We start from the raw sequence: 124628 nt of genomic DNA, 5'->3' as shown, positions 1-124628 counted from the left end.
TGAATGCAGTATAATTAGTAGTGTGTAAATCTGAACAATCACAGCACAGTACAGTGAGTCTGTACAATAAGCCTCAAGGAAACAACTTGTCTACACCCACACTGCACACTAACTTAGACAGTATAAAGCCAGTTGGTGCTTTTTAAGTACCATGCAGAGTGAGTTTGTAGAAGAAAGTTCAGAGGCAAGAAAGAAGAGCTGTTGTGTGATGGAGACTGGAATCAATGCACAACAAGCTGCCAAATACAACGGTCAACAAGAAAGGTAGAAAATGCAGGGACAAGCAAAATAAACTGAACCATGAACACTCCTCCCATTCAAGCTAAAAAAAAATTAGATGAATTAAAAATGTGTAATTGTTAATGAAAATCTAAATGTCAAGTAATGACAAATCATGTGTAACTCTTTGCATGGATTGCCAAAGGGGAATATTAAACTGTGCAAATGAATTATGAAACTACACAAAGAAGTTCAACAAATTGTTAAAGCCCCGAACATTGTGGCATGTCATTCTGCATGAACAGTCAAAGAGGAATTGTACTGCTGGATTTAAACGGATGTGGATTTATTTTTAAACCACAGCGGATTGGGTTATGTATTAAGGAGAGAACACGGTTGCCTTTATCTTTGTTGAGAGTTTGTCGTGAAAACTAAATTAGGGCGTTTACAGTATGACAGATCATGCTGCCATTTCCTCACAGTGTCCAGTGTGGCAAATAAAAACTTAAAACAGGATAAATTCTTTCACAATAAACCACTAAAAATCCCAATACACTACATCCAAGTGTTTCATAAGAAGTCTGAAATAAACATCTGTCTGCTGTGTACGTGAGAACAGCTTCCCTAAGTGTCACAAATATAAATTGAAGAATTTAACTTTTGCATTTTAATTTGATAAATAATGTATGAGTCTAGAAAGATAGGAAGTGCAACAAAAGCTGCACTTACAATGACCCAGACCTCTTATTGATTTATCAAAGCTTATGCAACTCGGTATTAAGGTCATACAGAACCTTCACCCTGAGGACACAACATCAAAATATCAATACAATTTCTGTAAAGCCCGGACAGCCATTTCTCCTCTTTTTCCCACGCTGGTCATTACAGATCAGTGGACAGAGAACACAAGAGGAAGAAGCTCAAGGCTGCAGTGAACCACTGAGTCACCCAACATGTCCTCAGGGAAGTTTACTCATAGTAGAGGAGTGGGTCTGCATGTCCTCATGTCACCCTGCAGCTGAAATGTGAGGACACAGTGACATCTAGTGGTGTCACACTCTTAATACAACCTGCAATCAGAAACAGAACCAAAATCCATCTCATCACCCTCAGGTTGATGTTGCTCTCATTGCATTGTTTGCTGCTGATGAAGTCATTAAACAGCAGAAGAGACTTCTGGACATCTGGAAAAGGACACACTGTCAGCACTGACTTCTTGAGAGACGCAACATTTTGGCCATGGATCGTCACCTTTGAAGAAAACAATAGATCAATAAAGAAAAAAATAGTGCAAAAATGTGTTATTGATTGTTGATTGTTGCATGTGGCTCCAGTGCACAGATGTGTTGTTGCACACTGAATTAGATGCCTGACATGTGTGTGTTCTTTAACACCTAGGGGTGTTTTGGAAAACATTTAGTATAGCAAATAGTTTAGAATGGCTGTAATCTCAGTGAGAATGTAAACAAAACAGGAGAAAACCTTTTCATTTTTGTGCCATAAACACACTGCAATAAAAAATAAAAAATAAAAAAATAAATAAAAAAAAGTCAAAATATTGGTGTGACCACTAGAGGGCCCTAAAATCACACCAGTGGTGTTAATTCACATCACTGCCATGTATGCTTTTCTTTCTTTGTGATAGCATAATAATTTGTTTTCTTCACATACGTAAGTTGTTTTATGAGGATTTTTTTTTTTAACCAGCATTGACATCACATGATCCATCTCTGCCCACTGTTTGTGCTCATTCACTCCTGTCGGGGATAGGTTTTGGATTTTTAAACTAGGCCAAAACCAAATAAAAAGAATCATATTTCTCCACAAGCCGACATTTATAACCACCGACCTCGTCTGCCTCCACCTACTCTTGCTTGGAGCTGATTTTTCTTCAAAATAGCGCTATTAGTAGCAGGGAATGTGGGCTCACTGGTTCTCTCCTCTCCAAAGTGTCTTTTATCTTGGCTCCCTCTGGTGTCTTTTTCCTCAGTAAGCTGGAGTCAGTTGAGTAAAAGACACAACTGGGAACAGAGAAAGAGTGAGCAAAAATTCCCCTGCTTCCTCTCATATAAAATGCTCCCAAATCACAGCCAATGGCCAGCATGGATTATCATTAATTATGTGTAGGTGTTACCATCAGGTGAAAATGAGGAGGTCGGGGTAAAGAAGTGAGAGGAATGGGGAAGGCAGGTGGGAAGGGATGAGTGAGGGAGGGGGTGAGATGGGTGAATGAATGCACTGTAGTGGCACTGGCAGCGTATACAAATGGACTGAATTGCTTTCAGTGTCCGTGCTTTGCACAGTGATGCCTCTGTGGGGGTCACACACGCACATCTGTATGGATGGGATGTTGTCTCACTATCTGGCAATTTAAACCTGTATGAATGTAAATCCAGGCAGGACAGAGTTTTGTTTAGCAGACCATGTTCACAAGGAGTTTGAAAACAATTGCCTCCTTGTAAGGCTTTACGAGGATGAGCGAGCTAAACATAAAAACCAGGAAATGAGCAGACAGTAAAAGTTTTATCCCATTTCACATGGGCCAGATATCCAGCTGTGCTGCTCAAATATGCAAAGCTAAAGGCGTGCATCCACGCTTGTGTTTGTGTCAGGGCGTCTAATCCAGCTTATGTACACTGAGCCACAGTGTAGCAGGGTGCTGGATACAGGGATGGGTTAAGGACACAGTATCTGCTAAGACTTTTCAATGCAAGTAGAGGAACAGTCTCTAAACCATAAGAAACTCTACTCTCTCCCTCTCTCTCTCCCTCTCTGGGTCTGTGCTTGTCCTCTCCTAACTTTGCCATAGTGCAGCATAAACCTGACAAAATGCATTTGCTGAAAACTTTTCTCTCCAGCTTCCAAATAGAGCCTTTTCTCTCTGATCTTATCCTGATAAGAACGAAAGCTGTTTACGAGATTTAGAGAAGGAAAGAGAGCGAGAGAATAAGGCTGTGAAAGGGAAAGGCAGAAAAATTGAGAGTGAGAGAGGATTAAAAAAGAAAGACAGAAGGAGTGAGAGATATTCCTGCTGCTGAACCTCTAGCGTGGAACAACATAATCCCAGATTTTTATGGGTGTTGTTTTTCCTGGAAAGCTTTTGGATTACGAGTTGCTGTTGCATTATAACGCCTGAATCTCATTGTGCTCAGGCGATTATAAGCATGACCCCGTGGCCCTGCTGCTCAGATGAACTGATGAGGCTGAGAGGTCGAGACATGGGGAGAGGAAGGCTGGAAGAAGGGGGAAGAAAACCGAGAAGATGACTCTCTCTCATTCTCTCTCGATTTTTCTTTTTTTATACCGGGAACAGTGAGTGTGAAAACCATCTTGCACTATAAAAAAACAGCTTTTATATGCACTGTTAAGGTCGAAATGTCTCGCACACCTGTGCCATGATCTTCACCTTCACCACTGAATATTTTAAAAAGCCACGAGGGAAAAAAAAAGAAGTCTTGTTGCACCCTCTCTCGTTGCACAGAGAGAGCTCTCCAGCTGGTGTGCATATCAAGCTCCATGTATGGGATAACTGACTCCCATCCACACATGGATATCTGATAAGTTCAAGGATCATCACTGTGGATCCTCCTCTTGACTAGTTTTATTTCTGTGGAGGACAGGCCGTCCCTGCAGAGCTGTCCCTGTTGCGGCGCCCTTCTGCCAATGTGAGTGAAAAGCCTGACAAGTAGGAGGGTGGCGTTAGGAAGTGACATTTTGAGAAGAGAGGACAACAGAACATCAAGTAGGGACACAGTTCCCTTCATTTCCTCCTTGGAGATAAAATGAGTGGCACATTTACTGCGCTTATCAAAGTCAACCTGAATGTGAGGAAGCTGTCGTCCTGCATGTCCTCAGGGCTACATGTGCGAACACTGAAACACCGCATTAATTCTGAAAATGAGGACTCGAAATGTGGTTTGTGACCATGCACATCATTACAGATCACAGGAGATGATAGTGACGCTATCGCAAATATCATCACATGCATTACATTGCTATTTATTTTTCACTTTAAAGCACTTTATAATGCTTAATGGACTAACTCCAGGGCCACGGCAGAGACACAGTGATCCAAGGTGTCATTAAAGCTGCACCAATCAATATCGTTAGTGGAACAATGGATCAAATGACTAAGTGTAATGTGTAATGTGAGAGGGGTTGCTCGTGTTGACAAACTCCTGGAGATATCCCCTCAGCTCTTTTAGTGTCTCTCAACTGGCAGTTTTGTATATTAAGCCTGCAACTTTGCCACCAGCCTGCAGCTGTTTAGAGTAAAACAGCTCTAAAATCGCACTCTGCACTGTATACCTGTCCAGCATCAGGCAGAAAACAGGTGGTGAATGTGATGGAGCATTTAGCAACTAAAACACAGATATTTCTTCTGAGGGGATGTGAAATCTAGAGTTATATCACAATGAGGTCAGGTACAAAGATGGCCCACGACTTCCTCTGGCAGAGTAGGCTGACACGTTTGAGGTAAAACAATTAAATGCTACACATCATATTCTCATAATATGGAGTCATTTCTGTTTGCTGCTGCTCCTTTTCTCAGTGATTGTTTATTAGGTTGTTTTTGCACCAGTGAGCATCTCTTGATGGCCACAGTATTGGCATTTCCATTCAAAATCACTATGTGCTGACAGCTCAATGCGTCCGTACCACATTCACCTACTATAGAGACATGCCAGTGCAACACTGTGGGCTCCACAGAAGAGAGCCTGCTGCCTATGTAGATATGAAAAGCTCATTCAAACCTAACAAAAACACAACGATTTTAAACACAACCGTGAAATCATAATTATGAATATTACATTCCATTTCCACCAATAGTTCGCTCAAGGGTTTAGGCCAATCTTTTGGTAGAAAATGAATTTAAACGGTCACCTCACTAAAACTAATAAATGTAGCTTTACCTTCGGCTCATCTTCATCCCTCATTTTTACAGCAGAGACTCCAGGTTAAGGTGCAGTGGCAACAGGACAAGCAGAGCGTCACAGATGTCCTTTTGTAAAACAACATCCTGTAGCCTTCCCTGGAGAATCTCCAGGTGCTGCCAGCTGGGAAATGTTGTCAGTCACTCTGTGGTGTTGCTGCTGTGTCTGAATTACAGCAACAGGCACATGCCAGCATCTACTAGCCATTGTCTTGAGGGTAGACCACCTGCACGGAAAACTGAACTGGACGATGGGATGGTGTAGAAGAGAGCCTCAGATGCATTTCACCTAACCCTTTTTCAGTTCAACCCCATTTCATGATCAGAGCTGAGGCACTCCTTCCACTTTTAGTGCAATGTTACCATGCAGTTCACTTCCATGCACTGTAAATGACATTTGAAGTGATGGAATTACACTGGAGGAAATTAGTACAAGGTGTGTCTCGGATATCTGTAGTGCAACTTTAATGGGGCTAACTGTAAGTGCAGTTGTAGTTACCGATAATGAGAGTCTGAAGCGAGGCTAATCCAGCTTTCATGCTGCAATACAAGACCATCAATTAACAATGAGGGCGGAGCCTGGTCTTTCATGCTCATCGTAGCTTTGAAGGAATTAGTCCGTTTGAACATTTACATCTTTGAGTGAAAGAGAGATAGACAGACACAGACAAGAGGGGAGAGAGCTGGGTTGGTAGGTTGCACCCTGCTGCTATCTGAGATAAAGTGTTCTTTGCCGAGGGCAGCTCAGTCTTTCAACTCAACTTACAGCCTGTGATAAGTGATCTACTGTAACTTTTACACCATAACTCACATTATTCAGAGTTCTAAGAAGCATTGCTGAAGTTAAAAAAAAAAAAAAAAAAAACGGCTTCTTCAACACTTTCAAATTTTATAAATGAAAGCAGAGATTTCTGGGGGAAGTTTCAGGTCGTAACTTTTAAGAGTTCCTGAAGAGCAGCATGTGTGTGACTTTACAGAAAGAGCAGGTTTACTGCAGGTTTGTCACAGCTGTTTGGTTCGGCTCTTCATACATACTTGTACTGTATTTCCCCTCATTGCTGTCGTGAGGCGATTATTGTGTGGATACAAAGAAAATGGCATGACTGACAGACAGAAGGAGACACACAGAAAGACAGGAGGGAGTGCAGTGCTGAACATTAGTAAAGCGAGGGATAGCAAGAACAGAATAAGTGCCATCCAAATGAATAACACAACAAGGAACAACAACAGTGACAGCTACACCTTCCAGCTGCTGTCTTTCATATGCTAATGTTGGTATTACCGCCTGCCAATGCAACACAGAAGACAATATGCGTGTCCGTGTGTGTTTGCGTGATTTTTTTTTTGTGTTTATTCCAAATGAAGTGATGTGCTCAGCACTCTGTGCCACATGGTACTGGTAATATGAATCATCTGGCAGGGCTGTGAAACACATGCACATGTGCACACATAATATACTGAGAAAGCTTTCATCTTCACTTTGATGTTTTTAGGTTGAATTAAATGTAACATGGCAGTGTGCTGGACAAGTTTGGTGGTGCCAGTTAGAATATATTGTAACAGGTGGTGGCCAAGGGAAATTACATTTTCTCTGAAAGGATTAGTCTTATGATTTTCTGTAGATTTCTTACAGATCAAAAATCCCACGAAAGACCAAATCAACAATTAAGTTAAGCTAGTAATGAGAATCATACTATGTCTTATTCCTTTGTGTATATACCTCTACTGTTGTCCATTACCTATTGGCAAAGGTCCAACGAGCCATAGAGTTGGACTGGATGAAATGTACCTTCACGTAACACCGAACATGGGCGCTGCAGTTTATTTTGAGTCAATCCCACATACACTGTCCTGTAACTATAAATTCCCAGCAATGTACCAAATCCGCAGTAGAAAATAGTCCTAAACAAATGTATTACTCACTCCTATATGAGTGATGTATGCTTAAAACTACAGTGCCCAGCTGTATTATTGAATCTCATATCCAGTTTCTTACCTGTGTGACTTGTTTTATAGATTTACATCTTCAGTAAGAACCAATGGAGCCACAGCTCCACAGAGGGAGCAGTGAAGTGTTGAGACCAACACCCCGTTGGTTTTGATCTTTTCATAGGATTTATTGACAGTAACATATATACGGAATATTAACAGCCTTATCCTTTAACCTGTCAACAAGCGTACCTCTTTTTTGAACACAAGCCCAAAACACAAACCAAAAATAAAACAGTTCCTCTTTCTCAGCCCTTTTGATCCCAGTCCTGATCCTGGTCTCTTTTTAAACGGAACAGACCCGAGGGGTTACCAGATGATCAGCAGGATGGGAAAGTAGAAAAATAACATTTAAGTTCACAAGGTTATACATTTTTGGGGCTTTTTGACTAGTGAATAACTGGTTGGTTTGACCTAAAGAAATTCTTTGCATAAACATGAGAAAAAATGTCAATGTTCTGTTGACCGAGTCATAACCGATGGGCATGTTGAATGAGTGATGTGGGTCATCAGTAAACACTGCTTCTTTTCAATGGGTCACAAGACAAAAAAGTTTAAGAAACATTCACCTACGTGTTATTGAGATTGTTACACAATCACAACATGGTCAAAGTGTATTTATTTATTCATTTATTCTACTGATATATTTTCTTACTCTTGAGTTTTGCATGCACTCCTGTTACAGTAAGTTCTTGGGATCTTAAACACACATCACAGTGAGTCACGGGAGTTTGTAATTTTAAGGTGTGAGTGGGGATACAACTATTTCCAAATCAGATAACTGCTAATTGCAAAGGGGGCTGAATTCAATAAAAAAAAGCAAACAAATCCACTATGAAGTTTGTATGTCACAGCTGCCGTGTGCTACACTGTCTACAGTCATTAATTCCTCTGATTATATGGAGCATGTGGCTCTGTCCTCATGTCTGTAGGATTATCTCATGGTCGAGCAGCATTTGTCTCCATTCCAGCTGTTTTACTGAGCTGATTAACCATTCACTTCAGTGATTGAAGGAAGTATATGACAATAAATGTGATTAGACTATTTTGAGCCGTTCTATTAATATGCCCACGTGGCTGTGTGTGCAAAGGCCTATGTGTGTGTGCTAGCATGTGCTACTCCATGTGCACACAGCATCCACGGCTGTCATGCGGTCTGTAGAGCATCTCTCTCTGGGAATTGACTATCTACTCTGTGACAGAAATTCACCAAGGTCTCTGATTGGCACATGTTAAATCCCTATCTGTGTCGCTGGGAAGCCACCAACTGGAGTGTGTATGTGTGTGTGTGTGTGTGTGTGAGAAAATGTGCACATGTGTGGGTGAGCAACTGAGCATGTATGTGTGTAAATGCCACAGATCCCATAGGAATTAGGTTGATTTTTGATGGCTTGGGATCTTGCATGCATGTGTGTGTCTGGTTGTTATCTTACAGTCCACATGTTGAGTTTAACTGTGCTGCCAGTGAACGGTGCAGAAGACAAATCCCATGGCTGGGTTATCCATGATTCATCCATGTTACCTGGGAGAGAGCGGGATGAGGAGACAGAGAAGAGAGAGAAGGGGGAATGCTTTGGTACATTAAAAAGATAATATGGAGAGATGAGAGGATTAGAAATAAAAACAAAATGGTGAGAAAAAAAAGGGGAGACGAGCAGAAAGGAGACGAGAGCAGGGTGTTGAAGGCTGGAGAGGGAGAGATCAGTAATCTGAACTCTTTGTCAGAGTAACAGATTAGCTCACTGGGTAAAATGATATATGACTGGCACCAGGCCTCCTCACATGCACATGCACACACGCACAATCACACCCCCACTATGGATCAATTACCCTGTCATCCATGTGTGCAACCATACATCATCCCCTCGATTACATCTCACACTCAAACACACACACACACACACACACACACACACACACACACGCACACACACACACACACACACACACACACACACACACACACACACACACACACAGGGCCACTTGTATGCGGACTCTTATACACAATACACACAACTTGAACTTCAACTGTACTTTGTTTCATTCATTGACTGCATCTAGTGTTTTACTGCCTTAATTACTATTACTGTCCATATGTTTCTCTTGCAGCCAGAGGAAAAACTGCACACACACACACACACACACACACACACACACACACACACACACACACACACACACACACACACACACACACACACACACACACACACACACACACATAAATGCACAGTCAGAGACGCAGTCACACCCCAGAGCCAGTGGAGCTGCTTCCTCAAATGAACTGCACTGGTCAGAGTGACTGAGTCTGGACAAAGTTATTTGTGAGTAAACTTCTTTGGGCAGTTTAGGTCATTTCAGGCAGTGGAAGAAACAGAGACACCACACACACACACACACACACGGGCACAGTCACTGACGCGCACCCCACACACACACACAGGTCAGTTTGGTTGGGCATGGTGTCGATCACCCCTCTGCTCCTGTTGGTGTAGTCTACTGGGAAATGTCCATAGCTCAGCTAAAGTGAGTTCAATTTAATTTGAACTTCACACAGCCCAGGGAGAGAGAGAGAGAGAGAGAGAGAGAGAGAGAGAGAGAGAGAGAGAGAGAACGGGGCTGGGTTGGGGGTTGACGCAATATTGTTTTGTCCTTCATGAAGTGACACAAACATTTCAGACTTTCCGCATGTCCAGCACCAAGGCCCCTGGGAGGGAGGCACTGAAGACGCACCCGGAGTTGTGTGACTGTGTGTATTTGTGTGTGTGTGTGTTTGTGTGGTGCTTGTGTATTTTGTCCTCAAGTATTAGACCATGTCAGTCTACACTGAAAGGCGACTAATATCATGTGTCCAGCTCGTCTTGGCGCATGCAGTCCATATGGTCTTCTTCACATTGGTGCACAGTATCATTAACGTTTATTATGACATGCGCCTCTCTGGACACTTGTTCCAGCATCGGGCCGCTAGGGAGCGCTGCTCCACTTCACAGCTGACAGTCAAAGCAGCGCTCTCCGGCTTCCAGACGGACAGACAGGAGCGCAACAACAGTCTGCCTGACTCCCCGACCGCATCGCACCTCTGTTCCGGCACACTGGGCCACTTTCTCACCCTTTCCTTTGAAGAGGATAAAGAGGAGATTAAAACAAAAAGCCCTGACTGAGGGCGGGGGTTCAAGTTGGATGTTTCCTTTGTGACGGTATGTGAGTAAGCTCTGCAAGTTTCCTGTCTCATCCGCTGTGCAGAGGAGGAGGAGGAGGAGGAGGAGAGGAGCGGAACTTTCAGAGGACCTTTTTCTCGCACCGGAGTAGCAGCGTGGGGCAGCCCGCTGGTTTTTTACCCGCCCTCAGGAGATCCTAATCTGCCACCGGCTCCCCTTTCTCTCGAACCCCGGCTGCGGAGGTGGATGGTATGGTGTAACTTTTCCGCTGCAGTCGAACCCGAGCGGCCGGTGCGAGAGAGGAGCCGCTGTGTGATATTGGAGAGGAGGGATGCGAGCCTCTCCCCCGTCTCGGATAGCGGGGCGGCTATGAGGAGAGAGGTCTACCTGCTGGGCTAACGGAACAAGACCACACCGCACCAACAGGTATGGATCACTGGATCACCACCATACCTGGGCACAGCATCCACCCCGCGCTTTTTATTAACTGAATAAGAAGTATGCGTGTTAAAAAAAACAAAAAAAAGTACACTGGCGTCACACCTGCCACGCATGGATATGAGTGTTTAACAGTCCACTGGTTATGTCGTCTTTGAAAACCATTTACGCACGGAATAGATTAGACTTCATCCGCTCCATTTGAGGGAATGGACAGGGATCTTTTTTTTTCTTTTTTTTGTCATGAAGGCATTTGAATCAGGCAAATAGATCCCTCATCAGCCTCCTCTGGCGTGGTATGAGTTTTATTATCACGGTTATGATTTTATAGCAAAGACAAATGATTGCGGTTGTTTCAGGTGTTGCACAGCCTGTGTGTGTTGGCCTCTCTCTCTCATTCTCCCTCTCTCTCTCTCTCTCTTTGACAGGCGCGCGCGGACACACACACACACACACACACACACACACACACACACACACACACACACACACACACACACACACACACACACTAGCTGTGCGTATATGGGCATATGGCGCCGGGTTCAGTGCGCTATTTTAAGCGGAGGTGGTGTTTAGCAGTGGGAACAGCTGTCTTACTTCTTGTTGACTGCTTCTGTGAGCTGTGATATTTCCAGCGGTGCTAAATGACAAGTTGGGTTTGTTCGCCCCGTGCCACGGAGAGAGGGAGGATGAGATGAGGAACCTTTATGCTTCCCTGACGCACTATTAGACTACTTGTCTCCCCGTTTACAGTAAGAACAGATGCGCCCAGCAGTGGTTTGCATTGTCTTTACATGACAGGAACATGATGAACACTGCTTTTTTTTTATTTATTTTTTTTTTTACATGCAGCCTAAATGAGAGCATGTGCGTGGAAGCATAGAGAAACTCATCACCTGGAACCACTGCTGGGCGTCCTCTGCGCAGCGCCATGGATCACCTCCTGCTCTGTGGACGGTGATCCATTTAAGTTATCCTTTAGTGGTGACAGAGAGGAGGATGCTGGGGCTGGGGCTTTCTTTCAGCTGGATATGTTACTTTATGGTTTGTATGGTCTGTTCATAACGGATAGCTGTTTGTAAACACAAGTGGGGTTTTGCTTTAAACAAAGATGGTCATCCCAACTGCGAGTATGCCCCTGATCCATCTGTCATTTGTCCCACTCTCCCTCTGTTTTCACCAGCTGCTACTGTATGAAGAACATGGAGGAGGCCATAGGCAGAGAAGTGGAGAGAGGAAGTTACAAAATGAGGAGAAGGAGGACTGACAGTGAGGCATGATTGACAGGAGAGAAAGATGCAGGGAGGTGGCGAGACAAACAGCGAGGATGATTGGACGTTGAGGTTTATGTGGAGACACACACAGGAATGCATTAAAAGAAACAAATGTGTGGTCAGTGATTAGTTGCCCATAGAGTGGCTCCTAAATGTATTTTTAATGTGGCCGCAGGCTGATGAATGCCATCCTGAAATGTTACATCACCAGTTAATGCAATAAATGCTTTCGGTTCTCTGCTCACATCACTGATCACAGATACATATAGATGTGACAGAGAGAGGAGATGGACGGTATGGAAATGGAGAGAATGAGAGGGAAGGAGAAGAATAGAAGACAGAGGTTGGGGAGTTCATGTGCTGCGGGAGGAATTAGAGTTCAGATTTTTAATTTTAATGAAGCTTAAAGATGCTGTATGCATTTGTGCAAGGATATCATTATGAATCTAATGCCCTGTCATTTAAGAAACGTTTGCAGCCTCCCTCCTGCGACAGGCTGCACAAGTGCTCCGATGAATAAAACACAACAGCGCAGACAGTTCTTGCCCTCATGTGCTATTTCTTAACTATGAATTGCAATGCCGGTTGAATTACATTACAGCTCCCCCACCGAAAGGACGCAAACAATTAAACTGCAATAACATGGGAAAGGGAGAGGATGACGTGGTGTATAAGATGGATTTGTGTGTGTTTGTGTTTGTGAGATTTATTTTTGGAGAGTGATTTTGAGGGCTGGGCTATATATTGCTTTTTGCAGAAGAGTCTTCTCGATATTAAAAGTAAATGGTTGTTTTTCGTTTTTTCGGTGCATCAATTTGTCTTCCAACTTAAACCACCAAGCAGGACATTTATTCCCGGTGATATGAACCATGGGAGCAGGCCTCCATTGTTATTGGTTACAACAACAACAACATCATATGTGGGGCGATCACAGTTAAAAGAGACAATGCTGCATATTAGTTTCACACAACAAACAAGCAGCTCTCCCTTATTGAGGCCACTAGAGGTTGCCCAACAAGAAAACGTATAGAAGATTCATACAGTAATAAGCTGCTCGTGCAGATGCTCTGTTGGGTTGTTTTCTACAAGAGAATGGTCTCCTATCATGTTTGTGGACATCTTTTATTTTTCTCTCTGACATTTTATTCCCTCATTTCATAGCAATTAGTGAAAAGGTTACGGGAAATGAGGGGGAGAGAGATGCAACAAAGATCGTGGACAGTGTCTTGATCCTATGCCACATGCACACACCATGGTCACATGCAGAGTAGAGCATAATGCGCTGCTATGCTAAAGAGCAACGTATTCAAATTACCTATGACTATAATTAGCAGGTACCTTTGTTATTGATAATTATGCCAATTATATTTTTCAAACTAATGGATTAATTGGTGAGGAGTCAAAAAACAATTCTTGTTCCCATGTATACAGCAGAGGCCACACATCTTGTTTTGTCCAACCAACAAATCAAAATCCAATACTATTGAATATATTACAATGTAAAGTCTAGAAAAAAGCGACAAATGCTCACATTGTAGAACCTGGAACTACAGTAGCAACAGGCCTTTAATTTGATTGAACACACACACACACACACACACACACACACACACACACACACACACACACACACACACACACACACACACAAACATATTAAAATGCAGAAAGCTTCCATATCCCTCAGCTTCTTTATGTCTTCCCAGTGCACCTTTAACACACACTCCCCCTCTTTCTGCACTTCTCTCACTCACTTCCTTTATCCTTCTCTTCTACCAATAAGCCCCCTGGGCTCTGGGAATAATGTCAAAGCTTCTGTCCAGAGAGAGAGAGAGAAGGAAAGAGAGCGAGACAGAGACAGAGGCAGAGAGAGACGAAACAGCAGAAATAAAAAGTACAGTATGTGTCCTATAAAAGGAGATCTCTTTTTCATTTGTCACCTCTTGTAGCTTTGCGTGATGAGAAGAGAACAGGAGAGAATGAAAAAAAGACACCACAAGAATGAGAGACAGGCATCCAGACAACGAGAGAGAAAGGGGGAGGGAAGAAAGAAGGCTACAGGGGATAAATGAAAATAAATAAAAAGCATGTGTCCTATAAAAGGTGTTCTGTATTTCATTGGCCATCTCCAGTAGCTGTGTGTGGTGTGTTGAGGCCCAGGGGGGACGAGTAGCCACTCTAAATGTGTGTAACCCACATAAAGAAATTGTTTCTGGGAGATCGGGCCCCGTAAATTCATTCCTAGCCGCCAGTCCTGTTCTTATCCCACCTCCCAAAGGTGAGTTATAACATCCAAACACATATATTTTTTAGATTCTTTCGCCCTCTTTTTACACACACAAACACACACACACACAGATCCTGTCCAGCAAACATGCACGCATACAGACATCTTCCCTCCGCCGCAGACACACGTCTCTCAAAACCCCTACTTTATTTGCTCAGGATACACGGGCATATGCTCACACTTTTTTAAATTTTTTCCCCCAGAAATGTACAAACACACACAAACATGGCTGCATCTGCTCCCAAATGACTTGTGTGGGACAGTAGCGGTGACAGCTACAAAAACATTGGTACCTGCTGTGGAACAGAACAACAGCAGAGGGAAACGGCAGCAGATGCTGCGCTCACAGATCCAGGATTACCTTAGCCTGAGCAAACTCCATTACTGCCTCTATTACCCAGGTATACACAGCCCGGGAAAAAGCACTTTGCAGAACCGCTGTTTACCCAGCACCTCGGTGCCCCACACACTGTTTCCCTTGACTACAGAGCAAGAACGGGGTGAAGACCAGGCGGACGGGAGAGAACAGAGAGTTGCATGGGGAAAACGTCACAGGTCTACTGTTTCAGTCGGTGCCTCTTTTTGTCACAGTGTACAAACAATCAGTTTGTTAATTCAGTGGGCCAAATGAGAGAAAACTAATTATCAATCAGTTACCACATTGGTTGTCAAACGATTACTGTAATGCCAATTTTGGTAACTCAGTTGAGCAAGCAAAAACAGCAAAAATTTTAAATATGACTATTATCTGACTGTTTTGCAGTTTCCACCATTTTCAGACCAAGTGAGCAATTTTTAGATTCAGTAGATGAAACAGTCAAAATTGACAAAAAGATAAAAAATTTAATTTGCAGCTCTAAATGAATTATTTTCATTATTCCTCAAGTCAAAATATCAATTCTGAGTTACAGCCATATTGTATTAGTTTGAATGTATTTGAGAATTACTGTTGCTTTGGAAAAATAAGACACAATGAACTCTGTGAACTTTCAATGGTTTTTGACCTTTTCAGCTGATGGTCAGATAACATTTCAAGACGTCACATTTAACTCAGTGTTTTCCACAACTGTGATAAAGGAGTACATGTAACTAATTTGATAGCTTACTGTATTAAACTTAAACACCAAATATTTTGTTTCACTTTCTAATTTCAAATGCAATTTGAAGACATTCTTTACCAAAACCAGACAAACTATTTCACCAAATCAGGGAAAAATAGAGAGGTGGTCTATAATAGCTACTGTAAAAGAATCAAAGGATTAATCCGTTATGAACTAATTCCATAGTTGCAGTAAAAATAAGGAAAGAAAAAAAAATCTGTAGTTGCAACTGTAAATTAAATTAGGGGTTAAAACTCCTGCCAGTTTCATCATTGTGTCATCATTAATGTGTCTTTACTGTTTGTGTCTGCACCCAATGATAGTTATTATCTATTGACAAGCACTTATTATTTTCATTAAATTAATGAATAAATTAATTATTAAGTTGGCAGGACTAATGACTAGTAACATTGATGTAATTGCTTAGCCCCGAGAAAAAGTAGATTTGAAACAGAGAGAGAGACCAACAGTGAGACGTGCAGCACAACAGAGTTTGGCAAAGAGAGATGGCCATTAGGAGTGTAAATGAAGGGAAACATGTAACGGCAGGACCCCAGAGTCACTGATGAGGGTGATGGATGGCTTTTAACTCAAATACATGGCAGTTCATCACTCACCTTAGACATAAACACACAGAGACACACACACTCTAACAGAGCATTCTCACACACAGAGAATCACACACTCATACTCTTACTCATTCTCTCCCTTATTAACCTTCTGCATACCCACTTGTGCTGTTTTGCACAAGCCTTTCAGCGCTGCAATCACTTACATGGTCTTGGAAAACACTCATGTATAAACCCACGTACACACACACACACACACGCAGGCACACGCACACACACACACACACACACACACACACACACACACACACGCACACACACAGCTTCATTCAACGTTGCCCTATCACATCCCCTCATTAGTCCAAGGAAAACACAAACTTCAGCACAGGAGTTGGTTCATTCAGCTGCTAGTTTTATTCAATTTAGCACAAAAGCAGTTCTACACAAACTCTATTTACATGTTCATAGCTCAGCAGCCACTTGAGTACCCACATTAGTGCAGTTTTTGACATCTTTTAATAAGCTTTTAACTGTAACATTTCACAGTAATGTAATTACTTTTGTCAGGAATGAGTAGTGTCGGGGATTCTGAAATTCAGCAAGTACATTATTAATGTACGTAACATTGATGCTCTTGATATCAGTCAGTGTTTCTCATGTAAAATCCAATTATTGAATAAGCTTTGGCAATAACGTAACTCTAACATTCATGCCAATAAAGCTTATTTGACTTGACAGGGACGGGCATGTAGAGTTGCAACAATCGATTAGTCATTTGACAGAAAATTACCCTGCAACTATTTTCATAATTGATTCATTAGAAATGTCAAATATTTGATGGATCCAGCCTCTTAAGTGTTTGAACTTTATGCATTTCTTCCATCGCACTAAATGAGACATTAGATAACACCATCAGTGGTTACAGGAAAGTGTTATGGACATTTCTGTTTGATAGAGTGAGCAGTTAGTTGATAAATGAAAATGATAGAGTTGCAGCCACTACAGCATGGTACTGCAGTGCTGTTGTGTATTCTCTCACCTCCGTTTACTAACTGTGTTTGCCCATGACTGCGCTTTTCTACCTTTATGAAGCTCAAAGAATAAATATCAATCAATCCCATATAGAGTAAAGACGAGTAGAGTAAAGTGTTGCAGAGCTGTGAAACCATCTGTGGCAAAATTCAGAAACGTCAGATTGTGGTGCTGCGGCACTACAGTAGCTAGATTCACTGAGCGCTGAACTATTGTTCACAGGTTGCAACAGCTTTTGGCGCCGCTATAGCTCCTGCTAATGAGTGGCTTTGCTTTCAGCAGCAGTTCTAAACATTATAAACACTGACGCTGTAGCTTTGGTGGCATCAGAGCTGACTCATTATGGCTGACGGCAAAGAGGAGCTGTTAGCCACAAGTCACACACACACACACACAACCCTCCGGCTGTGGCAGCTTTCTTCATCAACAACAACCAGACAGCAATCACTGTGGCCATTAGGCCGGCATAATTAGGCCTGGCCTTGTGTGTGTGTGTGTGTGTGTGTCCTATCTCTGTTCTCCCGAGGCACGTCTGTGTGAGTCTTGCCTTGGTCATTCCTTCGGCAACGGTGACGAGTGAGGAAAGGTAGGGAGCAAATGATGTCCCAAAGGCTGTGGCATGGAAACCGCAGAGACGCTGATGAGCTGAGCCACCGTTGACAGAGTATAATGGTAGTTGTAAAGTCAGTCACTCATTCTGTCTTTTCATGCCTTTAATAATTGCTGCTCCTCTTTTGCCTGTGAGGAGCTCCGGGCCTGTCCTACCGGCTGCCTGTGTTTGTCTGTGGACACCCTTTTATCTTATAGTCTTTTATTATGTTCTTATAAGTGGAACCACTAGCAGTTTTATGGCTGCCTCATTAGGTTGTCAGGCAAGCCCACAGCACATGCAATTATATCTAATTATGCAATTATATATTCAGTATGAAGCTTTATATACTGTAGATTGGTATGTTTGAGGTAGAGCACATACACAGCAGTAATTAGCACAGTTTTGCGTGTCTGTGGTGAGGCTCAGTAATGGCACTGACGAAAAACATGTCCAACATGTCCACCTTTGGCAGGATAAGCCTTTTTATTCAAATTTGTCTCTGTGTGTTGGGAAAGATAAAATATCCTGTTATAAAATGTTCAAAATTAAAAAATGTACAATCTATAACCACATTAGAAGTAGTTTACCTGATGACCCAGTAGCATCTGCGTCTAAAATTCACAGTCAGTGACTGATGAGTGACCGGTAAACTAAGCCAAGCAGTGAAAATGTGAGAACATGTGCAAAGCTCTGCTAACTGGATAATCCCAACACCAAAGCATCTGAGAAACAGCATGGGGAAGAATAATTCAGGGTAGGCTGTAAAGTTTAGCAATCCAACCTTTGATTCCAACTGTAACATTTACCCAGCTATTCAATCACAATAATAAGATAATAAAGAAAAACAAAAAAACTCAATACAAATACAAACTCACTTCATCAAGCTGTCTCACTTTCAGAAAGAGAAGGATAGTCTAGAAAATGATCCTTAGGAAAAACATTTACATTTGAATATCTCAACTAATCACTCAATGAAAGGCTGAATGCATGTGAATTCCTGGTTTTTATATTTCCATGGAAATAAAATGTAAAAATATTCAAATACATTTAACTTTAGTGGTAAATAATTGATCAACAATTCTGGCTATTAGAGTTTATGACTGGTGAGGAGCCCTACGTGCCACATTTTCAGGAACACACTGCATTGTATGTTACTGTAATAACATACGATGCATACTAAAATGCATAACATAATGTTATGCATTTTAATCTTTAAGAAGTTTGTCACTTTGGCCTCACTCTATAAATGACACAGTCAGGCAGGTGATGAGGGAACACCTTGTTAAGAAGCTTCAGAGCAAAGGACTCTTTCTCCTAATCCGTACGCTTCACCCTCCGACACAGCTGCAGCATTTCTGTTTTTCCAACAAGAAACACTTTACGCCAGCTCTTCAATAGATGAGATGAAAAACCACAGTGGAAGAGGGGAATGAGCTACAGTAGGTGGTGCGCTTCAGTGTGTCATGTTTCTCAACAGATCCTATTGAAGAAAGCAGGCGAGGCTGCTAGGCTCCCAGTGTGTGTGCGAGACAGGGCTGACAGTAATACAAGCAGCATCTGGCACCCCCTCCCAGGGATCACATCCTTAAGACGGTTTCTCTTACTAATCCCTTCCTAATATGACTAATATTATGACACTGCCATTAGCCACAGCACTGAGAGGGCACACACAGGGAGAAAACTATAGCCATGCACATGTGCCGTTTGGGTGGGTTTTAATCTGCAACATTTTTTAAAATAAATTGCTATGTTTGGGTGCTCTGTTAGAGACTGATCTAAATAACAGCTATCTAGCTTTTGCATTTGCTATTAGTCACCCTAAACCTCCAGTGCGAGATTGGTGATTTCTGGAGAAGCCCATTTGGTGAACAGATAACAATGGCCTTTATATTTGCGCCAGCAGCCGCTGTTGTTCATTACAGGAACTTGTTGCTCAGCTTAGACTTAGTGATAGCCCCCAAGGCAGAGGAGACGAAGATATGTGTCAGTGCCCACGGAAAACAAGACTTAATCAACAAATGGTGAGGAAGAAAAAGCAACAGTGACTGCAAAAAGATGATATCTACTGCAGGAAATGGAACATGAGCAGCACAGTGTCCAAATAGCACCATGAATGATGTTACATTAAAAAAATAAGCACTCTGAGATAAATTAGAATTGTAGTATTTTAAGTATTTATGTACTTGGGAGAATTAGAGTTTAAAAAATAAATAAATAAATGCCTTACATGTTTGTAGATAACTCATCATTCTTTCGGTTCCAGTCAGGATAAAACTCAGGCTGTGTGGAAGAGACGGAGAGAGGCTCTGAATACAGAACAAGAATTCTAATTTTAAAGCCATGAATTACCAAAAGACTGCTTTCAATTTGATTGAATCCAACTTTATTAGCATTCCGCCTGCCTTTATGTGATGAGGCTGAGCCGGCCTTGTGTCCTCTCCCAGGCTGCAGCTGTGGCAGGGAAGAGCACAAAGAAGAGCTTAATTTGTGATGCTGATGGCTTCAGGGCTTTCGGTCACAGGGAATTACATTGTCAATTATTTTTGTCAATATGTCTTTTACACATATTCTCCTCTTATCTTGCATAGAAATGCTTTGGACTTTGCATATCTGTCATACAATAAGCTGTGAAGCTCAGATTTTATTTCAAATGTTCAGTTTCTTTGAAAGGAAGTGGTGGGAGCAAAACTCTGATCTTTAATTAAAAGTAGCAAAACAACAAAGTAAAAACAACCTAATATGCATACCGTATACGAGTCCTGCAATCAAAATTACTAAGGTTATAGTACAACAGTATTATTTGAAAAAATACACTTGGATAATCAAAAGTAAAATAGACTTGTTTTGCAATAGGACGGCCTCTGTGACTGATATATTACTTTACATACATGACTTTATGAAGCTGTTAATACTGATGCAACAATGTGTAAGCAGTGAAGTAGAAAGAGAGTATTTCTCTCTGTAACATAGTGGAGTAGCAGAACAAAACTCTGAACTTGTTTTCATTGTGAACCTGAATGCCTTTTTTAATGAGTTTATATGACTAGCTTCATTTTCCATAAAACAGATTACAGTACAGGCTAGGCTAGGGAATCAGTGGTGGGAGTATGAAGCGTTAGATAAAACTCACCATGTAACATCTACACTGCTCCTGTTATTCACATTAACCCTGTTCGACTCTCATCAATCTTTCTTGAATTTCTTGAAAGAGGAAAGGTGGGAAGGAAAGAGGCGACAGTTTCTGTGTCATGCACTGGAGGCATTAGTGTCAGACTGAGCTGAGGGTATTCTTTATATAGTCTGCTTAGAAGTGGGAATACTCTGTAGAATCTGCATATCCCTGACTGCACTAATGAGGCCCCTGAAGGCCCAAGGGCCCCTCTTTGAGAATTGGAAAGCTGTCCATGGTGCTGACCAGTGCAGTAGCAGTACTCACTGACGGAGCTGTCCGTGGTGCTGCAGGGATGCTGCGCAGTTAGGTACAAAAATCACAGCAGAAACTGTGTGTTCATACAAAAACTGAAATGTGCACAGACTCTTTTTGTCAAATGTATAAACCTGGACAAATAAACCTAAAGAATCTCAATCTTTGTCAAACTGGTTGCATGAGTGTGAGCTTAGTATTCACTCCTACAATTTCTGATAAATTAATGTTCAAGCGCCATCTGTTTTCATATCGATACTTGTGCCCATGTAACCACTCATTAGACTCGTCGATGAGAAGACTGGCAAAGAAGTGTAGTTTCACTGACTGACTTCCCCGAACAGCACAGAAGAGCTGTCATTTCAAACGGCTGCTGCTATTTATAGCACCCATATACCACCAGTTCATTACATGTAACTGTAAACCGTCATTTTCCATCGTCCGTCAGAGAGATGATCAATGATTCATTTATAAAGCTCAAACTGGAACAGACTTTATGATGTGAGTCACAATTCAGGATAAAATTAAAAGATCATTACCACAGGGAGGTTGTGGTTTGAATATAAATAAAAAAGAAAAGATACTTCATCACTCAGAACTGAAATTGAAGTTTATAAATGCCCCTCTGACATTTATTTTACCTGATGCTGTGAAGGCTGCAAAATAACACCATCAGTAACATTTGCAAAGAACCTAAACAAACAGTGTTCTACTGTAGGATTATGTATTTCACCTGCATATTTATATCATACCACCTGCAACAGACTTAAAAAAGCTGCAGTATGTCAGGTGTGGTATAAATACCATGTCTATATTTACTGTGGAAACAAAGACGATAACCGTGGTCACCGCTGCCCACTTGGTATGCATGACATGGATGTATGGGATCACAACCATTCCTCATGTGTCACTGACCAAAATTCTGGGCATCCACATGATGATGGGAATGCTGCCCTCTGCTTCCCCGTCTGAGGCCGAGGTGCAGGTGGGAGGACAGTGCATGTGTGTGCGTGTGTGTGTGTGTGTTTGGGGTTGGGATGGGGTGGGGTTGTCAGCTTTAAGGACAGATTTGTTCACAGTTAAGACTTCCCAGCGTGGGGAGACGGTTGATGGTTGAATCTCCTTGACATAACATGGTCCCCCTCACCCCCAAAGGTGTTTTGAAAAGAGGGGATAATGCAGAGAGGCATGTTGAAGAGAAAATCCATCTGAGGAGGAGTTGTTTGTTTCGTGGGGAGAGAGAGGCGAGGGCAGGGCGGTGGGTCACAGCCAAGGAGGACAAGCCGCTGAAAAAAACAAACGTGAATTCTTAAAACTGAGAACATGGGGGGTAAACAAACGGTGGAAGATTTGTGAGGGAAGTATAGTGTGGTGTGTGAGTTCCATGCAGTATAAATTACCTGCAGAGTGCCTGAGATTCGAATCATCTTTTTTTTTTTTTTTCCATTTTATTTTAGGGGAACTCAGCGTCTTCCTGTGTCATCCCAATTCAATATCAACTTTAAAGCATCCTGTTTAAATATTAAATAACCCCTCTTCAACTTAGCCTCTCATTCCCTGAATGTGTGCGCATTTGACGGTGCAACTGAATGCATATGTGCACATAACGCATGTTTGTACGAACTTGTGTGTCTTTCGCCTCATTAATAGATTATCATCCTGACTGGACAGAACGTTGCTAATGCACTTTTTGTCCATCCATCTTTTGTTGTCTCTATTTCTCTCTCTCTCTCTCTCTCTCTCATCCCCCCCCCACCCCAACTACTTTGGACGCAACTATGAAGACTCAAACGGGAGTTAGGGAAAGGGTTGACATGAGGATCCTGTGTGCGTGTACGTGTGTGTGTGTGTGTGTGTGTGTGTGTGTGTGTGTGTGTGTGCGGTTGTGCACTCGCATGTGTGCGCAGGGTAAGCCTAGGGGTAAGCTTTTAGAGGTCTGAGCAGAAGGGTGTGAGTGAGAAGGAGAGGACAGATTTGTGCAGTTATCTCTCCCTGCAGACCTCCTGTCCTGCCTGCCCACATATCCACAAACACACACAGACACACACACACACGTACACCATTCCCATCTGTAATCATATTTAGCATGGCTCTCTCACACACATACACACACACACACACAGTCCAGTCTGAATGGACTATCACATCCAGCTAGAACAGAATGCCTATGTGGACTGGGTCTGGCTGCTCTCTATTGGTTGTGCAGTAACAGCAGAAATCGCTCCACTGTACCTCCTATTGCTCACGAGCCCTGAGCTGCAAGCAGACAGAACGCTGCCCGGGATTGTGGGGTTGATGCTATTTTTACAGCAAGTGTGATGAGCGGTGTGCTGAAGGAAAGTTCAGCTCTCTTCCCTCCCAGATACTTTAATTAGAAAGCTTGCACTTCTTGCTGTCTCACCTGTCCCTTTGTTAAGTGAATGAACACGTGTTAGGGAAATACAGGTAAATGGCTAAGTGGATAGATATACAATGACTGAAAATACAATTTGCACATGCTTTGTTTTCCGTGAAGGCAGGTTTGCAAAGAAAACGCACATCTATTGAGTCAGCGGCTGTGTATGCATATATGTGTGTGTGTGTGTGTATATGTGTGTACATGCATGCTACAGAGTGTTGCAGTAGGAGTGGAAATCAATGCAGAGAATATAGTGGCAATTACCACAGCAGCCTGCGAGTGAACCTAGTGGAACAAACTAACTAATACATGAATAAATAAGCACGGTGAAATGGAGATGTGTGTGTGTGTGTGTGTGTGTGTGTGTGTGTGTAGACTGGTCTGTAGATCTTGGACAGTCCTTTGCTGTGCCAGCCAATTAACGAAGTGTGTAAACCGAGCTCATTAAAGAAACACAGCATTGGCCACGCGCTAACACACACATTCATCACATTCACGCACACACTCTCAGGTCTCGGTATCAAACCACACTCTCTCCCATTTCACACATACCATGAATAGCACAGAACATTACATGCTTGAAAACCTTTTTTCCTTTTTCACAGCACTGGTCTTCTACAAAGTGTCCGGTGTTATCTGCTTGTTTGTGCTTTCTCCTGCTGTATGTCCTTTCTCTCTCTCTGTGTGTGTGTGTTTGTGTGTGTGTGTGTGTGTGTGTGTGTGTGTGTACGAGTCTGTTTGGACAAGCTGTCAAAGATTGATTTAGAGTTTGTTGCTTTGAACCAACTGCCAAGTGCTGCCTCTCTAACCCTCCGTGTTCAGAGAACAAAAGCTTTTCAAGGTCCACACCTACTAACCATTCCTCTCTATTTCTCTCTCTCTCTCGCTCTCTCTGTCTGCCTTGTCTTCCTCTCTCCGTGACTCTCTGCCTCTTGGCTTCTTTTCTTGTCTTACACTTATCCATTTCAGTCTGGGCTCTCCATTTCTCTGACTATGCCCTTCAAATGGTGGATGGACACGTTGCAAATATGAGCTCTCCATTAGCTCTTCATTAATAATGTTGACTTGTGAAGACGCCGTTTTGTTGTTGTCACGAGTGAGTGCCCAGTGCCTGCGTCTCTAAACGCTCTCTGCTCAATGAGACTGTGAAAAATAAGCATCCAGGAGGGTTTAGGTGAACATATTTCCTCTCACTGTACTTAATAACCCTGATTTATGGAACAGTGTGGACTTATATAAGCTCCACAAATGAGGGAGACAGAAAATAGACACAAAACATCTAATGTGAGTGGATCAGATGGTGAGGTTTATGTTATTACTTCAGGGTTGCAGCGTTGAAAGGCCCGTCTGCCTCTTCTATATCTGCAGCACACGTGATCTGTGTCTTAATTTAAAACAACTTTATTTTGTTTAATCAAATGCAGTGTGATTTATTTGCATGGATGTTAATGAAGAGTTAATGAGGTGTCAAATAAGATCACAGTTATAGATGTGTGTGGAGAATGTTACTTTATCATCTTAAAAAAAGATATTATAATTTATACTGACTTTTAAAGCATCATGTAAATAGCTCTGCCCCCAATTAGATCTCTGATTTATTGAATGTGCTGCATTTCATTGTCGTTGTCTTTAGTGACACCTGATATGTGATTTGTTTTAATTATAGTCTTTCCTCCATTATTATTGTTTTTTACATATTGTATTAGTGACAGATCTTTTTTTTTGCATAATGTTGATTTGAGATGTTTTATTAGACTGTTCTGAACTTTTTATAGTTCTTAACTATTTTTCTTTTTCCTGGTTTTACTTTCTAAATGTTGTAAAGCACTTACAGAAAAGTACAACAACAACAATAACAATAATGTGTGTGTACAATTCCGAATAATGAGGATTTTGCCTTCTAAAATGTTAAGAAATGCTGCTTCATAAACAATTGGCTTTTGTTAGTATTGTTTTTATGTTTTATTACCTCTGATTGCTGGATATTTTTTCTTTTGTTTATTTATATTAAAAAAAGATTCACCACAAAGGAAATAGTTTATTATATAATGAAATTAGTCATTGGCTGTATCCTTAATCCAGTTGCTTCCCATTTTTGCCTCCCGCAACAGATGCATCCATGTTATCTGTTTGCTCCACAACATGCAGTGTTATTTCCCATGGACTAGAAAAAATGTAAAAATACATACATTTGTACAGACTGGTGACGACAATGCTTCCGTCCATATGGCACTAGGGGTAAATGAATGGTATGTGAATCAAATGCTATGGCTGTCACAGTCACCAAATCTCAGGTTGAACACCTCTGAGAGATTTTGGACCAAAGTATTATCTCTCTCTACCACCATCATCATCTTTGGGATGAGTGGTGTTGATCCCTCCGCTGGAGTCCAGAGGCTGAAGCTGCTGTGACGGCACGTGGAGGCCCAACACCTTACTAAAACACTTTATGTTGGTTTTTCCTTTAATTTGTCACTGTCTGCATTCAACACAGGAACTGTGGAAGTTCACATGGAAGACAAATGCATCCTTTGGTTAAACGTTTTGCAAAAATGACATCTGTGTGTGGGGGCGTTGTGGGATAAGGACAGAGTGTGGGTCGGTGTGCAGATCTTTGTTTTTTTGTGTGTACAAAGGCTGATAATGTGCTGAGTGAAGGATTTGGAGGATAGGGAAATGAAGCTGCTGTGTTTTTTTTATTATCAGCGATTCCGGTTAGTTATGCAATCCAATGCAGCCACTTACACCTCTGCAAATTACAGCCAGTACAAAATGTGATTTTCTTTACTATTCTACAAAACTAAGAAAAACATTTATGCTCTTTACATCAGCAGTTCTTTGAAGCTTCGCCATGAATGGTTAACCTCAGAATCCATTCAGGGACATAAGACAATTCTGCAGCGTGCACATTTACAACAAAGAAGTGGACAGCCAAGCCAAAACCCTAAGTCCTCATCCAACAGATGGGGGATTTAGCTACAAGCTACAGTACATGCTATATTGCTGAAGGGGACTCGAAGAATTGTGTCATTTTGAAAAGCCTGACTGCAAACTGGTAATCAAAGACCCAAGAGCAAATCCTCCCCCGAGGCAAACATTCATGTATTCACATACACTTATGCAGCAGTATAGCCTGCGGGCCACCCATGGCTCCAACTGTACCCAGCATGCAGCAGGACTAATCGGGCGAATACAGAAGATAATGTGCTCAAACCGTTTTTTTCTGAAAGGTTAAAAAAAAAAAAAAGCATGCACAGCCCACGTGCACTTCATCCATCCATCCATCCATCCATCCAAGTCCAATTCCTGTTGAACCCACTGCTACAGTGACAGTAGGTCTTGCCAGAATGGAGGGCTGCGTGGCCTGGTGTGATGCCAGTAGAGCCAGGTGGTGGGAATCTGTTGAAGATTAAACTGCCTGGTGACCAGCTACCCGGCTCACCCTGGCCCTGACAGACGTGGCACCCCTGGCTGAGTGACCCATGTGGCAGGTGTCAGGGGTGGCGGGTGGTGGCAGGTCAAAGCTTGTCCTTATCTCATTTTTCCTGGCTGGATTGAGTGGTGGATGTGGGAGGTCTTTGCTTGATGATTAAAACCTGCCAATACGTCATGTCATGTCAACGCAACTTACCTGAACAAATACGAAGCAACAGGATGCAAAAGCAGCAACATTAACCCCACCTAGACTTCTACACCCTTCCTGCCTAATGCACTGACACTTTAAGGATAAGATGGAGTGATCATTACTCTTGTCACATCTGTAAACTTTTAGCTACAACCAATAGCTGATAAGTATAGGACAAAAACAAGGAGATTTGGGGAATAGCCAGTTCGACTGTCCAACAGTAACTACCTCTCCCAGCGCCTCGAATACTCACTTTTTACAGGGAGTTATGATGCAGCTTTAACCTCACGTATATGTTACAGAGGTCCGCTAGTATACCACTAACAGTCAAGAGGGACCAGTAAGGTGAAGTGATGACTTGTGGCGAGTAGCTGTACTGCAAGTTAAACTCACTCACCCATAAAAGATGTGCAAACCTGGCCACCAAGAGGTCAATGACCACTTGGTGGCCACATTTGCACGAAACGGTTTGCATCATCGCCCACGTTGCAGAAGAACGGGGTTCAAAACTCACCTGGGGCATGCCTGTAACAACCACATCACTGATCGGTCACATATAAAAGACTCATATCATCATCTTTTGTGATTACAGGAACAAAGTGAACAATCATTACTGTACTTTATATTACTCTACAATACAGATGTTTCTTGGAGTGAAGTAGTTACATTTTAACAGACCACTTTAGCTACCCCAGTGATGGGTGTAGACTGTTCACTCAGTGCACTCAGAGGCACCACAAATTGTGTGGCCTGAATGTGTCTTAAATGTGTTAAAAAGAATAAGAGTAGACAACCTATTCAGCCCAACAAGAACCTCATTCTGTGTCAATGTTCCATATATTAATTCAAACGTAGGATACACAGAACAGCCCAGAGAATATGCCGATACTGAGAGTGTGTCAAAGTGTTTCATGCCTTTCTTAATATCGTCTCATGGGGACAAAGCTCTATTGAGAAAAATAGAAATCTGAATGAGTGATCTTGAAATGAAAGAAGAGGAACCTACTTTTCTGTGTGGGTAATAGGTTTTTATTCAAGGACTCTCCCTTTTGTCCCTGTGCTGTATCTCTTTCCCTCCTCTCTCCATGTCTTGCTACTGCTCTTGTGTGCAGGATCAAATCTATGCAAGTCACTGGAGAGCTGTAGACCTTTACCTGCTCTGGTCTGGCTGTGTTAAAGGTCAGATTTGAGAGGATCCAATACACTGGTCTCAGATGCCAGTACGGCCCGCCTCCCACTGCCTGGATTAAGAGGCAAGAGACGCTGGCTGCCAGGAAATCACTTGTCCTCCAGTCTGTCAGTAACAGTCTGCATCTCTGTCAGGGGTGGAGAGTGTGTGTGTCTGTGTGTGTGTGTGTGTGTGTGGGAGAGGGAGAGAGAGTGAGAAAGAGAAAGCAGGTGTATGGATGTGTGTTTGTAATATCAATACCCCACTGATCCTCATCTCCCTGCTGTGTGTGTGTCTGCACAACTCTGATTGCCAGATGTGTTTAAAGAGAGTGCGTGTGGATTTGTGTTTGTGTTTGGCGTGTGTTACGACCAGGTGTGTGTCTGAGTGTGGGGGAGTCCTCTGTGTTGACAAGGCTGATGCTGTTTATTTTGGCAATATGCTGTCAGGGGCATTGGGACATGGGCTATGTGTGTATGTGAGAGAGTTTAAAAGGTTGTGCTGGCAGTGGGATGGTGTGCGTGCTGAGTTATACATCTGAATTGCTGTCACACCCTGAAGACAGCGGTCTGTAATCAGGGATGATTGGCTGGTGTGAATGGGTGTGCAGTGTATGTGTGTTCAACAGGAAACAGAGGTCCCGTTACTGACCCTCCCACCCCACCCACACACACACACACCCGAAAATCCCTACTCACAAGAGCCCACAAACTCTCCTGCACAGCTTGAAAGAAATCCTCCAAATTTCATCTACCAGTTTTGCATTAGTTCCAACATAATTGTAACCACAAATACAGGCTGCTGCTTCTGTGATTCTTAAATCTCCAGGATCACTTAATTGTTTGCCCGCTGTTGTCTCTGATGTAGTCTTGTCTGTTAGATAGCGCCCTACAGCTAACTACAGCTGCTAGACAGTAAAACCAGTGAGGGGGCAAATGCAGCACTATCATTTATTGGAACCACAGGAAATTCCTTTAGGTGTCTGGTGTCTTCCTCAGGTCCTTTGGCACAGAAGTACAAACACAACACATATGGTGCTGAAAAAGAAACAACCTTTATCTCTCTAACAGCCCTTAACAGACCTTCCTCTCTTTGGGGGAAGGTTCTGCCCACATTAAAACAAGCCGACTACTTTTGATCATCAGACTCAGGGCGGCAAGTGAGCGCTCAGCCAATCAGAAGTCAGTAATCAGCATGAATGAGGTATGAATTATTAGTGAAACATATGGTTTTGATCAAAATTATTTAGTTGGCTATTCAAGTTTATTTCTGTTTTTACACGTTTGCAAGAGTGACTTTATTCCAGTGTCTGCATGCATTCTACATATTCCTGTCGATTTTTTTTTTTTTTACCATTACAGTATACGTACACTAAGGTGCAAATTAATGAGATAATACTGGTTGGCAGTTATAGCTAATGACATAAAGCTAGTTAGTTTAGATTGATGTCTTGAGCTTTGGATTTGTGCAACATAGTGTTGGTATGGAGTCACAATACACATCTTGTGAATTTCTGAGCAGCTTTAGCCACTTTCTATTGAAGGGAGCTGCTAAGACATGTGATACTGGGAAAGTGACCTTGACAAAGCACTTAAATTGTGTTGCTAATACTCACTTAACCAAACTAACAGCCAGCTATGAAAATGTTAAATTGACAGCCTTCAACAGTTTACTAAGTCACTCAAACACTGAGTGTTGGTTCATTTAATGCCTATTCATCATGTTTAACAGTAATGCACAAGTGCAAAAAGCAATATCACAGTAGGTAAAGTCCCCCAAAACTATCAGCTTTGTGTTGCCTAAAATGTAATATTTTGGAAGGATGAATTGATTTACCTCATTCAAAACATCCTGCACACATCCGGTACTTTGTGGCCTCAATGGCTAACAGTTAAAATGGCTTCAAACCCAGTGTAAAGTGAAATAAACTCTCCGACACAACCTGCAGTCAATTCGGACATAATGTTTTCAAGGATTTATCACGTTAGTGCACTGTCAAAGCTTTGAAGCGTACAGAGACACCACATGTATTCAGTTCCTGTTGTATATTCACTGGACATCTGCAGTATTTCTTTTTACAACATGTACAAACATTCTCTCTGAGAGTGACCACAGTGACCTCAAGGATCAAAGTTTAATGCACTGATGTGACTGGTGTGTCTGTCTTTGTACTTGTGCTCAGTCAGTTCTACACAGTGCTGTCGTACTGCAGCCTGAACAGTGGGTGGTAAAAGTTTAAATTCATTTTCTCTTTTACACATCCCAGGATTCCCCATGTTAGGGATTCAGCGAACTGAAAATGAAATTTCAAACAACCATGCTGGCAACCGTTTTCACTTTATGTTCAGTTAACTGACATCAGTGATGACGAGCTATTCTGTCTTTTTCAGTTCTCTTCCTCTCGTCTCTCCATTTCTGTAACACACATCTGCATGCGCTAGATAATTTTCAAAGGTTTTCGACCTGGCTTGAACAAACTATCGTCTTCCGCCTCTGAGTGAAACAGCTTATATGACGGACTGAAAATGAACTGTTTGAAGTCTGCATGAAAATTAAGGCTGTTTGACACTGAGGCTCACAGCTGTAAGTCTTTGATGAAACATAACTGTGACCTGCAACAAAAGATGAGAAATAACTAGTTGCTTCAATTACCACACATATCACACGATGAAATGTTAAGCAATGATGCAAGTGTATCTTCACAGTCTCGGCAATCTAACTATAGGCGAGAGACTCTCAATGCTTTAAACATTCTGAAAATTAATCCATGCAAATATGATTAAAAGGATGTGAAAACAAGTATTTGAATAAGAAGGGTTGTGTATGGCAAGCGTGAAGATGAATAACATGAATACATTACAGATCAGGGGATTGACGCATTTCAAATCGCCTGTGATGTTTGAGAATTACAGATTCATTTGTTCATCCAATTTGCAGATACAGCACAGTCACTTATAAGGTGTCATCCTGACTTGTGCTAATGTATTCGCTGACTGAGGACCACCTCAGATCACATGTGTGTGTGTGTGTGTGTGTGAGTGTAAGAGAGAGAGCAAACTGATGTATTTCACTAGTGCGTCATTGTATTTGTATTGGCTTGTTTTTTGGGGGGAGATGGGGTGGTGGTGGTGGTGGTGGTGGGGGTGGGGGTTGCGTCGTCATTTCGTCTACTATACATACAAATGCGCGTGTGGCTGGGTTCACAACTTGCCAGTTTGAGTGTGCATGACTGACACACGTCAAATATCTAAACCCTGGAGAGGAGGAGAACCTGACATGGGAATACAGAAGGAAGGGGTGGTGGGGGATGTGGTGAAAGTAGAGAGAAAGAAACATATAGGGAGAGAAATCCCAAGTGAAAAAGCAGCCTGTTCATTAGCAGCATAGGAACATGTGTATGAGTGTGTGTGTGTGTGTACGCTGAGCAGCAGGGTGCTAACTAGGACACATTTCCCAGAATGAAGTGGAGCCAGATTTTGAACGAGATTCTTCTTATCTAAGTATTTTTCTCGTCACTTTTTTACCTCTGCACGAACTGCTCTGTGTGATGCATTCCTCAGCATATCAGCATGCAGATCTGCCTCGCCGTTATTGAAGTGCTGCGTTGCTTTAATGTGGGTACACAGCTTATGTACTTTGAGTTACCACACTACATCACTGGCTTGTCAATTAGGCCATTTCTTGATAAAAGGGAGGACACATGAGTGTTTCCATCTCAGGAATGAGACTGTGGGGTGAGAGAGGCTAATTCAAATACAACCTGGCAGCTATTTTGCTTTTTGTTTTATTTTTTTTAACCCCTTTCATCCCTACAACCATCATCGACCCTCAAAATGTCGACCTCTTTAAGTTTGCTTTTTGTCCCCATTTGTTTTCATTTTTTTCTGAGCCGACAATTGTTTCATCCATCCCCAGGCAGATTTCCTCTGCCGGTTCTGAGCAGGACTTCCAAAACAAAAACTCTCATATATCCATAAGACAGATACATACTCAACTCAGATTCTTCCAAATTGCATTCATGTCTTGGGTGCATGTTTTTAGGCGCTGTGTTATAAGCTTATGATTGAATTAGACTTGAGAAAGCGCATCATGAACGAACAGAGAAAACACAGCTACACAGACTGTGTATATGTATGTGTGTGTGTGTGTGTGTACATCCCTGATAGTGTGAGGGAGGGATGTGTTCCATTTGCGGAGACCAGCTTTCTGTGATCACAACTCTGATAAGAATTGTGGGAAACCATACTCACAACAAGCCACCCTGGAATACCAACTAGAGGTGTACACACACACACACACACACACACACACACACACACACACACACACACAACAAACACACACATTTCTGGCTGTCTTTCTCTCTGACACACATAGAGAGTGTGCACACACACTCAAAGGGCGTGCACACACATGCGCCTAGTGTGCATAAACACACGTGACAGGAATGTGCATCCATGTTTACCGCTCCTCTACATGTAGCTCAGAATTTGATTAGGTGCCTTTGCCTTGGCCATGTTAATGTTTTCTTGTGAATATCAGGCATCCATGGAAACAGAGCCATATGAATGAGAGTGTGTGTGCGTGCGTACGTGCGTGCGTGCATTTTCTTGTATGTGTTGCAAGCACAAGGGTGAACGAGGCTAAGCCGTATAAATGATTTACTCAACTTACAGTGACAGTGGAGGAAAACGTCCGCCCAGATTAACAGGATGTAGAAAACCTAATTGCCCTCAAACTCAGATGCAGAAAACAGTCCAACTCTTCGCACTGGAGCTTTTTTCCTTCTTCCGCCACACGCCCACGAGTAGAGAGCAAAGCTTAATGCAGCTATAATCAATACATGTATAATAACAATGTATCAAATAACAATGTGATAATGTGACAGTGTGAAAGGGGTTGTTCATAATAATGAACCTACAAGAGCATTAGAACCTAACTCTGCAGCTCCCCTCTGCTTTATTGAGCTTCATATTGAGTTTCAGCTCATTGTTTAGCTCTCTGGTTAACAGCCTTACTGTTGTGGTTCACTCTCGCCCCTTTCGCTGTGTTATTTTCAACCCCAGCAGGCGGCTGTTGTCAGCAAGAACACTGTAATAACCCGCCGTACCTGCTCAGCACCAAACACGGCTGGAAATGAATGATAATGCTGCCACATATCCAGCTGGATGTGTGAATGAAAGTTTGTTAAGTCCCTCATATCAACTTAAAGGTGATGATATTTTAATGTACTCGCAGCTTGCTCCCATTGGCCCCAAAGACAACCCCACCCACCTCCCTTAAAAAAAAATCATACTCATATTAGTATATGAGAGCTAAGTTTTGGCTAAAAGTTAATTTAATAGTGCTTAGGAGTAGATTGGACTAGTTTCAAGAGCATCTCGTTTGACTGTTTTATTTCTTTATCCTCTTCATGAGTGAGACACAACAAGAAAAGACATAATTTCAGCCACCGAAAAAAAAAAAAAACTACAGCCTGTGTGTTTGGCCGTCTGTCTGCCTCTGATTCTTGCCAGCCCAGCTGCTGATCTGCCTGCCCCAGTGGCTTCAGTTCTCCATTATCATGTCTGGTGGAGGGATGTGGGTAGAAGTCAATAGCTCAGTCTGATCTGTTGGCAATAACTCGTGATCAGAGTTTTTGGTATTTTGGTGTGTTTGTGTGTGTGTGTGTGTGTGTGAGAGAGAGAGAGAGAGACAAAACCCCACATCCGCCAGACTTGCTGGCAGTGTAAAGAGATTCCCACTGAGTTGAATTTGCTATGACAGGATGTACTGTGGTTAAATGTTTAGACACTAACCTGCCTGTTCCCTTCTGAGCCATGTGCAGAAATGGCATAATTAGGCTGAAGACAAAAGCATCATGCCCTCTGTTCACACCTCGAGATAAATATTGTAATACGATGCTCTGCTTTTATCTTTTTGTTACTTCAGCCCATGATAAATGGTACGTGAGACAGTGGTTTTGCATGCATGTGTGTGCATTTGCATGTGTGTGTATGTGTGTGTGTAACCAGAGCCCATCTGTTGTTGTGCATGCTGATATGGCAACTGCATCTGCGGGGATCTGACTAGCGCATTAGGGAAGAACACACATACTGTACGCACAGTCGCACACACACACACACTAAACCTGCAGATACTGGTCAGCTAACAGTTCATTTGACACTGTAATTAAAGCCAGTGATCATGGATCCATTCATCAGCCCACTTCCTCAGGGCGTCGACTGACCTCCAACAATATCACCATGAAACGGCAGGAGGGAGGTTGAGGAGGAGAGATGAAGGGTGGAGGGAAGAGGGAAGAGAGGAGCAGGGGAGGAGGGAAGAATAGAGGAGAACAAAATAATGGGTTGCAAGTAAATAAGGGAGAAAGTAGATGGGGAGTGATATAGGGATTGACAGGGTGCATGTTTATGGGCTTGGAGGTGTGTCTGCAGGGAGTGGGAGTGTGTGCGTGTGCGTGTGTGTGTGTGTGTGTGTGTGTGTGTGTGTGTGTGTGTGTGTGTGTGTGTGTGTGTGTGTGTGTGTGTGTGTGTCCAGGTAGTTCACCTTCCACCAGAGTTTCTTGTGTTGACCTTACCTGCTGTTTCACTGTTGCATCATTAGAATGAGTTATACACCATTACTGCCCTGCTGCTGCTATCTGCAGCTACTGGTTGCAAACGCAACACACACACACACACACACACCAGCACGGCGAGCACACAGAAAGGCACACATCGAATCATGGCAACCTGTATGAAAACAGCATGCATAAGTTATGTGCACCAGACTGTGAGGGGAAATAGGAAAGATATGTGGAGAGATCTGGGCAGGGAACGAGTCCAAGTTTGTGTAATTCATGCAACTCCCTGCTTTTTCTTTGTTGCTTTGTGTTATCAGGAAATGTAGTGAAAATCCATGTAAGAATCAATTATAATCCAGCCCTAGACCTGAATAGATTTGTTTGCAGATACAGTACTCACATCTGTGAATACAAACACACACACACACACACTTACAAGAATCCTTCACCCTGAAGTGCTGATACCATCTCTGAGTGACAACTATTTTTTAGATATTTTGAAATTTTGAATTTATTTTTTCTGAACACAGAGCATGAAAGGAAATACTTGAAATCATGTAGTGTGGTGCAATAAAACAGAACCTCAATTTTTTACTGCTGCAGGAGCTGAATTGGATTGATATGTTTTCACTGTAATTCTCTATTGTCATTAAATTAAGTATCCGCTGTCGTGTCAATAAACCAGGAGTTATATCACTATGGAGACACTGACTTCATGCAAACAGCAATTTCGTGCAGATGAATATTGACAACTGCTTCTTTGCTTTCGTCTTCAGGTTATTATTTCTCTTGTTGTTTTCTTCAACGGCTCCAGCAGCCGGATTTCCACAGAACAAATCTGCTCCTGATGAAGGGGCCCGTCCTAATTTAGGAAAAGCAGCCCACCTTTTCAGCGTCATGATTCATAGTCTGTGCAGTTCCCAGCATCTGTTATCACAGTTCATCTGAGGTTCTTTGTAAATATCCCTCTGCTTCTTGTTCCTGCTTCCATAACATTTACCACACGCGTACGAGCTGATATATCAACGTTTCCCTCAAAGCAACTTCATAGGTGCTATACATATTTTTGGGGACTGTTAGCAAAACTATTTTTGAGTGATACCCTATGTGTGTGTGTGTGTGTGTGTGTGTGTGTCAGCGTCAGCCTGATACACACATGGGCCTACTGGGACCACCCAAGCAGATGCTTCATTTACAAAATTATGCATTTAGGGCAGAGAAATAGGTCTGAACCGGGGGAGTTTAGTATAGTTACAGAATGAGACCAACGAGGATTGAAGCCATCAGTGAGATGCCCCATTGTGATCTCAGTATTGTTCTTTAGAAACTTCTGCCCTGTGTGTTAATCTGGATGAGGCGGCCAGACAAAAGACAGGAAAAAGGAAAGGCAAGAGAAGAGGATGCACCAGTGCCCTTTTAGCGTCTCTTTTCCCGTCAGAAGTTTTTAAGGGCAGCTTGGACACTAATCATTACCTCCTGTCTCTCATCTACACACATCACTGATGATCAGACTCTTTCTCTCTCCCTCCTGCCCACATTTTCTCTCTAAAATGGAAAAAACAACAACAGGGAATATGGATTGTTGACTCCACTAATATACTTTTATCCTGCTCCATCGCTCTCACTCTCTCTTTCTCTCAGCCAGTGTTGGCAGTCCTCCACTGACACACATGGAGGAAGTTTTTCACGCTCAGACTTAACATTCTTGAGGTTCCCAACTGGCAGCAGCTTGTCTTTTAACTCAACATGACGGATTTTAAACTAAATATTGCGTGTACTATGTGCTTTTAAAGTGTGTGTGTGTGTGTGTGTGTTTTCCTCTTGGGGGGTGGTGTTGGTTTCAGAGTGTCTGAGTGTCATCCTGTAGGGACGGCCTCTTAGTGTGTGGTCCGTATAGGAAATCCGAATCTCCAGTGAGAAACATGAGCGGTTTCCTCTGAGCACGCCATGAAAGTGGTGCAGCATCTAGTGTTTTCGGGAATGTATAAAACTGATTCTTTTGCATGTCATAAACTGCCTGGATAAAACAGAGTAATAAGAACAACAACAACTTCATTTTCAGACAATGCCTCAAAACAAGGAACAAAGCCTCCGACGGCCATGAGAGCTACGACTTGTCATGAGTCAAAGGAAGAAAGATGTCATATTATCACAGAGTAGTGCAGGGATGAGTCAACAAAACACTGGACTTAAAGGGATAGTTCAACATTTTAGCAAACTGGCCCATTCCCATAATCCCTATGGTTTTAGGAGTAGGTTCGTTACCTTTAATTGTCGGTGCAATTTTAGATCGGCGGAGCGGAGCCTGCTCAGAGCTACGCTACGGAGGCTAATGGGATTTCTTGGTTTCCCTCATCAAACTCATCAAATACACAATCCAACAACTCCAAAATGCTTCCGTGGACAAGTTGTGAGCTGCACATTCACCACGCTATGAGATAATAACAGAACGTTACGAGACAGAGTTGTTTTCGAGGCAAATGCAGAGACTGCTTGCTGAAAAACTGCCCCAGACGGGGACGTGCATCAGCGGTTTTGCATGAATTTACCTCGAAAACAACTCCGTGACGATTATTGTAACGATGACAACATCAAAATGGTGATTCTAGCAAAACCCGGTTTCTCAAAGCCGGGATACTCAAAAACCTGATCATAACTGGGATAATCAAGTCCATGTAAACACATTGAATGTTTCCCTAACCTCAAATAAGTGCTGATTTTATTTAAAACAATTCTCTTTCATCTCACCACATCATTTTGGTATCTGAACCTGATCGAACTTTACATTTTAACAAGCTTGTTTAAGAACATTAACTTAAGTTTGATCATTTATAGTATTTATAGTGTAACTTGTAGGAATCAAGTGTCCCTATCTCAACCACAAAATCACATGAAATTCACTGGAGTCATTGGATTAGATGGTGGATCTTGTAGCTATTTTTTTTTTAGCTCTCCTCCATCATGGACTGACTTCACTGCTGTCTTATTTAATGACGTGGAATAATAAACTAATATGTAATTACTGCATTTTGTTATCTGATGTTATCCTGACGGGCAGGAGGTGTCAGGTCAGAAAATAGAAACAGACCAGTGGGCCTGAAGCCAAAGATTGTTTTCATTTATTTTACCCAATGAATCAAGCATTTGTTTGTTTTAAAAATATTGCTGTCCAAGGTACATCAGCTCATATCTTATTATTGTATCTGCAACCAACAGCTTGAAAGCAAAACTCCAAATGTGATTAAACTGAAATTAAAAAAAGACTTGAAAGATTAATTGATGATAAATTGCTGCAGATTGAATATGCGTAGAGTGATGAAATGATTCATCGACTAAATGCTCCAACTCTAATATAAACAACATGTCGTGCCAGTGAAGAAGAAATGAATGAGTGGTGGTGAAGCAGAGGAGAGAGACACGATCTAAATATACCAGCTGAGGGCGGTGGAGAGGAGAAAAAGCGCCGGTCCCTCTGAAAACCAGTGTGATGAAAAATTAAGATGGGGGGCACACTTGAGAGCATAGAGGGAGAGAGAGGGGGAAAGGGGGAGGGAGTAGGAGAAGGGGGAGCGAGAAAGTGCTTTTATTGCCGGTCACTTTCACCTGTCGGTCTCGGAGATGGACAGATGAAATCAGACTCCTATTAAGGGGAGCTGGAAAAGTAGAACCTGCAGTGGGTCCAGAAACAACGGTAATAACTGCACCCTTTTTTCAGCATCCTGCCTCCATGATGCTGGAGCTGGTTATCTTTAACCATCTGTGCCCAAAGTGGTTCCTTATTGTTTTATACTCTTATTGCTTGTTCAGCAACATTGTCTGTTCGCTGGAATAAAACCATGTTTTACTTTTAACTCTTGTTCTTACTCTGCGGAACAACCACTACATTTGTCAACAAAGGCTTATAGCAGTGGATGGATTTCCACTTGCTCATCTAGTGCTGTAATAATCCCAGCCAAGAGGCTACAAAAGTCAAAAAACCTGGACTGAAATTGAATTAAAGAAGCCATTTCTTCCCTCTGGATTATTTTTTTTACTCTGTGCTCTTCCATGCCTGACGCCATCCTCTCTCTCCGCGTCAGGGACCACACAGTGGAAACCATTTGCATTTTGCCTTAATATATTTCCTAAATTCCAAAGCTTCAACAGATCCCTACTTTGCATTTGTTTATTTAGTTCAAAGTGTTTTTTTCTGTTATTGCCCAAGAACCTTGCAGAAAATTGAAGTGTAGTCAAAATGTGATAGATAAATATGAAAGTGGTGAGCTGTGTATTCTATGGAGAGAGGGACTTTGATGTTATTTTTGCAGTGTTAAGCCAGCTTATAGCTATGGTGTAGCTTGCGCCTGTAGGTGAGGGCTAGCTGTTCCCTTTTCTTTTATTGTCTGATGCTGTTGGACTTGTGGGTGATAGAAAGGCTCAGACAACATAACTGCGTTTACCACCTGGATCTGCACTGTCAGCAGCAGACACACTCTGCAGCGGCGCGGCGTTTCTGTATGGGCGCTGCATGCGCGTGCGTGTCTTTGTGTGCGTCTGACCCCGGGATGTTTTAGGGGTGGCGATGTCATGTGTGGACGACGGATTTGTAGTGACATCAGGATTGTACCTCGCGGTGCAACGAGTTCTCCAGGTTAACACAGACAGAGACAAAGCATGAGAGAGGGGGAGGAGGGAGATAGATGGATTGTGACACCCTTGGGTTGAATCGAGCTTTAGGGATGTGTTGGGGACACACATGTAGCAGCAGCAGGCAAGAGCTGATCTGAAAGATGGGGATGTCAAGTCTGTGATGTGCATTTTGCTGAAGTCAAATAGTACTGTTAAGTATAGTGAGAGGCAGAAAAAAGGCTGAGGAATGGAGGAGGAAAAGGCCAAAAGCATCCCACTCCTCATTTTCTCCCTCCCCCTCCTCCTTCCTATTTCACGCATGCACACACACACACACACACACACACACACACACACACACACACACACACACACACACACACGGTGAATGAGTGAGTGAGTGTTCAGCTTCCACAATGCTTGTTAAATTGGAGGCTTAATTTGGAGCCACTGGCTTTGTCCACAGGTCACATGGAGCAAATTTATCCACAAAGGCCAAATTGTGGATTTCATTAATGAAACACACATGAAACTCTCTCTCTCTCTCTCTCTCTCTCTCTCTCTCTCACACACATACACATACACATACACACACACACACTCCTGGCAGGATCAAGGAGGCCTAATCAAGCTGAAATATCCTGAGGTTGCAATTAGTTTTGGAGAGCCACGCTCCTAATTCTGGCCACAAAACAAACCATCCTCCATTAAGTTGCAAGAATGCACAGATTTCCTCTGACAAGTCATAATAATATTGTGCTCTGTCCATTTGCATTCGACTTCTGCTGTGTGCAAACAAACACACACACAAACAAACACAAACACACAGCTTTTAATGGCTTCTTGGTTTCTTCCTCCTAAACTTAGCCAAGAATCTGACCTTAAGAGCCTTTTTGTGTAACTACTGTGTGTGTGTGGATGTGTGTGTGGATGGATGGTGGATGTGTGTGTGTAGCTAGGATAAGCTCCAGTCCTATGTGACCTTGTAAAGGAAAAATGGGTACGGAAGGACAAATTCAACTTGAAAACATTCAGACGTCGTGAAATACGATACATCAGAAAGAGCTTTTTTTTCTTTTTCTTTTTTTTTTTTTTTTAAAACAAGCTCACAGCTCTGTGCAGCTTTATTTGGGCACCGCTGTGCTTTGGGCTAAATGCTAACATCAACATGCTAACATGCTCCAGCTACAGAACTAACATGCAGATGTGAACCAAGTCATTTTAACAATGTTCCCTGTTGTAGTTTAGATTGTTTATGCGCTAACATTACACAAACCAAAATAAAAGACATCTGAGCCTCGTGATGCTAGTACGGGACACATGTGTTGGCTGTTGGCTTGTGACCATGAATTTTTGTACACAATTTCATGGCAAATCCATTATATATGCTGAAATATTCATCCTGGACCCAAAAAGTGGTCGACCGATAAACCTCACCATCCCTAGAGCCACGCTGACACAGTGTGGCTAAAAACAAATCAGCGTTAGTCAGCAGAGTATTTCTCCTCAGATGGAACCACCCAGTTGGCAAGGTTTCCTCCAGCTCCAGCACATTCAGGTCTTAAAAATAAACACAGGTTAATCTACTGATTGATGATGGAAAGACGGGGGGAAAGTTTAAGAGAGTCGCCAACTTTTCTGTTACCGAAACACTAATTTCACTGTCAAAACATTTATTGTCACAACCATCAAGTGTGCCAGAGAAATATTTCATCCAGTTTTCAAATGTTCCGACAGCTTTGTTTCCTCCCTCCTCTTCATCCTTGTAGTTTTCTTTATGTTCTTCACTTCCCTTCGATGCACTCCTCTGCTTACCTTTCATCTTTCCTTTCTATCATCTCTGTGTCATTTCCGTTCCTCTTTGTTGCCTCTTGACAATATCAGACAATATCTTCCAGTTTCTTTTGATACTGTGACTTTGAATAGTTCAGTACTGCGAGTATCCTGATGACCTTAGGCACAGTACCACTTCACAGGAGAATGAGACGCTCATTGCTCTGTTGAATTCTCACAATGAATAAAATCAATTTCTACTGTTGCTAATTTTCTTTTCTTCTGTTGCTAGTTTTCTTTTGTACCATTCATTTGTGGGAAGCAGGACAAACACACATACACACACACACACACACACTTTGTGCTCCAAAGCAGAAAAACACAATTTCGCACACCATTGTTATTGACGTTTATATAGTGTGTTGTGACAGTGTACTCTGAATTTAAAGCGTTGATTCAATAAATAATGAAGATAAAAAAAACAACAACCATGGAATCCAAAAATCCGAAATGACTCATCCTGCAGCTGAACGTGGCCTCTTCCTCTTTTCTACAATAAAAACCTAATATTGTTCAGAAAGTTCAGCTCTGTTTTTACAATTGCATTGCACTTCTAATTTGCTTTGCTTTCACTTTCTGGCCAGTTCATCCCAAACTAGCTCCATAGGGTTCCAACCACAGTCTAGTTTTTTTTTCTTTTTTTCTTCTTGCTGTAGGACGAGCCGCTTACCAACCAGTCTGTCTCGCTTTGTTACAGTCCGACCTCCTGCAGTATACAGTACTATTCTCCTAGTCCTAATAATGTATCATTATTGGTGTAGTTTCCACCACTGCCTTTGTACATGTCGAGGGTTTGAAGTCAGGGACTATTTGCATTAATGCTGCAGGGAAAAATCTGATTTCTTAAAAAAAAAAAAAAAAAAGTTTTCTATGATATTTACTTTTTTTTTTATATCTTGTATAGTTTACTGCTTACCTTGGTGCCATTTAAGATTGCTCACTGGACTTGAACTGCTGATATTTCTACAAAGATTAGGCTGTTCTAAAACTTTTCACTGCTAGTGTGCAAGATGACAGCTAGCAGGGATCACTGGTTTCCTCACTAATTGGTGCAGAAGCCTTTTCTCACATCTAATGATAAAATTACACTGAACAAAATATGACACAATATCACTGAACATTTCATTGCTCTTTCACACATGTAGTTGAATACTTTTGGTCAATGCAAACCCTGATTGCTGCATTTTAGTTCTGGTTTGTTCGTGTGTAAATGGCTAATAACAAACAAACCAGGAGCTGTAAACATGGATTCACATGGACTGACTGATTGGACAATTTGGTGACTGTCATTCTGCATCATTAGGACAGCGAGTCACACAGCACTTTAATTTATCTTATGCATATATTTATATTCTTTGGTGTCACAAAGAGCTCGGGAAGAAATAACTGATGATGAGCATTAGTAGTATTATTAGATTGCAATTAAACTGCATGTTATAAATAATGCCAAAGGGGCAGAAAAAGGATGAAAAAGGAGGCAGAAATTACTGGGGCTACTGTGGGTTCGCTACATCACATACTTTTTAAATGGACTTAATGAAGTGTCAAATTACTCAGAGTGGGATAAAAGCACAGCACAGTGCAGTTTAACTGGGTTCGACTGTTGATCTGGAAGAAAATCCACACTTTCATATGCTGATACACATACATAGGTTACCACATGCATAATATGTTCTGTAGTATACCTCATAGTGTTTACATGTTAGATAAGATTGCTTCAATTAACAGATGTAATTTATGCATAAACAAGTTCATTTAACTGATGGTTGTTTCTTCTCATCCTAATAAGTCAGTGTGAACTGTGATGAAGGTGAGCATCGAATCCAGTCACTCTCTACAGTATAGTCTATGTCAGTGTACCTGGCAATAACCAATGTTAATGGGAGTGTATATGTTTGTTTTTGTCACTAATTCAAGTGTAAAAATGTTAAATTATTTGTGTCATATGAGGAATTTATTTTTTGAACTATGAAAATGGAAGAGGGAAGAAAATCCAGTGCGACCACACAATTGTTAATTAAACTTCACATCTTGTGTTTACTTGAACGTGTCTTTTCAAGTCAGAATAACTAAACCTAAACATTTGTTTTCACAATTCAAGACATGACTTTGAACTAATTTAGATTTGAATTTTTAAAGGCAGCAGAGAAACCTAGGTAAACTGACTACATAGATTTCAGAATTTACTGTCTAAAAAAAAAGAAGCAAAAAATGATGATCCATTTACTTTGACAAACCCTCCTTGATTTCTTTGTGTTCTCAGACCAAAATTAAATCAGCATACACACTGGATTTCGATTTATCCAAACCAAACAGATTTGATGTGATGAAACACCTTAAAGATGGTTTATCCTGTGGCGACTCAACCTGGTTTCTCAAAACTATTTATTCTCACAAATTATTTCACTGACACAGACAAAAAACAATTTGTCAGTGTTGAGAAACCCACTTCAGTTTTTTGTTATCTGTACGAGGGATAATGTGCTGACAATATACAGTATATCTGCTGGTAGCGAAATCACTTCATGTTAATTGCCGCAGTGACTGATGTAGAGTGTACAGGCATCCCATTTTCTAAATGGCGGATATCTCAGGCAATGGAAACTCCTTGAATATTAATGTATTTCCACTACATTTTTCTCCCCGACCATTGGGAGCTCAAGCAGAGCTCATATGCCCGTGAGATGTCTGTCCGGCTTTAGCTAAGATGCATACAAACACACACACCCATGCGTGCACACACACAAATACAGAGCGGAGATATAGAGGGGAAGCTGATCAGCCATGTGAAGCGGGGAGGGCACTCCAATGGGACTAATTAAAGGGATGGAACAGACTGCAGAACTCATCGGAGACCACCACTCTTTCTCTAACTCTATCTCTTTCTCCTCTCGCTTTTCTTTTTGCTTTTGCTCCTCTGTGTTCACTTAATGAAAGCTACATCATCCAGGGTTAGAGGATTCAATGCTGCTTTTCTTACCACTGTTCATGCCGGTGGATATGATCAAAGGTGTTGAGGAATTTTACATCCAATGTCTTAAAGCACCTGGGAACACTTGCACTGCACACGTGAGTGAAACAATTCACAAACGGACGCAAACAAGTGTAAACACAAGTGTTTACAAACTGTTAGCGCACAATCAGATCTGAAAATGCACAAACTTCATAAAGTTTATCCACGCACAAAAAAAACTATTGTTGCTTGTGAGTTCACACTGATGTGTGTATGTGTGTGCGTGTGCCTCTGAGTGTGTATGCATGAGTCACCATCAGCTGCTGAGTTTGATACTGATGGAGAGCCAAGCTGTTTAGATGCTATTGATCAGAACCCCGTGTTCCTGAGCAGCCAGACGCACACTCACACACACACACACACACATGCACGCACGCAGACACACAGCTGCCTCGACTCCCCTCCTTTCTCCCCCTGTTCTCCCTCTATTTTTCGGCTCCTTTCTGAATCCATTTCTGTATCACACACCCACTCGTTCTGCGGCAGACAGACCAAACAACCAGCCATAATGAAGTGGCACTGCATCATCACAAACACTGCTGTGTGTCTAAATGAGCTGGAGAGGAAGCAGGCAGCGTCTCTGCTTTGTTTCCTAATTATTTACTACAAGCAGAGCATAGGTGAGGACGGGAGGAAGGGGGTAAGAGGAGGAAGGAGAAGAGGGGAGGATATAGGACTAAAGGAGAGAAGAGCAGATGAATGGGAGAAAAGACAAAAAGTGACAATGAAGCATATATGTGTATGATTCTGTGTGTGTGTGATGCATGTATGTGTGTGTGTGATGCCCTCTAACCAGAGAAAGCCTTGGCTCAGCCTGTCTGGCTTTGCAGCTTCTCCCAGCTCTAGAAATGCCAGGTTACAGAGCCAAATGACTCACACACCCAGCTCAGAACTCAAGCCAGGGCTTAACACACACACAAACGTCCTCATGGCAAAAGTTCTCACACTCACATGCACGCACACAGATACACTGTATATGCCCGAATTCGTGTGTGCAAGTAGACACATCAGCTCATACTCGGGCCCAAGCAGGTTTGTGTATAATCTTACTCTGCAGTGAGCTAATCTGCACAGACTCTCTTCACAAACCTGGAAAGTTTGTTTTGTTTTTATTTACATCATCACAAATCTGCTCAAAAAGCAACTCACAAGAATCTTTTATATTTCTCTCTCCACCTTTGCTGGCCTGCAAGAAAAGTCATCAATCAGTCACTATGAATTTAAAAGATTTGAAGAGCAACTTGACCTGAAATCCATGTTTTGAGTTTACTGTCACTTTATTTTACTATCAGGTGACTCTGGTCGCACTCTACAGCGTTTGCTGCAGGGACAGTTCTTTGCCTTTTCCTAAGTAGCTTGAAAACACACGCTCTCAAGTGTGAGGTGACATCATGTTCACTCCGAGCTGAACAAAACCTCACATGGCAGAGCCACATAAAGAAGGAGTTCAGCTCTTGCTGGTGCAGAGACTGTAAGTGTGCAACCAAGACTTGCAGCAAAATCTGCATCAGTTATTAACCCTGTATTTTATTATTATTATTATTATTATTATTATTATTATTAAAAACAAGGCATGTTCAAGCTAGAATGAAACATTACATTTCTCAGCACAATATACACAGTACACATACACACACCTCCACAATTTTACTAACACAACTTCTCCCTGGTGGAGCAAAAGAATCTGCTCATCAGAAAATAAACTATTTGAATCATATGTATCTCTGCTACCACTTAAATGTAAACACCGGCAGCATAAGAAAATCCATTTTTAAAACTGAATTGCTCACTATTACTGCTCACTAATAAAACACAACTATTTTCGTTTAAAACTTTTCATTATTGTTTCTGTTCCAAGGTTGATTGCCTTGTTTGTGAGTTTGAGTTTGTTCGACTCGACAGATATTTGTCAGACCTAGGTATTGTAGGCTGTAAAAGCTTAGCACTGCTTTGGTTTGGATTACACTCCCCCTCACTTAACAGATGCTTTCTATTTGCAGCCATCAAAAATGCAAACACAGTAGCTAATCACTGGACTAGTGATTTTGACGCTGTTTTACTGTTGGTTGCCAAGAAAACAGAGAATTAAACACACATTAACACATGTACAAGCAGTGTTAGTCTCCTAATTCTTCCTCTGTACTTCATGCTGTCATCCCTTTGTTTCTTCCTCCTTGCTGTTACTTCCCTCTGTGTCTCTCGCTACATCCCCTTCAGTTTGAGTGTGTTTGCAGTAAACAATCATTTTGCCTGTGCAAATATATATATTTTTTCTTTAGAAAGTGAACGGAGTCTGTGAGTGCAAGTTGTGAATAGATTTTACAGTAAAAAGGTTCATGTTCGTGTGCTTTCAAAAACAAAAGACATGTTCTTCAGCAGACATGATGTTTCCTGTGTCATGCTCTCAGTCTTAGTTCATTGTGTAACGTCTGCTAATTGCCACGCAGCAAAAACAAAGCTGAGGCTGATGTCAAAGTCATGAACATAAAGTGGTGGAAGAATCAACCTTTTGGCCTGATGATGGTGCTAGAGGAAAAATGGTGGTTCACCAAAATGTCTGCAAATCACTCGGGGGAAACATGAATGTCTGCACCAAGTGCAATCTCACCCAAAAGCCCTTAATGCAGTGGTTCCCAACCTTTTTTGGTTCGTGACCCCATTTTGACATCACAAATTTCTGGCGACCCCGTCAATCAAGATGCGCCAGCTCAGCTATTTTTATATATATATGTTTATATGTTGCATTTTATTTGAACTCAATTTATATTGGAGAAAGTGAAAGTATAGAATTTAAGATTGTGTGTGGTGTTTTTAATCATAATTTAAAAAAGAATATTAGTTAAAAAAATATTTTTATCAGTATTTTTTTTTTTTTATCAATTACAAGACATTTCAGGCGACCCCATTTGAATTTGAGGCGACCCAGCATGACCCCAAGGTTGAAAAACACTGCCTTAATGTTTAGATTGATCTTGGGGATGATGAGCATCCATGCAAATTTTCATGGCGGTCCATCCCAGAATATGAGTCTTTAAGTAGTTATTGAGAAAGATATTTCAATTTGGACAAACGAAGCGCACCGGCTAACATAGAGGCTACCATTACCATCTCTACGGTGATAGGCTAATGCTGGCAAAGTTTTAAAGGCAGAGAGGGGGATGTGCATTTGAAAAAAAGTCATGTAATGCACAGCACAGGCTTGTCTAATTAACCTTTTTAATGAAGTCTTTTGCTGATGTTTGTTCTCTAATGTGTGTTTTTGTATCTCTCTGGCAGAATGCGGGAACGGGGTCCTTGCATTTGTGGAGTAGGTGTGTGGAGTCTACTGCTGTCCCTCTGTCTGGCCTCCCTGACACATGCACACAGAAGCCACACAGGTAGGTAGACGTATGTGTTTATGTGCTTTCAGGAGTACCGCACATAATCCTGTGAGTCTGCCACTGTCTGCGTGCAGCATTCACAGTATTGGATCTATCATAGATTACCACTGCAGGCAGCCTTTGCAGCCAATTTCTTTTCACATGTTGTAAAGTTGGAGTGAATAGGCTGTGCACCGCCCAAGGGAATGCAGGGGTCGGATTCACAGTGAAATACGAGACCACAGAGGGAGGTTGCCAGGAAGAACACACAAAAAGTTCTTTAATAAAAGGAAGAGGAATAAGAGTAATCCGACAAAGAAAGGTCTTCTTAGTTCACAGGCTTTTACGTCTTTGCAGCTCCATCAGGGTGGGGCAGCACATGAAAATGCCTGTACTTCACAGCACAGACAGCAAGCCGTGAGCCTCATGGATTAGAAATCCCCAGTTGCATGATTCCCCCTCCCATATGGGCCAAGTGGCTGAGTCACTAGCATGATTGAGCCCAGAGGCTTCTTACTGCTTTCCAGTTCATTTCTCGTGTGACTGTTGAGTCTTTGCCCCTCTCTTTAACAATGATTACCTGTGTGACACTGAAAACTGCCTGCCTCCGGAAACAAAGCCTTGATGGAGACAACACTGTACCCGCTCATGTGGATATGGACATCTGTGCGAAGCTGGGAATATTTAGGTTTTTGTTGAGGTGGTTTTGTACTAAATTGCTTTACAATGTCAAATGTTCTCAACCATTCCTTTATCTATTCCTATTCCTTTGGCATATTTTCTGAATTAAATTTAAATCAACCTGTGTGATATATTTAAATATTTTAAAGAACTGTCTAGGGTTATTGAACAAAAGAAAAACAATCAAAAAACTTGCACGACAGTGAAAGTAAAATACAAAATGTGCCCCAGACAGTGGGGCAGCCCTATTTGGTTGCAGAACCAGCAATGACATCCTCTCAATGTTCATTTAGAAGTTTCTAGCACTTGTCTGCAGGTGGGTTGGTTTTCAGTGTTGGATAGGTCTGGACTCATTGCTGGTAGTCCATCTTTTCCTGTTGAACTATTTTTCTGTGCCTCTGAATGTGAGATTTGGGTCATTGTCCTGACACTGGGTAACATATTTCGCTCTAAAATGCCTGGGTAATTTTCTGTTTTTTATCATGCCCTTGATACATTTACTGTCTCTAGAACCAGGACAACTGCCCCACAGTAAGATCGAACTTCAACCATGGTTTTTATGGTTTTATTTCAGTAATGGTGTCCTCCTTGGCTTTTACCCATGGAGCCCTACTTGGTTTACTATGCTGTGTATGGTACAGGCTGAAACCACCACTCCAGATTGCTCCAGGTCAGCCTGAAGCTCTTTAGATGTCTTGCATGGTGCTTTTTTTTTTTTTTTTACACAGGGAAAACCAACTTTTGCTAACTGTCTTTGAGTTTTTCCTTCGTGGTGCTTCCTTGAGGTTTTTTTTTTATGCCTGTGAAACTTCTTGATAACAAAATAAAATTGGTGAAGCAGGGATTTCAAAATCCTTGTTGATTGCTCTGTTGCCTTCAGAATCATTGTGGTTTTACTGGCTTACATTTCTGATGCTCTCAGATAGCTCTCCTCTCTTGTCTTTCTCCCTTCTCTCTTCGTGAGTCAACACTGAATAATGGCATCATGGTTATGATGTGATTGACCTTTGACCTTTGCATATAACAGTGTTTCCCCAACAATTGTACAGGCTTTTTTTTTCAAAGTCAGGACCACTGACTTGTATCATCAGAACAGACTTGGCCTGGGATTTTGTAAGCCTCCTTTCATATTTAAAAGAAAGAGTGAGAGCGAAAGTGTGTCTGTGTTCCACATGCCTCATCTATCTAGGGGAAACACTGTATAAAATATAGTTGTCTCATCGTTTTATCCTTATAAGACAAACCCTGACACATTTTTGAAGCTATACTCAAAAACATGTTTTGTGAGGTCTTAGTGACTGTGACCTTCGACAACCATCTTATCAGTTTGTGCCAAATTTGAAGATGTTTCCTTGCGATGTTACCGAGACGCTGTGTTCATGACTTACGTAGTTGAACAGCCTTAAATCATAATGGCTCCACGTCGGCAGTTTTAAGAAGCTTCATGAACGAGGCGAATTTGGAGCAGTTGTGTCTCTGGGCCCCCTCTCCAGAAAGAGGGGGCTCTTTTGAGAAGATTCTGTCGCCCTGGACCCATGTGCTTGTTCACGAATGTGAGTTCATGAGACAGGAGGGGACTTTTTCAGTGAAGCAAAGGAGTTCATGAGACAGGAGGGGACTTTTTCAGTGAAGCAAAGGAGTTTTGAATTGAATTGTGGGACAGAAAAAAAAAGTGTTTTAGAGGCAGCACCCCCTCAAAAAACAATCTACTTTTGATGAATGAACACAGAACCTCAAGTGTAGACAGCTTAGACTCCACAAGACACCTGAAGCACGTGCAGTCCTTACTGATTCTGGACCTGGGTGACACCAAATCAACAGATCTGATAGTGCTCCGGGGGGTTTTTAAGTTACAAGCCTTGTGTTACTGGCTTGATCACTTAGCCAGATTTCTTTTATTTCAAGACTGCTCCTCCAGATGAGTGCATGGGACAAGGACCGAAGCAGGGATGTGACTAACATGTTAAAAAACATATCTGACCAAAATAAGTAATTGAAAAAGACAAGAAACACCTAAGGACAAAACCATGAAGTGATGATAGTGAATTTTGTGTTTGGTTTGACTTCATGTGATAGGCAGAGAGGGCCTGAAAATGTTAAGCCCTGCCTTTGGCTGTCATGTCGTGATAGTGGCGTGCACCAGCTGCCCTTCATCTGAACGCTTTGTCTTTGTCATTGTTGTTCCCATGTTTTTCACGTCGCGTCACATGTTTAAGATGTCAGTGTGTTGTGTGTCTCAACATCTGCGTCTGTTTCATTAGCAAATGACTGAAAGGGAAATGATTGATGAACGATGTGAGTTTTTTTTTTTTTTTTTAAACAATGCAGCATCTTAAAAAGCCTCCAGAGCAGAACCTGGAAATGTCCCATAATGCTATCACTTCATTGAGACTACAAGGTTTTTTTAGCGAACGTTTACGTGTATGCACAGTAAATGTGTGTGTCCTTGTTGGGATGCGTGTAGCCATAACCACGGCTTTGTGCGTGCTGAGTCTGTTTGTGTGTAAGATTGACTTTGCTGTTCTCTGGCTGCCAGGCATTATCTCCTCCTCTCACAGAGAGATCCTTGACAAGGCAAGGGCAAACATTTCCATAAATGGAAGGATGGTGAAAAGACATGGAGAGAGGAAGGCAACGCTCTTTTCTTGTGGTGCATCACCGGGCTTTCAGTGAAGTGCTGAGGTCTGCACAAAGCTATGAAAACACTGAAAACATCGGGTGAGAGAGATAAATAGCAAAGTCACAAGATGAGAAAAGTTTAGCAGTTGTGGCTTTGTGTCGCTGAAGACTCTGTCGTCATTAATTTCATCATACGGTCCTCCCAAGTCTCCTAGAAACTGTGCTTGCATACCACTAACTTGTAAGTACTGTACGTGTTGTACTGTCACCTGACCGTATGTTCATCATAACGAGGATATGCTGTTAATTTAACTGATACTGAACCTGTCAGTAAAATGCTCACAGTGTATTAGTGTCAGTGTGTTTGTTTTCTAGCAAACTACAAGACTACAGCATTACTTGAAGAGGAACTATGTAGGATTTTTAGCTTAAATGTGCTACAGTGTTACCTTAATTAAACAGCTTTGGAGTAATTGTAATAATTTAATAAATTACATGAGAATGGAGGCTTCCATGTAGAGTCTCTTGGCTGAAAAACAACCTTGTAAGATCAGAGATCTCCAATCCAGTGTCCAAGCTCTCGTCAATGTGGCACCGTGACACAAACATGCCCCGTAACCCGTAATCTCATGTTTATGACAGATAAGACTACACAGATACAAGCTGTCATATCGTATATAACGTTATGTACCGCTCTATTGATTGCTTTCTCGCCAGCTGCATTGTAAACAAATGCACAGGGCCAGGAAGAGGCTTAGCAAAACAGCGGAAAAGTGACCGGACTTGCATAGTTCCCCTTTAAACTTTTTGTGCTTAGGTTTAGACTCTCGCAACACTGAGTTGCATAAATGCGGAAAACGTTCAACAGTGACTTCAGACATGAGGTGTTTATTTTAGATTTTACAAAATCTTCCCGCTAACCTCAACCGCTCCAATGTGACATCTGTGCGCTATGTACTCCTGCTAACCACCAAATCTCTTTGCAAATCTACTGCTGTTAATAAATGTGATTCATTTATTCCAAAAAAAAAAAAAAAAAGGAGTTCTCCCTGAACGTAATCAAGCCAGTGATTAACGTTGCCACCACAATGTAATTGGGAAAACAGTTTAGCTGTAAATGAACATCATTTCAAAAAGATGGTGTCACTGAAGGAGTGGCAGTAATGACGGTGTCAATGTTTTTGGTGACACAGTCATGTGTGTGCGTGTGCATGCGTGCATGTGTGTGTGAAGACATGTGTAGGGACTGCATGCTCCTGTTAATGGGTCATTGATTGCAGAGTAAGTTGTAATCAGGGAGTTACAGCGTTATCCAGTTGCAGTTTGTCTGAGTGCTGAAAAACAGAGGAGTAATCAGATAATTACTGAATACAATCCCTTAGGTCACTTCAAGGTTGATGCCCTCACACATGCAACACACACACACACCCCCCGATTCTCTCTTGCACACACACAGGCACATTGGCAAGTAAAGAAACTGTAATTGTAGTTTTACAGAGCTGAGCAGGTTACTAAGTATTTTGGTGGATGGAAAGGTAAGGTGGTACCTGATTTGAGCCAGTGTGTTAGCGCTGGGGCTTTTTTTTTTTATTTCATTTTTTTGCATGATGTAATATATCTCATGCTTGAATATTGAGTTTTTACAATATGCATTAAAAAAAATTGTTACAGAAGATGTGATAGCAGGTGTGGACCTGTTGCTGTGGTTTTTGAAAACAGCCTTTACTCAGCTGAAAGTCAATTTCACAGCATATCCTATAGGAACAGTGTGGAAGAAGAAAAGATGCTGATCTGAGCGCAGTTTGTGTTTGCTGACCACGTGTTATCTCTTGTTAAGAGAGGTTAAGCCATGAGAGTCAACTGAACAACTCAACTACAGTATAGCTAAAGCAAGCCAGCCAGCTGTCTGCAGATAGCAGCCCGAGGTCATGTCAAGAGACAAACAGTAAGAGCAAAGGAATTAGCGTTCAGACTTTCATGCTCTGTCTGTGCTGAAACTGATAAGTAAAATGAATGTCCAGGCTTAATGTAGTCGAACATGGGCTACTGATGTAGCAGTAAGGGAAAGACATCTTAGAAAATATACTATGCTTCAAATATGTTTTTGTTTTTCCTGCATCTTGTAGAAGAAAAATAATTGATAAAAGCAGCAGCACGTACCTCCTCCGCCACAGGAGGCACGTGCTGACAAAACAACTGTGGTGACCTTAGGAGGAAATTCAAAGGGGCTGAGAGGTGGCAAAATAAATCTCAGCGTGTGTGTATGTGTGTGTGTGTGGGTGCGTGTGTGTGAGAGAGAATGTGCCTTCCTGGCTTCTGTTCACCTTTTATTCTGCAGAATATTCTAATCTCTCAGGCCAGAAAAGAAAAGTTGCCGTCGGTGACTCTCCATCTGTTAAACCATCCATCTGCCTGTCCTTCTCTTATTCACATGCCTTATTATACACATCATGACAGAACTGTGTGAAAATTACAGGCTTTGAACTCAGACCACAGAGCTCTAACTCTCTTAGTGGCCTGCAGATCTTCCACCACGAAGAGATCTGATTTGCAGACAAAAGTCTAGGCCTTGGTGAAACGTCTCAGTGGCTTTGCCAATAGTCTTGGAGAAACAGCTTGGCTTGGATTTTGAAGTTAAGCGGAACAGCGATTATGCTGATCACTTCAGCACACGCTGTCGAGTCATTGATTCTCAGTCTATACGCTGCAATCTCCATACATCGCCACTGATTAGAAGCTACTAAGAACTTAACTTACTCTGAAAGGCATCTCGTCTGCCAGGAAGGGGAAATAGAGATGTAAGGACAAAGATGTATGGGGGATGCTAAGATGCATGTGCTAACCACTCTCACACAAGCTCAGAGGGACACGAGCGTTCAGTCAGGCACGCAGACAGGCCCGCAGTAAGTGCACATGGGAGGGCATGGACAAACACATGCACACACACTAACATGCGTGCACATGCAAAGAGGCTCTCTAATGTGATGTGTGGAGACAGGCTGTCTGCCCTCCTTAGAGGCTGCTCCACACTAAAGCTGCACTCCACACTTGGTCTACAACAGGGCTCCATATGGCTTGTGAAAAATTCAAGGTGAAAATTAAAAAGATGAGGGTTTTTTTTAAACTCTGACAAACACATCCCAGAATTCACTGGTCAAGAGATGGAGAGGGTTTTCATGTTTGTGTGTGAGAGAGAGACTGAGAGAGAGAGAGAGAGAGAGAGAGTGGATGAGTGTGAGAGGGAGACAGACATAATTCATGAAATTATTAGCCAAGGTAAATTGAGCAAATGATTAGAAGTGGGATGCATAATCAAGATTACAATTTATTGTCATTCAGTCTCTTGCAATATATTATGTATAAACCAGGAATTATTGTTATGTTGCACCATTTAATGGCATTTAAATATGCAAACGACAGCATCCTCTCTTTTGCCAGAAGAAAATAATGTTCCAGGGCCTAGCAGATTATAGTGTCTATAAATCCATCATTACATATAACAACCTGTATGGTCCTATTATCATTATCTAATCAAGTAGGCATCAAGTAAGTCATTAATTAATTAAGCTTCACATTTTATATGCGTCTATGTCCATGTACTTCACAATAGTGGGTGTTTTGTCTAACATTTGTGGGGAAACAGCAGTTGAGGAATGTGAACATGTCAGGTTGTTGAGTGACTCTGACCAACGTTGTGTTGTAGGATGAGCACCAGATATTGGGAGACAGTTACTGGAGGAGGGTTTTTTCTTCACTAATAAGATGAAATCAGCACCAAGTGGGGTTGGAACTTACCATAGCCTCAAGAGACATGCAGATGTTTATGCTGCTTGGTCACATCACATTACAAAAAGTAGGGCTGCAGATTTCCATATCTCATCAGCATTTGCGTTCTACACTTGTTTTCAAAATTGTGTGATCAACAGAAAAAATATTGCATTGGCAAGATCGTGTCAGTGAAATGCTTATGCTGCTATAATGGCTTTAGGAAGCTCTGGTTGCACTGAATTGTTGTTCACTTAAAGATATAGCCTATATTTTCACAGTAATTTCACAATAATGTCACAGATATGCCACAAATGTGTCATTGTTATGGCATTGGGGGAAAAATGTGACACACTAAGGCTGTTTTTTATTCTGAGCAGGTCATGGCACGTATGAAAATTACCATTTTACTCATCGTCATATTACAAATTCATCACATTTTGCCACACTGGTTTGCACTGAGGGCGGAATTTGCTCTGTTGCCTCACAGCGACCAAGATACCTGTTAATTATGATCTGTCCATTTGTTCATCATTATGGATGTTGTGGCTTTCTTTCTCTTCCCTCCCTTGCTCCCCTTCAATCGGTGCTGTTGACAAATTCCAAGGAACTAAATTTGCATATACTCACCTTCACCAATCAGCGTGTCCTTGGCAACGCACATGTTGTTTTAACCATGATGTATTCAGTTATTAAGGTGCCAGGAGTGTATTTGATCACTGGCTACAGGCTCATGGCCTTTTGTAGTCTATCACAGGATAATCTTCTGTTTATTCCTACTCAGACATGATTCCACTGCATATTCAAGAAATGTGGAGATATTATCTGATGTCTGTCAGGCAGACTGCTGGTTTCAAAGCAGCCAATTGGCTCTTCTACCAGAGGGAAGTGTGTTTGTAGCTGTTATTTTTCCACCGAGTGAGAAAAACGAATATCTAGGAAAGTAGAGAGGTGACGCAAAACAGCAAGATCCACTATGCAAGGAGGCAGCGTGATTCATGGCCTGTGCCTGAAGAACCAGGTCGACAGATAAACAAAAGCCGACTGCGAGAGTGTGATTGGGTTATTAAAAACTGGCCATGTGGTGTGAATATATCCATCTATGTAATCTACCGCTGCCTGTTATTCTGAGTCTGTCTAACTATTTTAGAAATGCAGTGTTGACTAAAATCTTATAATGTGAAATATCTTATTGTTGTAAATTATGATTAACAGCACTAAATATTTAAAAAGTATAATGTTAACCTTATTTTAGATGACATGTTGACATTGCTCAAAGCTAATGTTATAAGTAGTGCATGTATTTTGTCTTAAAAAAATAAAATAAAAAGAAAATCACATGTGATTATTTTGGCAGATGTTGTGATTGCAATGTGACTCATGAATTTAGTTGGAATAATCAGTTAGGAATCTCATTTCCACTGAATACATAAATGATGATGATGTAATTTCTAACGGGGCCGTTACCAAACAACCACGTTTCTGTACATTTAAAATATGATTTGTAGGCGGAGGCCTGTCTGCAGCACCACAATGTTTCATTTATGGTATCTGACACATTTCAAAACAATTGCAGCTTCTGTGGTTTGGAGGTTGCGCTGTCAACATTTCACTAAAAACTGTCAAAAAATGTCAATCTCATGGAGTAAAAGTCAAATGATCACCAGAGTCCGTAGGATTCCTCCTGCAGCCTCCAATTTGTATGCATATTTTCACAGCAATCCATCCAATAGCTGCAGAGATATTTCAGTCTGGACCAAAGTCATGGGTCATGGAGTCACTGCCATCCTTAAAGCCACAACACTAATGTAGCTAAATTGATCAGTGGAGAAAAAAAACTATTTTTGAACTGTATTTTTCAACAGATAACCTAGAGATGGCCTTCTGCTGCAGTCTTGACATTCAGGCATTTCAGTCTAACCACAGAAACAGAGAGAATCCCTCTCAGAGACCTGTATCTACAGCCTTTTATTGACAAACACTTTGATCCTTCAATTTTCCTCAAGTGTACAGATATGATAACCTACGGTCTGCCGTGTTACACTGTGGACACACAAACATTTGAACCCTCTAGGTATAAATTAAAAAACTGTAGGTGTACAGTACTGTACTGTATGTGTTGGGGTGCTATGGTCACTGTCTGATTATGTGTTTGCACTAATTGGTGTAAATGGAGAGTTTCCTCTGGCTGCACAGTGAGATTACCTCATTGGGGCCCTCTTATTGCATTCATTAGTGCTAATCGTTACCTGTTAGCTTGCCAGCCAACCCCGCATAGACCCGGCCTGGTACATCTGTATGGTTTCTTAAGCAAAACTAAAGCCTCTATTGACTCTCTGCCTTTGGTTAAGCCACTGTACTGGAACTAGGATGGTAGCAACAGTCGTGTGGATTAACATTCTGGCAAGAGAGCTACAGGGAGATATTATTGAAACAGTAATGACTAATTAGCCTTGATTGCAGTTTTTACAAGTCATGAAGTAATTCCATTTCCTTTAAATCCATCTATCAGTTGGTCTTAGGGTTTCTAAGTCTCTCTCTCTCGCTCTATCGTCGTTCCGCTACCACTCTATTCCTCTTTTGCCCTCTGTTTCATATTCTCCCTTTCCTCCTCGTCCCAACTTTTACTTTATTTCACAGCTATTAAACCAGGAAATTTCAATCAGGTAGCACAGCGTGAATTTCTGCAGGGGCAGGAGAGAAAGAGTGAACTTTTATTTAATGCAGCCGTTCTTTCTTTTCTCCACTCCACCTCCATCTCGTCTCTCTTTTCTTCCGCCGCTGAACTCAACCTTGGCTCTTTATAGTTTATGATTCAATTTCCAATTTGTCCTCCAGAGGTATTTGCCTGGTGGGTGGCGCAGCGGTTTTGTTCTTATGTGTTTGTACAATACTCGCCTTTGGTATTCATAGGAACACAGTCTTACGGATACATGCATTTGAATTTCCAATTCTGTGTCTGCAATTCTTTCGGCTCTATTTTACATGAAAGTCACACTGAGATGGGAATCGCCCTTTCAAGTAAGCTCTCGGCGAGCGAGGAGAGACGTGCTGAAATATGTATAACCAATACATACCATTTCCTTTTATTAGAGTCAAGGATGACCAGAGGAGCTTACTTTGCGACTTGAAGGTTGTTGGTTCATCTCAAAATCTCAGATAGGAAACTGTACAGTGTGAATTCTACCAAGAATTTCTTGCCTTGATGCAGGAAATCACAAGCAGTTTTAAGCCACTTAGAGGGATATGCAAATCCCCCCCAAAAAGGTTATTCGAATTGTTCTAATAAACATGATAAAATAATAAATATTATAAATAAATATGATCAATATAAAGTGAAGTTCGCCTTGTATTCCAACTGTGAGCTATGTCATCACCTCACTATTATAAATTATGTATTACTTCTATTTAGGAGTGCTCTCTGACTTTTTGCAGTTATGTGAAATGGGCACACAGTGCTTGGGTGTAAATTTACTGTGTCATAGTTCTCAGCAGTATGTCTGCTCACTGTGTTTGCTGTTATTTTCACTCTGCATGTAGGATTTTTGTTGCCAAAGGTGCTATAATAAGAAAAGTGGAAGGTCTTGTGTGTCATATGCTTGATGTCCAGCCTGCTTTCTTATTGTATGCTGTGTAGCCTGTCTAAAATGAGGTTGTGAGGTGAACATCTAGAAATGTAAAGAATGTTATAGGCTAATGGTACATAAACAAATAAACTGTACTGGTAAATTCTTGTTACTTATCAACCGACACATAAACCACACCCAATATAGAAGGAGTGCAATAAGATCATATCAGCCGACAAACAGAATCAGACAAGTTATCAGTTTATTTCTAATATCCCAACTTAAAAAAAATAAAAAAAATAAGATCTTTTGATGAAACAATATTGTTTCAAATACCTGAGCTGTGCAGACATTATCAGCAATAAAGACAGTTTTAGTACAAATGAAAAAGAGGGAGAAAAAGAAAACTAGGTTTGAAATTGTCAGAAACAGACACATTATCTGATCTTTCTTGCCGTTGCCATCAAGCTTTCTTATCTCAAACTGATTCAGTGTATAACCTGTTTACAGTGTCCAGGGCTGTGGGGACCTGGAGCCTGTCCCTTTATGCCTACAGTGCAGAGACAGGGTAGCCCCGACACTATTTGCTCACATTCAAAGTCACACATGATTTTTATTTTAAAATTCACCAATTCTCGTGTCTTTGGACTGTGAAAAGAAACCAGAGCACCAAAGAGCACTTTACACAGAGTGTGAGCAGAGCTATATTCTTATTTGTACAGTTAAGCATTAACACTGACAAACATGACTCCCTGAATGTTATTGTATAATTTGCAAACAGTCAAGCTCAAAGCACATCAAAGCGCTTCGCTCTGCCTCCTTGGGGTCCATTTGCCCCCGTTTCCCCTCCTCTTTCATTCTCCACATACAGTACACAGTTTCTGATTTACATTCTCAGGAGATTCTGCAAATGACCAGATGTTTGGAAATGAAACAAATGGCTAGATCTTACTTTTTTTTTTTTTTTTTTATAAACCATTTAGGATTTCAGAAGCAGCAGGGATCCATCGGAAGTTTGTTTTCTCTCCCATGTACACAATGTAAATGATTTCAACAGATTCATGCTTTGATATTGTGCAAAAAAAAAAAAAACAGGAATAATCTTCGTTACCTAAAGCTTCTTTAGTTAAATGTCTATGGTTCCCAAGTGTTGCCTGTCTTCTCTTAGCTGGATCTAAAGTAGATTAGCCTCTTTCCCAGTAGAGCTGGTACGCTTGAAGCAATGTGAATAATAAATGCAACATATTTATCATACATAGGAGCTTCATATATGTTGTTACCATCATGTGTGGGTACAAAGCTACAGCAACAAAAAAACAAAAGGGTAGCCATACAAATTCAAACTGTCATTTCCCAAAATAATCCATTAGAAGCACTCCTTCACTACAACTTCCATTAGGTCCATGCAGAGATAATGGAACAACACTGCTAGAAAATAACCACTGATGCAGAAGAAATTTATACTAGAGAAAAGGTTAATCCTGGCCAAAGCAGTCCACACTGTTACAGTGTTTGCTGAAAATATAAGTAAGGGATAAATGATAAAATGAAAGAAACAGCAGAACCAAAATTTGGACTAAAAGAGGTCTGAATACAGAACTCAGCGTAAAATTGCCCATAGCCGTGTTTGCTATACGATAGATCTGTGAAGCCCTGGTGCAGCATTTTGAACAATCAATGTGGAGTCTGCAATGTAGTGGAATATATTGTGCTTCTATTTTGGTTTAATACAAACATTGATACAGTAAACAGCATGAATATGATTGTGCTCGTGTGCATGTGTGCGCGCACCTGAGAGAGAGCAGCTTTAGTATTCGTAACAGCAGCTCCACAGACATGCACTGATGGATGAGGTGCTCTTTACTTTACTGATGTACTGTGATCAATGCTGATGCAAGGAAAGAGAGTACGGGAGAAAGCGGGTGAGAGTGAAAGAGAGAGAGAGAGAGAGAGAGGTAATGTGCTACCTCTGCAAATCTCTCTCTCTCACCGTCTGCCTCTCTCTCCCAGTCTTTTTGCATTAATCCTCTCCTCTCACGGTGAGTTTCCCACTCTGTTGATCCTGCCAGTATCTGCATATGCTGCACTCTCACCAGCATCATCGCCTTAACTAATATGACACAGTGTTTCCACGAGGAGCATATGCTGCACAGGGCAACTTTCACCAGATTACTAGATTATAGATTAAGTACAGAAACTCATGTGTGTGAGAAAGTGTCTGTGTGTGTTTGTTTATACATACTGTACAGTATCCCTCTCTGGCACAGGTCTTTGAAGAGTACACAAACACCATGTTTGTGTTACTGTCCAGCCTGGCCTCTCATGTTGCCTAAATGTGGTTAAGAGGCTTTTATTTTTAGTCTTTTACTGTTGTGAGTTAAATAAAACAGCAGTAATGCAGCTTCACTAATCCTCTCACACAACTAATCCTAGCAGAACACCACTGTAAATACTCTGTGGGCTGCATTAAAGCACAAATCACTCAATCCCTCACTGAGTGTTTCATGCTTATTTTGGGTCAGATTAATAGAAATTCTTCTATTTTTCATCTACAAGAGAGATGGCCTGGAAATAACTGGGCCTGCGTTTGGATTTTTGATTTTTTTTCTGTGAGGCATTTGTTTGTGTGTGTGTGTGTGTGTGTGTGTGTGTGTGTGTGTGTGTGTGTGTGTGTGTGTGTGTGTGTGTGTGTGTGTGTATATTTTTAAAGTGTCTTTGTACTGAAGTGCACTTTAGCCAACACATAGGCTACAGTACTCAGTGTGAGAATCAATACAGGACGTGCTTGCTGGAGACAGACAAACAGTCATAGAGGTGGATCTGAGACTACCTCTTTGCACAGTGGTCATGATACTGTAGATGTCACTTATTTTAAGATTACGTTGGCTGCTTGTACACTTGTACATAGCATGAATCATCCCTGAAGATTATCATGATTCATGTTTGGATTTCTACCAGACTGAGCATGGCATTTGGTCTCCATCTGCTCTCCATATCCTCACAATTACCCACAATTACTGTACCTTACTCAGTGTATCAAGGCGGGGTGAATCTCTCCTTGACTCAGCTGCGTTTAGGGTTCATGTTGAGCACCAAGTACAAAAACGTCATTACAAGGACATGTTAAGTAACAAGGTGACCTGATTCATCTGGTTGGACCTGCTTTATAATTAAGAAAAAAAGTTGCCTCTTCTATATTTTAATCAACTAATTGCTTCTGTGGAATTTAAATTACAGATACCACTTCAAAATGATTAAAAAGTAAAACCGCTAGAATTAGGTGGTGTTGCTTTTAAGTGCTGCTCACAAATAAGAGATTTCACAACACTGACCTTTGTATGTGTGCGAATACAATGTGACCATGGGAACAGGAGCGAGTAGGAACATACAGTACAGCTGCTTGCGTACAGGCAGATAAATATTAACCTAATGTAATGTAGCCAGCAGCTTTCCCTGATGTTCCTATACCTAACTGAGGAATAATACACTTTCTACCGTTACTAAAACTGAAACAAACTGCGAAATGTTCATCACATAAATACATTTTCCTCTTTTTTTCTCTCAAAATCAGAGTACCACTGTGTCCTTTAATATCTCCTGTGCTGGATCTGAAGTGAATTATACAAGGCTGCTTGAGGCAAATAAAGCTTTACGGCTACAAATTTGTTGTGATTTCCAAAAACAAAGCGAAATGTTTCCCAAATGTGGGGCTGTGAGAGCCAAAGGGATATGCAAAAAGGAAAGTTGTTGGATGAAAAAAGGTGTTCTTGTATATGTTTTCTGCTAATATGACTTGTGTTAAAATTGAGTGCACAGTGGCCTTTTGAGGCCCTGCAGACTCACAATGGTGTTTAAATGTGCAGGTTAGGGCCCAGGTTCCACTGTTTACCTCACTGATAGGCTACAGTGTGTGCCATCACCGCCAGCGTTGCTACTGCTTCTGCGATGCTGCTGCCAGTACAGCTCTGTCTTTGTACACCGAGTTGCTGGTACGTTGTCAATTTGATTATGAACAGATCTTTACTCTGAGGATTTTTGCTGAGATGCGACTCCATGCTGAAACTGCCGATGACATGCTGTGGCAGCGAGGCTCAAGCTGTGCCTCAGACACACATCTCATGTGAGCTGCTCTTACAGTACCTGTTAAAATGTGAGCTACCGCTGTCGCACACAGATGAGGTAAGAAGTGTGGCCTCGCTCTAATTAGCCCTCCATTCACACTCTACTGTACTAAAAAGAATCATAAAGGTGTAATTTGCACCAATGGGTGTAACAAAGTGGAGAGTGAAGGAGATGCCAGGCAGAGCTGTTTTAACATGAAATAACTAAGAAGAGGTGTGATAAAGTGAGATCATCTGTGTATGTCTTGACTGTAGAGGCTTTAAGGGAGATGTGCTCTGTAATGGACAAAGAAAACAAGTCTCTTAGGAAATAACACGAGCTAGCATGACTAGCAGGTTAGTAACAGCAGGTTATGTAGTAACAGCAGCATCCTTTCAATTATTTGACTGCCATTAACCTCTGAATTTGTTATCGCACTCACTACAGTCAGCATCCCTCTCACTCTGTTGCCTGTATTATTTTGCTTTCCAGTTATATCATGTGCAGCCGCACCACATTTTTAAAAATGCCTCTTTCAAATTGGCTAATTTCCTCATGTTACACACAAAGTTAAATCAGATTGAATAGAAGTGAATGTGAGTGGATGTCAGGGGTTGACTTGCAGCAAATTCATCTTGTCCTGTTTTTCTTAGAGATGAATGGAGAAATCTGCTGAGAGCAGAAGTTGAGATGAGGTCTAAGTGTAAGTATAATTCAGGGGTTACAGGTTTCTGGACAGTGGTTGCAAAACATTACTAATCTAATAATTTAATATAAACTTTATTTGTATAGCACCTTTCAAAACACAGTTACAAAGTGCTTTACAGATCAAGTAAAAATAACATCGTCATCACCAACAATTAAAAAAAAAAATAAAATAAAACCACACAAACCTGATCTGCTTTGCAGAATGAGATAAAACAGTCAATTAGGGTCAAGTGTTTTTACTTCAAGAGGTGATAATTAAACCTTGGTACAAAAACTAAAACAAAACAAAAACACTAACCAGGCTCAGTGATTGAAAATATATTATTACTGGTAAAACAATTTTCTTTTTCATACTGCATACTACTAGAGGACAAATGCCCAGATGAATTGGCGAGAGCAATGGCACACAGCAAACAGCAGGTGGTTCTTTAGACTTATTGTTTTTAGTGTGAATTTAAAAAGTTGCAGTAGACAGACTTGGAGCTTAAGTTTTATCCTGCTGTGTCGTAATAGCCGAACGATAGTGGTTCTTCATTTTCCATCCCACAGAGTCCTAACAGAGACTAATCATCCCTCCAGCACAAACTCTCCTCTCCTCTCACACCATTTACAGTCAGAACAGGCTGCGCCTTTTCTCCCCTCCCTCTTTTTTCTCTTTCCTTCTCTTTGCCTTCATCTCTCCGCCCTCTCTCTTCTCATCTTTTCACCTCTGGCTCTGCTGCCAGCCAGCCTCAGACACACCAGGGTTTCCCTTTCATTTGGTAGTGAGGAATGGGATGAGAGACAGAGGAAGGCAAGAGAGGAGAGGAGTGGAGGGATGTAATGATCTGTCCTGATGAATGCAGTTAGAGGGAAAGTGCTGACACAATGGAAGACAGGCTTAAAGAAGAGATGAGCTTAATGCACCAATCACAGAGCTCATCAGATTGCCTGTCAATGTTCAATGACCAATGAAGGCGTTTGAAATATGAATTAAGCAACTTTATCAAAGAAATACACTCGGTAATCGTGTTCCAACACCGTTTGGGATCAGCTCGTCTTTGTTTGCAGTTTTTTCCTCTGTTGCTACAGAAAGGTAAAGATTAAAAAAGACTCAGATAAAAGATACAGCTTTCATGCCTGTGCATTTTTAAAAATCTGTTTAAGTAATGCCAGTGTCATTGAATACGCTCAATCTGTATGAGATCGTGTAAACATTGAGAGCAAAAACTGGCAGGGAACTTAACACAGCACTGCTGTTTAATGCTTAACTGCAAATATTTAAAGTGTGCCGTTTTTACCACTGAGGAACATGCTGTGTATTCCTACATAAGGACGAAAGTACAACGTGTGAAAGACCAGAACAGGTCACATTAAAGGACACGGTTAGTTGTTCACAAGTAATCGATGATGACATCTTAACCATTAAGCATGAAATCAAACTAAAGTATAGTACTTGACCTCAGGCAAAGTTGGTGCAATAGTTCTGTGTTGGGTGTTGTGAGTGTTTTCAGCAGCGTGCCTGGTAATGCCTGCAGCTCTTCACTTCAGTTCAATTCAAAAGACTTTATTCATCCCTCAAGGGGCAGTTTGAGGAAAGTGAGTTTGCAAAACAATAAGTAGCCTTGACAGTGACAATTCATTTACACATTTATGAAAACCATCTAAAAACATAAATATCTGGGAGAGTGGAAAAATAAGGATTTATACAAGCGGCGAGTGTAAACATGAGGTGAATTGAGTTTAATAGTTTCTGGAATACAACCAAAATTCAGGTTATTTGTTAAAGGCGATCTACAGGGTCCTGATGGCATTAGATTATAATTTTCAAAGAGGATGTGATATATGTAGCGGATATATGGAGTCGATAATCTTATGGGTCTTTTTGAGGATTTCATCACCCAGCAAATAACTGGAAGTCTTTCAGTACAAGTAATAAAACACCGTCGATATTCTCTCATCCGTGGTTTATGTTGGCAGCGCAGACGCTGCTAAGCCTTTTTCACAATCACATCTGTATTTCACAAAATCTCCATCTGTCCTCAAACGCAGCTCCTCAGGATTTTGTAGATCGTCATCTAACGTCTTTATTGAAGCTCCTGATTTCCTTTCGTATTCCCATTTTTCAATATCATCCAACAGCAAAACTGATCTGCCAGATTTCTATCTTTAAAGATAAAGGGTCCAATCACACCAGGGAGTGGCACTGTAAAAATCATCCATGCATCTTGGGGAAATGCGCTGGCGTATACGCGAGGAGGAGGCTTGGTGACAGTGAATACTTGTGAGTGCACAGAGGTTCCTCGTGGATATGACCAATTTTGTTGATGGTAAAATGAAAACAAAGACGAGGTTACATTGATGTCAATCGTCAGAGCAGGGTGAAATAAAATTGTTAGCCAACATTAGAGCTTCACTGCACTGGATTTTCCCATTTGTTTTGCTTAGGCCTTAGGAAGGTTTACAGTTAGTGAATGGTACCAGTTTACAAGTCAAAGTTCAATATAGTTCAATACAAATGTAGCTGAGCTAGTCAACCCACTGATCACAGCTTATTCTGCTCTGAAATATCACAGTTATAAGATGAAGCCCTTTCAGTGGTCAGACATATTGTGTATGACTGAGTCATGATCAGTGAGAACTAATCTGTCATCAGGAGACTGAGGCAGCCACATTTATCTTGGCTCACCTGTAGGCCGCCAGCTGGGAGTCCAGAGAAATGTGCAATGCAATGCATGTTGGTGAATTATCCCAACAATACAATGTGTCTTTTTACTTCAGACTTCAGCTGTTTAAAACACGCACCAGTGTATCGTAGTCCTTTGTGCATAAGCTTAAAAAAAAGAAATGAAATCTATTGTTTCAGTGCCAAGCGTTATGCATTGTTACACTAATTATATCACAGTTTAAAACAACCTGCTTGAAAATGATCAGAAAATCTCTTTGAAATGAAAATGTTGTACCTAAATGTTTCAGCCATCTCTCAGTAAACGAGCTCGGAAAAACCTTTGAGCGTCGCCGACTGGAGACTCACAAGCTTTGCAGATGACAGCAGCTGTGAGTTGACTGCTAGTCTACGGTGTAACATATGGGACTGTCCAGTCTTTCACAGAGAGTAAACAGGGTGATAGCAGGCCATTTATCTAAATCTGCGAAACGACACCTCTACAACACTGTGACATAAACAACAGCCATAACTCACACGCGCGCACAGACGTGCCCTCACGCATGTGCGCACACAGACACGCCAAAACCTGTTAAAGTGAAATACGCAGAGCCTGACGTTTACGAGTGTCTGTCCTTATTCCTTTGACAGCGAGAGAATTCAGACAGAATGAAATCCTCATCAACGTGGCTGCTGCACCATAGATCTCTCCTTTCACTTCACTGACTGACAAAGCGAAGACTCCGGGTGGGGGTGTTTGGACTGAGCACAATCATTGTGTTTCTGTCTCTATACCGGTTTGCCAGAATGACAGAGAAGGAGAAAGAGAGACGAAGCGAGGCAGAGAGAGAGAGAGAAAGAAAGAAAAAAGAAAGAAAGAGAGACAGACACCAGAAGTGAAAAGAAGCTTGCATGGCTCTGAGCTCCCCCAACAACAATGCACATTAGAAATCGCTGTAGGAGGAGGGAGAAGATGCAAATGCTTCTGCGCACTGGGCAGGTTTATAACTTCAGAAAGAGAGAGTGGGAGGGGAGGGAGGGAGAGAGGGAGGGAGGGGAGGGGGGGGGGGGGCAGAAACACAGATGAGAAAGGAGACGTGGATGTTCCCCGAGGGCTGGCGAAAAGTCACCTCCAGTCAGCAGTTAACACAGGTTTAAAACAACAGGGCCTCATGCACACACACACAGACACACACACACTGCCATGGGTTAATGGTTGAGTGGTAATGCTGTGTTAATACATCTGAGCATATTAACAATTTATACCCAATTCACCGCCCTAATATCACGCCTGCAGCACAAATTAGTACAAATTGTCTGCTGCATGGTGGAAGCGATGGTTGCGGCGGGGTTACTAATATGTCAGGACACACCATGTGTCACCAGGCCCGCCTGTCGCATGAGCTAATATCTGGTATGATGTAGCAAGAGGGGTTAGTGGTGGTGGTGGTGGTGGTGGTGGTGTGGGGAGATAATTCCCTTGTCTGTGCTGCATTACAACTGCATGGAGAGCAGTGATGGAAAACCAGAGGCATGGTTTGGGGGACTGGGAGACAATCTGGCACAAGCTGGTCCCCTAACTTTGAGGAGGATTAGTACAGGGCTGGGTGGATGGGTGGTGAGGTGGTGGTGGAGAGAGGGTGGTACAGATGGAGCGGTTCAGCGGGCGATTCGTCACATCCTCACCAAACGCAATTGTCACTTTGTTCTGGTGAAAAGGAAGCCGGTTGCATGACCGAGCCGAGCGGAGAAAGTGAACCCAATCAGAAAGTGGTTATGAGTATTTAATGAGGTTGAGGCTGTTTTTGTTTTTTGGCGCAGGCTGACTAAAGTGTAGCTAAATGGTTTGGGTGATTTTTGGCAAGGCATATTTTCTGACAGGGATGATCCCCCCTGTGTGCACGCCCACGGTATTTTGTTTTTCCCTTTCAAAATCTAAATTCTCATGAGCCAGTTCCCAGCGTTTCTTCTCCTCTCTTTCACTCACTTTATTCTTGTCACATCGTGAACAGGAACTGCCACTGTGAGAAAACACTTTCCAATTGTGGTCACTCACTCATTCAGTCACTCAGGAACACTGCGCTGAGAGACTACTGTGATAGGACCGAGTGTGCATGAATGGTGTGAGGAGAGGGCTGATGCTGCAGTGTGCACTTAACCTGCTGTTTTGTAAGAAGTGGCACATTTTGTGGGCAGATGTTTTCATTGAATATCACAGTATTCAGATCTCTGTCTAAAGGCAGCACCACTTCCTTTATCTGTGACTATTTCGTTGCAGATACAAAAAGATTCAATTTGGTCAATGAAGCTATTATTTCAACTCTTTTTTTTTTACTTAAAGTCAAGGCCACTCTCCTAAGAAGAAAGACAGTTTTTAAAAAATTCTATAAAGCCAGTAAGTGGAAAATTAGAAGATGCTTTTTTACAGTTTCAGAGAAAAGGCAAAAATAATGGTGTATGTGTATCGTCCAAAAGCTTAAGAAGGTATTATATTTCTGAGGCATACTGCTCAGCTCTACTGCACACAAGCTGGGTGAATGTCATGCTTGTCTTTCTTCCTCTCATGTTTTTCATCTTTTAATCTCAAGGGTTATAAAAACAGAGAGGGACATTAGTGTGTGACAGGAGTGAGGCTCCTCACTGGGTTCATCAACACAAACAGAGACACAGCACATGCCTATTTCTCCAGGTACTAAAACTACTACGTTTGCCTCCTGTTGTTGTTGTTGTGTGCCCCTTTTAACTGACTCTAGGGGGTCAAACTTTGTACTACAGTACCTCCAGTTCTGAGCAAACTCTGATGGGTTCTGACAATTTGTTTTAATTGCAGTTGTTCTGATTAGGTGGCACTCTGTCATAATCAGAGTTCAGTGGAAAATGCACGGGCAAAACTGGTGAAGAAGAAAACAGATGCAATTTACCTGCAGGGGATTTTACCTCTAGGGGATTTTTCTTATTCCCTATAGCACAGCTGTGCCAGGCAGTGGCCCAATATTTTGTGGCTGTGACTTATGTCTTTTCTGCAACAAAACATGTGTAGTTTTTAAAATGGTCTTGTGTTTACAAGGAGGAACAAGGTCAGGTGAAACAATGCAGTCATCACGATTATTACAGAAAGTTAAAAGTCATACTTCATGTTACAGCAAGATATGATGAAATTATGTCAGAATCGACAATTTTCAGATGTGATTGATCTCTTCGTTGTTGTACCTGTTGTCGTCGTCTCCTAAATTGTTACATCTTTTATTCATATTTTAATTTCATTTCTCAGAGCTTTGACAGTGTTGCTTGAAAACATGTTAGAGCCGGTTTGAGGGATGGTATGCATATACACGTACTGTAATGTGCACATGATTAAGATGGTACTGTGTCCACCTCATTTGGATCCAGGATAAACCCTGTTAACCTTCTAGTAATAACCATTACAAAAAGACAGTGCATGACAGTGGATGAGAGAGGAAATGGGAAGGAGTTGTGGATATACAGAAAGCATTCAGACATGGCAGGGAATAGAAAACAGGGCTGAGGAAAGAGAAGACAGAAGTGGTCGAGTGTGTGTGCCTCCCTTTCTCTCCATGCTAATTTTCTTGGCAGCCACTTAAACAGAATTTTAATTTGCTCTGTGTTTACGATTCATAACGAACAGTGCCATCTCAGAGGCCAATGTAATCTAATTATTAACACAAATGCATGGACGTACATGCACTGATGGGCACACATACGCACTGAGAAATATACATTGTAATCTAATTAACTTGGCAAGCATTCTGGACTCATTTTCCTGAAGGCCTTAAGGCCTTGGGAAAATACTTAAATATTTATACAGACTAAATATGTGATTTATATAGTGCATCTATATGCGCCGTGGATACACTCAGTAAACTGAACCTTAATTTGTCAAAACACTTTATTATGTACATTTTTTTTTAAATACGTTAAAATGCCTTAAAAGCAAACAATATCTTAAATCATTGATTTACTACGGTCATTTAAAATGCAGGGAAAACCAGTGTTTCTCAATTTTAAAAGTATGAATAGTGCTTTTCTTGCAATCACAACATTGTGTGTAACCAGCACCCGCAGAAATAAACAATAACCAGTGTGTTTATCTCACTGCCACATCTCTCAGTTCATACATCATGGCAGTACATTAATCAGACCTGACGAGGGATTGTCGGCTCCTGTAGCTGCTTTGCCAACATATGCTGGCATTGACTCTGCCTCTATAGTGATTGTGTTTTTATATGAAAGCCAACTTGAGCTGCACTACCTGGAAACTGTCAGGGCATTGAGTATTTCTGCACAAAGAGTACAGAATTCATTCATTGTCGACAATCTATGACACTGTCACTGCCACAATGGCTGCTTTTGCTTCCATAGCAGTATATTTATTTTATCTACGTATATTCTGGCAGCTTTATTGGCTCAGCATAACTCAGGGATGTGTCAAATGATGAGAAATTCAAACATGATGGTTAATTTATCTGAGTGAAGGAGGCTCTCAGAACATATATGACGAAAACGATTATCCCACCCTCCTATGTGAATGTGTGCCAACACACGTTCACAGTACCAGTTGGCAATGGCTCCACTTGGCTTACTGCCGCCCAGTGACATGAATCACACAGAAGCAATATGTCAGCATGACTCTTTGCTGTTACTGTAACATATACTGAATGTAGTAGATCTACAAACTGAGATCACTCAAATGTAAGTACGTGTGTAAACTCTTAGTTTTACAACTGTTTCCTATGTAATGGATGTGGTTGGCAGAAACACTTTCTGGGTACATAAGTTACACAAGCTGAAATTTTGACCATGAACACATCACATACTGTAGCGATGTCTCTGGTTTTCTTGACATATAAATACGCTGGTGAGTGACAGGCATGAATCTTGGTGATACAGTTAGAACGTCTCTGTACAGATGCTATTTGCAGGTCGTCCAGCTGCTACTTTGGTTTGCGGCAAAATGGATATGAAGAATAAAGCTTGACCGGTGAAGCTTCCCATTGAGCAGAGAACTGTAATATATTGCAGAAGTGGATGGTGCAACATAACTATATGCTTGCTCTACTTTGTATTCTCCAGTTCTCTTCACTTCCTCAAAGGTCAGCTAAGCAAAGCTGGTTTGCAGGTGGTCGACAGTCAAAGTATTTCGGTGTAAAAGCACCAAATGGACTTGTTGTGCTTCAGCACATTACTGTAATATGTTTGTGGAGGTTTCATTGAATTAAAAGATTTTGAGTTGACATTTTATCTTTATAAATGTTGATACAACTGCATATAACAGGGGACCAGCTTTTTCTTGCTACAGTTTTATATGAAGCTAACATCTGATGAAACAACATGGACTAAACCATTAGCATGTTTACTGTACAGTAATGCATGATGACTCTAAAGTGAATTTGGTCTAGTTTTATTATTATATACAGTATATTTATGAGTGAGGAAGAAAGAGACAGAGAGTGGGAGAGGGGTAGGGCGGGAGAGATAGGGGGAGGGCCCCAGTGGTACGAATGACATTTGAAAGAAGTACCCCGCTGAGACGTAGAAAGCCATCCCTGTGTTTCCTGTGCATCAGCGAGACCACACAACACACACACACACACACACACACACAACACACACACACAAACACACACAGCCCCTGGTTGTTCAGTGTCAGGGCAATCTGTCCATCTGTTAGTCTGTTAGTGGCACGTCATCCTTAGTAAATGGGGTTAACAGCCACTGCTGTGTTAAGAGAGGCAGGGGTAACAAGTCCTCATGCCATGAAGAGACATGGGATCGGTCTTTGAGAGGGAGAGACACATTTGGCAGGGAGAGACAGGGTGAGAGAGAGGGAGAAACACATTATAGAGAGTGTAAAAATTCTCTGATTTAGGACCTGTGATGGAGGATAATGGTCTGCTACCCCGCTGAGTTTGCTGTGCAGAGCCAAGAGCAAGAGAGAGCAGAGGAAAAATGATGTGCTAGAGTGGCTAAGAGAGATTGAGAAAAGGAGGGGTCATTTCTGAAACAGAGGTAAGACGAGGTGAGATAGATGAAGAAGATGAGGAGGAGGAGAAAGAGGAGAAGGGAGGAGAGCAAAAATGAGGGGATGAAGTGCGAAAAAGAGATCACAAGGAATGCAGGCGCCAGTGATGAAACGGAGAGGGGCTGGAGTCTCACCAGGTTAAACTGAACACGACGCCCTTTCTTAAGTGAAGCTTAACATTTTTAGTCTTCACACACACTCAAACACACACAGTGAGGCGGTCCATTGTGATGTTCTATATATACAAATGCACACAGAGATAAAAGAAGTGTATGTTTATGTTTGTGTGCGTCCCTCTGTGTGAGTAATGCTCAATTTTGCATCGTATTACTAGGTATTTATCACAGTTTAATGGAGTCTGTAGGGCCCTGTCTGACTCATTATTTGGCAGATAATTATTTACATCACAGCAGCAACACAGCCTCAATCTGTTGTCACCTGTATATTAGATTATAATACAATATGAATTACCTCTACAGCTGTATTACAGACTTAGTAAAAAGTGACCATTTGTTTTTGCTCATTCTGCTGGTTCTCAACGGACTTAGTTACCTCTGGTTTATTTGTCCAGTTAATATAAACTCGTCAATTACAAGTCACATGATATTATGAGAAAAAAGGGTGATATATGCAAGTCAATTTCATTTACTGACAGAAAAAACAACAAGCTGAAATGGATCTCAATGAGCAAGTCTAAACTGTACCACTGCTACTGATAGTATAGTATCAGTTACGTGTTAAACTGGATCATGAGGGGAGTTGGTAGGTTGGTTACAGTTGCAGATCCAGACACTACAGCTTTGAAGACAGGAGGACCTTCAAGAGCAACAGGAGGATGGAGGGGATAAAGCACAAAAATGTGAAAGAGAGAGAGAGGGGGGAGAGGGGAGAGGCAGGAAGGACAAAGAAAGAGAAAAGAAAAGGAGGAGAAGCAGAGAGAGAGGCCCACAGCCTTGGTGCTCATGTGCTTGAGGGAATAAACAGAATGATTCAGTGGTTTTCAGAAAGTTTACAGCATCTCGTTGGCAGGACAAAGTGGATGATACTGTAAAATACATATTGGGTTTAACTGAGTTATTGAGAGCGAGGCCAACCCACTGGTGTTAGGATGATATAAGGTACAAGGCCGGACATTGTAAAAGAATAAGAAGCTAGCTGAGAGGTAAGGTGTAAAGATGAATTTTAAGTTTGAAGTTAGACAGACTGATGTCAGCAGGGAGGTTGTTCCAGCAAAAGGAAATAGGAAAAGGCTCTGCAGCCAGCAGCAGATGTCTTTTTAACTCTGGGGACAGACGAGAGCCCTAAATTCTGGGAACAGAGAACACAAGACGGAGTATAAGGTTTAAGCAGATCAGACAGGTATGAAGACGGATCCATTTCTAACTATTTATGTCATTAAAAGCGAAGTCTGATCTGACATGGACAGGGAGCCAATGAGGGGAAGCTAAAATTGGCGTAATAAGATCACATTTTCTGGATTTAGTTAAAATACTAGCTGCAGCATTGTAAACCATTTGAAGACTTTTAATGCAAAGATGTTTCAGCTTAGAAAACACATTATTTGCAGCAGTCAGGTCTGAAAAAAAAGGCATGAATTAAGATTTTCAGCATCGGTCGACATCGACAGAAAAGACAGAATCCTTGCTATGTTATAAAGGTAAAAAAAAAGCAGCGGTCTTTCCTTTATGTGCTGGTTGACAGAGAGACAAACTGATTCTAATGTTGTAATTTGGGATGAGCCTTCAGCCTTTATAGGCACATAACAGCTGAGTATCATCAGCATAACAGTGCACTTTCTCAAACCTTCAGGGCAGCTACGCCATAATTGGGCTAAGGCTTCTTTTGCCTTTCTGTCTTATGATGAACAAACTATCATGTGTATGTGATGCACATAAATAAAAACAAATCAAAAGTAATAAGCCTCAGATTGTTTCTGCTGCCAAACTAGAGAGGAAGGGCGAGAAGAGGAGCGATGAGGAGAAATGTATTTAATGTCTGATGAGATCTATCTGACTGAAATGATGCATTTATAATTGTGGGAATTATCTAAGAGTGTGAGGATTATTTTTCTAATAAAAGACATCAGAGGGGGTACATTTTATTTCCAGTTATCATCACAAAGTACCCTCATGTTATTCTGAGCTGCAGTAATAGAATAAGGATGTGAAGGCATCAGACCGTCAGAAATCATTTAGTTTGCCTGGTTATTGAGAGTGGTAAACTCTCCATTTAACAGTTAGAAGCTCTGTTTTTAAACCAGAGTGGAATTAATCAAGTAATCTATAAAATTATCCACTGCTCTCTATTGTAAAACATTTTTGTTTGCCACAGTCCTGATGATGACTCTCTTCACTGATCAGATTGATCAGTATCAAAGCTATTGGTAGGATATGATCTCAATGTCTGAAGTCAACCTGCTTGAAATCTGGTTAGCTGTGCAGCATAGGTTACCATCTACAGCAGGAGATCTACATTGGTTACCATAGTGATCTGCTCGGGTTAACAGTGAGCCAGTTTCAGTAGTTCTTGCTCAAGACTTAAAACTAAAACTTGAAGCTTGAAGCAGTTTCACTCTAGCAGAAAACCCAAGTTAAGCCAAAAGATGGAAGATGGAAGCTGGAAGCTGGATAACACACTAATCTCGCTTTGAGTTAGTGGTCCCCTGTGTGTGTTTTGGGTCAGTTTTCAACATTGGCAACATCAACAGCAACTCTGTGCTCTGCAGGACATACAGAGTATCACATCAGGCCTGATGCCAATGGAAAAACAAGTCTTTCCTATTTTTCTACTCCCTCTGTAAGTGAGAACGATGGAGAGGGGGAGCGATTGAGCCAAAAGCAAACATCTGGGTCCATGTTTTCTGTCAGCTTACTTACTAATTTGATACCAAACCACTCCAAATGTGAAGTATCATCTGACGTTCCTCTTGTGGGAACATGTCAAACCACTGAAAGAAAACTTCAGTTTCAAATTGTGTTCTGTCGCTAGGAGCCTTCCATAAGGCTTTCCATTTTGTCATTGACAACTGGAGAGGTTTCCTGCAACAAATATCCCACAGATACTTTGAATGCTTCTTAGGTATAAGTATTTTCTTAAATATATATTCAATACATTCAACACAAATCCACCCCAAACAGTATCGTTTTGGGTGTTGAAAAGTGCAACATATTGACGCTGTTGGAGAGGAGTAGTCAACCTATGAGAGGATTTCACAGCATGAGCCCGAGGAAAGTGAATACCGCCAGTTTCCATCATACAAAATGTGAAATGAGTCCTGTTAACAAAGCCATTTGAACACTTTGAGCACAACATCTTCTAAAAAAGTGACCAATAAATGAAATCCCCCCAGAATGTGTTTTAACAATTTTGATTAGTTTAACACTTAAAGGTCCATTTGGTGGATTAAAACCACAGACAGACCTCAGGCAGGAAGACTACCACAGCCAGAGTTTAGCGGAAAAAAATACATGAATAGCAGCAATCAAAACAATTATGATAATCAGACAATTTTGGTCAATGGGCCCCCAGTGCTCAGTTCCCCATGTCTTCATTATGCTGTCTGGGCAACTACAGTACATAGACAGTGATTACTACCGCCTGGCAGCAAAAATGGTTTTAAAGTTGTCGAATGAACTTTTTAGAGAAACAGTTAAACCGGCAACAATTCTGCTGCAAATTAGAGTTGGGGCAAAATAAAGCAAGACAGTCTGTTGTAGATATCGCCAGTATATATCAAGCAGTGCCAAGAAGCACTCAACCATGCTGTCATACGGCTCCAGCTCGTATTCATTATACCATGTGCTCCATACTGAAGAAATTTACTGCCACCTGTTAACATTAATATGTGTAATCAAGCTTTAATGAACTTTTATGTTCCTCCAGTAAAGCTCTCACCCCCACCTCCTCATTACCCCGCTGCTCACGCTCAGCTCAGTGGACTGCCGCTGTTACTAATGCTGAGTCAATTACTGCTGCAGGTGCTGAGCCTCAAAACGGGCCAGGGGGTGTTTGTAATGTCAGTGGGGGTTTTGGTTTAAGGTGTTTACTCTGTTTGTTGATTTTCCTGAGCTGTGTATCTGCCAACAGGGTTGTCAAGCCAATGTGAGAAAAGCAAGTCAATTAGGGTGGTGCAAAGACAGAGAGAGGGCAAGGGGCTAAACCAGAGGTAGCTTATTAATATCAAACAAAGGTTAAACTCTAAGGCCATTAGCAGCTGCTTTAGGCCAGAACCTGTACTCTGAGCCTCTGAATGAGTTTTGCTGATGAGCTTCATATATTTTCACTGTTTGCACAACATTTTGTATTTATAAGTGACATTTTCGTGTGCAGGTGAAACTATTACTGTCTGGTGATTACAACTTTTCTGATGACAAAATGGAGGGGTGTCAGGCATTCGAGTATATTCATGGCCTTCCAGACAAAGTAATGGCCAATCTAATATTTTCTGACATTTAAAACACAGAAAATGATAGATGTTTGGACAATGAAAATAATTGTTGATTACAGTACGTCTGTGATGGATTAATAATTCTACTTTTGCCAGTTTTGCTTGAAAGACTGAAAACATTTTTGAAGCAATGTAATAAAAACCTCTACAAATGAGAACTAAAAGTTAAACTAAAACATGATGTGGTCCAAAATGAAATGGAGTAAATCTGGGGGCTTTTGGGGCCCTCAAGCAGGTGCTACTTTTGCTTGGTTGACAATCCGGCTTTGGCTACAGCATTGGCAGAAATTAATGTCCTATCATTCTCCAGGGTTGATGAAAAAATAGAGAAAATTTCACGGCTAACTTACCCTTAATTGTTTTGCTACAAACTTGATCATTTGGCCTGAATTTGATGCTTGAGTAAAGGTCATGGAACAATCAACATGGACACAGCTCCTTTGGGGATCATATAAATGCGTCCTGAACGTGTCAACAGAGAAAAGACTGCAGGGGGGTCACTGTGGTCAGTAAGGTTTGTCCTCCAGAGACTATTAATGTCCACAACTAATTTCACAGCTTTGCAGCCAGTAAATACAGAACTATGAGTGGTTCACTATTTAGACCTGAGGCTGGTCCCAAAGGAAAGCTCCTCGAGTTTCCAAACTGTGAAGTTAGATTCTGGTTGCAATACATTTAAACAACAATGTTCTCCAACACATGTAGATTTTTCTTGCACCAGAGAAACAGAAATTTCATAACGGTCTGTCCAGTAGTTGTTGGTGATCTCTTTTTCTGGATTGATGGATAAGCATAAGGAAAGATCCGCCAGCCAACAACACTGTCATTTGGCCCCAATGCAGACGCAGCCAAGAGGGAAATCAGAAGACATCAAAGAACGATTAGAAAAAGACACGCAGTGGGCGAGATATTACAATGTGCTTTTCACAGAGATATTAATTGGACTGGGCTTTGCTGTATTGTTGCTTTGTCTTTTTCTCATTAATGGAGCAACTTAAGAACTTTTCAAATCTCTGTCAGTCTGTTTAACATATTCATGCTGGGTCTTTCAGTTTGGCTTGCCTCACTTTTAAATACTCTTAAGACAGAGCCGAGTCATTGTTTGCTGCTTTAGTTTTCATTGCCATGCAGTGTGCACCCTTTGTTGTATTGTGGGCGGACTCTTTTGTAATGGAAATAGCAGTAACTTCCAACAACTGTGTGAAAAGCCAAAATACACAAATCAGACTTTGACTTTCACAAACATAACACTAAACATAATGCAGTATGTACACGGACGAACATACACTACATGCAAAGTCAAGCATATCTGTATAAACACACTGTTTACATGTACAGTGTCACACACACAGACACACTATATTCTTACACACTGCTCCTGACAAGTCTCATTGTTTGTCCTTGACATTTTCATGTATTTGAAGAAAGGCTGGTATGAAAAGGACCATGTGTTGACATCACAAATCTTCAAAAGTAGAGTGATTTCTTTGTTCCTTCGCTCTTAGCTGACTCAAGGGATTTCTGTACTTGGGGTGGACTTGTTGTTAATTAACCACATGGCTGTCTGATTGAAGTCTGTGTATAAGTGCATGCACAGTGGGAGCTATAGAAGGCGTGAAAGAGGCTTCCACATATATCTTTCACCAGTGTTGCAGCTAATTATCACTTGGTATACACTACAAACAGATCAGTATATTTTAATATAAACATTGGTTGTTTTTCTCTCTTTTAACTAAGAAGCCACAACTTTACCCCTTGTGCATTGCAGAAGGGCAACAAGAAACATGTATCTTCTGCGATGTGATGAGTGGCAGCAATAAAATAATATTTCTTCTAAATATCTCGAATATGTGTGTGTCTGTAAACCAAAATATGTATTCTTTCATAAGTACATAGTCTTATTTGTGTTTGTGCACATCAGAGCACAAATTTAAACAGAAAGTAAAACATCAAATGCTTAATATTATGATATTTCTGATTCAAAGATGCTGCTTTTTATGGCTCACGCGTATCTGATAATAGCCTCAGGTTGCTTCATTATACAGCGTGATATCATGTTCATGTTGCTTTTCTGTGCGTGGAGAAGGAGGTGTTATTTTGCACCAGATTTTCTGTTACATCTGTTCCATCAAAGTGTTTCTCTTTCTCTTTTTTTTCATTGTGTAAACTGCTTTCGATGAGCAAGACTCAGAGGTCTAGGACAAAAGCTTATCAGACAACAATTTTACCGGTGTGCCTCTTTGTATTCAACTGTGTTTCTCTCTCTTTCACAGTGCACGTGAAGGCAGGGACGTGCGAGGTGATCGCTGCCCACCGCTGCTGCAACAAGAACAAGATTGAGGAGAGATCTCAGACTGTCAAATGTTCCTGCTTCCCTGGACAGGTCGCTGGCACCACTCGGGCCATGCCCTCCTGTGTTGATGGTATGCACCACTGTCTGTATGCATGCAGTTAGTACCTACTCAAACTGTCAGAACCACACCTTGTTGTTTTTCTACAGTAAGTGCTTTAATAGCTTTTAATGTTTTCATACTGAGAAATTATAGACTTAATGAGTTCAGAGCATTATCACTGTAGTGTCTCTTCAGCGTGTCCAGATTAAGCTTTACATTTAACATAAAAAATAATCAGAGATTTAGCTTTGAACATGTGAAACTCCTCCAATCAAAAGCAAATCCAGCTTCTTCTATTCCACAGTCATGCAGCTGCCTGCTTCCAGCTGTCCACAACATCCACACACTGACAGATATGCTAAACTGCTGTGTACAGTGCTGCCTGACATGTACATTGCCGTCTTCAATATGTGCAGTACAGTACCATCATAAATTAGTTACATAGCAGCGTTAAAATATAACAGAGCCGCACTCCTCAGTCAGTACTAGTTTATGTGTTCTGAGTAAAGTTACTGACATCAGGCGACTCCTCCTAGTTACCACAGCTGTGATGAGCTGTTTTGGGATGGGACCATGGGACTACACTGTGTTGGTGTGGTGGAGATGTCCTCATTTTCGGAGAAGTCGTATTTGAAATACAAAACTGGAGTATAAAATTGATTTATTTTTAGTCACACTTTCATTATCAGAAAGTGAAACTATCATTTTCAATTAACAGAATCAAACAACTTCAAATTGGCTTTAATCACACAGTACTGTGCATTGTCTTTTATTTATTGTTGGATCATGGACTACAGTATGTACTCTGATACTTGTCAAACTGCCATTGCGTCCACTGCCTTATTTGTGCTTTAATCACTGGCTCAATTGTTTGGTGACCAGCTGACTTGCTGCATATTCCAGCAGAGGCACAATCATTTTTGCTATTCCTGATTTAACTCGGGTCTAATTGACCTGTATGTATTTTTTAGGTGGGGGGGATTGGCTTTCCCAGCACAGGCCTCACTTCTGCTCAAATTCTTTGAGAGTTCCCTCAAAGAGCAGAGCCATTTGCTATAAATGGTCAATTCACTCACTTAAGTATCACTGACTGAACTATAATTGATTCTCTCTCGTCAGTCCTGACACTGTAGCCCTTACAAATGTGGAACTCTAAAAATCACAGCTAAGTGTTATCTGACCCAGAGTTCCTGCACAAAATTTGTCATTGCACTATACTGGACACGTTTGTCCACTTTTACCAACTGTTCTGGTGTGTGCTGTTCTTTACTGAAAGTTGATATAAAAAACAATAAATGACTTTGGTGCGAATACAGTGATCTTGTACACACAGTGAACTCTTCTGGCAGTATTTTTATGCACTGATGACCAATGCACTGTAGATGTTCTTGTAGCCACTGGACAGAAATACATGAAACAGAACGAGGCTGCACTCCCATCCCTGCCTTTCTGTCCAACATAGTTTCCTGCTGCTAACTTAAGGAGCCTGATAAATTATGACCACAGCCACTGTCCATTACATTTTTGTGATGAATTTGGAGGAATTACAAAGATGATGGATGGCATTAGTTTACACTGCACCCACTAGCAATTTAAAAATAATGAAACGCTTACTCTGGCTAATAAAATGTTAAGGTATGACAAACAGAAATCTGTACAGTAAAAGTAATTTCTGCTTCAGTGCCAAGCAAATAATTCCAATTATACACGTAAAAATTGGATTAAACAATTTCTAATAACACAAGGGTTTCTTAACTGCGAGGCCGAATAGGGGAAAATACTCTCAGGTGTTCCTGCTATTATATTTAGCACTTGAGTCAACGTTACATGAAGATAAAAGCTCTGCCAACATGAATCATGATAACAAATATTATAATCAGCAGAAAGTGTTATCTTCCTGGAACTGCTCTGTTGATAACAAATGAGGGGGTTGATTCTGTAGACCCAAACGTTTATTTAGCCTTTTGCACATTAATGAGCTTTGTTTCACAGTGGCACTGACAATTTGAAGCTACAAATTTTACCCTGGATATATACCTGGAAGATTGCCCTGGCTTTTGTTCCTGCATCCACAAAATCAGCGATGGTCACGCCTCCTGCAGCGGTGACGAGTGGCACTTGATGAAATCAGAGATTGCAGCCTCTGCAGCGCTGCTCTTTTTTTCCTTTGAGTGAAATCAGACTCGGACCAGTCTCCATTAGAACTTAATGAGACGTATTCACTTAACGTAACCCCCAAAGACAGGAAAGAATAAAGAAGTGCAACAGTATTTAGAAATCATGGTTGAATTACTTACCTGCCACTGATGCAACCCAACAGGTCAACCTTGTCTAGGATTAACCACACATTTCCTGAATGTCTGTGGTCAATTTAGCATATCTTAAAGTATTAGCAGCCGAGGGCAATAGTCTCATAGCACTTTAATGCACTGTAAATGTTCATGGCCCTATATACTCAGGGAGACTTTATTAACCATGAAACTACTGAATTGTTTGCTGGCATTACATCAACACTGAGCTGACACAAATTCTGACAGAGCATATGATGGTGACTTGATGAAAGTCTTTGTGAGCGTTATATACAGTTCAGAGGGGCTATAAAATGTATGCAACGTCTGATTACTAAGAAATCCTTTGAAAAGTTCTCAGACATTACTGCAAAGTTGGGCCATCTCTCTCAAAAAGTGTTTCTAATCCCCTGGGAATTATGTCACTGCATACAGACTCTTGATAAGTATTTGGTTACTAAGCTGGAGAGACAATTACTTCAATACTTACAGTACATGCTTAATTACCTAGTAACCTACTATGGCAAATACACCCAGTCTTTAGAGTGACTGATGAAGGATAGTTTTCATGTATTCACATGTTAAACTTTTTTGGTGAGTGCAGTGAATTTTTCTTTGTGGTGATATTAAACCATCCTCTTGTTTTTTCATATCTCCGTTTCTTCTAAACCTTTTTCAATGTGATGTTTGCCGAAGGCACATCATCAATTAATTTTTATCTGCCTTTTATCTATATTTTTTGTGTTTGCAAACAAATTTACTCCCAATCCAAAAAGATCACAACAGTTCCCAGCTGTCTCTTGCATAAGTATAATTTGCCTCTAGGTTTGTCCTTTTGTTGTTTTCTGTTGAATCGAATGTAAAGGATCTTTTATGCACAAGTTAAATTCACATGACTCCATGAAACCCACACAAAATTCTGTACAAACAGATTATAACTGTCTTTTATTCTTTCTTTGGGGAAAATATGCTATTCCACAATCAGTTGTTAAACAGGAGTGACAAATGTGGATAATATATCTAATATAATTATCTTAACATTGATGTATCACAATATTTACTAAGAATGACAAAAAAAACGTATGATATAATTCCATAAATTTAAGTCTAACAGATCATAAATACTTTAAATATTCTGAACGGAGAGTTGTGATATTGTGTCATCAGATTTATGTTGGTGGTATGATTTGGTTTCAATGATCATTGAAATGTAGAAGGAAACCAGATTCTGACCAAGAGAGCTGAAATGTTTGGTGAACACAGCGTGATATATTTGAGAGGAGGCATGGCATGTTCTAATTTTGAAGCTCACAGTCGTCTGCACCTCACTGTAATTGTTTTTTTTTCAAAATTAGAAACACTTTGTTGGTTTCTCTCAAGGATCTTTAGGGTCATCACCATCATGCTGTTTTGTGTTGATGAAAAGAAAAAGTGTCTATGTTTTATTGTTGTGGAAAAGCAGGTGTATTGATAAAAGCGAACAAAGTGCAGCAGAGTGCAACGGAAACAGACTTGGAGAATTAATCAGGACACAGATGAAGCGTGTGACTTGAACGTCAGATCCGTGCAAACTGATGAGGAGGTTGTTAACGTTAACTGAAATGCCACACTCCTCCACATTGTTTTTGTTCATTTGAGATTTGACTGTTGCTTTTTAAATTACATTATCTCTTTGCATCCTCTTCTCCTGCTGTGGTTTAATGGTCGCTCAACTGGAAAATTAACGCTACCGACTGTTTATCTCCATGCGTCCAACTCCTAATATTAGCATAATGGTAGTAGATGGAAACACACATTAAATAAGGTTTTCTTTTTTGGATTCCTTGGAAATTAATTTAAAATTTGCACTGCATTTGGATGGAAAGTTGGCCAAGGAAAGCTTGGTGTTGAAATTCACAGATATCCAGGTCTGGAATGAAAGCACTTCATGAAAATATGCCTATAAACATTGAGTCATGTCTTTAGCCAATTTAATATCTGCTGCCCCCCCCCCCTTCTCGCTCTCTCTCTTGTTCTCCCCTTCCAGCCTCCATTGTAGCCCAGAAGTGGTGGTGTCAGATGCAGCCATGTATGGAAGGTGAGGAGTGTAAGGTTCTCCCGGACCTCACAGGATGGAGCTGCAGCACAGGCAACAAAGTCAAGACCACAAAGGTCGGTGTGCACATAATCTCTCTCTCTGTTGTATTTTTATTTCCTTCTCTCTCTCTCTGTGCACACAGTCTTCCCATCCCTCACATGCATGCACACATGCGGTCAGACACCGCCGAGTGACCCACTTCTACCTCCATCGTGTTAGATCTCTGTCTTCTCTCCTTCTCCTCCCTGTTTTATTAGTTTCTATCCCCAGTTTCTTCCTCCTTTTCACCCAACATCATTCTTTTTCTCACCCAATTTCTCTCCTCACTTTCTCCTCCCGCCCCATCTTGGATCTAACATCAAACATTCTCTGAAGAAAAACAAGGCCAACAGGAACAAGGCAAATAAAACACACACACACACACACACAGAAGTAAAGAGAGAAAACACCACAATTCCCTTCACTCCTACTTGCCCTGCTTCCCTGCGTCTGACTGGCATGCCATCTGACTCGATGCAAAAACAACTCGCCACATTGGATACACAAGAGTGGTAATTGTCCTCAGATAGTTTTTATGCTCCGATTCGCCCGTAATACAGCAGTTTGTGCATGTGCATGGTCGTCTTGTCCCCCATATCTTCTCCATTTCTCTAAACTCTCAATCTGTCCTTGTCTTTGTGTGCATGTGTGTGTGGGCATGCACGGGTATAGATATACATTATATACCTTTACTCTCAGCCTCCATTAGCACCTGTTCATTTCCATGCATCACATTGACCTGAGGAGACTTCTAACTGTCTGTCATTGGAGGATTTGTGCAAGACTCACCTCTTGTCACTGTACGCTTCTGTGTCTAACCTCCATCCTTCTCTCTGCCTTCTCACCCTCCATTATTCATGGCTGGGTGCAGACCTTTGTTTTCAGCCTAAATAATTGATTGAAGGCGTGGTCAAAGGAGGGAGAGTGGATCTCCATGGGTAAAAAAAAAGAGGGATAAGAGAATCTTAAGAAACACGTGCTCCCCTCTCTCTTTCCCACTCTCTCTTTCTCTGAAACGCTCACACACAGTCGTCTTTGTGCCAGGCTGATTAAAAATTCCTCGCCGGCTTTTTCCTCTGCTCACCTCTCACCTAGCAAAGTGGATCTCACCCTCTCAAGTTACACCCTTTTTCTCCTCCACAGCCCCTCCTCTTATTCTCACCCCCAAAATAGTTTTTGTGCTCCGCCGCGCCCAGATTGTGTTAGGCTGCTCATGGGTGTCAGTGAACTTTATTTCCTAATATAACAAAGATAAAGCGAGAAAGACGGACAAGTAGAAAGTAACAAAAAGGGCATAATTGAAGAGAGACACATGAGGGGTGATCAAATATATGGATGATGTAATGTCTGAATGTGTGGATGTTGTTATAAAGGTGCTTCTTATATTTGATCTTGTGCATTCGGCTCTATCATCTATAATTTCCTCAACAAGATCAAAGTAAACCAGTTTCAGCCAGGCATCGCTTTATCATTGACTCTGTCGTAGTTTAAAAGAGCACAAATATTTGCCGTCTCTTGCATTCAGGTCTTTGATCAATGATCTGTGCGTGCTTGCGAGTGTCTGTTGTGTGTGTACACTACCCGAGCGCCATAGCTGATAGTGTTTGCCTGATGATGAAAAGAGTGATGTTTTTTTCCTCCTCTGATGTGGTACGCTGAGGTCAAGATGCACAGGCATCCAGATCAATAGCATCGAACGTTCTCTTATAGTCCCATTAAGACCCGCTCGTAAATTGAAATTGACGATGGAGCGAGAGAGGATGGGAGGACGAGGGAGAGACACACAAACACACAAACACACACATGATGAGGAGCAAAAAGCAAGAGGGAGGCGGGTAGAGATGGACGAGAAAGGAAAGGTAACGAGCAGAAAGCGGGGAGGAAAGGCTGAAGTTAGAGGTGATGAAAGAATAAAGAAAACACTTGAAAACAAGAACAGTGGAGCTGGTCAGCTGACAAGAAGCTTACGTTACACAGAGCAGGGAAGGAAAAGGAAAAAAAAGGCGAAGAGGGCCTGGCGCTCTCCATCCTTTCTTCCATCCCTGGCTGGGAGCAAAGGAGAGGAGGAGAGGAGGAGGGCAGGAGGAGGAGAGAGGGAGGGGATAGAAGACAGCTCGATCAATGCCAAATAATATCATATGGATGAGCAGACAGACACGGCTGGGCTGCCAAGCCACTGAGCTGTCACAGACTGCAGAGCAAGTGTGTGCATTTGTGTTGACACGCTTGCAGTCATATACACATATTAACAAACAAATGACAAGAAGGTGTCAGTGGCGCATGTATATTTTACGTCCTATATAGCCAGCTTACATCAACACTAAACAGATGTGGCGGTCTGTGAGTGCCGTAAACCTCAGAGGCAAGATATTCACAAACACCTTCCTCCTCGATAGGAACAATAGAAACAACAACAGTCATTTCATGCAGCTTCAAGGTGGATATAAAAAAAAAAACTAATCAAGATCAAACAGTTTAAGTAACGACTTTCTGCAATTTACTCTTGCATGTGTGTAATACGAAAGGGAAGGGGACGTCTGCCTGGTGGCTGCTGGTTGTGTAGGTAGTAAAAACCTGTGCTATAAGCAACAGAAAATGAGGCACTCGTGGGCCCATAGAGATGATGCTGTCTGTGTGCTTTGTAAATTGATATCTAACTACCTAAATCCGCTTTCTAATTGGGCATGGAAACTGCCACCTACAGGCATATTTAAACTGGCTGGGAGATGAACACCTGAAGGGACTCCCGAGTTTGCACCTCGAAGCGAAGCAGGCGCAGAGATTGTGGCGTGAAGCGGTGTGCGTGCATAGTGAACTGGCGTGACAACAAACGCCTGAAGACTCTTTGATCAGGCACAGGAGTAGATGCCTGAAGGCAACGGGAGCAGGCCCAGGAAGGGTGGCCCGGAGCCATCGAGAGCAGATACAGTAGAGCAGTCTTAGCTGCCAGCTTGGAGGAAATGCTCCTCTGAGCTCTTTCAGTGATGGCTGGCCTTCACACTTTGTTAGCTGGCACCTGGGTCGGACAAAAGACTCACTCCCTCAAGAGGAAATAGAGGCAGGATGGCATGTTTTGGGGGGCTGAGAGGGGGAAGCCACTGGGAGACACAACGAGAGAGAAAAGGCATGCAGGATAACAGAAAAACTGTCTTGGAGAGTCTGGCCTATTACATGCCCAAGCTCTGGCAGTTATACAGCAATTTGTGTCTGTTTGGTCGTTGGCTGGTGGACAAAGTCTCCTAATAGCTTGATATAAACCAAAAGTGAGTGCATGAGCAAAGAAAATGGAAAGATGGACAGAGGAGATAAAGAGACCATGTGATTAGAGCAGCCGTCTTGACAAACAGACAAAATGACATGGCAGAGGGCCAGACGCTGAGAGTGAGGCATTGTGGGCCGACTGCCACGATTCAAGCTGTGTCTTGTTTAGTGCCTAGCCAGAGGAGACAGAGATGCGCTAGCCATGTTGCTGGTGCTCCACCAACAAGAATCACTTGTGATTATTTCCAAACAGTGGGCCATGGTGCACCGCACTGCATTATTTAAACCTTCAGCTGACATGTACTACCAGCAGCGGCTTTGTTCTCCGCTCCGTGACCTTTACTGTTTTTAAGGCTACGTCCTCACTTTTTCAGCTGGACTATTTTCAGTGACCTACTTCTTTTCTCCCCGTTACAGGTGACCCGATAGTCCTGCCCACCTCAAAGAAGAGAACAAGACATTGGCGGTGGAAGTACTTACACAGCACAACGGACCTTATCAGTGGTGAAGAAAAGCACTCGGATAGACTTTAATGAGGAACCAGTAATTGTTTCATTTTTCTGAGGATATCCAAGACATGGCGGCTGAAGAGATAGGACTCTTAACACTGCCTGCCATCACCTTTAAAGACAACTGAGTGACCTTGGTCCTTCATCACAGACGAGTGCATCACCCACAATCCTTTACTGCTACTATAAACTTCAATGAAACAAACTATGACCTAAACACCACTGGATTAGATGACAAAAAAAAGAACTTTCTTTACAACAATCTGTATTCCTTATCTCTCTTCTATGGCTTAGTTGTGTTACATATGCATACTTGGAATAAAGGGGATCTGGATTTAAGACAGCTATCCTGTATTACAAACATCATTACAAAAAAAGGGAGTGGATCCAGAATGGCTGTCTCTGGATGACACATTTAATTTTAACTGTGCCACATGACACACTTGATGCTGTCAACACGTTTCTCAGATTTGAAACTTAAAATTTTCCTCTCTAATTTTCTTTCTTTTTTTTTTATTTCACCTCAAATATGTTTTACCTTAAATAGTTTGTGGCTTACCACATGCCATTTTTTTTAATGGGGAGACAGTTTTTCGGTCTTCCTGTTTCTGTTTTTTTTTTTTGACAAAGGGAAAAAAAACCTTTCAGGGGTGAGGTTAGACTAATACCAAGTAGATGTTATGGTATATTGAAACATGTAAACGTGTAAAAAATGGTCCATGGAATCAACGGGCTAAAAATAAATTGATGCTCTAATGGTTTTAATATCTGTGTTTTTAAACGCCTGTTAACCGCTATTGAGTACATGTGTCAGTATTATATGAAATGAATAAAATCTTTCAAAAGAAAAGCCTCTCTGCATTTTGTTTGAATCCAACAAATGATCTTTGTCAGGATTCAAATTAAATCTCTTTAGGTCTTTCAGGGGAGTTTTTCAAGTGCTCTACATCAGGACTTGCAGCACACCACACACATACCGTGCACAAAACTGTAATTAATAAAACCAAGAATGTATGGAGCTGTAGGCATTGTTGATAACAGTGTGAATTAATTTCCCAAGAAACCTCGAAGCGACAGGAACCTCACAATAATGGATTTGTAACTACTGGTGTTAATTTTGTTGGCTCCAAGAAATGTCATCGATAACTGTTCTTTTTTTCTATCCTGTGGTTTTTAAATTTTTTTTAAAATGTCTAATTTTAGCATCTTTATTTCCTGTTTAAGACATCCAGCCCTCGACATAATCAACTGTTTTGTCAGTGAAAGGAAAAATGTTCAAATATGAAACACTGCTCTTTCTTGGACGGGGAGTATTGCAGGAGAAACCAGCACATGGAGCTGGATTTTTATCATAGAAACCATATGAGAAGGAAAAAGGATATTTGTATGCTGCACATTTCAGCCAGGTCTTACAAAAACACACTGGGCTGGTAAACAAGATTGATTGCAGGTTGCCATAGCTTCATTTTTAGGAATTCTATAGACCTTGATCTATAGGTGAGTGTTTCCACCATGATTGTGAATCTGCAGAATATATTTTATCTTCTTCTTATCTGTTACATACTGTACTGTATATGCATTACCTCAATACAGCTCTAACAACTGCTTAGACCTGGTTTCAAGTTCATAAAATATCTGGATCTGTTATGGTCCATGATCAACAAATCATGTTGTCTGTTAAGACTACTCTGCTTCTTTTTCTGACCCCATATAAAAAAAAAAAAAGGTCAACATATATTTCTATATACAGTATAAACAAATGTTCAGTGGCTCAGCAACACTTTAAGATGGCCACAACCTTAAATTGATGAATGAAACAAATGCATAGGAATTTAGGGTACTCTTTATGAGTGGGGGAAGCTAAAATATCTAGAATTCAATGTTAAAATAAGAACCTTTAATAATGTGTGGAGGATGAGGCTATCAATCAATTAAAATTTTTAATTGCGATTAATCACATGATTGTTTGGGCCCCAAAGTTCAACTTGGCCGACCAAAACACTGCCTGTGTGAAAACACACATCGACAGAGCACTTGCCATTCAAAAGAGCTGTTTCTTCATCAGTTACTGAGGTTTGTTTGTTTCTACTTGCCATCCACACATTACTGATGTGTCGCTTTCATGGATGTATCAAAGTAAGTCTGTTGATCTTGTGCCAAATGAGTGACAAGTCATTTGTGTTAACTCATTATTATCATGTTAACTTTGGTAACCCTACTGTATATAACATGCAAAAAAAAAGTGATTTATTGAACTGAAATCCACTGAATGGTAAAGAAGAATTGATATTATTTTCATTGTGTTTTTCTTCATTTGTTTTAGTTTCTATGGCTTCTCCCACTGAGGATCAATATGAGTGGACACAGGTTAAATGATAATTACAGAACAGTGACTAAAGAGGAGCCATACAATGTGTCAACCCATGCAGCAGAAAGTCTGTGTTTTAGGTTTCTACAGTTAATTACTGCAGTTTCTATTATCGTCGGTGTCGTGCTTGTCTGGTAATTGGTCCCTAAATCACAATTAAAAAGAAGCTTGATTCTCAAATATCAAGTCATGCCTTAGATGTTGAAATTTGTTTTTCCTCTGAGTGAAATACAAGCAGCATCTTTTTCTGACTAATAGTTTTCCTCATTCCCACCAACAAACTACTGTATAATGATTCAAGGCAGGATTAGAAAGGTTTTGGATTTAATAAAAATACTGGATTTAACAGAAGCGGATTCAGTTTTGGAAGAAAAAAAATGCGACTGAGCCATCTATAGAGCCGTCGTGTTTATGTTAACGAACCCCACTTGCTCCCTCTGCCTCAGACGCACGCAGAGAAGCACAGATTTTGTTTCAACAATCATGGTGTTGTGTTGAAAGATTCAATGCAAAAGCTGATTTATCTGAGATGCACTGATGCTCTGTCAGCATAAACAAACTTTACGTTTGACACAGTAAGGCTGATCTGCTGTATTCACCCTTTGGATTGCTCAAAGCCCTCTGTCACAAATTCATACTTGATGTGTGTGGGACTGCATATGTCACAGTGCCCGCATCTCCATGGCAACTCCATGCCACCTATAATTGTTATTCTGTTGTGACCTAATGTGTTTATGTAAGTAACACCCGTCTGGTGCCTGGCCGATAACAGGGCTTATCATGGTTATATCAGCAGTGGCATATAACTGTATATTAGACAAATAGGATGTGTTACCAACGCACGGATCAAATCACATCAGGCACGTTGGGCGATTATTTATTAATCCTGTTTCATAAATCAAGAAATGGCTCTGAAAAATATTCAAAAATACAACAGAGATATTTTATTCAGAAATGAATCATTTCCGTGAGAATGACAGAAACCATTTCCTTTAATCATCCATCAGGGGACGATGAGAGTTCGCCTGTTTATGAGATTTTGTGTTTTTATAGCTGTTCTTTCAGACTGTAAGAGCTTTGCTTAGTCACTGACGAACGGTATACTGTACATGTGCTGTTCACAGAAGTCCAACCGTGTGTAAAGTCGTCTGTAGTTGCAATTACAGTCTGTACCAGGGACAACTGACCACTGTTTACTTGTCTTAATTTAATTTATCAGACCTTGACCATAAACGTGTAAAGTGTAATCCTTTTAATATGTTTTTTTTTTTTTTTTTTTTAAATCCTCATCATATTAGTATCACCTCCGAAATCCAACTCCACTCCGAGTTTCTTGTGGCTTTAAGGCAGGAAATAAAACACCCTCATGCGCTCTTCAGCATGGTGACATTACATCAGAACCAATTTCCTCATATCCACTTTATGGATGTGAGGAAGCAGTGGTGCACAGAAACCTGATGCAAATGCCATGACGGCACCACAGCTCTCAGCCTCAGATAACAGAACGATGGATCAACATCAAATGATCAGAGGAACACGACAAGCACGTTCTTATTCAAATACAGTATGGGATGTATTGTATATCTGTTCACCAATCAGTCTATACTCTATGCATGGTATATCCTGTGCATATTTCACCATTTTCCATTCTGACTTTCTGTACAAGGCTTCAAGTTTGACAAGTAGATGAGAAATTCTACTCAGTCACAACCCAAGAGAGCAGAATACTGTCATATTGAGTAGAGTGGTAAGATGGGGTTGATGTAGGTATAAATATAGAACCATACTATATACATAACCATATGCTTAAAGATGAAATTCAAACTGGAAATGTGCTCTACTTTGTGCATGTGACTGCCCGCGATGGATGCTGACACTGAGCGGCAGGAAGCCTCTGATCAAAACCTGATGACGAACGAGATAGAACAAGAAGGTTCAGAGAGAAAGAAAGTTACAGACAAAATGTTGAGGAGTCTGATGCTGTGGACATCTATCTCTTCACACCATGACACACAAACACATGCTATCTGTGTTGTGTTGCATTAAAGCTGCCTTTCTCTAAAACGCTTTTCTGATTTGGCTAATCTCCTCAGAGGCCGTGGCCTTCCACTGAGTCCTGCGTGTGTGTGTGTGTGTGTGTGTGTGTGTGTGTATGCGTGTGTCTCATGGCCTGGGCTGTTTCTGAGCCTCAACGCGTCGTTAGTGCATGTCATTAAAAGATTACAGAGAATAAACCCACATACAGATTCTCACACGTACACACACGGGAAGCGCGAGAGAAGAACTGAGCGGAGAACAGACTGCTATAATTACAGAGAGAGAAAATGTGTAAAAGGGTTTTGACATCAGAATATGACAGCCTCAATTTTTGAGTATTCTTGTTAACTGCTCGCAAGCTTTCTCAAGCTGTGCGTGAAACCAATCATGAGTCAACCATGTGAAGCCTGTTGAAATTCTCTCTACAGCACCTCTAACACCAACCCACTCTCAGTCTGACGTAGCTACACAAAACATTTAACAGTGGTGCTGAAGCGAGGTATCAGGTGTAACTCTAACAGTCTCTTATATCTGGCTGACAGTACTGATCTCCAACGCTGATGCTAAACATTAATCTCGTCATCTGTGACTACGCTCGGAATATCCAGACGATGCTGCTAGGGTTCATCCGTGCGCCGCTCTGCTTAGCGGAGGTGTTGACGTGGTTGCTGCTACCAACAGATGCCAAAGCAGATGCTACAGAAGGGCCCGATGATGATGAGACGTGGGGACCCGGAGCGCTGACACATCACTGCTAGGACGATGATTAGAGAACGGTGACACGTTGACATTTGAATGACAAGCACAAACACGTGTTACCTGTTGTACGTGCAGCTCAGGTGAAAGTAGACGATCCAGGTTCTGTTCCAGAGGACAGAGGATCTCACTCAAAAGCTCACGGGTTACTTGTAAAAACACTGAAAGCTAATGACTGTCATGACTGGTGGTTAGCACTGATTCCTCTCAGAAAGACAGTTCTGGGTTCGATTCCCAAAACACATCTTTAAATTGTGAACCTGAGTGTGAGAGTACTACACATTTGACATTTCAAAATTCCATACTTTTTCAGACCCTAATTTCCAGACTTCTTGGTCTTTTCTTTAGGAGTAGCTTTGTTACCTTTAATTGTTAAATTTTAGAACGGCAGAGCAGAGCCGCAAGCTCCAATAATTTGTGACATTTTAATTATTATGCAATTAATCGTTTATTTTCATTATTCTGAATTTGTATGCCATTATGTGACCAAATAATTTCTAGGTCAATAGCACATACAAAATAATTTTCCCAAATAACTTCAGATAAGAGCAAACCCAGAGAAGTATTAAGATAAATATATTTCCATACAATAGTTTCCATTTTCCATACTTTTCCAGACCTGGAAAGGAACACTGAGCTCATGGTTATTTGTAAAAACACTGAAAGCTAGTGATTGTCATTTAATTACTCTCTTGGGTGAATGGCTCTGGGTTTGATTCCCTGGGCCAGAGGCCTTTCTTGGGTCTCCCTCTCCCTCCCACTGTCCAAAACACATGCACAACAGGTTGATTGGCATCTTTAAATTGTGAATGTGAGTGTGTGATTGTGTGAGTTTTGTTAATCTCTACATGTTGACCTTTTGACTGGCGACCTGACCCCACCCTCACCCTACGTCAGCTGGGATTGACTCCAGCCCCCCTGTGCTTGTGACCCTGCCCAGATAAACAGTTCAGCCAATGGATGGAAGGATGGATGATTCTCTTTTACTGACCTGTAATAAAAAACATTTTCCATAAGCACTGACACCTCTCTGGGGTAAACCTCATGACTCACACCGTCTGTAATAACAGCAGGACAGAGGTGAGTGAGCACTCTAAATGAGATTTTAGCTAAACATTTAGAAAATATGACTCTAGAAGACGAGTGCTGAATTTTATGGATTTTGATGCAACAAGGTTGAGTGACTTGGACATATGCACTGCAGTATAATATTTCTGTGCTCACAAAATAATTGCTCGTTTTCACTCCGCTAAGATCACAGAGGGATCAATCTGGTGGACTCCTGTTTGTCTTCGAATATGGAGAGGAAACATAAAGACTGATGAAAGAGACGGAATGAGACATTGCATCAAGTTACAGAAGTTAGTGGAGCAGAAATAAGCAGGGGAGTGAAGTCATGACTTAAGGTAGAGTCAGTAGGTTTGTTTGTTGCAATTTGTAAACGCACTTTGTAAACGCCACTCGGGCCTGCACCCTATAGGCCGCTGCCACGGGGCTGGTGTGGTTGGAGCTGTGGCGGCCCTCCAACTTGTCGTGGCACAGACCTCCAGGCCCATAGGTGATGATTAAGCAGGATTTCTTTTGTACAGTATACAGTGCATTTCCCATTAATGACACCACCTATCTCCCATTTATAATGCTGCTCTTTCATCTATATCCAGGAGAGTAAACAACTTAACCGTAGAGGCCTCACATGAATCTAATAATGGTCAAGTGAAATTCAACCTAACACAATTTTGTGAACACTCCCACAGAGGTTAAATACCTGGTCTTAGCCCACTGTTTGTCAGACTAGTGATGACTAATCAGACCGATGCGTTGCGAACTGATGAAGCCCCTTGGATAAGAGGCGAAACGTCTTCCTAGACAAATACAAGTCCAGTTGCCTACGATTAAATTTGTTGCCCAGAGATAACGATGACCTGGATGAATGAGAATACCCATAGACTTTTGTATTAATCTATATTGTATTTTTTTAGGGAAATCCTACAAACTCCATCAAGATGCTAAAATTTGGAAAAGGGATTATACTATCTTAAGCAAGTTGTTCTTTTATCTTTATCTGTGGGAGGACAACATCAGTGTTTAGGGATGCATTGATCTGACTTTCTCTCACAATACAGATTCTGATAACTCATCTTCTACCACTGATCTGGTTGTAGTGCTCCAAAATTAAAACCTCTCCACCTCACAGTTTGGTCTCTCTTTAATCATTTCTAGGCAACATGAGGCTAGTGATTGCTGTATTGCCCCAAGTGAGTTGGCTTCCTAAATTGACAAAATGAACATATCTGACAGAGAAAACACAGAATTTATTCATTACATTGACACTGGATTAGTCAGAGACCTTTAGTATCAGCACATCAGCCAAGGATTTCAGATCAGTTTGTATTCCTACAGCTAACTCCTTTTACAATTATAATATACTTTATTATAGCTATAATAATTTTCTTTTATCTACCCTATTATATTTCTGTGGACCCTTCTGAATTCCCCTGTTCAAACAAGACGTCTCCTTGTGTGTTGAGATACTGTATGCTGCCACATGAGAAGTCTCCCCGCCACCCCACCCCACAGCATCGGCTCCTGAATCTTCGTGACGCCAGAAGTGAAACGATTTAAGCTTTTCTTTTCTCTGTCTTATACTTACTGGACTTATCTTATGTACTTTTTATATTGGAGCGACCAAATCAATATTGAACATTATCCTATAATCCTTTTGCTGAACTTTGTATATATTTTAACAGAAGTTTCTCACGGCGAGCATTTGGACTTGTCAGACAAAGATGAGTCGACTGCTAAAATGTTAACAGGGGCTGAATTTCACTTAGGTGTACCAGCCATGAGGCAGGACATGATACAGTAGATAACTAACATGGCTACCCACAGAACTGTCATTAGTTACTGTAAACCAATATAAACCAATTGCTTTTTTTTTAATGCATGGCATTTCCACACAGATAGCATTGTTTTCCTTCCACCTCTAAGAGGCTGATTTGAGCAATGTTGCTGTCCTGTGAAGCTAGTTGACACAAATCAACTTAATTTGGCAAATTACGTTATAATGAACAATAATGATATTATTATTTCATATTTAATTATTATACTTACACTAATTATAATAACTAAAAATCAATCTGCACCATTTGGAAACAATTAAAAGGACAGGCTTGTCAACCCCCCAGAAAAAGAAAAATAGGCCAATAACGTGATGAAGTTGACAAGCATGACTATTAGACCCTGTGATTTATTTCAAGTGCAATGCATCATATGCCAACAGTGGTGCCATTTACAGAACACTGCGCTGTGCCAGTCGACACAGATGAGAAAATGAACAGCCATATGTGATAAATGTTCCAATGTGAAACATATTGCATACCAGACAGTGTATATCAGACTCTTTGGATGCTCCTCTCTGCTTTTCTGTTTTTTCTTAGACAACCTTGTTAAAAAAAAAAGGGTGTGAGTTGATTTAGCTTAGGTTTGCTTATAGCTCAGTGTCAGCTTTCATATGTTGACCTTGGCTTTTAGTTATTGGCAAGGAGGCCTAGAGATGGTCTAAAAAGAAGTATTAATATTTAGGCTACAAAGAAGATCAGCATTGCCAGTGACAGGACAGGTTTATATGCACAGAGATTTGTGGATTTGACACAGTCAGTCACATAATCCAGATTCTTTTCAAAACCAAATAGTGTAACTGGGACAGAATCGCTTTGGTAAGCCGCTCGGTCAGACATGGTTAAGATGCCGTCTGTATCTGCAATTCAATAAACAGCTTTGTTAGATTCCGATAATCATGTCTAAACTGGCCATTGAGCGCGTTTTGTCTGTTATTTCCCCCCCCCAAAAAAGAAAGAAAAAAAAGTGGAAATGTGTGCATGAAACACTGATTCATGGTTACAATTGACAAAGACTGGGCGAAGCCAAGTCAAACACAGCAGCTTTATCCAATAATACATTAAATGTTTCTCGAGTGGTTTTGATTGAAGGATTAAAATCATAATAATGGTTTTATGTTTCCAGTTTGGCCACGGTGTAACCACAGCTGTCTAGGTAAGTGGCACTAAATGGACTGCATTCACATGGTGCTTTTATTAATGTACTTGAAATTATTCACTCATTCACCCATTGACACATTACATTTGCACAAAAATAGCAGCAAGCTCTCATGCAATGTGCTGCTTTAGCCATTACGAGCAATTTAGGGTTCTGTGTCCTGCCAAACCAAACGCCAACATATTGAATGGAGGGGTCACAGAAGTGGTTACTGCTACCTGCAGCAACAAAGATTATAAAAATGGTTGATCCACAGTCAGGTATCTCACAAGCCATTTTTCCTGCGTTGTATCCTCAAAACAAACTAATTCCTGAAACATCGCCATGCCAACTATAAGTCTTTGCACCATCTCGGTTGTGTAGTATGCAGGCAGACAGCCATAACTCCTCTCTTGTCTGACTCTTCTGATCCTGACACTTGGATTAAGACATTAGAGGATTGCGAGCAAAAAGAGAAGGAAGTGGAAAGACAGAAATAATAGAGGGGGGAGTCCTATGATGCTAGTGCGAAGTGATGCCCTAAAAATAATATGGCTTCTGTCGTGAGACTTGGAGAACTGAGCAGATCGGAGCAGGTAACACATGAACACAACAGATCAGCGTGACACAGAATTTCGGCTGAGCCTGTGTGAAGGTGTGTGTGCAAGGTGGATAAAATGAAAGTGTGTGTGCGAGACTGATAAGCGGCACCGGCCCAAGGAGTTGGTCACATGGCTATCTCGGCCTGTCAGTTTACTCAAACATACCGGCTAATATCTTCACATGCACACACACATGCACACACACACACACACACACGTGCAAAGGTAGATAACCCCAAACCTGACTGTGCCATTCATGTGAAGGGAAGCATGAAAGGAGGTGTGTGCTTCCTTTTCTATTTCTTATGAGCGTCCCCTGAATGAGCGTTAAATAAGAGGCACAGTGATTAAGGTTGCACTGATGACTCACACAGATAATATGACCTCTCTGCTATACCTCCTGCATAATGTGTGTGTGTGTGTGTGTGTGTGTGTGTGTGTGTGTGTGTGTCTGTGTGCCTGTCTGTGGTCTTGTGCTATTCCTATCCACGACATCTAGACTCACAAGGAGGTTGTTGACACATTCTGTCCTCAGAGACACAAACATAGCCTCGCAGAGACAACCCACGCATTTAGTTTACTGTGGTCGGGCAAGAGGCTCAAGAGGCATTTCCTAGGCACAGGCAACAGACACCTCTGCTGTACAACAGATCACTGAGACATGGATATGAACCCTATGCACCTCTCACTGGGGCACCATTAGTCAACATGGTGACTGTTTCTGAAGTGTTTCACTTTTACATCACATAGTATGTCATGTACATGTAATCTAACATTGCACTTGAGCACAATTTTGAAGTACATGTTGTATTTGAGCATTTCCTGGACATACAGTTGAGGACGAAATTATTAGCCCCCCTAAGAAAATTTCACTTTTTACAAATATTTCCCAGACCAAAGAATTTTTAACACAGTGTTCTTAAACATCATACTGGAGCTTTATTTTGGATACTTGCATTCATTTAATTTGCACACTTATTTCACAAAAAAACTAACTAAAACAAACAACTTTACGCCGTTATCCGGCAAAAAGGATACACAACTGACTATCAGGGGGGCTAATAATTTTAACCCTGGTAGTTTTTGTGAAATAATCACATTTCTGTGTGCAAATTAAATGACTGCAAGTATCCAAAATAAAGCTATGACAATTCTTTGCTCTGCTTAATTGTCATAGGGGGTCTAATAATTTTGTCCTTAACTGTATCTAGCCCGCTTTATATTGCATGGATGGATGGATGGATGGATGGATGGATGGATGGATGGATGGATAGATAGAGGAGAGGAGTCGCTTTGGGTTATATAATTGTGATGTACATTTCTGCTACAGTTTTTGGGTTTTTTTTTTTTTTTTTTGGTTTTACAAACCAAACAATCATTTGAATAATAGAAAAATTAACCAGCAGATCAATGAAATAATTAAAACAGTCATTAGTTGCAGCCTCACACAGAATCAAACATTCAGACAATAGTCTTGAGACTGGTTTTCTTCCACCTGCTGAGTTCAATCAATTCCCGGTGAATGTACTTAAGATTCACATCTTTTTAATGTCCTCCACACAAGGAACTAATTGTTACATGTAATACAACCTACATTAACCCATCTATGTGCAGCCTAATCTTCTCCTCCTTATAAGATGCCAAAACCACCATCAACTATCATACCTTTGAACCAGATGTGAAATATAATCTGGAGACCATCCTAATGAGTGAACAATGTGCCGTATGCTGCTCGACAACAAAAAGCTATTATGAATTTCACTCATCAGTAAAGAGCGCTTATAATGAGAAAAGTGGTGTTGTGTACGTTTTAGTACAGATTTAAAGATTTAACACACAAGTGATTTGACTGACGGCTGCCCGACCTTCCCTTGTCTCAAAAAGTCTTCTGATATTATATTACTTCTTTAAGGAGATTGACTGTTGGAAAATTAGACCAACACTGACAGTTTTTTTTTAATTTACTTCTGCTGCCAGGTCTTTCATATGAGAATGACAAGGCGTCTTTGGTAAACAGAAAAAGAAGACTCCTTTAGGGCTAATGACACACACCGGTCAACTATATTTTTAAAGTAGTTTGACAGGGAGAAAAAAATGTGTTCTAAAATGGCTCAGGGCTATAACCTGAGAATTTCAATATGGGTGCCGGGCCACAGATGGCCTGTCTTCTATAGTTTGGTCACCCTAATTTCTGTGGTTGCCTGCTCAGATTGAGTTTTGTGGACGGGTCATGGTGGACTACGCCTCAGGGCGACATGGCAGTATAGTAGTTAACTCCCTGCTGGGTGTGGGTTTGCTGTGTAAGCTTATGTGCTAAATTATGATGTTACCACTATGGCGAAGGGTTCTGGTCATGCTGTGAACCACAGCTGGGAAAATAAGCTCTCTCTTCTTCTCTGTTCTTGGGGTAATTCTTCACTGTTTAATCTCTACAAATGTGAAATATCTCTACCATGATTTGTCTTTCCATTTGCATACCACCGCTCCCCTTTTCCTTTATTCCAATCACAATTTTTAATTTCATTTTAAAATATATATGGTATTTTAAGGTGCTATGCAGCTATGCAGCACAGTAGTTTTCCTTGAAACTCAGAAACAAGTGAGATAGTACTGTTATTGAAAATCTGCAGAATTCAGGTAAACACAGAGAAAGCTCAGTGATCTCTTTGAACTGCAGGAAGGGTGGAGAAGCAGAAAACTGCAGGAAATTACTTTTCTAATATTGGTAATTGGTAATAGGCTATTCAAATCTGCTGCTAATCAGTCTGGAGAGAGAGGGCGGGAGACTAAAAAAAAAAAAAAAAAATCCTCTGTCTGGGGTGAGATTTAGAGAGACAGAGAGGAGGGGTGTCAGCGTTGTAATGAATATTCAGTTGTTGACATTTAGTGTGGAGCACTGAGGATGTGAGGGTGGGATGATGCCAAGTCATCGTACGAGCATTACAGAATACGAAGGCAATAGGGGGATGAGAAGAAGGCGAGGAGATTAGGGGCAAAGACGGGGACAACGATTGAGAACGATATCTAATACACAGACACACACACACTCGGCAGACACAAGGGAGTTTGGGTCGATTTTGAGAATGGAGACCATGAGTGTCACCACTGTAATTAATGAGACTTGTTGCTGATGATTGTTATTGTCACTTTGGTTTTTTGTAGGCAGCTTAGTGACAGTCTGGAAACTGGATCTGGGTCACGCTGCCGTAGTCTACTCATTAAACTCATTCAGCTCCCTCGCTGCGCCATCAGCTGTTTATTCAGCTATTGAGATGGTGCGGATGTTTTCTTCTCTCGACTTCAGACGCCTCTCTCAAAATCAGACGCTCAACACCAAGCCTGAAAGACCCCTGTGTTAAATATGGAGCGGAATAAAGGAAGAGAAGTAATAGATAGAGAGACAGAGGGAGAAAATTGAGACAGGGTGAGAGAGAGAAGAAAGGAAGGGGGGGAAGGAAGGAAACCATGTCTTTGTGCTGTTGTTTACAGACACTGTTTATTAAGTTAATGACTCTTTTGCATAATTACAGTCACATACAGTTACTGAATCCAAAACTCAGGAGAGTTTCGGTTCTAAACATAGGCTCCACCAAAAGAACGTGTTTGTGATTGTCGCTGAGCGAATTTTGTGGCGTGAAGTCTGTAGACAAAGTGGTGCACACGGCCCATTTCATACATTCATTTCTATTTATACAATTTGTACATGGCCACGGTAACTATACCACAGTTTACGACTACACAAACTTAACAGTGACTACAGAATTACCGTGGAGACTGTTGAAAGTTAAAGACGAATGCAACGATTCTTTGGAGTAACACTAAACATATGCCTAGAACAACAGTATAAGGACATAAGACTATCAAAAGCTGAAGAAGAAGGGGTGAAGGTGTATCTAATAGTTTGTCTCCTGAACTCCTGATCAGGAACAAAGCTGGTCAGGGATTTGTAGGTGGAGGATGATAGTCCTCTACAGCTCTGTAGCTCTCCAGAGTCCTACGTTACTCTATTTGTGAAGTCACGGCGGCCTTCAAGTGATTCAATCAAATCTGAATAATTTGATTTAATCCCTCTTCATAATTATACCCTAACCCACATAATCAATTTCACTTACAAACATGTCACAGTGGGGAGGCTATAAACTTCACTTTTACTGTGACTTTTGGAGTTAACTCTTGACAAGAAACTATACTTCTACAGAGCGGCGCACACACACCAACACACACACCTGTACACACACATACACCTTGTTGAGTTTATTGTACATTTGCACTGACAAAAAAGGGAGCATGCAAAATTGTACACACTTGAGTAGCCCTCAATGAACACTCACAGCTCTACACGCAGACTAATGAATACATTCCACAACACTTTAGAGTCACTGCAGATAATGAAGTCTATTTGCATAATTAAAGGGGATGAATCAAAAGGTAATTTACAGTACCCTCTTGTCCCCTGTTAAACTGTAGGTTGAAAAGGAGGAAGGGGGAGGAGGGTTGGAGGTGTTGCATACACTTACATCCTCACCTCGGGGAGCTTTTTTTAAAAGTTGTGAGCAAGGTGGGGTATTTAAAACAGGCATTAGAGGAAAATGAACTTTTGTACCTCGGTGTGTTGCACATAATATCGATGGCAATCACCCTAGGAGTATTCATACACACATTTACATGGACGCACACGCATGGGAGCAGGGGGCGCAATTCTTCAAAGCATGAACACAATCAATTTTCCCCACCTTTCCACCTTCCTTTCCTTTCATTTCTCTCTTCATCCATCCATTTCTCCATCCATCCCCCTCCAAAGCCTCCAGTCAGCAGTCAGCTATAGAATTCCATTACAGCCTAGTGATGCAGCACTTCACAGGGGGGAGAGCTGCATGTGTGTGTAACTCTTGGAGCGTGTACACGTGCAATACAGTATCAGTGAGGGAGTTTTTCTTTTCTTTTTTTGCTTTGTGCAGGGAATCGCATCATCACGCACACAACTGTGATGTCTCCAGCCAGCATTTATCCTGCAGAGCTCGCAAACTGCTTTTCTTTTTTCTTAATTGTGCTATAATCAACTTGTTGGGTTTGTCTTGCAAAGATGTTTGCTTATGTGTTTGTCAGTGGTAGCAGCAGTAGTAGGTACAAATATCTCCATCATCCAACTCTGTTTGAGTCGATTTGGAACAGAAAAGTGTGAATCAATACTTTTGACCATGAGCATCAACAACGAGCAAAAATATTTTGTTGAGGGTGCAACAAGAATGTATAACCAGTCGCCTGCACCTCTGCTTCATCCTACCTAATGTGGCGTTTACCTGTTTTCCCTGTGTGTGCTTGAAATATGATGTTTCTGTTTCTGTGATTCTGTGGTTTGGACTCTCTGATGGAGTATAAATGGGATCTGGCAGCAGAATGGTGAAGCAACGTCCATGGTGGAAATAGAACAAAAACTAGATTTACGGCCTCGCTATCGTTGTTTGCCTCCATCAACCAGTGAAATATTAGCTTCAGAGGACACGGTCCACACATGTTGCCTTTCATAGGCTGAAGAGATGGTCTACAGAAGATGTGTTCTGTATGTAAATCAAGTCAAGTCAGTTTTAATATGGTGCCATTCACAACAGAAATTAGCTCAAGGCACATTTAAAATAGCAGGAACTGTTGGGTCTCTGTAAACACAATTATGAAGAGAAGGTCTAGACCTGCTCTATGTGTTAAATGCCTTTAGATAACTTCTGCTATGAAATAAAATTGACTTGATTTTGCTTGGACAATAAGTCTACAATGATCTTGTTTGGTATAACCTGACCTAAACTATCAGCATCATTAGATTTACCCACTGTTACCACTGTGTCACAAAGCATTGCTTCTGTCGCATAGCAACGTTAACACATACTTAACCCATAACATGACCTTTATGATGTCACAATGAAGCTGACCTTTGACGTGTTGGATAGAAAAGTGTCATCACTTCATCATTTTATTGTGTATTAAATTGTGTCATAATTAGTGAATGAATTTTTTGACTTATGGTCATAAATGTATTTCATGGTGTCACAGTGACATTGACTTTTGACCTTTGACCATCAAATTACAATCAGTTCATCCTTGAACCCAAGTGGACACTTGGTGGCAGATTTAATGAAAGTCCCCCTCCAGGCATTGATTCCTGAGATATCGTGTTAACAAGAATAGCACAGATAGACAACAGAGAAACTAAGAACAAGGTGACCTGCTGAAAAATTTATGAAAAACAAAATTTGCAGTTTGTGTATCTTGTTTTACAGTTCTGATTAACAACCTTAGCACTGGCAAACATGTAAACCGTTCTGCAATATTTAGGCCCTCTTCTCCTCAGATTTTAATTTCCATCCAGATTCACTTAAGTCTGAAGCCGACTGCTGTAGAGACATGAACTGGACATGTCAATACATAATTAGCAAAATATTACATTTATTTCTTTACCAGCATAAACCCTAATCTTTCTTCAACAAGGCTAATTACGGACTTTTCGCCTTAACAGGGAATGGGTTTGTTTGATATCTTTCTGGCAGCTTGCTCTATCTAATTTCAAATAATGAGACTCACAAGTCATCAGCAGTGGTGTGAAAATTGTAATAAATACATTTCCTACTTTATCTGTTAATGCACACCAATGTTAATTGGCCAGATGTAAAGTGTGAGACAGACACCATTTGCCTTATACCGCTTCGTAGCCCGTTGATGACACAAACAGACACACGGCCGCTCAAACCACAAATTTAAAGATAGCACTACGATATGTAACTCACATAGGAGAAGTCATTAACGTTGTGGTAATTGCGGACAGCTGCAGACAGCAAGCTTTGAGAATACAAAACGGCGGCAATGGCAAGAGAGTCTGACAACATCGACTGAAAAGCATTTATAAGGGAGGAAAAAAGCAGAGTTTCATCTCCAATGGAGTTTCCCTTCTCTTCAATTAGATTGTTCCTGCATTTCCAGTGGTAAATAATTCAAAGGCAGAACCATCAGCAGACAGGCATGGCTGCATAAATGTTTCAGTGTGTGCGTGGGGAGGGCGCTGAGTGACGTTGGAGATGGTGGTGTGGGGTCTAACGATGGGAATAGTTTTTAGTGGCGTTTCCTGTGCAGTTTCAAACATTTCCTACCTCTGTCCACCCCAGCCGGAACCCAACCCCTCCACCCCCCTAACCCGGCGGACTGGATGAGGTAGATGAGGATCTCGTTCCATGTTTTCCTGAATGTAAATGGAAGAAGTCAGATCCGATGAACGTCAACTAAAAAGAGCAGAAAACAGGCAGTCGAAAATAGCTGCACTGTGGGTTTGACATCTGTAAGACGAGAAAAGACCTGCAAGACACTCAACATTCCTGTGCTGCTTCTCTTTACATTTTCCACAACCTTGTGTGAGGAACAGATTTTTTGTGAATGTGTGTAAGTGACTGTGTTTGTGAGCATATTTCTCTGTGGTTGTGTGAACACGTTGTTGCTGTGAACTACTATTGTGAGGACATAAATACATTGTGAAGACATTCATAACTTCACAGGGCTGTTTGAAATAGATTTTGATGTTTTAGGTTAGAGGGAGTTAGAGGTTAAGGATAATAGATAATGGGATAGGATGTAAGGATCCGCAGAAAACAATGAGTCTTCTCATAGTTATGTAAAAACCTTTGTGTTCGTGTGTGTGTCAAGTTGACCTAGTTTAACAACTTACTGGTCAAGGACAGAAGTACTGTGAGGGGAGGAATGACTGTATGTGCTGTATGTAGGTGAGCAAAACCTTACATCACCACATCACAGTCAGTACTGTATTTACCTAGTGGTAAAATGTAGCTCAGAACATTTTTTCAGGAATTGCATTCAAGTACAAATCTGACATATTTACTTGACAACTGCACATTTCATTTGTCAGTTTTAGTAACTAGTTACTTTCCAAAATGAAATATTTTGTTATAGATTAAACTATAAATACAAGTTGAGCTAAAACTATTCATCGACTAAAAGAAATTAATTGTCTCTCTCTAACATGCCGGCACGCATTTGTTTTTCTTTACTTTTAGCTTCAAATTCACAATTGGCCACTGAAAGAGTCCCAGCCATGTAGAGTACAATACTTTTTCAGCTAAGTTCAGACCATATCACTTTAAAGAAGGGGTGAGGGAAAAAATCAATACAGCATCGTTTCGCAATATTTAGGCAATTTGTATCAATATACAGACGCCAAGTATCAATGTGAACAGTATAAGAAGTTTATCTTATTAGAAAAAATAAATGTTAAAGTTTTCATTTGGAGACATCATTTGTGGTTGAAAAAATCTAATAAATTGCAAGATATCGCATAATATTGCAATATTTTTTAATATTGCCGTAATATTGTATCAAGAGTATCAAGTACAGTATCAAAATAATTTCGTATTGCAGGGCCTCATGAAGTCATGAAGAGTTCACTGAGAACTCTCTTTAGAGAACGATTTTGTAATGCTCTTGCTTTCTCAGGATCCCCTAAAACAGGCAAAATAGTTCATTAAAAAACGAAAGTCTTCTTTCAATGGAACTGTTTGCTTTAACACAGAAGATTGAGAGTTAGTGAGAAACTGAGAGTGTGACACAAAGATGGCTGTCTTGTAAGGCCAGAAGGCAGAGCCAGCCAGAGCAGGTCCTGGCTGTAAACGGGCTCTGATTCACGCGTTGCCGACACACAGTTCTCGTATGTGTGTGGGGGAAGTTTTCTGTAAATAACAAGAAGAGTTTTTTGCAGACATTATCTCTGCCTCATCACATGTCCATTTCATCCTAATTTGCACGAGTTGTGCAGTCAGATTTTTGACAGAGGTCCTTGTATTTCTTTTATGCTCTCCTACACTATTACACTGTGGCAAACAATGTGATTACTGTACGTGGTGCACGGAATAGGGATAACTACATTTTTCAACCACTGAACTACTCCTACGCACAAGTGCTCCTACGCTTAATTCCGTCTGATTAAAACACAAAGTAGTACTGTGCACATCACATAATATGTGCACTTGTATGAAGGAATATGGAAGTTCAATAGCTCACAAACTGTTGCCCAGATAAAGCTGTGAAAATCAAAAAACTTAAAATCGGGGTGGGGAAAAAAATACATATTAACTTTTCTCTGTGGGCAATTTTCCAAAAGTTCAAAAGGTGTTTTTCCACTTCTGAGCCAGTGCTGCCCGCTGCCTCTCTGCTATACAGTAGATAACGACGTCAGACAACCCAATGTCAATTTATCCAAATATTACAAACACACCCATTTTGTGCACTAGCCTGACAATATTGTACTCAAAAAGGTTTAATGTTTTTAAACATCATCACTTAATCTTGTTGAAAAATCCTTTCATTCCACTGAGAGGTATTATTTCATCACCCAAAAGTTAAAATGAGTGTGCAAGGTTAACCAAAGGTAGAGAGTGGCAGGGCAGAAACATAAAGTAAGTTTCTTTTGCCTCATGGATTTGTTTGTCATAAAAAATGGAACATAAGGCCCATAGTAACTTTCCTGTAGAAAACAGAGCTGCAGCTATATGTCTGAACCAGCTTCTGAGCTGCTGCGCTGGTATGGAGATGCTAAAATGTATGAGTCTGGAACAACAGCCCAAAACACACCCAAAGTAGCACTACCAAGGCCGGAACGTCCCACAGGTGGGATGGTGTATTTTTTTTATATCATATATAAAGATAAATATCAGTGAGAAAAATCACTCCCTCAGCTATAAAAATATCTACTGCAGGACTCCCATTCCATCAGCAGTAAATCTTTACATTACATTGCAAAACCACATGGGCACTCAGAGAGTGCAGATTTCTGCCAAGGATAACGTCAGACATCATATACCAGATTCTAACAACAGAGGGAAGAAAAAGAAATCTGATTCATTGTGAATGATCAAAATTTCATGAGTTCTCCCCTGGCTCGTGCCCAGTCCCTCATAAAAGTAAAGTGCAAATCAGTTTCTGCTGAGATATAGGCACACATAGGTGAAAACATGAGCTCAATGGTGGTACTAATTAGTCCCACTATCCAATTGAAATACCTATGAATCTAAAATAACTAGATTGCGAAAAAAAAATTGAATTAACTGAGTCAGAATTGGTTGTAATATATAATTTATAAATGTATTTACTTTGACTCAAAAATTAGGACAAAATATAACTGGAAACCCAAGAAAACTGTTACACAGTGCTTAAAGTGAAATGTACAACGAATGAACTGCATGGATGTGGACATAAAACGAATATGTTGCTGATAAAAAGAGTACGTTATTGTAGTTTGTTTTGACTTTGTACCCAACTGTGATCAATTTCTCCGCTCTGCGGCCTGACTGACACCTGCCCGGCGCCCTAGTTGTTTGAGACATGGCTATTTGTTTCAGCTGACAGGAGCCCAGGGCAGCAGAGACAGAGATGAAAAAGAAAGGAAATAGAACAGAGAGCGAAAACGAGAGAGGGCAGAGCGGGTCGGAGAAAAGGACAAGGAGATTTCACCCACGTCAGACAGACACACAAGTTCACACGTTTACCCATAATTCATGCAAACACAAGTTGACTGAAAAATTAAACAGGAGAATTGCGCTGTGCATTGTCGGCTCCACTCCTTATCGTAGCTCTTTCCTCATAACAGAGCGCGAGTGGACCTTCAGACAGGCAGACCGTAAAGTCAGTCTGTGTATCGATGCAGCATAATTAGAGCAGACAGTTAACGGGCTATAGATTGATTAGTCAGAAGCATGGGATGGAGGCACAAATGGCTGCAATTTGCAATTTTCTCGCCACCTTAATGTCTGATATTAAAAGAATCACTAAAACCGACTATGAAAATGATTTTAGCCCTTTTTAATTGCGTTGTTATAAGTTATCATTATAGCTACCGACCATAGCTCTTCAAGGATTAAAGCAGATGTTTGAGTGGATTCCTCCTACCGTTAGTTGTGACAGATGGTGGTTTCAGTTTAGGAAGACTGAGGGCAACAAACACGTGTACATACTGTATAATTGCAGGTTTTTCTCATGTAAATAAAACCAAGAGTTAATCATGAGGGATAGGTCCACGAGGGTGTGTGTGTTAATAACTGTCAGTGTGTGGAGATCGAAGACATTGATCGAGACGCCTATCTCACCTCACTGCACGTCAGCTGCCTGTCGATGGAGATTGAGGGTATCTGATACAATGCTGAATGAATGAACGAGAGAGCAGGTTTAATGTACACACACCTACATACACAAACACACGCACGAATACTTCAATCAAAGCCTGCACCGTATGCACCTATATTTTCAAGTCGTCATCTCCCACATGTAATTATGTTCAACAGAGGACACCTAGAACAGTGTTGCTTATCTCTTGTGTATATCATACAGTCCTTATGTATGTGCGGTAGCAGCCTGTATCTTTGTTCCATATTGGCCTCATCCTCATCTTGTTGACATCTCATTTTCACCCATCAGTTTTTCTCTCGCTGACTGAACACAGCTGTCAGATGTAGCGCTCAACACTTCACAAACATTTGTCCTTCATGTGTCGCCCATGTGAGTGCAGCAACCTTGAGATGGGCTGAATTTGTCCCTGTTTACTGACAGCTGAAGAAGTTTCTGTCCTCTTTGCTCCCTCTCACACAAACACGCACAGGCACACTCTTTCGCGCACGCATGTGTACACATACACACACACACAGAAACACAAACTCACGAGCATCTGTCTGCCTTCTCCCTCTCAACTTGTGATCTGTGCTAAAGCCCCGGGGGTGGTAGGTGAGGTGTCAGCAGTGATCTGATAGCGCTGAGGTGGTCCAAATGCACGATTCCTCTAAAGCTTGATCCTCTCACTGCATCCATCTTGAAAATCCTTCCATGTGTTGTCCCTGCAGCTGTAGAGGATGAGCTTATAGTCCCCAGGCCAGGGACTTAAATGCATTGTGATATATATATTTCATTTAACCTTAAAGTAATTTAGTAATTTGTGGCTAGCTGGTATAACTTAAAACTTTGAAATACAACTCAACTGAACCACAGGACCTTGTGGAAATAAGTTTTACAAACTTCAATTAATTCTAATTATCATTCTTCCTTGGAAATTATTGCCCAGTTCAACCAGGGCCTGTAGGCACGGCCTGTTAAGGCCTGAAGATTGCTCGGGATGTTAGAGTTGGGAGCGGAGAAGTAGCCTTTGACATCAACTCAGACATGTCGCTGCTGAGAGTTTTAATGAAGGGGTAATCATGCGGAAATTACAGATGAGCAATCATTGATTAATAACTACATGTTTTACAAGGAGGTCAGGGATTGGCGAGGCTACGGTGGATCTCTCAGATTAACCGCTTTGATTGGTTCAGTAAAAACCCAGTCTGCCGAGTGTGCAATGACTGGAGTTAGATAAATGGGCTCATAACTTCCCTAAAGTTCCTTTTTTCTCCACCCCCCCACAACCCCTCTTCTTCATTTGTATGCAAAGTCCAATCCCTTAGGCTCCCTTTCCTTCTCTTTAATTTTCAGCCATCTTTTTTTAATCAATTTTCTTTTATCTCGGGGAAGTTATTTTAATACTCCTACATCTTATTTCATTCTCAGCAAGACTGTGTGGGGATATCAATTATTCAATGGAGAGGGGGCTGGGGAATATGTTAATATTGATTAAGCTTTCGCCACACCTAAGAAGATTACACTCTCTTATCACGATACCAGAGTGCAGCATTAGCCAGGCAAATTAAAGGACACATAGATACACTGCGTTAGATATACAGTGATGTAAGAACATTTGTGTGTCTTCCATGTTTGGATCAGAGATTAAAAGCCTATTTATGCTACATGACAAGCGCTAAAAAGAAGACATGACCTGCATTCATAATGACTCATTCAATGCTTTGAAGCTTAACCCCTTAATTTCAACGAAGACACAGATTTACAGATTAGCCTCAGGGTCACAGGGAGTTAAACACATCGTACCAGGCTAAATGCGCGAGTTACCGTCAAGGTGGTTGTGCATGACATCCGCCGCTGCTCTGCATCTACAGTCATTTTAGTTCATCGTGTGTTGTGTCCTTCTATCCCAACCCGTTGCGGTGGTGTCGATGTCCTCGCTGCTGTTTTACTGCCACAGGCTACAGCACTGGTTTTGGGCAGCGATACCGCAGATACTGTGGCATTTGTATCTCATTTCCCCAGAGTCCTGTGGGGCAGCCAGGAGCTGTATATCTGTCAGGGTACAAAGCAGCCAGTCAGAGGGCCAAGGGAAAAGGAACCAGAACAGAGGTGGGCGTTAAGGGGACAGGATGTCATTGTGTGTTCCAACAGGGCTGTGAGATATGCAAGTGTTTAAGACACAGCTGAAGGAGGTTTTAGAAGTTCCAGGGCCGTTTGTGATTCATGAACGCGGGCATACAGTACATGCTTCCATCCACATCAATGCACGATATGTGCACAGCACATGCGCACACAAACGCCAACATAAATTTAAATAACTTCACCCTTCAGCACTTTGTATCAACCCCTTCTGCTGAACCTTTCCCCACTCACTCCCTCTTCATTCCAAGCAGATTTGTTCAGCCTGCACCATTTTATTTATTTAGCCAAACATGTGCTCCCTGTACAGATCTCTCTCGCGCGCATTTGTTCTCTTTCTCTTGACCATGCACACACTCATAAACACACACATCAACTGGCATAGACACAAACCTCATGCATAGTGGATATCTGACTACTCTGCTGCAGTGCAGCTTCTCTTCCACTGTGTTCCTCGGGTCACTAGTATGCTGAGTCATTAAATGTGTCTGCTTGTCAGTATTAATATGTGACACGAGTGTGCTAATGAAGATGCACCTGTTTTTTTTTCCTGGTGGTTATTACAACTGACAGAAGGAGATGTGTACTATTTGACAAAAAAAATAAAAATAGAAAAGGACCATCGCTGAGACCATCAGTCTGCTGGCCATGTTTCGTCAGCCTCTGCAGACTGTGTGCAGATGTTGTTTTGTTATTTTCCACAAGAAGAAACGAGAGAAAAGGAGAGAGAGAAGACGAGAGGGGAGGAGAAGGACATGAGAGACAGATAAGTAAAGATTGAGACAGGAGGAGGGAGAGAGGAGGAGAGCCCCCTGCTCTGCATTAATTCTCTGTTTGCCAGTCAGAGCATGCTCTTTCCTATGAGATTAGACTGATAAAATGCATGTGTGTATGAGCGTGTGCGTGTCCACACACACTCCTCCGTGTGCATACAATCATATGTGTCTGTGTGTGTGTGTGTGTGTGTTTAGGTGTGTGTGTATACACTGCACACCCTCCCCTGTGAGATTAGGCTGATTTGTCAGTGATGCAGGAGTTCATCCATGATTAATAGCCCAGCGTGCTGGAAACAATGTTATTCTGCATTAGCTACCTGTGGGACGCCCCGTACAACTGCATGTGTGTTTCAGAGTATGCGCGTGAAACAGCATGAATATCAATCCCGACATCTTGTTCCAGACGCATTGATGTTGTAAGTATGTTGGTACACAGGTTGACTATGTGTCAGAGCAGCTGTGTATTGCGCGCAACCTTCTGGTCTGTATTATTCATAAATACCCCCCCCCTCCAGTTATGTGACACTGACAGTGACAGGTCTGACAAACCTCCTGCAAAACCAAAGAGCATCAAAGCTTTCAGCAGGTGCGCCCATCACCTTTGACATCCACGTGCATTTAGGATGAAGTGATTTGGGAGAAGGGTTAGAGACCAGCGTCAGTGAATGCCTGTCATAGCACTGTTACCACGTCAACAGGAGCCTTTTCAATGAATAGCGGTTGGATTCATTTCCCGTGGAGGTCACTACATTACCATTTCTTCACTATGTCCACAGTGGGTTTGCTACCTTGCCATATATTCTGTAATGCTAAACTAAAAGCACAGAATGTTACATATTTCTAATTTACAAAGTAATCATCTCCTCAGCCGAGGCACTGTTAATGGAGTTGTAAATCTCTCTCTTTTTCTCTCTTTGTGCATGTGTGTGTCTTCTAGGGTTCTGCAAATGGACTACAATCAGTGTGGCTGCCGACAGCTCATGCCTTTGCCAATGTTATACGATATTTGGCCTGTTTTCCCATTAATGTATTAACTTATTTTTCCACCTTTGTAAAAAGAACATTTCAACCCGCACAGAGAAATAAAGGTGCAGCCAGCAAGACGGAGAAAGAGAGAGGCAGAGAGTGATAGAGAGCCATGAACAGCTGATTCAATGCAACTCCCTCGACTGATTTTGAGTGATTACTGTGAATGCTCTGGTCATCACATGTAAATGATTAATGATATGTTTGTGATGACAAACTGTCATCCGTAGCCATGTTCGCTCTGAGCGACAGAGAAAGCCAATACTATCATATAAATAATACACTAGAATTTCACTCACCTAAAAAAACAGGAGCACAGACAGCCTCACTCTCTGTTTGTCAATTAACCAACACAACAAGCCGTATTATTTATCTCATATTTGCATGAAAAATGCTCCAAAGGCACCAACACCACAAACACAAACACAGCAGAGAGGTCACGTTCACTGACTTGAATTAGCCGAGGTGATGCCTCGCAGACAGCTAGCGGCCACACACAGAGCGGCTAGGCAACTGTGACAGGACCTACCAGTCACTCAGTGCAGCCGCGGCATTAATTATTCATAACTTTAAGCCTTAATGAAATTTAAACAAGTGAGGTCAATAACAATTCGGCCTCAGTACAGTTGTTATGAAGGGTGTGGGGGCGGGGTAAGCTGGTTTTTGTACCAGGCTGTAAACATGTTAAATCCTACTGTACTGTATGGAGATTTACCCACTTTAGCCTCAAGTGGCTATTCAAGGAACTGCAGCTGGTTGGAGAACATCAATGTTGGCTTCATTTTTCATCCTCGGGAGGTTCCCACTGGGTAATAATGTAATAATGACGACTGAAGACTCATGTGGGAACATCAACATGTTCACAGGCGTTGCAGCTGGTGTAATGATGACAACACAGACAAGATGGTCTGTAGTTCAATTGTAGCCTATATTTCTTTTAAGGGCTAGAGCGTCAGAGAGGATGAGACGTGCATTAGATTTAAAATTGACAAAACTTTGATGTGCATTATGTTTATGTTTAAGTTTATTGTCATTGCATTATTAGAGCATATACAACAAAATGTCATTTGGCAGACTTCCTCCTCTAGTAGCAAAACAAAAGGTGATGAAATTATACGTTAATGCCAGACAGAAGTCCTGCCTTGATGCTTACGTCACACACTATGTTTGGATCTGTTCAAGTTCAAATAATTTTTACCTATCATTTATTTCAGAGATTCAGTAAAACTCTACATATTGAAATGTTTTTCTTTTATGTGAGAAGTTAGGTTTTCTGATGAAGTCACAGCAGAGAATAAGCGATTAGGAGTGATTAGGAAAAGCCAAACAGTGACAGAATCTGCCCAGTTTCCTATCCCATGGCTGCGTATACGACTTAATAAAGAGGCATTATTTAATTGTTTGTGATCCCCAGGGCGTGAGTGTGAGTGTGAGTATGTGTGTGTGTGTGGCCAACTGATAGAGACACCAGCACTAGATGGGATAACTATGGGAAGCAGAGCCTGTGAAGCCAAGGAAAGAGGATCAATACAAAATGTACTTTGTGGAGACTGAGAGCTGAGGAACTCTGCAGCCAATTAAATAGAAAGATCAGAGAAAGAGAGAGAGAGGTACATGTAGCTAAACCCTTTTATGAAAGTCCATTATTTTCACTATGTACGATGTATTGATCCAACCAGTTCCACCCCTGTTGTCGTCCCATGTGTGGTGTGTGTAAACTTGTCAGTCACATCAACCTGTAGAATCCTGAGGTCAAATATGGCAGAACTCATCTCTCAATTATTCATGAATTAGTGAGACACACTCAGCAAATTCCACCTCTCACTCTCACGCTCTCTAATTCATTCCTCCGGTCTCCGAGGAGAAGACTGTAACTTACCCAATCACATTTAATTTTCTTTGGCCTGCCTTACTTAAACTGGCGTAATGTTACTTCAAATTTCTCGTGACCACATTCCCAATGCACACTCTCGCACGCAAACCACTCAGCACATGCACAATTACAGACCACGACTACCGCGAGCCGCCAAGTCATCCACGTTTCCTGAAGCAACGGCTTGACTCAAAGCCCTCTGTCACTCTCATCATGAGAGGATATCTATCGAAACGACTAACTTCTCTCTCTCAATTCCTGCTTCTTTTGGGCAGACACATTCATTTTTCAGAGCTGGGCATGAATATTTCAGGGCTGAGTGACAGATCCAGTGAAGAATGAAAAGAGCGAAGGAGTAGTTGGGATGGGGAGGGATGTCCAGGGAGGTATGGGTAATCACATTAGGTTTTGCAGATCTCATAAATGACTTAAGCCCTGCAGATTTCAATCAGACTACCTTAGTGTTCATCATTGATTTCCACCTGCGACTGCTCTCTCTGCATTTCCCTCTCCCCCTTTCGTCGGTACAGTATCATACAAGTCTATGATGAACCAAAAAAAAAAGAAGTCTGTGGTGGCTGCTCCCAAATTTACTGTGTCACAGTGGGTGTGCGTTGGTGGAACACGGGATAAGCAACGTTTCAGCAGCAGCCTATTATCCCGCAGCTCCTGTATTATCAGCAAACTGGGATCAGCATTTCCAAACTTTCTGTGACAAGTGAAGGCATGCAAAATTGAACTTAATTCAGTCAGCGTAGTCAATAGAATGATCTGAAATTCTTCCAGTAACTTATCTGTCTAAATGCAAATGATACACTGAATTCTTTAACTTAGTGCAGGGAGATTGGTTATCACTCTCTTTGAACCCAATCAAAAAAGATGAGGGGACAAGGTTAAAAAAAAAAAAAAAAAAAATCTGTTTTGCAAGTGTCAGGAAACGGGGTGTGTTCATGCTTCTTTATTCTGCTTTTGCCCATAAATTGATTTATTCCATCGGAGCTGTACCAGCTGTAACAGGAAAAGCATGTTCCCAAGGCAGGCAGATAGGAAATCTGAGAAGTTGTAACCTATATTGTTGTGCTTTTACAAATACAGTCAAGGAGATAAGCGTAATACCCCCTGCTTTCTTGGAAATGGCGTTCTGATTTACAAACACACAGCTGATATAAAATCCATTTCCCTGGAAATAGAGGGAGTAATCTCTCCCCCTTTAATGCTAAAATGAAGGAAACTGTGTTTGTGGGAAGGCAAATAGAATTGTTTGTGGGCTGTTGTGAGTCGGCTGTGTGCACGTTTGTGAGTGTGATGGCAGGGCACCGAAGTTTTACAGATATTTCACCCTCACTGTAGAAAGAAACAGTGAGACTGACACACATGGATCCATTAACACATATATCCTCTATCTATCTATCTATCTATCTATCTATCTATCTATCTATCTATCTATCTATCTATCTATCTATCTATCTATCTATCCATCCATCTATCCATGTATCCATCTATCCATCCATCCATCCATCCATCCATCCATCCATCCATCCATCCATCCATCCATCCATCCATCCATCCGTATCTGGGTGGATCAGTAGCAGTGCCTTTACCACCTTTTGTATAGTACATTTTAGTAGTACAAGGGTGTCATTTGGACAACATTGACTTATCAGATGCCCGGCTACAATAGAAAACTGGCCTTACTGTAGGAGAAGATACATATCACTGACACATAACCAGGCCCTGAGGACCAGTTCCGTGGGCCCTAAGTATCATACAACCAGCCAAGTACATACTGTAGTAACAGGGCATATGACGGAAGATTTAACAACACATAACCTTGTGGCTGGGATAGTGTATAGTAATATCAGTGCCAATGGATTACAGGTCCATACATCCTGATGGTTCACGCCACTGACAGGGGCTGAGAACTAGAGAGATCCTTTGGGACGTCACGTTTCAGACTGTTGGCTATCCGAGCAGACATTGTGGTCTGCCAGTCTCATCTGAGAGTAACGTTACAACGATGGAGCATGAGACGATCGAGGGGGTGATTGAGCTGACTGTGGGAAGCCAAGGACGATAACATCAGAGACCAGGGTTGTATATCCTAAATAGTGCATGCGATTAGGTTTATTGTGGGCACCTGCATTAAGATAAGGGAAAGATCTTGGTTTAAGTTCACACATAAAGTAAATGCATAATAAAGTAAAAACACATACAGTATTTTCACCCCCAACTGTCCCTAACCTGAACAAAGCTGCAAATAACACAAGAAAAAACCCATTTGCTCCTCCAAATAATAAGTGTGTGAACATAATTTCTAGGAGACAGGCCTGCATATTCATGAGTAGTAATATCTCTCTCAGTTGAATAGCAACTAAAGGGGCAATTTTCATAACGCCGCAAATTTTGATTTTGCAATTTGTCATGTTTTACATCATTTCTGACAGTTGTTGTAGTCTACGCTGTCCATGCTCTGATCATGTTGTTTGAGTAACAGTCACGGCAGTTAGAATATAATTATAACGTGCTTAAGATGTGCATGATAACTCATGCTTTATTTTGATCAGCCATCCAAATAAGTGCACTCGCTCAAAACTGCATGCTCTAATCAGATCACTAACTGATTAGAATTGAGGATCTCACCACCATAAAAATACTTGCTACTGTAGGATTAGCAATTCAATGTGATCTGACAAGGCAATTGTACAAATAGCATAAAACCAGCAGAGCCATCCAAAAATCCTATTTTCTCTGCAGAAGAGATCTTATGTGTCCTCAAAGCATCAGAATTATCATTTTTATTCAGTTCTCTTCCTTTGACAGAAATGAAAGATCTGAGGAGAAAACAGCTTACAAATCAAATTAAATATCAGATGAAAGGTCCTGAGTTTGTCATTTCATAGCTCTAATATCTCAAAGCATGTCTCACTGAGCTTTGAGTGCTTCAATTTAGATAAGAAAATATTTTGGTGATTTTGATAACTTTTCCACTCTGCTCAATTTAAGAGATTGCTACTTCCACTGTCCACTTTTAATGAGTTTCTTGTATAGTAATTGTGAGGATCTCAGTACTTTTAGTAACAGAGAGGAAGAATTTAAAACATGAGCTGTGCCCTTACTCTCTCTTTGATTCACACTGTCAAATGTCCATGAAAAGCTTGTCTTTCTAACTTTCTTGTAGGCTGCATGTGTGAGCGTACAAACGTGAACTTAAACACCAGTAAAGAGTAATTCATATCACATCGCCTGTTAAATTGTGTGTCGGTGTCCAGTTATGCAGCAAATTAAACAGGCTGTAGAGAGCAGATTGCCCTTGGAAGACTTTACTGCACGCAACAGAGAAACTGTGAAAACTGTATCAGACAACAAATGCAGTGATGAGGAATACAAATCAGAAAAAAACAAGGTTCCATAAACACAGACTAAAGTGTAATTTTATATACCATAATGAGGAATCTGGAGCCACAAAAACAAAGCAAAATTTAGAGGCAGTGAGACCGTAGACAAAGTCAGTGTTCAGTTCAATTTAGTTTATTCGAATTAACATTTACTCACAATATAAACAAAATACAATGAGGAATGGAGCTAATCGAAAAGGTATAAGCTGAAGCCCATGCTTATTATGCCTACCCTTTTTACAAAAAAAAAAACTAATAAGTGAGAGAGAGAAAAAAATCTTCAACAGGGCAATTTTTACTACATGGTCATGGAGTTACACCGGAGGTCTTCAGAACAAACAGACAGTACTTTGGTTTTAAACACATTTTTAAATGAGGAAATTGAACTACACATCTTTAATTCATCATCAGCTATTCCACAGATTAACACCTTGAACAGAAACACATCACTGTTTAATATTAGTTCTTGTTTTGGGTTTTTTGAAAACACCTGATCCCCTCAGTTCATACCGACTCTCTGATTTCAAACAGCCTCTTAGTACTTTGACATATCAAATTATTGTGTAGTTTATACATTATTTGTGCCGTTTTAAATTCCACTAAATCAGAAAATTGACAAAGAGTACATTTGTTGATTCTGTAAAATGTAATGAATTTATAATTCTTATAGCTCAATTTTGCAACTTAAAAATAGGATGAGTGTTGGTTTTATATGTGTTCCCAATATCTTGACGCAATGGGTCATATATGGAAGTAGCAGAGAACAATAAAGTGTGTATAATGACTTCTGGTTTAGAATATTCCTTGTTTTATAAAATATAGCAATGGTTTTTGACATTTTAGTTATCAGATTATTTATATGTGGCTTCCAACAAAGTTTATCATCGATTTTACCAACAAGAAATCTGTTTTAATACATTCTTTCTATTTCAATACAATTTACTGTGATTTTAACCAGATTTTTTATTTGTTTGGTGCCAAAGATAAGTGGAATGATATGTGCTTGACAAGAACCCACAGGCCCACACATAGCTGGTGTGTCCATTGCTGGATAGTTTACAACCAATGCACAGTTGGTCCATTGACTGTTTGGAGAAAATAAAAAACACAAACCATCCACCAGTCAAATTTACACAAATGACCCAGGGCTGGTTTTACTTTCTGCCCCTCATACAGTACCAGGAAGAAACATGTAAAACTTTCGTGTCAGGGCGGCAGGGTGGTGCAGTGTGGTGTGTATGGAGTTTGTATGTTCCCCCCGTCTGTGCCCCATGAGTGGGCTCTCTCTGGGTTCGCCAGCTTCCTCCCACAGTCCAAAGACACGCACACTCGGGTGATTGGTGATTGTTTGTCTCTATGTGTCAGCCCACCAGTCTACCCCGCTCTCGCCCTGTGTCAGCTGGGATCAGCCTCTGCAACCCTGCACGGATGCGCGGTACAGCCAACGGACTTTTGTGTCACGCCAACACTGGTAAAAGAAGCCGTTCTTCCTTCTTAATTACTCGGTGGCAGATTGGTCAGAGGATAGTCAGAAACTTCTCTGCATCCTCAGCAGGTATCTTCCTTCAGCCTGTATGTCATGGTTTGTGTTTGTTTCAGTCCATGTTGTCTATTTTATTCTGAAATGTTCTTGTATTTCTTCTCGTGGTCTCGCTCCTGTGGTTTCCTCATGTGTATCACCTGTGTGTGATTATCCACCTGTGCCTCGTTGCTCCCTGGTGTATTTAGTCTCTACGTCTTTGTTGTTTTGTCTGTGTTAATTTTCTGTGTTGGTAGTTTCTGTGTTTCTTCGTTGTCTTTGTTCTCTGTGTTCTTGCTTCCTTTTCATTTTCCCCCTGGATTACACATTATTTTTTACACGACTGTTTATCCTGGACATTCCAGCTGTTTTTAGTCATTTTGTGTTGCTTAAGTTGCAGGTTGCAGGTGTCTCTGGTGTCTGCATTTAGGTCCTGTTTCCCTTGTGCTCCTGACCTATACACGTGACGTCACACTGTATCCTTCACCTGAGCTGGGCAGTGAGGACTGACTAGCCTTCACCTGCTGCAAGGGATTGCAACCATGAGCTCTGGTTCTCCACAACCATCTATAACTGCTCTCACTTGCTGTTGCTTTCTTTAGTTGTTCCAAACCAATCTCCTGCGAGAAATAGAATAGCCATGTTAGTCCTTGGGCCAAGACCCAAAATTTCACATATCGGTATCACCTGGGAGGGCAAATTCTAGTTGTGATTTTTTTATTCCTATACACTCCTAGATTAAGTTTTGATATGATAGACCTTGCTGACTGGCAGCTTTATAGTATTTATCACCTCTTAAAGTAATAGACTGTTGCTGTTCAGATAGATAGATAGATAGATAGATAGATAGATAGATAGATAGATAGATAGATAGATAGATAGATAGATAGATAGATAGATAGATAGATAGATAGATAGATAGATAGATAGATGGATGGATGGATAGAACAACCATGTGGTGTGCACATTAAAACACTGGATCCAGATATCAGTTCAGTCCTTTATTTTGGTAACTGAACAATGATGAACGCAGATCAAGAAAATGTGAATAAAATGGCCGTAGCCAGCTATGAGGTCACCGAGGTCCGGACCCCTGTAAAAATTTCAGCGAGAAAAAAATTGAAGAAGCCACAGCCTATAGCATGATAACCATATTAGTCATCGACACACGGGAAGTTGATGTATCGGCAGAATGCAGAAAACTTGAATTGAGATGACAGGCGCCTTGGTTAAAACGTGTGTATGTGTGTGTGTGCATGGGGGTGCCGGTGTTGAGATCCTTTATCCACTAATGGAGAAACCTTAGAACAGTAGTGGTGAAAAGAAAGAAATCCGGAAGGGGCAAATACTTTTTCACTGCACTTTATTTAATGGAGAGGGACCAATAGGCTACCTGATTTTCTCAGCTGTAAACGGTAGGTTAATAAAAGGCTGAAAACCACAGGACATTTCCTGTTTGTCAGAGGTATAAAGCTCAATCAGCCTCCTTTCATATCAAATCGGTCTATAATAATAATAATAAACTGCCCCATGTGTTCAGGCTAATAGTCCTCACTGCAGGCGACCCCGGTTTAAATCCCGCGCTGAGCGGCCCTATCCTGCGTGTCATTCCCTACCATTTCCGGCATCCGGCTCGAAGGACCATGAAAAAACTATGATGTGTGATGTCCAAAAAGAGTGTTAATTAAGCAATATATCACGACAGGCCGTGGTATATGCTCATTATACCACGGCTAAGGGGCGTTGTTCGGCCCGACGCGAAGCGGAGGGACGACAACCCCCTTAGAGTGGTATAATGAGCATATACCACGGACTGGAGTGATATATTGCTTTTATAAAACGGTTACCAATAAAGGTAATATGAAAGAGGGATACGCAATCAATTTCATGTAGTTTTATTCAACCAGAAATACATATTATCCAATAAAATAGCCTCACTGTGAAAAAAATAGTCCCACCTCTCCAGACGTTAGCTCCTAGTTAGCTCTGCATCTCGTCTTTTCCTCCGCTTTTTTTCAGATGAAAGTCACTGCTCAATCCCCTCTACCATTGTTAACCCTCCCCGGAGGTGAAAGTTAACCTTAAACATGTGAATTCAACTACTTTAGTCCGTTTTTTAACATCGTAAAAACATCAGCTGTCTTGGGCTACGGACTGCAACAGTCCGTTGTCATGGATACATGACAACAACTTCCATTCATACCAGTCATACGTGCCTGACGCGGAGTGATAGCTTACGCTGTGATAAGGCTTTAGAATAGTAGCCGTGGTATATGCTCAATATACCACGGTTAACAACCAATCAGATCGCCGGATTTCACCTTTCCGTTTTATAAATGACTTTTAATGTGTTATTGGCCGTCTGTGTTCTTTTTGGAATTAATGACAATCTGCCTATATGGGAAAACAACAAAATGCGAAAAAAAAATATAAAAAGCTGCTCCTATGAAAAGGCTATCATATTTTAATTTACTTATATTGACCCTAAAAACAATTTAGTATAGGTAAGGTTTTGTCCACTCAAGTGATACCGATATCTGGTCTGGCCCAAGGACTATGTTGCCTGAAAATCATGGCAGCTGACTTCAATGGGATATTAAGCTGTGTGCCATCTTTTGACAAGAGCCTCATCGATCAAGTCCTGATACTTGGCTTGCTTTAGTTGATGGGAGGCGCATTGTCTTCCCAGGGCACTGTGAGTTCAACTAATACTGTATGTCTTTTTGCAGTCATAGATAAAAGAACCATGTCTGACCTGAGTGAGGTTACCACCATCACCACCTTCTCCAGAGAAGGAAAATCTCTTTTTTTAGGTCCACCTGCATCTCCCAGTCTGCTCTTCAGGGCCAAATGGAAGGAAGGATCTTCCTGGTTGTTTTTGCCTTACATGCTTTGTCAGCCCTCTGTCAGGAAGTTGATAACTTCAGGTGCTGGTGCCCAGTGTTTGTTGGCTTTCACGCTTTGTTGGTCTGTCCATTTGGCAGCTTCAGTGCAGACCTTATTGTGCCTCCATCTGTATCAGCCTTCACCCAGTGCTTAAGGACAAAAGTCAAGATGTGATTCAAAGTGCAGGAAGCTGCTTTGCATCACTTGTAAAGCAGCTGAATCTTTTTTTTTTTTGCCCCAAAACGTAGTTCTCTAAGGCGAGAATTTGTAACACACCAATTGGAGTGATTACACATTTCAGTCTATTACAAAATCTTACAGCTCAGTCTTAAGCAAAACATTCAGCCTTCTCTCCCCAGCCTGGCAAGAAAACCTGCAACAAAAGAGGTTCCCTCAGATCTTTAAATAATCATCAGTCAGAAAGAAAGAAACGGAGTAACTAGAGGACATTCAACTTAAATGTACAACCTTGTAGTCAGGGCAGAAAAACAAAAAATGAACCTTATCCTCAGTTTAACAAAGCTCTCACAACAAAGTCTGTCTTCTTTTGGAGTGGCTTTAATCTTGATCTTGAGCTAATGGTAGTGTTTCTGATTGTAATTGTGCACATAGTGACCTTTGTCCTTTGTAAATTATACCGTACTTTTCGGACTATTGAGCGCACCTGAATACAAGTCGGACCAGCTTAATTTTAAAAGAAAATACATAGGCTGCACTTGAATATAAGCCGCAGGTTTTCATGTTGTAACATGAGATATTTACACAGAAAGACAGTAGGGAACTATGCAAGTCTGCTCGCTTTTCCTCTGTTTTGGTTACACTCCTCTTGCCCATGTGCATTTGTTTACAACAAAGCCGGGGAAAAATCAATAAATGGAGCGGTGGATAACGTTACATAACACATACGCCGTGTGCGTTTGTGTAGTCTTAGCCGTCATAAACAAAAGATTACGGGTTACAGAGCACGTTTGTGTTGCGGTGTGCAGAGACGAGAGCTGGGACACCGGGGCGGGCGAAAAAAGTAGTGGCTTATAGTCCGAACAGTATACTTCACATAGACTGTAGTGTAGCTTTTCTCTACGAGGACACAGATTTGTAATTTTGTTCCGACCAAGCTCATTTTCACCAGTGGTCGCTCACGTAAATTTGACAGCTAGACCATGGGATGCTTACAGACCTCGATGACCAATATATTCTGAACAGAACCCACACAAAGTTTGGACTTTGGATATCATTTGCAGCTGAAATTTCAGCACAGCGATAAAATGCCTGATTCATTCCTTTACAGTGGTGGGTGAATGGAAACGGGAGGTGAGAAGTGCTGCAGCTGTCATTAGTAATTACTATAGCAACTGCTGAAATGAAACTAAGTGCTAATGGCAGGGAAAGAAACCATTGAGATTACAAAAATTGATATAGGCCTACATAAAGGCCTATGTGTAACTCTGAAGTGCAACTGATTCTTAGATGATTATGCTGAGAAGATGAAGATCATGCGTTTCAACATGAAACAACAGAAAGGAGCAATAGTGCCATTAAATTTAAATTGCCTTCACCTGAACTGCAACTTGCAAAAATCAATGTAGATAACAGTGATAGCAGTGGCAGAGCTGTTGAGGAACAGTCAAGAATTAGCAGAGCCGTCTCCATGGTAACTGCTGAGTGGAGCCGGCAGTGTTTTCACCGACCAAAGACCTGCCTTTGACATCATGCCCTATGTAGTTAACCCTTGATCTTAGAAACACACACAGAGGCACATTGAGAAGTTTAATCATCCACCCCACCCCCACCCCCCTGCACACACACACACACGCGCACACACAATCACACACGTGAGTCCATGTGCACACATAGTCAATTCAATGCACATTCACACTGTGGAAGCTGAGTTGAGCTGGAGTTGACTGTGAGCCATCATTAAGCCTCTGACATGTAGCATACACCTCTACAGTATCCCCCAAGGCCGTGACTGAGGTTAACCAGGCTTTTCACACTCAGCCCTGCACTCACAGAGAGGGGTGAGAGAAAAGTCCATTGGCACAGAAACAAATGCTTTCTCCAAATTCAGTGGGAAACATGAAAAAACAGTCATGGCTTAGTTAAAGAGGAAGTATGCAAGATTTTATTTTATTTTTTACCTTAAACAGCTTCAGAGTAAATGTGATGTTGAAATGACTTGTTACGGGAAGAACAGAGGCTCTCTGCCTTCCACCTACAGTAGGGTCTCCAGGCAAAAAAACAACCTTGCAAGATCAGCGCCTCCGACCCGGTGTCTCAGATCTCGTCTCGTGAGAAACATGGACTGTTTTACGGCACTACGACAGTTGGCACAGTTAACAGTGAGTTTTTACAACGGTGAAAATATGCACTCCAAAACTGTAGGGGGAGCTCCATGGAGAAAAAAAGAGACCAAAACGGCGAAAAAGGGACCAACTTGCATAGTTCCCCTTTAAGATTAGGAATACTGCCAAAGACTGCTTGGTTAGGTTTAGGAAAAGTTTACAATTTAGATTAAGGCTAGTGGACATTCATCATTACGGTTACAGTAACTGTTGTTAGGCTTGTGTAGCAGTCATGGAAGAAACAAGAAACCATGAATATTGTTTGAACAGATAAATAAATTGCAGTCTCCTCTCTGAAGGTCCTGTATTTTGCTGACTCCATCCCAGCCTCCTTCTTCCTGTCATAACTACTAAAGCCACTAGAGGTCGATTGACGATAAAATCTAACCACTGGCGATTATAGCCGGCTTGCAATGACGATCGATAGGATTGTTTTTGAGAAGAATTAAATCCAGGTATATTTACTCACTGTTAGCTGACTCTGAAATCTCACAGAGGATTTCCTCACTTTTATACATTCAAAGGGTGTGGTGGAAAAATCAAGCGTGCACAGCGGGTGCTGTTTTTGAAGGCTGAATGTGTCTCTGTACCCATCTTCCTCTCTGAAAAGACTTTTATCCTGAGCTGCAGCAGCTGAGTGACGAGAGAAAGGTTAACTCCAGCCTTTTGTTCTAGCTGAGCTCATTGGCTAAAAGTGGCGTGTAAATTCAGAGTGGATTAGCATATATTTGCATGTGGTTAGGGACTTGACCAGGGACTGGTGCAAACTTTGAAATTCAACTTTGTGAAGTATGAGGCAGAAATGACAGTAACAGTATGTATTTCTAGCTAATTGTGACATTGTAAATATCAAGCACACTAATATGGATTTAATATTAATTAATTTTACACTTAGCTGACTAAATTACAATATACATTAAATTGATTTGTTTGAAGAACAAATAGATACTTCAATTGTGCAGTTGTGATAATGATTATTTATTTTTGCTTCAGTC

The 124628-nt window shown here is 41.2% G+C and overlaps 1 protein-coding gene across 1 annotated transcript; it reads left to right on the top strand.

Moving 5' to 3' along the window:
• Nucleotides 1–10148: 10148 nt before the first annotated feature.
• On the top strand, nt 10149–87578 carry LOC146984698 (chemokine-like protein TAFA-2). The gene is made up of 5 exons (XM_085782047.1): nt 10149–10728; nt 47508–47608; nt 78435–78584; nt 82869–82993; nt 86637–87578. Exons 2-5 carry the CDS (start codon nt 47509–47511, stop codon nt 86646–86648), a joined length of 387 nt encoding a protein of 128 aa, XP_085638173.1. The 5' UTR covers nt 10149–10728; nt 47508; the 3' UTR covers nt 86649–87578.
• Nucleotides 87579–124628: the final 37050 nt, after the last annotated feature.

Source organism: Trachurus japonicus, chromosome 7 (genome assembly GCF_045865225.1).
Source record: "Trachurus japonicus isolate A0001 chromosome 7, Traja_1.0".
In the NCBI taxonomy this organism is placed as follows: Eukaryota; Metazoa; Chordata; class Actinopteri; order Carangiformes; family Carangidae; genus Trachurus; species Trachurus japonicus.
Note: the sequence above shows the minus strand (reverse complement) of the source record. Positions and strands in the feature narration are given on the sequence as shown.

Bases quoted from the DNA above. Each gene is read 5' to 3' on its own strand.
- LOC146984698 (XM_085782047.1), top strand. From the start codon at position 47,509: ATGCGGGAACGGGGTCCTTGCATTTGTGGAGTAGGTGTGTGGAGTCTA. The intron at 47,609-78,434 runs GTAGGTAGACGT...TCTCTTTCACAG, and splicing joins TGCACACAGAAGCCACACAG to TGCACGTGAAGGCAGGGACG. The intron at 78,585-82,868 runs GTATGCACCACT...CTCCCCTTCCAG, and splicing joins CATGCCCTCCTGTGTTGATG to CCTCCATTGTAGCCCAGAAG.